We start from the raw sequence: 144179 nt of genomic DNA on the forward strand, positions 1-144179 counted from the left end.
AAACTTCTTTATCCCTTTACATTGGTCTCACTTGTCATGTCTAACATAATATTGTAAATTTCAAAATGCAGTTTACGTTCTGACTAGGTCAGAGAGCAACCTATGCAGAACAAAAAGCAAAAGCTGTTTGACTATTTTTTTATAATATTTTGAAAAATCATCTACATGTGAAATCATCACTGTTTTAATAAACTAAAAAAAAAACTGTCAATGTATCAAAGTGTGAGGTGTGGGGTGTTATCACATTTGAAATTCAAATAACAACTAACTGTGTTCATGTTGTACATCAAATTATCATTGCTTAAATGTAGAGACATAGAGACAAATAAACACATCTTTCCAGATTATGATATGGTCCACCCATTAGCTGATTTATAGGGATGCATAACGATTAATCAGGATTAATCTATAGCAGAATAAACGTTTTTGTTTAAATCATATGCACTGAAAAAAATTATTCACTGAATTTACTCAATTTTTTTAAGGTAAGTGGTTGCAATCAATTTATTTAAGCTACATTTAAACAAAAGTTTTATATTTTATTTTACTTTACTAATCTTTTTTGTTTAAATGTAGCTTAAATAAATTGATTGCAACCACTTACCTTAAAAAAATGATTAAATTCAATAAATCATTTTTTTCAGTGTGTGTGTGAACTGTGTAAAACTTTGTATAGATAAATGCACACAAATGCATGTATATATTTAAGAAATGTTTACATGTGTATATACAGCCCAGTCAAAGGAAATTACGTACACATAATTTTTTTATTCTTTTTCATGATACTGTCACAAATTTTCGCGATCATGTCACGAATTTCTGTTTATGTGTCATTGTCACGTATTGGTTACTCAACTGTTTTGTCCTATTTACCATTTTCGCTTTGGTTTAGGGTTAGCTTTAAATAAAATGACATCCTTACCCAAACCCAACTCTGACCCTAACGCCAGGCGACAATGGTTTAAAATTTAGAAAATATAAAAAATTAATCAGAAAAAAAAACAGTAGGCCAAAAACCAATACTTAAAGTGACATCCAAATGCAAACACCAAATCTAACCCTAAACCGAACGAAAATGACTTAAAAATGGAAAAAAGCAGTTGAGTAACCAATCCGTGACAATGACACATAAACAGAAATTCTTGATATGATCACAAAAAAAAATGCAGAAATTTATGACAGTATCACAAAAAAGAATAAAAAATTACATGACTATAGGTACATCATTTTGTGAGACTGGGTAGGTATATACATTTGTATATTTGTGTATAATTTATATGATATATAAATATAGGGCTGTCAAAAGATTAATCGCGATTAATCGTCTACAAAATAAAAGTTTGTTTGCGCTTAATATATTTGTGTGTAATTATAATCTATATATAAATACACACATACATGTATAGATTTTATGAAAAATGTTGTTTATGTATATATGTATATATATTATACATAAATATATTAAAATGTGAATAATTATTTATATACATAATATATATATATATATATATATATATATATATATATATATTTATTTATTTATATATAATATAAAATATATTAAAATCTGAATAATTATTTATATACATGTAAATGTTTGTTAAATACATATACGCATGTGTGCATATTTATATATACATAATTATTATACACAGTTTACACACATATACGACACAAACTTTTATTCTGCTATAGATTCATTGCAATGAATCGTTATGCATCCCTATGACTGATCTATCTTATTACATTGTACACTCTAAAAACAAACGGTGCTATATAGCACCAAAAGTGGTTCTTTGCTCGTAATCATAGAAGAACCGTTTTTAGTGCCATATAGCACCGGTGAAGCACCGGTGAAGCACCTGTGTAGAACCATATAGTGCTATGTAGAACCAAATGTGGTGCTATAGTGGTGCTATATGGCACCTATTTGGTTCTACACAGGTGCTTCACCGGTGCTATATGGCACTAAAAACGGTTCTTCTATGGTTACGATTCAAATCAACAGTTTTGGTGCTATATAGCACCGTTTGTTTTTTTAGAGTGTAATAATACTCTAATGTAGAAATGGTGCTAGCAAGTACTCAATACAAAGTTTCAAGGGAACAGAATAGATCTGTCAATCATCACTTGATATGTGCAGAACACAGTGACCTTACAATGAACTGAAGAATAAGAGATGCACAGCTTAAAGGGAACATGCAGTTATTTTCATAGCTTTTGTTGAAGGATAATACATAGACAAAACACATCTGATATGATACTGGGGCATTTTAGTCCTTGTTGCATCTTGAAGTAAACAAAATGGCTTGACAAATAAAATCATTCATTCCTTTATTCAGAAAAGGACAAGACATATGTGATTTTTATGGTTTAAATGCAATGTTTGCTTGGTCGGTGACATGACTAATACAGAGCAACGAAGCTTTCTGCAAACAATGTGTAAATCATGTGTTACAATGCAGGTAAAGCAAAGTAACATATGGTAATACCAAGGCCATTTTGACAATGGGCCACAATTTTTATCTAATTCTTAATCTATAACTGCATGACGTACAGTATGAGAGACTGTCATGAAGGTGAAACAATTAACATAGACGTTCCTGAGGTCAATAAACCTACATATATGCCTTTATTATTAGCATTAACTCTTAAAATGACTTACTGAGAATCTAGCACCGGTTCGCTTCATTTACACATCTATTCCAGTGTAATCACAGAGGATACGGTAATGATTTTATGTACAGCACTGAGCACCAGCACTCTACATACTGTACGCATGTTAAAACAATACAGTACTCCTATAGTACATGTATGTGCTAATTACTATTGTGAAAATAAAAAATAAAGGAATTTTACAGAACATCTAAGATCAATGTCAGTATGAAAATGCTCTTGGAAGGCAACTTTCATGCATGTTCAATTTTTTGATGCATATAAAAACACTAAATTCAAGTACAAGGCATTGCTTCAGGGTATACAGTATATATGTACAATACAACATTTTATATATTATCATAACATTTCTTAACTACATATAGATAATAATAAATACCACAAACTAACATTCAAAGGTAAGCTTATATCCTAACAATTATTTGCTTTTGCTACCACATACTGTATGCATCATGTATACATCTGTCAAAAGCACTTGATATATTTGTTTTTAAACTCTCTACAAATGATGTCATTGTTCCCGTGTTGCGTGTTATTGAGATGACATGTCCTAAAAGGAACACAAGTCGTTTTATTTTTGTCTCCTCTCGGTTTCCGGAGTGGATGAACTGGTTTGGTAGGAACATTGTGGCACAGGGATAGGTAAAGGGTTATTTCTCGTTGTTTTCATCGGTTGCAGCTGCCAGTTATATAATAGAAATTAAATTCGGTCATCATTTACTCGCCCTCAAGTTGCTTAAGACTTGCTTAAATTTCTTTGAATATGAATGAAGATATTTTGAAAAATGTTAATAACAAAATACATTTGGGGCACTATTCACTTCCATGGAGAGGGGATAATACCATGGAAGTCAATGGTGCCCCAGAACATTCTTTAAAACATTTTCATTTGTGTTCAGCAGAACATAGACATTTATACAGGTCTGGAACAACTCGAATAATGACAGAATTTTCATTTTTGGGTGAACTATATCTTTACAGAGCAATAAAACACAGCTGGACAAAAGCTGAATCAAACCTGATGGTTCCCCGCAGTCCTGTTATTTTCCTTGTTCAATTGTCTCTACATGGAAAAATGCCTATACCATGTCCAAGGGACTCTTTCCCCCAAAGCAAGAGTCAGAGAGATAAGTGTGGATAAAGTTGTAGGTGATGAGAACAGGTCAAAGTCAACTCTTCTTTCTGACGTGGAAAGGGGCTGACATCAGTCCACCTTTACGTACCCATTGGAGCTGGTGGCTCCTCTTCGTCCTCCTCCACTTCTATCCGACTGCTCTTCGTCCTGGCCGTGTTCGACAACTTCGTCAAAGCGCAACCGCAGCGTGTTGCGTATCACTAGGCGCTCGACGATAAGGGAAGCGCAGAACCAGGGCACAGCGTACTCTGCTGTTATTAGGCCCATGAAATTATATTTAAACTCAGAGTAGTCCCAGGGACACGCGTTAAACTGCCGTAGCAGGAACCCTGTGCCGAACTCCCACAGGTAAGTCCATAATGTGTAAATAATGCAGCGGAGCAGCACGTTGCAGCGATCCCGCAGGCAAAGGTACATGCGCTCTACAATCAAGATGCACGTGCCGTAGATGAAGAGCGCCCATACGCTTGTTACGCCTGGGAACTTCCAGTTGCAGTTGACCACGAACTCCCAGGCAGCCGTGAACATGACTTCACAGAAGTAGCCATGGATGGCATACAGGTACCATCGGGAGAGGGCTGTGAGTGGCTCGGGGGTCACCATGGTTGCCATCTTCCTTCTTTTAGTTTGAAGTGTGATGTTGTTAAGCTTTAGGAAGTAAAGACAAAGTGGGTTACAAATCTACATATTCTATCATTTTTTTTTTGTGTGAACGTTTAACATTGTGGCTGATATTACTTCCAGTTCATTTTGATTGATAGGATATATCGGCCATGACCAGTGTTGGGGAAAGTTACTCTTAAAAGTAATGCATTACAATATTAAGTTACTCCCAAAAAAAGTAACTAATTGCGTTACTTATGCTTACGTTCCTCTTTAGTTACTTTTGCGTTACTTTTTCTTGTCTGAGGCTTGATCTCTTTCATGCCTTGCAGGTGTTTTTTATGACTGAAAAGTTCTTCATTCAGAAATTGCAAAAATGTCGAGCTCTGGCCTGCCATCTCAGTTTCTTACTTAAACTGTTCCCAGACAGGCATCTATGCATAAAGTGGATAATGTGACTACGTTCCGTTTGCTTCAGTAGGCTAAATAATTTTTTTAAATCAATTAATTAAACTAAAAAAGTAACTTGTGTTACTTTTTTTAAAAGTAACTCAAATATTAATGTGTACATTTAAAAAGTAACACGTTACTTTAATCGTTACTTCAGAAAAGTAATATTATTGCGTAATACACGTTACTTGTAATGCGTTACCCCCAACACTGGCCATGACTGTAGTCTGTTTTTAAACTATTGGCCGATAGTGAAAAAAATGTAACTGAATTAAACTGTTCCCAGACAGGCATGTACGCATAGAGTGCATAATGTGACTACGTTCAGTTTGATTCAGTACATAATTTTTTTAAATCAATTAATTAAACTAAAAAAGTAACTTGTGTTACTTTTTTAAAAGTAACTCAAATATTAATGTGCACATTTAAAAAGTAACACGTTACTTTAATCGTTACTTCAGAAAAGTAATATTATTGCGTAATACACGTTACTTGTAATGCCTTACCCCCAACACTGGCCATGACTATAGTCTGTTTTTAAACTATTGGCCGATAGTGAACAAAATTGCTTTTATCGACTAGGGCTGGGCAAATTTTTTTTCCGATTATCGTGTTTTTTCGTGGTCGAGTCAAAATCGATTCTCAAAGGCCACAAATCGTTTTTTTCCCTATGTATTTCCGCAAACATTGAACGTAAGATTAACGTTAATCTAATTACTAGTCTTCTCCACTCGACTGTTCTGACTTTTTTAGCATACATTTTTCATCTTGCATCAAAATTGTATTGCATTTAACATAATTGTATGCATTTGAAAATTAGAGATGGGTTCTGTTTTAATGTACCCAAGTGTACCTAAAATACAAGAGTTTAATATACAGGTTTGTGGCTTTTAATTTCTTTTTATTGAATCGATTAATTTTCTATTAAATCGAATCAATTTGATAGCTTGCGAATTACAATCGAATCGATCTGGATCATCTTAATCGATACCCAACCCTATTATCGTTCAATACTGATTAATGGCAATATATCGGTGCATCTCTTTTTAGCTATAAATATTACTTATTATATATACTATACAAATTATACTGTACAAACTGTATATTTATATCCCCTGACCCAACCCCAAAAGCTAACCCTCAAAGAAAACGAATAATAAAAGTTAGCATGTTTTAGGCCATTTGGTGTGCTGTGTTTACACATCATTATACGCATTTGTGTCCAAGTAAACCATATATACTAGAACACACATGCACACAATTGTTGTCAGGATCTTGCCAGATCCTTGTTTTGTATTCTGGTCTAGTTCTGGATGGCAGGGTCCTGACAGTACAATGTTCTGTGTGGGTACACATGGCTTTATATTGTTTGTATCTTGCCATGTGTTTCCAGTGTCCCGTCACTTTTACCCCGCTCCCTTGTGTTCTCTTGCCCTTATTGTTTAATGATTATCACCTGTTCCCATCTTGATTTGCTCCCTTATTTAATCCCCTCCTGTTTGCTGTCTTGTGCTCGATTGTTTGTTCATATGGTGTGTTTGTTCCCTGTGAGTTTGTAAGCCAGTTAAGTCAAGTCATATTCTGTCTAGTGCGTTTATTCAATCTGTTGTCTAGTTTTGTGTTACCCTTCTGTCAGTTTATTGCCCTGTTTACCCCCTCGTGGGTTTTTGTTTCTGTTTTACTTTTAATAAACCTTCTCTTTGTGTTTATCTGCTGTCTGCGCCTGTGTTCTGTCTCATTGCAACCGTGACAATTGTACTCCACTTAAAACAAAGTATTGTGTCAGAGGGCTTAACATTCTTAAAGCAGTTTATTTATGTATAATTATCAGGGTGACTTTAGAGAAGGTCAATTCTACAGCAATTATGATTTTGATACTCATCCGATCCGTTTCTAGAGAGGTTAAATTGAATTAGTGTTGAGTATGTTTCCATTATGGGCTATCAATTACACTTTGTTGACTTTCCATTTAGCAGATGTTGTTCTTAACTAAAGCAGCTTACAGGAGACTAATTGTAGGGACAGTCAGCTGGGAGCTTGTGGAGGTTAAGTGATTTGCTCTGAAGGCATCATGGGAACTGTAGTGGGTTAATCACATAAGGCCTGGCTGTCTGAAAAAGTCTGGCTCATATTTCAAGCCAAAATCATGAGAAATTCATATTTTTGTGCTTAAAAAATTTAAATGCAGTTTACCTAATTCTCATAACCACAATCCTGATGTTTTTTAACTATTCAGATTATTTTCACTATCACTATTACTATTTCACTTAATTCTCAGTACTTCTATGCAGTAACTTTTTATTGCATCACAATAAAACAATACTGTTTTACAATGATAAGGTTGTGTGATTCAAGACTATGAGAATTACGGTGGTAGCTATTAATAAAGTCCCACTGTGGGGAAAATCAGGTTTTTATTTTAGTTTATATGTCTATGTGGTGTTTTAATATATTTTAGAAAAAGCCATGTGCAAATTCATTCAACAACATTGCTAAATTTTTCTCATTCTCACGGTTTAACATTGCCTTGTGTCCAACGTAACAAACATGTAACCAATTATATCAACAAAATTGAAGGCGTGCTTCTGTCCTGCTCACACATGCAGGGTGAGTGCTGTAACTTGTAAACATCAGCACTAAAAGACTGCAAACGCACAGTTCACGTATGCATTGTGTGAAACCGATCTTAGCAGTTATGTGTCTGAACTGTCTTTAGCATCTATTTACACATTTATCTATGGTCTGAGGAGGTGCAAAAGAGTGGAGGTGGGGACTAATTTGCATATTCATATACAGTGAGGAAAAGAAGCATTTGAACACCCTACTATTTTGCAAGTTCCCCCACTTAGAAATCATGGAGGGGTCTGAAATTGTCATCGTAGGTGCATGTACACTGTTAGAGACATAATCTAAAAAAACCCTCAGAAAACACAATGTATGACTTCTAACTATCTATTTGTATGATACAGCTGCAAACAAGTACTTGAACACCTGTCTATCAGCTAGAATTCTGACCCTTAAAAACCTGTTAGTCTTAGGTTGTTAGCTGCATAAAGACACCTGTCCACCCCATAAAATCAGTAAGAATCCAACTACTGACATGGCCAAGACCAAAGAGCTGTCTAAAGACACTAGAGACAAAATTGTACATCTCCACAAGGCTGGAAAGGGCTATGGGGAAATTGCCAAGCAGCTTTGTGAAAAAAGGTCCACTGTTGGAGCAATCATTAGAAAATGGAAGAAGGTAAACATGACTGTCAATCTTCCTCAGACTGGGGCTCCATGCAAGATCTCACCTCGTGGGGTCTAAATGATCCTAAGAAAGGTGAGAAATCAGCCCAGAACTACATGGGAGGAGCTGGTCAATGACCTGAAAAGAGTTGGGACAACCGTTTACAAGGTTACTGTTGGTAATACACTAAGACGTCATGGTTTGAAATCATGCATGGCACGGAAGGTTCCCCTGCTTAAACCAACACATGTCCAGGCCCATCTTAAATTTGCCAATGACCATTTAGATGATCCAGAGGAGTCATGGGAGAAAGTCATGTGGTCAGATGAGACCAAAATAGAACTTTTTGGTCATAATTCCACTAAACGTGTCTGGAGGAAGAAGAATGATGAATGCCATCCCAAAAACACCATCCCTACTGTGAAGCATGGGGGTGATAGCATCATGCTTTTGTGGTGTTTTTCTCCACATGGGACAGGGCGATTGCACTGTATTAAGGAGAGGATGACAGGGGTCATGTATTGCGAGATTTTGGGGAACAACCTCCTTCCCTCAGTTAGAGCATTGAAGATGGGTCGAGGCTGGGTCTTCCAACATGACAATGATCCAAAGCACAAAGCCAGGATAACCAAGGAGTGGCTCTGTAAGAAGCATATCAAGGTTCTGGCATGGCCTAGACAGTCTTCAGACCTAAACCCAATAAAGAATCTTTGGAGGGAGCTCAAACTCCGTGTTTCTCAGCGACAGGCCAGAAACCTGACTGATCTAGAGAAGATCTGTGTGGAGGAGTGGGCCAAAATCCCTCTTGCAGTGTGTGCAATCCTGGTGAAAAACTACAGGAAACATTTGACCTCTGTAATTGCAAACAAAGGCTACTGTAACAAATATTAACATTGACTTTCTCTGGTGTTCAAATACTTATTTGCAGCTGTATCATACAAACAAATAGTAAAAAAAAAATCATACATTGTGATTGCTGGATTTTTATTTTAGATTATGTCTCCCACAGTGGACATGCATCCACGATGGCAATCGTGGGAGAACCTGCAAAACAGCAGGGTGTTCAAACTCCCATTTTCCTCACTGTATATGGTCCAAGCTGTGCTATTGAATAGAGGCGGGGACTAATTCGCATATAAATGAGGCAAGGGAGTAGAGTTAGTTTTAAAGCTGTTTTAAAACATGAAGAAATTACTGTGGCAGGTAAAACTTTTGTATATGCTATTATGATGCTCATAAATGAGTTTTAACTGATAAAATTCTTGACTACAGGGTGACTTTAAGAACATTTGAAGGGTTGCTAGATTGTCATGAAAATGCCACAATAATTTAAAATAAATCCTAAAAGAAATTAGGCTTTATATAATTTCCTTCTGTTGATTATAGAGTGAAATAACACCCAGACATTTTCTTAACAGCTTTTGCAAGAATCACCCAAGTATTCTTCTGGGATCCACAGCACAACAGTATCCCATCACACTTAAAATAGATCTGCTGAACTAACTGCATTTACTGCCATTAAACTGGTGAGGTGATGTTGTAAAGAGGGTGTGTAGGGAGATGGAGGAACGGAGGAAAATTCCTCTTAGAAAACGAATTAAAAAAATATTACATTTTACTGATTTCACCCAACCTGCTGTCTGGCAGGGTCAACACACACTCTGCTCCGTCCGTTATGGTCCAGGGAGTGCCGGACTTCCGAGGTTTCCTGCTGGGTTGAGGTGATATCATGTGCTGAAATGACATTTCATACACAATTTGTTCTATTATTGTCATAATCTAAAAGATGAAAATATATGTAAAACATTAAATAGTTTACGTATTAATGAGTATAAAAATATGCATGCAAGACATTTTGAAACATTATAAAACTAATATACACATGTAATTAGTTCTTTCATAATTGTATAATGCGTACACTGTAAAAAAATTGCTGTAATTATGCAGCTGGTTGCCAGTAAATTACTGTAGAAGATAAAGACTAAAAATGTTTCATGTTCATTTAACTTTGAACAAACTGTTGCTAGTAAATAACATAAATGTAAAATCCACAGTAAGTTACTGGCAAACAGCTGCCAGTGATACTGTAATTTCTACAGATTTTTTTACAGTAAATAAAAAACATCCTGTAAATAATTTTAATATAATACAGCATAATATAAATGATGCATATAGATTTTAAAAGTGAAAAACCATGTTTTTGCATCCTTGTTGGCACATTATGTGGCTTTTTTTTTCAGAACCGCTGTGGACCCCATTTACTTCCGTAGTATTATTTTTTCCTACTATGGAAGTGAATGGGGTCCACGAATGGTTTGATTAAAAACATTTCTCAAATTATCTTTCTATTGTGTTCATGAGAACAAAGAAATGTATACAGGTTTGTAACAACATGAGGGTGAGTAAATAAGTAAATGATTACAGAATTTTCATTTTGGGGAACTATCACTTTAAGACTAGTCCCAGACTACCTCTTAAAATATATCAGTGCAATATATAATTTCACTTTAATGACTAATATATATATATATATATATTTATATATATATATATATATATATATATATATATACATTTTAGATTATATAGTTTCTATTTTATATATATATATATATATATATATATATATATATATATATATATATATATATATATATATATATATATATATATATATATATATATATATATATATATATATATATATATATATATATATTCTTCTAAAATTTAAAGCTCTAATTTAAAACTTTAAAACTCCGTGAGCGTATGACGCACTGTGCTAAAAGGATGATATTCTCCACTCTAATGGAAATGCCATTATGAAATATTAATCTGTGCATTGAGATAAGGCAGCTCTTATCCCACAATAAAAGGCAGAAGTGCCCAGTCATCCATACAATCTAAAGGGATTAAGAAGATGCAGAGCTCCGCGCTATGGTGATTACATGTTATGCTTGTATCCCATCCCCCTCATTCGCTGGCCTTGCAGTCAGCATTGCTATTGATCGGCCCTGTCAAACCTCTATTGACCTTCTCAGGAACCTGGTCAGACCAGTCACTAATGTCAGCCTGGATATCACTGTACTTGACAGACACATAAGCCCAGCTACGCAGCATCAAAGCCGAATACAACGCGGATGTATCACAGCGCCCCTAAATCTGTTGTTCAGTTTCTTCATTTTTACATTTTGAATTCTGACTTTCATCATTTGCAATCGTTCTAGTTGAATCTATTGTGATTTTGCAACAGTTTATGTCTTGTCCAAAGAAGTGGATTTTTTAGAAGTGCCAAAAAAAGGCTTACAAGTAAAGGGGTTTGCAGCGAAAAAACAGTCAAATTTGTTAAAGGCGGAGTCCACGATGTTTGAAAAACGCTTTGGAAAAGGAGACGGGCCGACTACCAAAACACACCTATAGCCAATCAGCAGTAAGGAGCGTGTCTACTAACCAACATCCTTGCCGGGTTACGTATGTGTGGGGCGGGTCTATCAACAGAAGGTCCAGATTCTATTGGGATAGGGGCGTGTTTGTTTAGAGGATTTCAAATATCAACATTGGCTTTCAAACATCGTTGACTCCGCCTTGAAATACCATAGAAAAGACAAAACTGACATTTGTGAAAATAAGGCATTTAAGTTACTGACTAATAACCTTTTCATTGTCATTATTTTTTTTTAAATACATTGGATGCTCTAAGAGGGTTTTGCATATGAGCTCTTCCTATAGACCCCTTTACAGTTCACGTCACAGGCGGTTCCCACTGCGCATGTCGGGGTCAGAAAAGTAATTACAGCAGATTGAGTTGCGTATTATTCGGTATCGTCAAAAATGCCTACTTGCGTCGTGGGCTTTGAAAATCGCACCAGGTCTGCCGTTAAGTTTTTCGGGATTCCTGCAGAATCTCAAAAACAAAAAATACAACATCTGTCTGTGGCTGCAAGCAATTAAACGTGCAGACTGGGACAATGCAAAGATCAAAGAGGCTTGTGTTTGTAGTGCTCACTTCATTTCAGGTAAGTCATCATTTTTCAGCCCTGTTAGATTAAACTAGAAAGCCTGGATAGTATGAACAGTTTGACCCCATGCTGCGTGTGCACCCGATATAGTCATTCAATATTTACAAACCTTGAAGGGGTCTATAGGACCCCTATTTTTTTACAAGGTGATTTTGACAGTTTTACCCAAAAATCGTATTAAAATAGCTTCATACAGTAAGAGGAACTGAGGATGCCTAAATGTCACAATAGGGTAACAAAAAAAAAAACGAATAGCTCTAAAATAGCTATAAAATTTGATATAATATAATCAATAAAATATATAGAATTTTCTTTATGCAAAACCTTAACATTGGGATGAAATATGACCTGGACATTTCTTCACGTGGTTCATCCTTTAATCTTTTAGAAACCATGCCGATAAAAAATTTGCATGAATAGTAAATGCCCTTTTATAAGCACACAATGAAACAGAGCATCACACATAAAAAGCTAAACTATCCAGGTTTTTTTCACTGTCCTTCTTTTGTCAACAGCAACTGTACACCTGGCAGGTATGTCAACAACAGGGATGATATATTATAACTCTCATCTCTGTGGCACTGGAATGACTGGCTCTAATGCATTCTAGTCTACGCTATTTCTAAAGGTGACTGAAAGGAGCTCTGGTCATCTGCCATAAGTTCACTCTGCACAAATCTAAATGGCAATGGATCAATAGCGCACCCTCTCAGTTACTCCTAAACAACATCGTGGCTCCAGCCCTCACTCTTCCCAATCCTCATGAGACTCAGAAGGGCTGTTAGGTGATTATCGTATTTCAGATGGAGGTGAAACTGGGTTTCGCAGGCACAAAAGTAATAAAGTACATACAACTGTAATATAAAGATGTAGGTGGTTAGAAGAAGGCAATGGAAAATAAGTAAACTACTTTTTAACAATTTAAATGGAAATCTGAATGCATTAAATGTAGAATTATGCTTGGGAAAAAAATATGATAGTATTGAATAGAGGTTTTGAATATCTGGAACTCTGGATATCAGAAAATATGTTTAGGAGAAAAAAAGTACCAAAATTCGACCCCGTGTCTGTTTGAGTATGTGAACCTACCTGTGAAAGGTACTTTTTTGTGATTTACTGTTTCTACATAAATTAATCCTACATACAGTAAGAACATTATATTCAACTATATCCTTGATATCATTAATATTGTCTGAAATTTCAAGTGAAATCAATGATATTTTCATATATATTACCTACATATTTTATAGAGGGTATGCATTGAAGTCACTTTTACACGTGACTACGCCGGAACTCGCCTTGTTGAGTGGCAAACTTCAACAAAATGGCTGGTTTTCATAGCGGGTGCTGCGAAAACGCAGGTAAAACTGACTATTATCAGCTTAAATTGAATTTAGTTGGACTTGATAGCAGAGGTGGACAATACTTAGTTACATTAGTTACATTTTCCAAGCATCTGTGCTTTATTAGGTTGTTTGTATTGGGAAAAACATTACTTAACTACATTCTAAAGCATAGAATCATACTGTGTATTCATTAATACTGCATATTCAAATTTATTTAATACCTAATTACATTTAAATTGTGTGCTTTTGCTTGAGTAAAAGTACGTTAATGTTCTTAAATATTAAGTGTAAAGCAAAAACATTATTTATGAAATCTGATATTATGATAATATCCTTTGGAATGTATGTTTTCCAAAGAAAAACACTCTAAAATACAAATACTTGAAAAAATACGTTTAAGTAGAAAGTAAAACCTCTGCTTGATAGTGACCCTAGCAACTTACCAACCCACCTGTGGTCTGTGGACGTTGGCATGAACGATGAATTTACTTCTCCTTTCTGTGTTTTTTGGCAGTCTGTAAAACGAGAGCTCCGAATTCTTGTTAATCTGTTATTACAGTCTATTGCACAACAACTTTTTCCCATTTCAACACATTTTCAGTGATTTTGCTGATATCACGCTGTACTCAAATGCCGCCGCTCTGTCTTTTGCCACTCAGTGGGCGTAACCGCAGTCCCTCGCCGACGGTGACGTCACGTGCATACCCTCTATACCTCGTTGAAAATAACAAATGTTTTGGTTTCCTAGGTAATCTATGTGTTGTTTATTTTGCTTGTTATATAAATAAACAAACTATGCTTAAAGTACTTTGTTGATATTTATTCTTAGCAGAGTTTACCGGAACTTACGTGTTGACCACGAAAGCTGCTTGTTTATGTTGTTACTGCTGAAATTACTGATATATTACTCCCATGATACAGTTCTATGCAACAGAGTGATTGACACTTCTTCCGTCACATACTTTGACATTGTAATATACCAACCATTGTTTGAAAAATGCATTGCATATTTTGGTATTTGTCTTGATGTAAAGTCCCACATACACACTATTTTACCAAGTGATTACAGAGCAGTCCAAGACCAGATCGTCCCAATTTCTTATTAAAAGAACCACAAGTACTGTATGTCCTGAAGCGTTCAGGCTGCCTAGCAAATGGGTTACTGCCAAAAGATTAACAGCTTTGAGTCTTAATTAAGAGGTTTAGTCACATGACTGCACCAAGCCACAATGACATGACAAGACTTATTGATTTTATCATAAACAATTCTCTACTCTCCATAATAAAACCAAGTTAATCATAATTGCATGTTTTAAAATACTATTTTGAGAAGAATTTGAGATGCGTAAAGTATGTGTAATGCAATGGTGCTGATCTGCCACACGAAATCCCCAGTTTTAATCAACTGAGCTTTAAGTGTCTTTGATCTCACTGTGCTGATAGATGTGAGGCTGCAGCTTAGCAGTATGAAATACGAGGACGAAGCCAGCGTAGTAAATATTGACCCGTCCAAACTATCCCGGAACGACCTCTTAAAGGAGACGCAATCGTATTTTTTCTACTTCACCTTGTTTGTTGTGAGGTAAAAAGTCTGATTGTAGCCATTGTCCCATATCTGTATTTGAACTCGTTTGGGCTATTTTATGAAAGAAAGAAAAAATCGGTGTCGCAAGTGTCCGATGCAAAAAAGCCGAGCTGATTAACATATTAAAATGGAATGCAAATATAACTTGTTTGGGGTTTGCAAATTTGATGGTTTTTCGCGTGAGACTGAACATACCGCAGTCGTGACAGCAACACCGGTCGGATGCGCAGAGCGGGCCTCCATGACAACCGACTACTTACTGCAGAGCTGCGCAGACACAGCTCATGGAGCTGCGACAACTTATTAACTAAAGCAACTTGCTGTCACACAATGTGATACAATATAACACGGTACCGGTATGGCTATTTTATTATATGTACATCATTCTAAAAAACACTTAACATTACGTGAAGTTTTAGCTAAATCGGTTTTACGTCAAACAAAGAAACGGTGGTGGGAGATGCAACACCACGATAACTAAAAGTTAAAGTTTAAAATACATTTCCGCAAATGTATTAGTTAAAGGTAAAATACGTGATGAAGATGCCAACGTTCACTTCCTCCTTCATCGGTTACCGTCCAAAACAGCACGCTGATGTATGAGAAAACATTTACAACCGCGCATACATCCAGTTTTAACAGAAAACGAACGAGACCGGTTCATAATGACTCTGGCCCGAGTACGTTTCGGGATAACTCGTAGAGGAAACCCGAGTGGGTTTGGTGAAACATCCTAACAGCCGATGAGACTTACCGTGTTATTCATCCGCCGCTGTAGATCTAAATGTTCCGGACCTCATTTTGTTTTAAAACAAAATAAACGCGTAACCGCTGCACCGGTTGCTCGTGCGCATTTGTGCTCGTCTCCGTCTCCTCTCGATGCTGTCCGGTGATAAGTGACATATTTTACTCCACTGCAGTAGTAATAGCACATGCTCAGACACTGGCTGCGTCTCAAAAACTTGTGCGCTCCCTAACTAAACGGCAATCGAGTCAGCGTAGTTCACACGCGCATGCTCAGCTGACGGCGGCTGCTATGATGCCCAAAGGTGTTGCACGAGCAATTGATGCCCGCAAATGCTGCCTACAAAGGCAGCTCATTGAGCATTTAAGATGTAGTCGCAGACTCAGCTGAAGCACTGTTAACCGTTTCACTGCTGTGTTTTTGTTTTTGCATTTAAATTGCATCCGCTTTTATGGTAAAACAACACACTATAACTGTATTAAATACTAATAAAATGTCTCAATATTAGCAATATTATTTGTAAGTCTAGAAATGAGTCTAAATGTAGTTGACCTTGTGGATTGAGACTTGGATAAATAGTAACAGTAGTTAAGATTTTTAGACCTCTATCCCCCCCTTTTTTTAGATATATGGTGATGCCAACATGTGTTGACAATGCACACACATCACAATACAAACGTTATTTTTGGTTTAAACAGTCAAAAACTACACATCATTCTTTGTGATAATCCTTAAGCCAATAAGCGTGCTTTGCATGCATAAAACAAAAATAATGGTGTATAAGAGAGTGGATATAAGGTTAAGTGGAAGACGTGTGCTTTTACCCTAAAGATATCAATATTTGATAAGCCCACTGCAGCACAAACCGATTTGTTTTAGTGAAAGTGTTGAAACACAGACAGGACAATGCTGGTGCAAAATGTGAGAAATAACTTGAACACCACACTCCTGTACAGGCTCATCCTTAAGAAGGTGCATCATTGTATTAATGGGGTAGTACCTTTTCAGAGTTCCCATCATCTCTAGACTCTCCGAATATGGCAGAGAAATCTAGGGATGTTTCCTTACAAAAAGAGACATTTCAAAGAATACGTTGTGCATGGCAAGTCCATAACAACAAGCATTGATAACCACCGGAGGCTTCGAAATGCACCACTGTACAATAACGCCTCCCCCCATTTTCATTTACATATTCACAAAAGAGAAATTACATATAGAAGCGTAATTGCAATACTTGTGAAAAAGGTAGAAAAAGAACGTTCCGTAGTCTTTCCGAATAATTTAAACCGCTGGGGCAGGGCAAGCTAACAGAACCGGAGAATACAAACATCCATACGAAGAGATACAAGTCATATTATCCTTCGTGTCATGGCTGATCCGACAAGACAAAAAACGATTCAAAGACAAAAAATGACAGTCTGTCCCACCCATTACATTTTGGTTTGAGAGCAAGCTGTTTCAAGAAACCTTCAAGATTCTTAATTTTATCCACAAATCAATTAAAAGAAAATGGTTACAATTGGTAAAAAAGAACAGTAATAATAATTGTAATAATTATAATAATTATAATTACAATGACAGAAGTAACAGCCAATAGTAAATAATAACAATAATAATCAGTCCTGTACAATCAGGTCAGTCCTGCAATTGGCCACAGGCTGTTGTTACCCATGGAGCCGGCAGGGCTTTGCAGTCTTTTCAATGGCTTCAGCTATTAAAAAAAAAATGGGCCACTTGGACAGGGCATGCTGACCGCAGATCCTTTCTTAGGTCCATCCATTAGCGAGAGCTGGGAAAAAAATCTCTCGAGTCACCTAGAAGAGGAGATGCTGTTAGATATTGGCTCAGAGTTTGTAGTACAACACTTTGCTGTCAAGCATTTGTATAAGCAAGAAAGATTAATATCCACCATCATGTGGACAAGTTTCCTGTCTATTAAGCTTCAGTGCAATATGAAAAAATCTTAAGTTTAATATACAGTTAAGTAGTTTTCAAACTTCTTTCAAACCAATAAAACAAGTTCAGAAAATTACAGACACTGGGAGCTTGATGCTGTTTTGTGTCATGCCTGCACAAAGCATTAGTTCACCCAATTATTAAAATGTTGTCATTAATTACCCTCATGTCATTCCACACCCATAAAACATTCGTTCATCATCGAAACAAACGCAAATCACAACTTTCAAGGCTTAGAAAAAGCAGTAAAGGAAAATATCAAACATATATATGTATATATGCATGTATACACGCACGCGCACGCGTATACATGCACGTGTATATATGTGTGCGTGTACATACATACATGCATACATGGCATACATGCATACATGGCATACATACATATAGATAGATATAGATATATAGATATAGATAGATATGTCTATAGTTGGGCATATATGTATATATCTTGGATATCATAAAAAATATCTTAATTTCCAAAGATGAACCAGGGTTCCCACACCTTAGTTAACTTCAAATTCAAAATTTCAAGTGAGAGCAAGGTTACATCGTGTTACCTTTTAAGATACATTGTTACAGTTCCTTTTCGAGGGAACTCGCGCTGGGTCACTGCGGTGACACTTTGGGGACGCCTCCAGGGGTAATTGGGTCTGAATGTGTATATCAAATTCAACCAATGGTGAGGCTTAACGACAAAGACAGGGTGAGACGGGAGCCAGGAAGTATATCGCTATCTCAAATATTGCCAACACAAAATTTGCCTGCGTTACAGGGACGCAGCGTCTCGTTCCCTTCTCAGGGAACAACAGTCATATACTTAACCCAAGACGTTTTCATGTGTCAAACACAACTAGGCAAAAAAAAGCATTTTGGTATGAATCAACATTCGCATACAGAAGATATAAGCATTTAATTCGAATTTTTATGATATTATCCTACACTACACACAGGGAATAATATGGATTTTTTTTCAGAAAACTTCTTGCATAAAATAGATTCAAGCACTTTCAATGACCTGTATCTATGTATGTATATTTTCAAAAACTTCCCAGGGCCTTGAATCCCCCCCCAGATTCACAAACTTGATGAACTAATGTTTTACGCGTGTGGAATGACAAAATATTTAATTCTTGGGTGAAGGAACCCTTAAGACACATTTATGCATCATTTGAAAATATGGACTGTTTTTAAAGCACCGCTATGACCGATAATTCTCTTGAATAATGCTCAGTACTAGGAAACATTTGAAATTCTCAAGAGCTCTGTACCTGCTCATCTTGTCAATGTACAGCAGTCGGTTGCCAAAGCAGAAGTCAGTCCAGTTCATGAACCTCATCCTGGAAGCCAGAAGGAGTTCGGACTGGTTCAGACACTCTCTTGGCCATAATTTCCCACTGAGGACCCAGGACTTTGGGTTTGGACCCTAACACACACAAAGCGAGAAAGAGGATGAGATAAATCCACCCATTTAGATAGGATACATTCATGTATTCAATGGACATATTGAAAACGGAAACATTTCAAATGAACTCTATTCCCAAATGTCACCTTCAGGCTACATTTCAAAATTCATGCAGCATTTTAAAGTATCACACTGTGAAACACTCAGTTATTATTTAAGAGGAATGTTATTTTATTAATTACAGAAAAGTAGCAAAAAGTATATTGAATAAAACATAAAATACCCAGGTAAAATATTATCTGTGCATGCTACACATTTTTCATGCACCGTGCGAATAGCACACTTTTAGCATTGAAAGTACAAACAATGCCATTAAATTGCATTGGAATCAATGGCGATCAGAGCCTGCCTTGCACTTCAAATGAAGAGCACTCTTTTTGTGTGCCACACACGACACTGCCTTGCATATGTAAAGCATTTTAAATCAGTCACATATAAGGTTTCATTTAAGTTTAGAAACTGCCTAAAAAGGCAGTATTTGAAAAAGAGTTTACAGTATTTTTCGGACTATAAGCCGTGTTTTTTCATATCTTGGCTGGTGCTGCGTCTTATAGTCAGGTGCGCCTTGTAAGCAGGGGCGGACTGGCCATCGGGAGTTCCGGGAGCAATCCCGAACGGCCGGTCCATTTCAGGCCGAACCGGCCGGAGGTCAAAAAGGTTTTTTTTTTAATGCCTAACCAGGCGCTCAGCTGCAGCGGAACGCTGTGTCTGTTTCAGACCGGGCCAAACCAATTCTTCAAATCTTGAGGGGGGATAAGAGCGGCCCCTCCCAACTTGGACTGATCCTCGTTTTTCCTCACATCCGATTGGCTCAAAGGCGCCGATCAAAAGAGGCAGCTAAATGCGCCAAATAAGTAACAGACATTTTTCGCAGTTAAAAGGACGCTGTGGCAGGAAGTGCAGATGAGGAAGGACCAGCAGCATGGACAGGACAGGTGCACAATTAGTGATGCATCTTTTATACACTGAAATAATTTATATTTGCATTTAAATATAGGCATATATAAGCGCGAATACAACCCCGACAGGCTTATCAGGACCCCACGCAAAGCGGAGCTTGAATCAGCCTTACGGGGTTGTATTCGCTATAAGAACCGCCTCGCTCTACATTATCCCGCTTATGAAATTGATGAAATAGCCTGCGTGCACATTTTGGCAACAGAAGTGGTGTTGTTCCCCAGTGGTTTTAACGTGTTAGCAACTCAGTAAGTTTATCAAAACAGTTTCCCAGCATCAAAATGTCTGGTAATTGCGTTTGGTTGCACTAATAATATACTTTATATTTGGCCATCTGCTAACGTCTTCTATTCACTCCACTATAGTACACGGATCTGGTAGCTGTGTTGAAAAACTTGATAAAGTCAACTTTTAAATATAACTTTCTCTGTCTGTGTTGCTTCACTGCTGATTCTTGCCATACTTCCATTGCCAACATGCGCGTTCATACGTTTCCACGTCATCATTGTGTTCAAACAGTAAAATGGTCTAAGGAATCCCTGTATGTCTGTATATTAGCTGTTAAGGTCACTGATGGAGAGAGACAGGTTGATGATGACCCTTGCAGTCATATTGATGAGGAAGAGGAATGAAAGCAGAACAAGAGGAGGAGGAGAATGGAACCAGTACAAAAACAGTGATGGGGCAGTGTGCAGGGCTGGGTAGGCAATCATATTACCCTGCTGGAAAAACCAGCATACCAGCAAGACCAGCATATGTTGTGTTTTGGTGCTTTTATGCTGGTGACCACCAGCTAAACCAGCATCAAACCAGCATAGACCAGCATAATTCCCATGCTGGTTTGATGCTGTTTTTTCAGCAGGGTAGGCATATCAATCAATCAATCAATCAATCAATCAAAGGTTTATTAAGGACACACAAATAGAAAAATAGCACAATATTACATATTTACATATAGGATAAAATGCAATAGTTCCACTTACTAGATTATAACCTGACTAAAGCACATATTGAATTTAAAAAAAGGAATTATTCTTAGTCATATTTATTACTGATGTTCTTCTCATGCATATGTAGCTGTTCAATCAGTAAGCAGAGGCAGGGTCCAGCACAGGGGAAGTGGAGCCAGGGAGAGTTGAAAGTGAGTACGTACACACACAATCTCTATTTTATGGGACTGTATTGTAGTTTTTGATTATCTGAGTGGGTATGTGTGAGTAATTGTAACAATTTTATAACTCCAACTGACTGTACACATGACATGCTGGTAGTTAGCATTAGCAGTATACTGTGACTTATGTGTTCGAGATTGGGTTTTGCTGACCTGGTTGTGTTTAGTGCAGTGGTGACTTGCTTATACAACCTGAGGAGGCAGGTGTTATACTAAAGTTTCTTTAAGGTCTTCAGCATAATCTGATTCTCTTCATACCATAAAAACACTACTAGAATTAAAATAACTGCAAAAAATCCTGCTCGTGCACCAAGGGCACTCGCGTAAAAGGCCTCTCCATCTTAAAGTCCCGGGCTGAATTTCAGTCCCAGTACGTCCCTGCTTGTAAGTCAGTATGAATTAATTTTGACATTTATGAAGCAAGAGACAACATTACCGTCTACAGTCGCAAGAGTTTGCTATATCCTGCTTCTGTATTTATGTAATTCAATGGATTCAGTGATGTGCAATGACAAGCCTGCGAACTTCATGCTAGTTGGCTTGTTTGGTTAATTTAACCTATTCAACCTTCCAGGTAAGTTCTGTATGCTATGGTTTATCGTTTAAATAACTGATAATATTACTCTAACGTACAGACATCTATTCAGCCTGCTGTTCTGTCTGCTATTGTCTAGTTGACTAACTTGCCTTTCCAGATTAAATGTCTGTTCTTCGGCTTGGATCTTGTGAAATAATTTTCTAAATAAACACGACGTATAGTGCACTGCGACTTATATATGTTATTTCGTCTTAATGACGCATTATTGAATGATGCGATTTATACTCCGGAAAATACGGTATTTGATACTCTACACTGTGTAGTCTCATAAGCCATCCATCCCTAAAAGGTCCCCTATTGGCTTTAAGAGAAACTACAAGCTCTGCTAAAGCCAGAGTATAGTAATTTTTTTCCGTGTACTATAGTCTGCTTTTTACTTGTGCGTGAATGTACGCACACAGTCGATTGCGCAGCCTTGCAAAGTATAGTTTATTTGTCATGACGTTCACACATGCACGTTGCGACAAAATGCAATGCATCTCCTGGGCTACATACTACATTCGCCTGTAGGCGTATGTGCGATCAAAACGTACAATGTACGCGTGGTTTCAAAAATATGTACTCTTAAAATATGTACACTGTACGAGGACCCCCGTGTGCACGTAAAAATGGACTATACTTCGGCCTTAATGCAACCCTTTACATAGTCTCAGATGTCACGCCCACAGACCATCGGCTGAATGTCTGGTGCATATGAAACACTTTTCTGGAAAAAAAATTCTTTGAGATGTGTGTGTCGGAAACGACCACACGGAAACGACACAAAGCCGTCTGATCGAAGAAAAAAGCTGCCATGTTTACATCAGTGACAATGTGATTCATCAAGATCAAATAAACGAATAAAGTTATTTTAACGTGTTTGTTGTTATAAACTTTAGAGATGTTCGTGAATGATGGTTGTACACGTCTGTTATTGTGGCGACATCTCAAAATGAAACGTAGTGGGTTGCTTTACGTGTCAGTCGTGTGGCCTCTTGGGCGGTCTTTGGCCATTTAAAGCTGCCATGGTTCCCAGACCTTAGGTAGGTAGATCTGGCTATGCGAGACTACCCTTTACATAATACATGTGTCTCACAGTACAAATGCTCAGGTACGATGCTTTGAACATCATGGGCCATTTACCAATATTGTGCAAAACAATCAAACGCTACCTGCAACAATGCAAATTAAAACAGCTAAATATAAAAGCAACCTTAAAAATAAGCATCCGAATGAAACCAGAAATTGATTTGCTGTTTTGGACAGAATCGTGTCAAGCTCATCAGAAATTTATATAACAGAAGCATTGGATTCTCTCCAAACCTCTCAAAGAGAAGTGAGGAAATGTACATAAGTGTTCCTGGTATCAGCTCAGCAGATTTAACACATGGTCGGGAAGCCCCCCATTGAATGTGTTTTTTGGGGTCTGATCTCCCGTAGGACTAATGATCCATGTGAGTCACTGCTGATCCGTTACCCTGGCAACCCTGAAAGCCATTCAGAGCTTGAAGTAAATGTCCGTGTGTATTTGACTGTACGAGGGCTGGTGCAGATACGAGTGGGAGAGTTTAAGACGAGTGAATGAGACGCTGCAAAAAGTGAAGGAAGACAGAATTGTGTGGGCTGCATCTTACAAACACACAACCCACATTACAATCTACTGCTACTGAAACTCTGCTAATGATTCCCTACCATCCAAGCCATTGTGCTGCTCATAGGTGCGTTTGCCCAGGATGGTCGGAGAGCCGTTGTTGAGGATGGGCGTGGATTTGATGGGCGTCAGGCTGCCGGTGGAAATGATGGCCCCTCGAGGTGGGTCTGGCCTGGGTGGGCAAGGGTGGGCCTCTGGAATATGATAGTTTCAACAATGTATGGTTATAAAAGATAAGCAAGACGAACATGGTTTGAAAGGTAAGGACGAGGTGCTTTCGCTCACCCAGGTATCTAACCACTGACTCTAAAGGCTTCCTTTCCACCTGCTTTAGAGAGGCAAGCTTTTTGGATGTATCTGGCAACCGCACAGCACCTGAAAACATGGGACCAATGAAACTATTAAAACAGTATATAATAAAACATGAGAAAGTCATTTCATTTTAAATGACAAACAGACAAACAGTAATTACTTAATATAAACTAACATCTGCCCAGGTTTACCTTGAAGCAAGCAATGTTTATAAGAAGTAGGGGCTGTGAATCAACAAGATTCTCACGGTACGCTATGTATCACACCATACATGGGTTGCAATTTTTTTTTCACTTTTTCTTTTAAGAATATAATTTTAGGAAAGCTGTCATTGAGAACACCACCATATGCAAGCCTTAGCAAAAAATTGTGGCTTGCTGCTATGTTAGTACTTCCTGTCACTGTTTAACTCTTTCCCCGCCAGCATTTTTTAAAAAAGTTGCCAGCCAGCGCCAGCATTTTTCATGATTTTCACAAAAGTTTAATGCCTTCCAGAAAATATTCTTCTTTAAATATATAAACATACAATATATCAAATAAAAAAGAAAAGACCCTCTGCTTTCAAACAAAAAAAAAAAAACGTTTCATCCAACCTTCATTAGCTCTCTTTTTATCACCTCTGAAATATGGGTAGGTTTCTTCAAAAACACAAAATTTTGAGCAAAAAGCTGAGATAATTCAATTTTTGTAAAGTACGTTTGATAGAGATCAGATGCAGAGCGATCTTTAAAACATACACAGAGTTTTTTCTCTTTCACGTGAGGCGTTACTTCCAGGTTGTATAAGTTGCGGAAGTGCGTCACCTGGTGGATAATAGTGGTATTGTGGAAAGCTGGAAATTCTCGTCATTGGCAGGGAAGCTTTTTCTCTTAATTGACGAGATAACTCGTCAATGGCGGGGAAAGAATCAAGTTCAGAGATAAGAAAAATTCTATCTAGTGGTCAAGGCGTAAACTCCAAAAGAAATAACTGGCATGAATCTTATATGACTTAAAAAAGAGAGTTTTTTTGGGGGGTGCATTGCCGAACAAAATACTGTGATACTCACATGCACTTTCTTACACCCCTAATAAGAAGCAATGACTTGTAAATGAATTACTATTGAGCAGAAGCTTTTCAATGATTTGTTGATTTGATTCACAAATCTACCCATTTTCTGATTCAGTTAAGACTTCAGAAGACATAAGCACCCAAGCCTAGACCAATTTAATTGTGCTTTACGTCCATTTTGAAGCTTGAAAGCTACTGTCCCAATTTACTGTAATTGCATGGAAAACAGTGACCAATACACCATGCAAATTTTCTCTCGTCTTTCATGGAAGCAAAAAAATGAATGAAATGAGGATGATTTTAAAAGATCATTTTTGGGTGAACCATTTTCTTTTAATAAAGCAGTCTGGTTCATAATAACACAATTTCAAACATGACTCAAATCAGACGTCAAAAATAAAATAATTATTGTCTCTTTGACTCAATAATCCTTAAATGAATAATCGAAATGAACAATAAAGGTATTCAAACTATGCATTTTTAGGAACGGCCATCTCTTATAATATCCCTAGAAACTGTTCAGTCAAAATGTAACAGTGCACCGCAGTGAAACATCATTAAATTATTTAAAAAAGCACTTTGTAATTGATAATCACTTAGCTGCAAGGCAATAACAAATCATTTAACAATAACACACCCAAATGTTTTAGTTTTCACACTAGCTGCCTTTGTCAATGATAAAGGAATTGGCATTTAACGTACAAGTGATTCTGGACCACAAAACCAGTCATAAGTCGCCAGGGTATATTTGAAGAGTTTGGTCTATTTTTGGTCCATAAATCCATTTTGACTAATTTCGGTAAAAACGTGTTTGCTATACAAAGAAATTGACGAGATGAAAACCACTAATTCCTGTTACAAACTTTCACATAGCATCTTTAGGTTATTAAAACATAAAAAATAACTTCCACAATTTGATTTTCAAAGATTTATTATAAAAAAATGCTATGATTCTATTGAATCAATATATAAATGTGCATTCATCTTTGTTACATTAATTTAGTTGACTAGTAGTATACACTAATTAAAAAAGAAACATTATTTGGCAAAAATCAAAACACTTACTTTGTCATATTAAGAACACTGTCATTGCTGCGGTTATACGCACAACCGGCGCAACGTCATAGAATGTCTCTGAACAGGTTTACGCCCACTTTTGGGGGAAATCAGACTAGACCTTCCATTGGCTTTACTTTGTATTTATTTATTATGTCTTTATATTTAGAGTAATGAGTGCACTTTTCCGTCGAGTCATATAACTAACTGGCTTAGCGATATTTCCAGCAATCACTGGATGGCGTTGTTACACAAATTTGACGCTGTGAGAATGAAAGGGACATGTTTTTATATTGACCAAATTAAATGTGTTAATGTATCTTTCGGGCTCTATGGCAGGCAGGGACAGATAAATACTCGACATGTTTAATCTGAGTGATTTCATAAGTTATTTACGCCTGCCGGCTGTGTAAAAACGTTGCTTTGTTCCGCTGTTTTGAGTGGAAGCCAATGGAAGGGCTGCTTTTTTATCCCCCAAAAAGGGGCGGTGACGAAATTAAAAGTCAAGTTCCCGGATGTACCGGTAGTCCGTATACTTTAGACGTTGTCACTGAACTTTTTTGACAGCGATCAGCTATAAAATGTTTTGGTCCCGTTCGATTTTCGTTGGCTTCGTGTAAAATAATTGGAAAGTTTTTCATAAAACCCTTTGGGGTCAATGTGGTAGCATGACAGAAGCTTGATGCAGTCGGGAGAACAATTATTTGAATTTGATGGCTTACATTTCTTGCCCGTCACAGAAAATCACCACAGGTGATCATACCAAAGTATTATTTTGTTTGTTTGTTGATCATGAAGTACAAAGTAGATGTGGAAAACTAGGATTCTGTGTGTATTTAACGCGCCACTATTGTTGTTTACAGTGCGTGGAATGGTGCGCTGTGATTTGTTGAGCGGATTTATTGCATTCTGCAGAGAAGAAGGACTGGCGTTTATCGTGTTTTGGAAAAAATTGAGAAAAGATGACAGAATAACATCGGATATCGGATTTTACATAAAATTAAGAATTTACTTTTTAATACTGACCTGATACAATACTGATTTAAATAGCATTTATTGCGCTTTGGAACAAAACTCTTTATTTGTAGCAATAGCCAACAATACATTGAAAGGTCAAAGTTATCAATTTAAATATTAAAAAGGATATTATGTAAAGATTATGTTTCATGAAGATATTTTGTATTTGTATTAGTAGTGCGTGTTGCTAAAGACTTCATTTGGATAACTTTAAAACCAATAAATATTTTTATAATGGAACGCTTGATTTGTTTTGTTTCAGATGATGTATAAATCTCACTTTTCTAACATTTGACCCTTATGACAGTGTTTGTGGTCATATGACCCGTCATGTCACATGTTCTTTTTGTGCTTAATTGTAGTTTGCAGTTGTTTTAGTGGTACTTGCTAAGGCAATAAATTTCCAAGTATGAAACATTAATGCATCAGCGCTCCCACGCGGTTTGTGTTATGACCATAATTACAGCAAATCTATTAAATCGCCACATTTTTGTATCAAAGGGACATTCAAAAAAATATCTCTCCAACAGGCCTTCGGAACTTGACAGCTATGTCTTATGATCTTACGAAGCGCTCATTTTTTGTAGTTTTAAGATCAATGACAGGACAAATCCAACACCAGTTAGCAGACACTCACACTCTGCTTTGATGGCAGCAGTGTTGACGGGTATGTACGGATGTCTGGCAAGGTATTTGGATTTCAACAGGTCCTGGCAAACGCGTCGAGCCGCTTTCGTCATCTGAGATGTGTGAAGGTAGAACGCCTGCCTGGTCTTAACAGCAAACTTCGGGCACTCGCTGTGTCTCATGGGGAGACCGTGAGGACTCTGAAAACCAAACACAGACAGAGATTAAAGCAGGTGACAGGCAAGTCTAAATATTGCATTTTTGAATGTTTTCAAGTTTAATGAAACGCATTATACACTTCACTTAAAAGAAGCATCATAAAACAGAATTGTACAGTAAATGAACAAATTAAACAGACTAAATAAAGCAGGCTCAAGGGAAGAGACAGATACGTTCATGAGAAGAAATCACTCCAGGCCCTGCTGGAAAATGTTTGGAGATGATCCACTTTACACCCACCATGTTGCTGCGGTTAGGTCCAGGCCTTTCTCCATCCAGTCTGGTTGGCAACTTTAGACCTCCGTACTTCTTCCAGTAGGTCCAGCAGGAGGCACACAGTCTGCATTGCATGTTGGGTGGCCCCCATGAGTACCACTGATACGAGTTAGTGGCTACACACAAAAATACAGAAAAAAGCTCCTTCAAAATAAAGCGCAACATGTTTAGGCCAACAGTTTAGTGCAGTTACGCTTTACACATGCAAAGATGTAAGTCAATCACAAAAAAAAAACGTTTTTAGTCTTAAGGGCTGCGTCACGTCTATGAAAACTCAGGGCGGTTTCACATGTGGTGCGATTGCCTGGTCCGAACCCGAGTTCGATTGCTCCCCCCTCCACATGCCCCCCATGGACTGTGTTCACATATTATTTTTGCATCCGAACCGCGGTACGCTTGCATCATCAAGCTGCAGCCGGCACGTTCATGTTGCTTGGCAACTGCTGTAAACGAGAAGATGACAAGCGTGATTGACGAACTGCAAGCAGAGAGATGATTTCTGAATGCCTCCGCAAAAATTTACGTCACCGGACAGCCCGTTGTTATCGAAACGACTTTAGTATGTTTGCGGCAGACAGACGAAAGTGCGTTTCAGTATTATTTTTTTTCTTTGAAAACAAAACCAAAGGTTTAAAAAAAAGAACAAAAGTCGGTGTGCATGTCATTCTATGCATTTTGTTTTCAAGGTAAGTGCACGCACACAAACCCACACGTCTGTTTGGTGGGACATTCCATATAATACGTAATTAACAGCGGTTCACTTCCGCGATTTGGTACGATTGCGCTCACATTAGCAGCGAACCGATCTGGAGTTCACATGAACCGGACGGACCCCAGACCACCCTTTTTAAGCGGACTCGAGTACGTTTCGCGGGTGCGCACCCGAGTTCGGAAGACAGCGTTCACATCATCCAAATGTACCGAACTCTGATGTCAATCGAACCCGGGTGCGCACCAAAATTGCTAATGTAAAAACGCCCTCAGAGGTATCGTAAACCGGAAGTGCACATTAAATAGCGTTTTCAGCCGAGTTTAAAAGCTTTGTTGTGCCTGCCCCCTAAAGGGGGTCGCACACCGGACAAAAAGCGCCACGTCACGCCACGAATCTAAAAACAGAACACATTATTTTCTATTAATGTACGCACACCGGCGGCAGCTGTCCGCTGTGACTCTGGATGCTGCTCAAATCCGTCCCGCCACAGAGCACCACTCACATAGTTTAATATTAAATAACATCATATTTGTCCCAAATCATTAACGATTAACATAGGCAGCTACTTTTTTGCATTTTGAAGTATCTAACCAAGCTTGTGCTATTTCATGTGCAGTTCCGGTGTGTGATACCTGCGAGTTGTCCTATACGCGACGTGGGTGTGCAGGTGTGCAGATTAGTCAATTTTCATAAAAAAATCCAGATAACTTACTCACCACCATGTCATCCAAAATGTTGATGTCTTTCTTTGTTCAGTCGAGAAGAAATTATGTTTTTTGAGGAAAACATTCCAGAATATTTCTTATTTTAATGAACTTTAATGGAACCCAACATGTAACAGTTTTAATGCAGTTTAAAATTGCAGTTTCAAAGGATTCTAAATGATCCCAAACGAGGCATAAGGGTCTTATCTAGCGAAACAATTGTCATTTTTGACAAGATAAACAAAAAATATGCACTTTTAAACCACAACTATTCGTCTATCTCCGGTCATGGGACGCGCCAGCGCAACCTCACGTAATATGTCATCACATCAAGAGGTCACGGTTGACGTATGCGAAACTACGCCTCAGTGTTTAGAAAGAGGACAGTTCCGACGTTGTTGTATGTCCAATGATAATAATTAATGTCTTTGTGTCAGTTTATTGTTTAAAATGGTCCGCAAATGTGCGTTTCATATATGTAGCACGTGACCTTTCCACGGCATTAACCAATTAATTGAGGACGCGCTGGCGCGTCACAGGACTGAAGATAGACGAGAAGTTGGGGTTTACAAGTGCTTGTTTTTTCTTGTCAAAAATGACAATTGTTTAGCTAGATAAGACCCTTATGCCTCATTTGGGATTGTTTAGAGTCCTTTGAAACTACATTAAAATTGCAATTTTAAACTGCATTAAAACTGTTACGTGTTGGGGTCCATTAAACTCCATTAAAATGAGAAAAATCCTAGAATGTTTTCTTCAAAAAACATAATTTCTTCTCGACTAAAAGAAAGACATCAACATTTTGGATGACATGGTGGTGAGTAAATTATCCGGATTATTTTTAATGAAAATGGACTTATCCTTTAAGGCTCAGAGAGGGAGTGAAAAAACTGCGGAAATGTCCCCTTAATTTTTTGCTATCTGCAGTGCCTCACTGTGACTGTCATTAAATCAAAGAAGCTATGGATGAAGAAAGCAGGCCACAAACTCACTGTAACAGCTCTCACACGCCCGACCCAGTACGATGGGCTGACCCGGTATCCCTGGAACAACCCCTGCTCCGTTTACCAGCCCAGGCTTAATGCTGTTCATACTCAGCTGGTTAGGGTTGGGTTTGTTACTGTGGAAACAAAGAAAGTTGGTTATGAGGTCTACTGGAATTTAAGTGCAATCACTTAAAGTTTATGGTGAAATGCAAAAACTGGGGTTGAGGTTTGACCCTTGAGCTACTCACTAGTTGGGGATGTAAACCTGTTTGAGCTTGCTCTCAGCCTCTGCTGCTTTTAACCTTTTCTGTATCGAACAAATGAGAACAGTCTCTGTGTCAAAACTATTGTGCTTGTTTAGAAGTGGAGAAAGAGAGTGAGAAGGGTATAAGATGGATTACCTGCTGAACGTATCTGTCTGTGGTCTTCCACATGTAATAATACTCAATAATGCTGGTTAAAGATTTCCAAGGGAGCTGGAATACAAAGATAATACCAATGATTCCCACCACAAACAAAGAATTAGTTACACATTTATTCAGGGTCCGCACACCTTAGTTAACCTTAAATTTAAGGACCTTTCAAGGACTTTCCGGATCCAATACCCTCAAATTTAAGGACTAAATGTGGGGACACATTTCAAGTGAGAGCAAGGTTACATTGTGTTACCTTTAGTTTTAAGTTACATTGTTACAGTTCCCTTTCGAGGGAACTCGTGCTGCGTCACTGCGGTGACACTTTAGGGACGCCTCCAGGGGTAAGTGTGTCTAAATGTGTATATCATATTTAACTAATGATGAGGCTTAACGACAAAGACATGGTGACGCGGAGCCAAGTAGTATATATTGCTATCTGAAACAGGAAGTACGGCAAGTAATACGCAGTGTCTCGTTTCCTTTTTAGGAAACAACAGTGACATATGTAACCAAAGACGTTTTCATTTGTCAAACACAACTATGCAAAAAAGCATTTTGGTATGAATCAACATTCCCAGGGCCTTGAATTTTTTTCCCCAGATTCACAAAGTTTCAAGGATTTCAAGGACACGTGGGAACCCTGTTTATTGGTTTTCTTGTATCAAGTCAGTTATGTTTTAGGATGGAAATCAGAAGGAAATTATTGATGCTTGTTTTGATTCATATTCCACCTAATGTTTTATTCTCAACGATCACTTTGTCTATTCGAGGAAACACCAAATAACTGTTCCTACTTATTACACCATGGTTTATTCTCTCACACAACATTGAATAGATGACAAAAATAGTATTTGCTATGGTGCTATATACTGAGAATGATGCCGAATGATTGTTTTAGTACTGTGGTTTCACTTTGTATCTGTGATGCACATCATCTCTAACTACTATTAACTTAAAAATGTAAAAATCTTCAAAGTAAGAACCAGTTCTTGATTCCCATCCTTTGTGTCCCTGAATCAGCTGGTTTACTTTAACTGTGCCCATTTTCCATGACTGGCTCCTCCCTACTTCTCCAAGCAGACTGAAGCTCAGGGCCAAAACACTCATTATTGCACTTGCACACAGCAACCACCAGGTGGCAGAGTTAAACATGAACTTGGCACACTTACTCTCCACCAAACAAAGGCAGTTTATCAGTCATGACTGCATAGTATATACAGCGCAGGAAATCATTTTTAAGCAATATATAGCACACAGTGAAGAAATTCGGTTAATTGTTGCCATTAATTGTGTTTAAACCCTGCCCTGGATGAACTCACAAAGTCTTGCTGGATATCAGTGAAGTCTTTGCCGTATTTTTCAAGTGCCTCCTCAAACAGGTTGGCTTCGGATGCGCTCCATTCTTCCATTTCATCCCGACAAAGAACAGGGCCGCCCTGGGGTACTAGCGCAGAGATGGCCCGTGTCATGTCGTAACCGTTCTTATGCATCGTGTCCATGGCATGAAACTAAAAGAAAGCATCAAAGAAAAATCTTTGTTTCCTAGGATTACATTTCAGGTAAGCTTGTTGTTTTTTTAAGAAAAGCGTGCCAACCAACTCATAAATGTGAAAATGCAAACTGCTATGCATAAGACAATACATTAAGACTGTATAAAATTGTATGTATTTTTTTGGTGAGCAGTGTATGAGTATCTGTCTTGCATTGATGCTATCTGGCATCTTTCCTTCATGTTTTGTATACAAAAGACAGGGTTCCCTTACAGAAGTCATTAATCTAAACACGGTTATGGCAAACTTTAACTTCCAATTGCATAATAATGTTCAAAACAGAGTGTTTCAAAAGCGGTGTTGAACTTGAAACACTGCAAAGATAAATATAAATAATTTGTGGGTTGATTTCTCACTAGCAAAACATCTGAATTAGCCCAATAAACCAGTGATAGGTACCCAATGCTTATCCAATTGTATGTCTAACCAATGGCAGAGTGTTTGGAAAACCTGTTTTATGATATGATTTCATGAATATACGTCATTTACAGTCATTTACATAAGTTTTTTTTTTGTTTAAAAATAAACAAGTTGAGCAAGTACATAAAAACTGAATTCAGAACTGTCTCATTACCTTACTCTGATTCACAACGTTAAGCTTATAATAATGATTTATAATTGGAAATGTATGATTTTGCGGGAAATGTCAGTTTATTTGCGGTATTCGTGCATAGTTGGACGCTTGAACATTTTTTGTTTACTCGCTTTATTCACGTGTGAAAGTCGCGCTTGAAATTTTAGTCATTCGAGACATTTACACGTAAATTCGCGTCATGGGAGGGGTTTCTGCGGGCCGGCAGATCCAAGCTTTCACCCACTCCTTTCTAAGCAAATGTTCAAATAGACACTGTGTTTACTAATCGACTGCAGATTTGGTGATTTGCGCGTGGTTGGACACTTGAACATTTTGAGTTTACTTGCTTCATTTGCGCGTGAAAGTCACGTAAATTCGTGACAAGATCCTTTAAATTCCTGTAAAAGTGCGAAGATGTCTCGTATAGCGATGATGATTGTCCTCCATTGTTGTTTTGTATTTCTGACTCCACTCACTTCTGTAATCACTTCACTACTAGAGCAAGCTCCTGATTGGTTAGCGAAGCCCAAAAATCCACCAAAGTTCAGATTTTTCAACTCGCACAATTCCCGCGCCAACGCTCGAAACGCTCAATTCGAGATGCGCCATTAGCGCGTTTTGTGTCGCAGGATGCCTATTCCCGCCTTTGCATTGACTTCACATGTAAATCACTCGCGCTTGCCGCCTCTTCCGCGTCTGGTGTGAACGCACAGTTAAAGTGTGTAAAGAAACCTGCAATTTTATGTTATGTTTCAAACAGAGATGGAAAAAGGGAGAAGAAAGTTACTGACTGCAGCATTAAAATTGTCATGAAATTTTTGGAATATTGTGGGTTTTTTTTACTTATTTTCCAGCTCTCTTTACCTTTGGTCATGAGAAATGATCGCAGCAATTAGCAACATGACCTAGCTAACAACTAACAACAAAAGCAATAGGTGTACGAGAGTATACATCACTTCAAATAATTTATGATTCATTGGTTCTTAAGAATGCACAGTCTATAGTGAGTGATCCTGATCATGTTTTATTCCCAATGTATCAACTTCTGCCTTCAGGAAAACGTTTTAGAGTCCCACTATGTAAGAGCAACCATTATAAAAATTCACTTTTACCGGTATCTATTAAAGGATTAATCAATTTTCTTAAAAAAATCCAGATAATTTACTTACCACCATGTCATCCAAAATGTTGATGTCTTTCTTTGTTCAGTCGAGAAGAAATTATGTTTTTTGAGGAAAACACTCCAGGACTTTTCTCATTCCAATGGACCCCAATGGAACCCAACACGTAACTGTTTTAATGCAGTTTCAACCGAGTTTCAAAGGACTCTAAATGATCCCAAATGAGGCATAAGGGTCTTATCTAGCGAAACGATTGTCATTTTTGACAAGAAAAATTTAAAAAATGCACTTTTAAACTACATCTTCTCGTCTTCCTCCGGTCATGTGACACGCCAGCATGACCTCAGGTAATACGTCATCACGTCAAGAGGTCACGGATGACATATGCAAAACTCCGCCCCAGTGTTAACAAGTGTGGAGAAAGAGGACCGTTCCGACGTTGTATGTGAATTGATACTAATTAATGACTTTGTGTCGGTTTATTGTTTAAAATGGTCCGCAAATGTGCATTTCATATATGTAACACGCGACCTTTCCACGTCACCACGCAATCACGTGAGGTCGCACTGGCCCTTCACCAGAAGTTGTTGTTTAAAAGTGCATATTTTTTTTCTATCGTTTCATTAGATAAGACCATTATGCCTCGTTTGGGATCGTTTAGAGTCCTTTGAAACTCCTTTGAGAAAACTGTTAAAAGTGTTGGGGTCCATTAAAGTCCATTAAAATGAGAAAATCCTGGAATGTTTTCCTCAAAAAACATAATTTCTTCTCGACTGAACAAAAAAAGACATCAACATTTTGGATGACATGGTGGTGAGTAAATTATCTGGACTTTTTTTTAGAAAATGGACTAATCCTTTAATATTTTAAATAGTAAGATGTAGTTCTTTTTTCTATTTTTATTTCTTATTTATTTGTATATTGTTATTGTGTGTTGTGTGTATGATTATGTATTATTGCAGCTTTGTTCTTTTCAGGAAAATTGTTTTGGACTCAATGAAGTATACTCTACAACGATGCATTCGTTTTAAAATTTTTAAATTTAAGTTGCGCCCTACCTTTTTTCTCATTTCAGAAACCGTTTCACTCGTCATGACGGGGAAAATGAAACAAATCTCTACGTACGTAGCAAACACAAATAATCACAAATAAACACAAATAGCCAAAATTAAATGACTGTAATAATGACAGTAGCTTGCAGGTGCTAGAATGATGATTTTAAATAACATAGTGACTGAATTTACAGATTTTAATCAAACTTTTAAGATTATGCATTGTATCGATTAGTTTGTATGCGATAAACTGAAAGATTAAATTTTTTAAATACTTTTTTAAATGGCAGGATACATATAACAAGATATTTTCATTTTATCATAGAACATATGATGGCCTGTACACTAAATCAAAATAAAGCATTAAGATTAACAACCAATTAAAAAAATTGGACAAATAATTAAAAAGGTTTTAGATTTACTATTTAAACAGCTGCCAGTAATGAGTGTAAATCTGCTGAGTCTAACTAAAGTGTAAATCTTCCAGGAACGTGCGTGCGTGTGTGTGTGTGTGTGTAATAACATGAGATGTGCTGTACCAGTGTGATGTCTCTGGAGGCTGCCGCAGCGCTCATGTGCAGACTGGGCTGCCGAACTGAACTGCTGCAGTCTAGAGCCCGCGCAAACGTACCCACAGACCTGCACGGGAGGGGCGAGTGGCAAATTTGAGAAAGAGCGAAAATATGCAAAAAAAAATGAGGAGACAGAATGAGTATAGAACATGCTGTTTAGGAAAAGAAAGTAAAGTAAGTGGAAAAATAAAGACTATAGATATTCTGAGGTGACATCTTTAATGTTCAAAGTCCAGAAAGCCACATGACTGTGGGAAAAAATCTGGGTATGAAACACGCTTACCGGGCCACGACTAGAAACTGGTCGATCTGTTTCTCACTGAGGGGGTTGGTTGGATCCCACACCTTCTCCTCCAGTTTTTCAAGCTCCCGATCGTCACTCTCTCCTGACAAACCAACACACACATTTCTCATCATTTAATTACAATATGCATACAGCTAAGATATTTTATCTGCCTTCTTCCTAAAGCACTTTTATTTAAAGTTTAGCTATTAAAGTCTGTGCTAATAGTTATATGAAACATATCAGGGTCCCATTCAACATTCAATTTTTACAGTCTCTCACTAACGCCAATATGGATCAAAAAAGTTTATTGGCATTATATTGCAGATACCAAGTTGTGAGGTAAACTAAGGGGCTGTGTACACTTAGTATTAAGATGTGTTTTCGTCGATCGGAACACAAGTGGACGAGAGAGACACATCACGTTTACACCTGCTATTTAAATCCGTCTCTTTTGTCCACTTTCTGTCCTGAATACTGTGAGGGGGTGGTCTGTCGAGACTGTGGGCAAGTCTCTCCGCTGTCATTTAAACACAAGCGGGAGTAATGACGAGTTTACATGGACGCGAACTAATATTATGGCAGAGTCCACTGCTTTTGTTGCAAGTAAACATGCTGCACAGTGTTTTGTACATGCATATGTTAGAGCTTTCTTTGATATTTCAGCGTAATTGATGAAATAGGATTGCGCAACTTTCACACGCTTGCAAAATGAAACTGCGGAGATCAGCCGCTTTAGTTTTATCAACAAAAGGCTAAAAATAGCGCTGTTCAAGGTGTGTTCGCGCCAGAAGTCAGAAAAGACGTAAAACATTGTGTTTAGTACCTTAGATTAGATAAATGGGCGGAGAGAAGGTGGTCCGTGTGGCTGTTTGAACACATTCAACCAAATGTGCATTTACACTACAAAAGCAATCCGATCGAAAGGGGTTTCGACTACCTCTGAATGTGGTTGAAAGTGGTCGAAAGTGGACGAGCTTAAAACGTTTTATACACCGTTTACACCTGGCATTAACGTCGTCCACTTGTGATCCGATCAACGAAAACGCATGTTAATGCCAAGTGTAAACAGCCTCTAAAAGCTAGTGGCCATTTAAGAAGAAGGAGTCACTTAATATCACCTCTAGTGAAAATAACATCAAAGCATAAAAAATGCATTTCAGGGCACTTCAGAGTTTTTTATTATTTTTTAAAATAAAGACAATCAAGATGACGGAAGAGCATGAGATTATGTTTTAAAAATATGAAGTGTTAGCAGTGTCAGCTGAAGAGCCCTGGGTGTAAAACAACAGCAGAGCTTTGGTTGATGTCTTACCTTCTTTAAGGAGGTCAGTGATGTCAGCTTGGTACTTATTTCCAACTCTGATCTCTCCTTTATCAGCCAGCAGAGTCTTCTGCTGTGGGTCATACACCAGCGAGTAAAAAAAAGCATCCTGCAAACAAAGGACACCATGATTAAAGCTTAAATGTAAACAAATAAACTGATGGAGGGCAATGTTTGTGCAGTGTTTTCAATTCACTTTCTGTGGGAGCTAAGCAACAAGCTGACACAGGGAATTGTGGGATTGACGGTGGAAAATCACGGAAACAACATTCATAGGTTCCCACGGAGTTGAAACGGAGTTTCAAAGGTCTATAAACGATCCCAGGCGAGGCGTGGGGGTCTTGTCTAGTGAAACGATTGTCATTTTTGACAAGAAAAAAAAATGCTCTTTTAGACCACAACTTTTTGTCTAGGTCCAGTCCAGCACAACCTAACGTAAATGCGTAGTGACGTAGGGAGGTCACGTGTTACATATATAAAACGCAAATTTGCGGACCATTATAAACAATAAACTGACACAAAGACATTAATTAGTATCAGTTGACATACAACAACGTAGGAACGGTCCTCTTTCTCCACACTTGTAAACACTGGTGCGGAGTTTCGCGTTCGTCCTCTGTGACCTCTTGATGTATTGCGTGGGGTCACGCTGGCGCATCACGACTGGATCTTGACGAGAAGTTGTGGTTTAAAAGTGGATATTTTTATACAATAATTTCGCTAGATAAGACCCTTATGCCTCGTTTGGGATCGTTTATGGTCCTTTGGAGCTCCATTGAAAAAGACTGTTGAGTGTTGAGTTGAGTGTTGAATGTTGGGCTCTATTGGGGTCCATTGAAATGAGAAAAATCCTGCAATGTTTTCCTCAAAAAAACATAATTTCTTCTTGACTGAACAAAGAAAGACATCAACATTTTGGATGACATGGTGGTGAGTAAATTATCTGGAATATTCCTTTAAGTGGACATATAATGCAAACTTTTTCCATGTTTAAGTGCTATAGTTAGGTCACCAGGGCTTCGATCAGCCTAGAAAACGTGAAAAAAAAACAGTAAATTAGTTCTGGTAAACCATCCTCTGCAAGCATGTGAAAAAATAGGTCATTCAGATTTCGCTGTAAAAAGGGGATCTTATTATAATAACACCGCCCCTTAACCATGCCACCGCCATTTAGTGCAGAAAGAGAGAACGAGAAAATTGTGCTGTCTGTCAACTCAATTGGCAGCACAATTGAGTTTCAATTTCAACAAACCACCATTATGGTGATCAGTGTTTGCATTGCATCAGCTCATTTGCATTTACAGGAACACACTGCAAACAATGACTTTCTTACTTAGTATTTTTGTCTTGTTTTCAGTACAAGCATTTAAAAATTCTTAAATGAAGATGTATTTCTTGATGAGCAAAATGACCTAGGAAAATAAGTCTAGTTTTTAGACAAAACATATATATTTTAGGTAAATTAGTGCTTAAAGGAACAGTATGTAGGATTGTGGCCAAAACCAGAGTCATATAATAAGACACTCACATAGACGTCCGTTGTAAGAATGGTATGCGGAAGTAACAGCGTGTCATGTAGTGATGCATAGTTCCAAACGCAGCACTGAAGCCCATTCATTTCAATGGCACCTGCTGGTAAATCGATGAAATTACAGTTTCTCTTTACATTTTCGGACATTTTATGAATATAGTCAACAGTGATATTTTATGAACTCTGCTGTAGGTAATGATTATCGTTAATAATAACTAGTAAAACTTTTATATTTTAATGAGTTTTGTATAATGTGTGAATAATATAGATTTAATGGTTTAATACTTTATTACTGGTGGCCATCTTATCTTTTTTATATATTACGAGTAACACTAGGGGGCAACAGCGAGAAGCTAAATGCCTCATAAGAAAGTCACACTGCTTCACAATGCTGCTATGTGTTTCATTGTGTTTGGTAAGTAATACGAGTGATAAACACTTAATTCAAGAAAATTTCTTTTTGCTTGTTTTAATCACAAATTCGCTTAAATTTTTTATTTTTTGTCTAAAAACTAGACTTATTATCCTAGATCATTTTGCTCAATAAAAATACATCTTAATTTAAGAATTTTCTGATATTTTTACTGAAAACAAGACAAAAATACTAAGTAAGAAAGTCATTTCTTTGCAGTGCATGGCCAAAAATTGCTAAGTTTTGCTTACACCTATAACGTGGTAATTTTGACATGTTGTGATAAATTATCTATGGGGTATTTTGAGCTAAGACTTTACATACACACATACACATGGAGATGCCAAAGACTTATTTTACATCTTTAAAAAGTCTCTTAAAATGTCCCCTTTAATAGATAGAGATGAGGAGCAGAGAACACGAGTACATTTATCAAATTAATACTGTATTTATTGTTATTAATAACGCATACTTTCCTATGAAGGTTATCTTACAAAGATACATAATTTTTGGCATACTACATAACATTTTAATTTAACTGCATACATTTTATAGTGGGAACATTATGCTCTTCATTTTATGTTTTTTTATAATTTACCTATTAATGCTTTTTAGTTGAATGGTTCATTGGATTTTCTCCCAAAAACTATTTTGCATTCAAACAATATTTGAAGGACCCCTAGTAAATACCACCACAGAACCCCCAAAGGTCCACGTTGCAACCTATGCATTAAAGAATAAGAACGATACAGACTCTTGACCAGTGTTGGGGAAAGTTACTTTTAAAAGTAATGCATTACAATATTAAGTTACTCCCCCAAAAAGTAACTAGTTGTGTTACTTAGTTACTGTTCATGGAAAGTAAAACTTGCATTACTTTTAAAGGGACACAAGGCAGCATTTTTATGTTAATAAATCATCTTCGTAAGTCGGTATATGGTTAAATGACTCATTACCGGACAAATGAAGTCTCTCTCGCCCGCCCCTACCGTCTGTAGGAAGAATACCCCACTTGCAACTTCGCTGTATCCGACCCGGTGTCCTTCAGTCTCGTTAAGTCTCAGAAATCGCGAGAAGCAGTATCACTTTACAGCAAACACAGAGGCAGGCAAGCTAAACACGGCTAGCGATTGTTGCAAATGGCAGAGCCGGGGAAGAAGCATCGAAAACCTTTGACGGAAGGGAGACCTAACTGGATTGGAAATAAGCTGATAAACTTGGTTCCGAGGGGGGAGGGACAACAGTTTGTTTTTACGACAGTGTGTTTAAAAGCATTTACTTTCAGACACTAGGGGGAGCTCGTAGAGAAATATTACGCAGACTTGCCTGGTTTCCCTTTAAGTTACTTTTGCGTTACTTTTTTATCTAATTAATTAAACTGAAAAGTAACTTGCATTACTTTTTTTAAAAAGTAAGTAAAATAATAATGTGTACATTTATAAAGTAATGCGTTACTTTACTCGTTACTTCAGAAAAGTAATATAATTACATAATGCACATTACTTGTAATGCGTTACCCACAACACTGCTCGTGACCATTCCTAAATTGTTAGCACTGACTCAAAAACTCAAGGAAAAAGTCAGCCCTTGTGGGTTCCTCAGGTATAGGCAAAAAATAAATGGGTTTATTATAATGGCACATTTGGGACCATCCTGCCAAGTCTTGGGTCTCTGCAATTTATGATCTTTAAGACTCAGGCATTTTCTGGGTAGGAAAATTAAAAAACTGAACAAATACAACAGGGTGCCAAAAGCAACTGACCATCCATCCATCCATTAAACCAATAAAACCTTTTAACCAACCATCCATCAATCCATGCAGAGAGAGAAACAAGTTTGTCTAAAATAGGGATATAACTTAAGCGCAAGTTGTATCAATCAGGCATCCTGATAAAACGCTTCCCCTAGAGCTGTGACGATTAATTGTGCAAATGCGCATTTTCTTAAAGGTAGGGTAACAGATTTGATCCTGAAACATTTTTTGTTATGCTGGTTAAAAGTCTCCTTACATCCTGATAGCAATCACTGTGTTAAGTTGGTTAAATGTATTTGTAGAAATTTATGTCATCTGTGAAAGGCGTAGGACCAAAAAATGTTCAACAAATCATAGATTTCGGTCCGAACGGACGTTTCCATTTTTGTCCCTAATACGTAAGCATAATTTGAATGCCCACCGCGCAGCGAGTCCACGCAGACACCATACGTCATCGCGCGTTCACGTGCGCTTACCTACTGCCTGTAAACAGTGAGAACAGCAAACTTTTTTGCTAAATTGACAACCTACACAGGAGGCACAAAACTAAAGGCATCTTTTATAACAACAACAGCAAAAACTGCCTGGATCAGCAAGAGCAAAAACCCAAATGAACATCGGTAACTTTACTGCTTTACCACGAGATGCAAACAGCTGCAGGACGCAAAGGGTCTGAAAGAGTCGTTGCACAGTTTATTTTGGTAAGGTAGGTACGCGATATGTTTGTATTGAGATGGATTCAGATATTCTACTTTGATGGAACATTGTGTTGCTTATGAAATTTGTGTTCGTTTACGGATTAGCGTAACGATATAGTTACTACGTCTACACAACCGAACGTGTGCTTAAACTAATTCTGATGTAAACCAGTTGTTTGGTTATTTTGGCAGTGTTATTCGACTTTGTACTGCAAAGTTGTCTCACTGCTGAATGAGACATGAGATGTGACCGTCTGATCTGTGCGTGTTCATGTGTTTTGGAAGAGGCGTGACTTTGGATGGCGGTTTGACTTGAGGGTGGGATCGGGATTTCATTGCTAGGCGGCTACCGTTAGCATTTTTCAAAATGTGTTACCCTACCTTTAATGAATTAATTTTAATGAATTCCCGACACATCCAAAAGCCAGATTTGTGCCACAGAAGAAGAACCATAACAAACACTATTCCAAGAAATGTCTATAAGAATATTTATATTATACGACTCCGACTCATAATGATTTTAGATTGATAAGGACTTCTCACTGACCAAAATGCCGTAGTACACGCACAAGCTGCACATGAAATATCGCAGCCTTGCAATCCAGAATTGATTTCAGACAGGTGTTTTAATGGAAGATGTAATTTATCGTCACAATCCTAGTTTCCCCCCCAACTGTTATCATGCATATGATGACTTTATTGACCATCTATTGATGGCAACATAGACCATACCGCTGACAACCACACTGCTGTACATTATTCACACACACCCGGCAAATCTCTGCCATTTTTAAACGGATTTCTTCTGCGCCAGTGGACACATACCGTAAGCAGAGTCTCTAGTCTGCTCATTACTAAATATGAGAAGGAACATACTGGGTCAACATGCTGAATTATTCATTTAGATTGGGACTCAAAACCATCTCGCTCACTCACATGCTTCAGATAAACATTTCCCTTTCACACGCGTGCTGTGAACGAAGATGCAGTGAGTGAAAGGCAAATTCATGCAAAGTAGAGTTGCAGCACGTGTGCTCAAAAGCTATGATGATACTCACCTCTCTCTCTAAATAGGACTTGAGGGCTTCCGTTTCATTTAGGAGTGTAACACAGCATTTCCCCCTGAAAAAAAAACAATGACATACAAATGTTTATTATAGACTGACTCACACAGCCGCATATGCTGCTAAATGGATCATAATCAGATCACACTGTTTGTTCCAAATTCTGTTGGACAGAAATGGCATTTTGCGTTAGCTCTGCTGTCTGGCCATGGTTATGAAATTGCCATGAGGTAACCGTACAATCATTTAGTGCAGTACGTGTGTTCACTTCTCACAGGGATGGGTTAAATGCAGGATCACATTTCGAGTATGCATTGCATACTTGAAAAGCTTGTCACTTTCATGTGTATGTTTAAAGCTTAAAGCTCACATAACACACACCGTTTTTGCCTAATCTAATTTTAATCTTGGTTACTTATAGAGTAGTATTTCATCCTTCATATGTCCAAAGAGTCTTTCATGTTGTCAGCTTATTAAAAAGACAGAACAGCCTTTCCGTTTTTTTCCGGAGAAAGACGAACACTTACATATATGATCCAGAATCGGATACTGAGTCAGTAATTGATCAACAGCAGCAACGATTACAGCAGGACATCTCTCTATCTGGTAATTAATCCTTGTTTGTTTATCCGCTATTTTAATAAAAAAAAGTGACGTAAATCTTGATGTGTATTTTTTCTGCATTTTCCCGTTTAAAAGGTGTAAATCTCGTATGTGCAGTACAATGCCGATTGAGGCGGAAAATGTTTGCTGTTGCTTACATTACATGCACGTATGCTCTGATTGCAAACAAAACATGTAAGATTTTTATTAACTTACGCATGTGGTTGTGACTCCTAAACGTGGTATTTTAAAGTTGGGACCGCTCAATCAGTTGTAAACAAGTGGCAAGTCCGACATCAAACTGAGCATTGTTTGTAAAGCAGTCCTCTCCGAAATGCAGCCAGCGAACAAACATAAACCCATTTCGCAATTACGTTGCGCCATCCGTTGCGCCGAAAAACTAACTGCATCCACTGTTGTCTTAAGACAGGGAAAGCTAAATAAGGTTTTCTCCTACTTTCATCCAAAAGACCTTCTTTGTCCAACAATCTTAATAAAACAAAGTTGTCACATGCTGTGCAGTGATAACGGTGACTTCTACTCGACGAAGCAATGCTAATGCGCATTCTCGATTCTCGCTTGCCGTGCAGGGCAGTCGTGCTTTTCCGGGGGTAAAGGCCCATAAAAGTAATATAGGGTGTCAATCAGTCGTAATGGATACCCCTGTTAAAAAAACTTTTCGAAACTTTTTGGAAAAGGAGGAGTAAATTTGGCCCAGAAATACTCTGTCACAAGCTCAACTGCTTTGACACTTTGTTCGCGCACCAGCGCGACCTCATGTAATACATCATCACGTCAAGAGATCACGGATGACGAATGTGAAACTACGCCCCAGTGTTTACAAGTGTGAAGAGAGAGGACCGTTCCGACGTTGTTGTATGATACTAATTAATGTCTTTGTATCAGTTTATTGTTTAAAATGGTCTGCAAATGTGCGTTTTTATATATGTAATACGTGACCTTTCGAAGTCATTACGCAATTACGTGAGGTTGTGCTGGCGCGTCACAGGACCAGAGGAAGACGAGAAGTTGTGGTTTAAAAGTGCTTTTTTTTTTCTTGCCAAAAATGACAATTGTTTCACTAGATAAGACCCTTATGCCTCGTTTGAGATCGTTTAGAGTCCTTTGAAACTGCAATTTGAAACTGCATTAAAACTAAAAAATATTGGGGTCCATTAAAGTCCATTTAAATAAGAAAATTCCAGGAATGTTTTCCTCAAAAAACATAATTACTTCTCGACTGAACAAAGAAAGGCATCAACATTTTGGATGACAGGTTGTGAGTAAATTATCTGGATTTTTTTAAAGAAAATTGACTAATCCTTTAAGCATGAAGGTTACAACTTTTAAACTGTGTTAATAAGTCAGAATGCATGAAATAGAATTACCCCCCCCCCCAAAACACAATAAATAAATAAACAAAACTCTTCTTTAAGATGTTAAGACATAAGAACTTTTATGCTCAGAACTTTTATTTGAAGTAAATCATTTCATATTGTATTAGAATTTATAAAAATGCATGAATCGGCACTCATGAGAGACCTCAAAGCAAAAACAAACCTGCAAAAATCCAATCTGATTGTACCGAGTACTTCATTGAGTAAAATCTTAGTTAACCAGACAAAACACAAGCCAAAATGCATTAAAGTCCGTGTAATTTCAGAGAATTGTTTCTAAACACATTATAAATGTTGGAAATGTATTGCTGAAAGACGTTACAAAGACTGTGAACTGTGAAGTAATAAATTGTGGAGTTACACTGTTAGGTTATTTTGAATGTAGAAGTGCGGAAAGCACGCTCAAATAGAGAGCGTTGCGGTTGCAACGCGCACGCATTGGCGACCGGATGGGGCAACGTGACAAAGTTGTAAAACCTTCAAATGCAAATGAGCATTTGCAAATGAGTGACTTTCGGGAGCGACTACCAATAGGACTGAAGCGTGACGTTAACGTCATCCGTCTTTCATCAGCAACTGCAGTGGATGGATACTTATTTGTATATGTTTGTTACTAGAACAACAGGAATCAGGAACGCCTCCTAACGCCTCAAAGTCGCTGGTAGTGTACATGCAGCATATCCTAAAACTGAGTCACTTGAGGGAAGGTTCAAGCCCTGAGAAAGCCGTTATTGGCCATCCACCTTCCGTCACCAACTAACAGTGAACAACCTGTTTGACGAGAAAGGGTTAAATGCAGAAAAGCTCCACCCATTTTCCTAACAACATAGGATTTCATAGCAACACCCAAATAAAGACGGGGATGACCCTTAAAAACCAATTTTATTTATACGTGCAAATGACTTTTAGCAAGAGCATAGAGCAAGACTGACTCAGTTCCTCCCTGCTAAATTCTTACCATTGAAAGAAAAGTTGTGAATGAGCGTAAGGTTAATGCACTTGGCAAAAGGGATTTCATTAGGAAAGAGACGGATGAAGACTGAGGCAGGCGGGTGTGCATGCTAGACATGTGACTCATGTGCTGACGCTAATGACAGAGAGTTCGGTTGGCTGCCGGAGAACAGAATGAAGCACATCCTTTACGTCGACAGTCTTTTCTGGGTTACCTGATGTGTGTCGCGGGTAAGGACTCAAGCTGTCTGGAGAGGAAGAGCTCTCGGTGTCGCAGCTGGTGCTTCTGTTTCTCGGGGAGATCCACCATTTCGGGATTCTCCATCTCCTCTTCCATTTCTCCTGAAAGTCAAAGTAAAACAGCAAGATCAGTGCCACAGTTAATCTTTAAAACATTTATCCCAAGTCATTTTGAAGAAATAGTTCACCCAAAAATGAAAATTCTGTCATCATTTACTCAAGCTCTTCCAAACCTATAAAATTGTCTTTGTTCTGCCGAACACAAAGGAAGACATTTGTAAGCAAGCAGGAAGCAGAAGCACCACTGACTTCCATAGTAGAAAAAAATAAAAAAATAAATTTTTTCCTTTGAACGAAGATATTTCTACAGGTTTGGAACAACTTGAGAGGGAGTAAATCGTAACAAAATTTTCATTTCTATACCTTTTCCAGTTTTTTACAGTCTGAAATGAATGAAAATGGATCAAGTTCGCACAGTCTACAATTAATTATAAAGGACTATTTAGAATTGTACAGCGTGTACCTGGCTTAATGGAAACAAGAAACTCTGATCTTCTGTACAAAGAAGTTATATTACTTTATTTCCTTAAACACATTTTATTAATAGGGCTGTCACGATTGTGAAATCTGGCTGACGGATAATTGTCTATTAAATTGTGGCGATTAATTGCCTGTTTGGGGCTTTGACGATTTTGATTATTAAAAACTGTCTGTTTTATTGCTTTGACATTTATTACTCTTTTTTTTGTTCATGAAATAATTTTCACACATTGTTGTGATTATTTAAATAATATATTTTGCAATGTTTACCTGGCAGTAAATATCAATACATAACACATGTTTAAAAGTAATTATTTAATAAATGCATCTTTAAAAAACTGAAAATTCTTCATAAGAAATAAACACCATAAAGTGACTGAAAAATAACAAAGTAAAAATGCAATCAAAATAAACTGACTATACCAGAACAGACCTTAAATAGTAGCCAATCATACTAAGGTCATATTAGTACCAGACCCACATCTGTAGTGGCTGCGAAAAAAATAATTCCTTAAAGATCCTTAAAAATAGCATACTCATTTTCCCTAAATTTGGAATTGCTGTTTTGAAAATGTATGTTTTCCAAAAAGTTTTACAGCATTCGCTTTGCAATTTATCACTTTACACTGTCAGTTAAGAAGCGCCATCTGATAATCTCATTTATACAGGCCCTGCAGCTCCGCCTTGTGTTTTTGAAGAGAAGTGCAATCATTGCGGTGATCTGAAATCATCACGATGAGGTCAAACTATCGCAAATTATTTAATCATTGTGACAGCCCTATTTATGAATATTGTTTGCTTTAAAGAGAATACTCACCCTCTAGTTTTTACAAATCTGTATACATTTCTTTGCTCAATTACAATTATCAGACCAGGAAATTGGGGCACCATTGACTTCTATAGTAGGAAAAAAAATACTATGGAAGTCAATGGTGCCCTAAAGCTGTTTGATTACAATGCTCAAAAAAATCTTACTCTGTATTCAACAGAACAAAAAAATGATACAGGTTTGTAACAACTTGAGGGTGAGTAAATGAAGACAATCTTCATTTTGGGTGAACTGTCCCTTTAATTTTTCTTAAATCCTAACCCCACTGACAGGTCCTGACTATAGCACACACTAAACAAAACTGTTTATTTTTCATTTTTTATTCAATTTAAATTTATTACAATTACAATCCATGAGTAACATTCATCAATCTGAAAGCCAGATCCAGTATTTGGTATAATTTGTTGCACTGATTCAAACCAATGATTTACGGTCTCTAGGCTTTTCTGACTAATTCAGAAAAAAACAGCTCATCAGGACTAATCATTTTTTAATCATAGTTATATTGTGGCATACAGCCAGTGAAGACAGATGCCTTTTTTCTGCTCTGCCTTTTTCAATTCATTGTTTGGCTTAGTGTAACTACGATACTTGTTTTATCCAAATGTAAACTTTGATAAAATATAATTTCACTAGCTGTGGCACTATGGATTCAGCAGGGCTGTGCTGAAAACATTATCATATAATTATGTTTATTACACGGCTCATTGGAATGCTTGATTCTGATTGGCCAGTCGTGACATTTGCAGGTTTGTTTTTCCCAGATAACAACTGCTTAAAACTAATAACACACGGTAACCCGGATGCTGCAAATCATTTTGACAAGTACAGTTTAATATTATACAAATTAAATATGTCTCTTAAATATGTCTTATTTTAACACCAAAAATAAATGGGGTTTCCTCTCGGAAGGTCTGCATTCGTTAAAAATGAGCTAATAAAATATTTCAAATAAAAAATGTAATGTTCCTTCCCTTACTTATGAAGTAAATAGCAGTGTTAGAAGCAGGATAATGTCCAGGCAGCCAGTTGTTATCGTTAAATAAGCCCCTTCAGTGTAATATAGGACCCGATACGAAGCAGAAGATCTTGATCACACTGTCGTGGCTTATTTCTGCTATAACAACCTGCTGCCTATATCATCACTTACATTATATCTTCAATCAGTGACCCCAATCGCAAAATATTGACATTAAAAACAACAATGATTGAAAAACAGATCACAAAAACATAACTTATCCTTTAGCTGACATTTCCATTTAAAGCAACTTAAACTTAGTCCATTAAACAAGTACAGTGCCCTGGAGGAAACGTTGAAAGTTGAATCTTAACCTTAAAGTTACCGGCCTAGCTCTTTAACCACTAGTCTACACCACCCCAAATCTAATAAAGACCCCGAATCAAGAAATAACTCGATTTTCACAGTCCTGAACATTTCAAACGGAAGTCCAGATGAGACTATGGCAGCCTTTCATCGAAGCCATGTCTTTGCTTTTAACCGGGCTCATCAAACACAACACACAAATGTGAAAATAACTGTGAAAACGCAGACGATGCAAAGGCGGTTTCCTAATTCAGTTTAAACCAACACATTATCACCTCTCTCTTCAAGAGAACATCATAGAGGTACGGAGGCAAGAAATAGCTCTTTTACCAAACCTACACATGTGGTGTATGGATATAGAGTGGAGGGCAGAATGATAAGTGAGAGAGTCATAAGGGAGGGAGGAAAACCACCGAGCGTACTCCAATTCATTTAGAGTTTCATTAAGGAAGGAGAACGAGAGACATACGCAGAAACCTGAGGAGAGAGGGAGAGAGAGAGAAAGAGAGTGTGTGTGCGTGTGTGTGTGTGCGCGCGCATGTGACAGAGAGAAAGAGCGAGAGAGAGAGAATCCAGAAAGCAGAACAAAAGGAATCAAGGGATTTTAAGAGGCAAAAAGATGTTTGTGTGAAATCAATATGTATTCCCATCTCTTCCTTACCCACTCTGGCATTCAGCACACACATATCCCACTGCTCTCTGCCTGTCGTACACTCAATCTGGTTTTGTCTTTCTTTGATATGTTTATACAAATCTGAAAGTAGACCACACACGGAGGTCTACGATACCTGGAGAGAGCTATCTCTTAAAACAACCAGTTTATCTCAACAGCAGATGCTCGACCAACATGCATTTGAAATCTATACAAACATACTAGTGGTCGAACGATATGTTTTTTTTATTGCCGATACCAATACCAGCTGTATAGCTGCTATGAGGCCGATATAACACGAATGTTATTACCGTAAATAAGAGACAAACAGAAAATTGGTGAAACTAAAAAAAAACATTTGTTATTCATAACATTTATAAATTAAGAGTTTGATTACAAAACGCTATAAATACATTTTGACTAATTTCAGTAAAAGTGTGTTTTCTATACCAAGAAAGTGACAAGATTAAACTATTTTCTGTTACAAACTTTCACAAAGCACATTTAGGTTATAATAACATTAACATTGAATTCCAAAGATTTATTATTAAAACTGGATTTTTTTTTCGCAAAATGCAATAAATCTAAATGTGCATTCATCTTTGCCATGTTATATTTATTTAGTTGACTAGTGGTATACACTGATTAAAAAAAGAAACATTAATGGCATTAATCAAAACACTTTGTCGTATCAAGAACACTGTCATTGCTGCGGTCATTCTTGGGACGCTGTAGCTGTAGAATGTTTTGGTCCTGCTTGATTTTCGCTGACTTCGAGTAAAATAATGAAAAGATTTTCATAAGATCCCCTGGGGTCAATGTGTTAGCATGACAGAAGCTTGATGTGAGAACAAGCAACAGTCTGCATTTTTCCTTCGCCCGAGTGCCTCTCACGTAAATTATTAGATTTTGAGGGCTTACGTTTCTTCCCCTCCACAGGTGTATCAATGCCATCAAAAGTATTACTTGGTTTTTGTTTGTTTGTTGATCACGAAGTACAAAGTAGATGAGGAAAACTAGGATTTTGTGTGTATTCAATGCGGCGCCATTATTGTTTACAATGCGTGGAATGGTGCGCTGTGATTTGTTGAGCGGATTTATTGCATTCTGCAAAGAAGCAGGACTGGCGTTTGTCCCGGTTTGGATAAAAGGGAAAAGATGACAGAATAACACGGCGAATATTCGATTTTTACGTCAACTCCCATGATCACTCCCTGCACCCAGCGCAACATACTGAACCCGTTTGTTGAGACACGCGCGTGTTTAGCGGAGGCTTACGTTGCGGACCAAAGCGTCACCTTTTACCAGAGAGAGCGCGAGAGCTGATGGTTTTGCGAGTGCACGGGACGCAGTCTGAGCGCATACACGTACACTTCGGGAAAGATAAAACAATTGCATGGAAGTGACTGAAGAGATTTAAAGTGCGTGCACAATCTCTGGGCAACAGCGGAGAAAAATTCATAGCGCATACGTGAATGCACACATCCCAGTTTTGTCCGAAATCAAAAGGAAACCCACAAGTGGAGAGGTTCATGCATCATTTTAATGAAGGCTACTTTGTGCAACAATAATGCCCTCTCGACATTAGGGCTGTCACTTTTCGTTCGAAAATCGATTGCACAATCGATCGGACCAACCAAAAAGAGTTTCGAAAACGAAAATAGGCAATCGATTTTAACCAAATATGTACACTATTAATTTAAAATAATTAAACAGTTAAAAATATAGATGTAACAAATCTCACAAATAAACAGAAAAAGAAAATAAAGAATTACGAAAGTGCAGTAGGTGTGCGAAAGCTAGACAGAAAATACCCAGCAATTTTACGCACCTATTCACCTTATTTTTCACGACAACAAGGGCGGCGCCATTTCGCTCATTTTGTCAACGTTCTTCCGGCCGCATAGACGATGAGCAGCTGAGGCAGTGACTGAAGGCGACGCTTAAAAAGCTCGCCCGAGCGCCTTTATGTTTCTTTCTTACCAATTTTAAGCCAACTGAGGAATACCCTTATCCCAAGGTTCGACTACGATGTTCCGGTAACTTTAAACCACGCCGGGTGTTGAAAAGGTGGCCAGTTTCAGGTAAGCTATCTTAGCTAACTTTGTGCTCGTTCGCCTAAAGTTTGTGATGTCCGTTCTACAAATACACTTAAGATCAGTAACGTTAGTTTATAAAATGCAACTATTTGAATGGTTTTAATTGTCCACCTATATTTTTATATTTACGATAGTACAACGAGATATTATAGTACATTGCATTCTTACAGTAGCCCACGTGATTCCTACAAGTTACTGAGATTTCAGATGCTAGAATGTCAGTTCATTTCTCATTCAGATATTGATAATGACCTATTAAACAACGTATTATTTGACACTTAAGTTAAAGGTTGTGTGTATAATGTTACTGTCTCTTTTTAATGCATCTTTCTCTTACACACTGTTCTGTTTAAGTATGGGTGCCATTTATATATTAATTCTCATGATGCAAGTTTATTTTAAATACTAACATAAAAATGTTTATGGTTATATTGTTTTCACAGATGCATTGATGTGTAGTGATGCAGTGGACAACTGTGAGGATGATACAATCAACATGTTCCTAAACTGTGATGCAGAAACACAATGGGAGGATCCATCCGTCTCTGACCACAACTACACTTTAACATCACAACTCAACCTGAAGCAACCTATAACTGATATGGGAAAAAAAACAATGGTGCGGTTTCCCGGACAGGGCTTATCCTGGTCCCAGGCTAAAATGCATATTTGAGCTACAATAATTTAAAAACACCTTTTACTGACATACCTCAACATATATGAGTGCCATTGTTTTGTCACAAGATGTGCACCAGTCTTGTTTTTTTGTAGGGTTTGTTTGTAAAAACTAAAATGTCCTAATATAATTAAATCCTAATCCTGTAAACCCTGTCCGAGAAACTGCTTCAATGTGTTAAGCTGGCACAAATGTACAAATCTCTACTGAGAAACAATCATCTTTGTGTCAGCTTTACAGAGGGTTGATATTGCATCCATTACACAGTCGCCAAGCACCAACATACACCAACAGCTTCCACTTGGGATCAGCTCCTGATGACTTCGATAAAGCTGTGTCTTAATTTATTGCAGGGTGGTCTTGCTTTACCTGTTGTAAAGTTACATTAAACCTTCATATGTGATTAGATGTCATGCAGTGATATTAAACATTTACTATGTGATCAGATGTTGTGCATTTATATTAAACCTTTACAATGTGATCAGATGTTGTGCAATTATATTAAACATTTACAGTGTGATCAGATGTTGTGCATTTATATTAAACCTTTACAATGTGATCAGATGTTGTGCATTTATATTAAACCTTTACAATGTGATCAGCTGTTACCTGTCATGCAGTTATATTAAACATTTACTATGTGATCAGATGTAACCTCCCATGCAGTTATATAAACCTTTACAGTGTGATCAGATATTATCTGTAAGGAATTTCTTAAACCATATGTGAGCTTTGTAGATTCCACTTAAAAGGATTTAAGTCTCCTGATTTGAAGGAATAAGTGTTGGCTTTGCAAATGAATTCTATCATGGTACCACATAAAAACGAAATAGTTATTGGACTGGCAAAGGTGCACATTTGCTATAAAAAAAAGACGAAATCACTGTGTAAATATTGGTAGACATACTTTTAATAATTTTCAATGTTGCTCCATCAACTCCTGACAGGACGAGGTAATTAAATATGCCCCATAGGTTACTTGCCGCGGCCTTTTCATATCGTCTAACCACGAGACGATTGATGGGACAATATAAGACTATCCGAGCGTCGTATGAAGTTTTAACCGTGCTCCTAATTTAAAACATTTACAGCAGTAGCGATATTTGTCATTTCGCTAAAGTTATAGTGAACTACAAACAATCTTCTAACCACCAAACTACCTACCAAATGCACTGTGCCATATTAGCAGCGGAAGTCGGTTGACAAAATGCGGAAGAGCGAAGAATTAAAAAGGGGCGTGGCGGAATAAGGTGAATAGTTTCATGAATTCAATCGCTGCATCTAGTGTTTTGCAAAGAAAATGGAGGACAACGTCAATAAACCTGTGCAACACAAGAGAGCGTCGAAATTGTGACCTTACAGAAGATGATGAGTTATGACAAGGAGCCACCCTTGCGAGCTGACAGCGACCCGCTTTTGAGATGGAAGATTGGCAGTACGAAATACGCAGCTGGCAACGAAGTACCCGAGTTTCCCTGGGACATCAGTGCGGTCGGAGTGCGTCTTCTGAACAGATGGACATATAGTAAATGAAAAGCGCTCTGCTCTTGACCCCTAAAATGTTGATCGACTTGTTTTCCTGACCAATAATTTGTAATGGCCCTAGTCTTTTTGCGCATTTTATTATGCCTGCCTAGTGCCGCCTAAGTGTCGGTTACGTTTAATAAAAAAATACACAGCATGTTCTCAACTTCAAGTAAGTCTATTTAAAGTTTCATTTTTGAACAGTTGTTTGAAATGAATCGAATCATTATTTAAAATAATTTTTGAATTGCCTAAATCATAAAAGCAGCCGGTTGAACATGCAGTAATGTTTTTCATTTATGGCAGCAGACAGTCCACTCTGCATATTTTTTTAGAGAATGTTTCACTACTGTTGCTGTTTTTATTCTGCACGAAACTTAATGACAATGAATAAGAAATATTGCTGACTTGTGCGTTTCAGGCGCTCTCTTTAAATTTGTCTGTTATTTGGCGTTGAAAATGGAAACGTCTTTTACTTGGAAAATCGATTTTACAATCGATTCAATGAACACTTATATATTAAAAATCGAAAATGACTTTTTCACAAAAGTGACAGCCCTACTCGACATTTGCCATTAAAAGTCTTAAATAACTTTTAACAGAAACCGCGATCAAGCATATAAAATTTACTGCTGTTGATAAATATTTAAAGTGTTTGTCTAGGGTTTTTGTGTTTATCTTTTCAGTTAACCTTCTACACCGCTGCTCCACTTTTAATATAGTCATTAGAAGTTCATCTATTGATGCCTTACTAGCATGTTTTTCATGCACCTAAATATACGATATGATCTATACTGATATACCTGGTATACCAGCTAATAAATGTTGTCTTATTTTGGGGGGTCAGTCTGCATTTGAAAGTCAATCTGCATCTAATCTAGCTAAATCAAGTAAAATATCTCAAATTAAAGTCATTTTGGGATGCTAAAGTCAAGTTTAATCAAATAAAAAGTATTTTACCAGCAACATTATTGTGGCCAGTGAAAATGCTGAGTGGCTAGTAACTTTGGAAAACAACTAGCCAATTTTGCTGGTGAGCAAAAACGTTAATATCAAGCCCTGGTTCTGCCTAAAACTGGTATTTCTGAATAGCCTAAGGGCGGGATTAAGCGGATTTGACATGAAAGTATTTAATGAATGTTTAATACTTAGTACGTGTCGAGGGCATTCGGCCAATATCATTGTCAGTTTTGACACAGGTGGCATCTGAACTCAAAAATATCAAAAATATCTCCTAATTTCTTAATAACAAACCTTAAAATGTCACCATTGACCAATCAGAATCAAGCATTCCAGAGTGCAGTGTAATAATAAAACAGATCTATCTATCTTTCAGAGAAAAATGACAAAAGCTTCTTTTTTCCCCTCAACACCAAACCTGAGATGTGAAAGCTGGCGGTCACTTTATAAGCGATACACATCAGTATCTGTTCAATTACAGCTTTGTACGGAGTACAGAAAATCCCCGCTGAGATACACAGAGAATGAAGACCGGGGGTGTTTATGCACAAAGAGGAACAGCCAGACATGTACACGAGAACCAATAAGAATAGAGAAGCTAAACTGTGTAAACTTCAGTTTTCAGTGTTATGATAGAGAAAGACAGAGAGACTCTGTGAACTGCCTATACCTCTACAAATTACCTCTTCTTCTCACCTGTCTTAACCAATTTTCAATTATTGATGAATGAATCACCTTACCAGGTGGAGGTGCAGAGGGGTAAGAGAGGATTGAAGAGAGGTTAAGAATCCAGAATCTTCTCCTATTCAGAAATGCTACTGTAGCTCATTTTTTTCAGCATAATCCAGTGATGCATCCCTTCATGCCACCCCAAAGAAAATTTATGAAAGAAAACTTAAAATTGGAATTAAACAAAATGTATTAAGTGAAACAATGTAGCGCTGTTGGTTAGTAGCCTTATTTTTCTGAGGTTTAGTTTGAGAACCACTACCAATGATTATGACATTTCCTACAGCACAAGATAAAAAAGCTTTGCCAAGATGTGATTATGAATTGATTGGATATAAAACAATTGGGCCATCTTTTTAGTTCCTTGTTCTTGTTGGTTGCACACAACAAGCAAACAAACAGAGCTGGTTCTTATTAATGCAAAAAGACTTACAAATTAGTCTCAAACTTATTCAAACTCACTTACTGAATCACATATCATTACTTTTGGCATGTCCGTCCAGAAATGATCCAAGAAGCATTACCATGTTTTGCTGTACTTGAGGCTTGTGAGAGCCAAATCAAAGTGAAATTACTGCCTGGTTGTTCTTATAATGTATTTCAGAGAGAAACAGGATATTCAACAAAGGGAAAAATAAAATCCAGCTCTGTTCTCTGTTTATCCATTTAGAAACTGTTTAGAACCTCAAAAAATGGTTCGAGCAGAAAAGCTGAAACAGTAAACAAATTTGTGATGTCATCTAAAAACGAAAGTCATTTTAGAATTGGAGCAAGATATTATATTTACATTAAAACATGAAAAATTGTAATAGTGTGGACTAATAAATTGTGCATGGTGCGTTAAGTAAGCTGAATGGTTATGTGGTATCTAAATCAAAACCAGTATCACAACATTTATAATGATTCCCTTTCCTTAAAGATGTAAAGGAGAGTGATCTTTAAGGCTTTCTCTGACAAATAATTGGAGGCGCAAGATTCACAGATCACACAAATAAAATACATACAAAACCTCAGTAACCACGCTACAAAACTGCTGTGGCTAAAACTGGCTATATTTACATGCACAAATGTATATCAATCAAATGAATTGAACCTGATTGCAATTATGAAAGTACTATTTTCAGAAAAACAGTCAATAAATGGCCCCTAGCTGACACTGTAGTGGTACCTTTCAAAAAGTACACCTTTGCACCGAAAATGTTCATATTAGTAGTACCTCAGTGGTACATATTGGTACCAAAGACTGCATGTTATCATGAAATCCTTCAGTTTCAGCTCTAGTCTACCTCAATATCGCTTTACAAAAATGCTACTTAAATGGGCATGGACACTGGGGGAAGTACGGCAAGAAGTGGGCGGGGCACATGATATAAGAGGCTATCTAGTGTAACAAATATTAAGACTATTATATGAAGTCTTATATCAATATTAAGAATATTACTTAGAATAGCGGTATTACAGAAATAATTAAACTGAATGTAATTTTTCATTTAAACAAAGATCAAATAAAACCGTTATAGTTAAAATAATACCTTGTTTGAAAAAAAGGAAAACTTGTATCCAAACTGTATCCTTGCCTAAGACGCAAACTGCCTTTATGAGCAAGGTCAAAGTCCCATGCCTCTCGAAGCTTTACAGAGAAAAATCATAGTTGATGGCAAACCAAACGCATGCAGACAACCCGAGCCAATTTGCCTACTTATACTATGCCCTTAAAGTACAGTTTTTGTTATGCAAAAGTATAGCCATTTGAGTGCATTGAAAGAGATACTAAATCTAATTTCGACTACTCTTTAGTAGACTACTGGTAGGGCGAGTCTAGCCCTGACAGCATCGCAGGGACAATGCATTTACACTTTCACCACAGAAAGAAACACCTGCAACCCACGAACGCCTTTCTCAACTACTTCTTACAGTGTGTTGTGTCCGAGCGCACTCACATTTCACTTTACCATACAGAACCATACAGAACCGGTCTTCCCCTCTGGTCTGATCTGGGCACGCAGGCACCCACACCATGTGCTATTATGAATAATTAAGCGAAACATCTTATCATTGGATAAGAACATGCAGGCTTATGAAGATTTATAAAATAATATGTACTACAGTACATTGCCACGTCACAACTTGTAACGTTGACACAACGTATATTCTTAAACCTGGACAACAAAACTAGAGCAAAAAGGTCAAAATGTACCTCCTTTTCACCTATTGTTAAAATAACAGATACTAATGCTGCGTTTACACCAACCGTCTACCGCGCCTAGTTTGCCGCTTGAACAGATTGAATGCATTCGCGCGTCTAGAGGCAAAATCCGCTTCTTGTGGGAGGGGCAAGTGCTATGCGGTTGTCTGTTTGCAAGATGACTGATGTTGATTGTGCATTTATTGAGAGAGTTACCGGTTTGTATTTGGTAACCTTACTATAGGGGGAAAATAAACAGCGCTGGTCTATAAACGTCACGTGACTCAAAAATGTGTATTTACAACTTACCAGGTTGCCCAGTGTCCTCACTCACACTCTTCCAAGCGAGGTCCTTTTATTCCTGTCTCTATAGAAATAAGTGTCGTATAGCTCCGGGTGACTGTTCACGGACAATATCAAGCGTTCCTTCAGGTTAAATGAGTGACTCCGGGCGGGGCTGCCGCCATAGCAGCAAGTAGGCTCCTGATTTGTTAATGCGGTGCGAAATTCCACCAAAGTTCAAATTTTTCAACTCGGGCTTCAGCCGCAAATTCGCGTCAAAAGCAAAATGCACAAAAAGCACCATTTGCGTGTACCGTGCCAGGCCGAGTTAACTCGTCAATTAAAAGAAAACGCTTCCCTGCCAATGACAAGTTTTTCCGGAAATCCATATTTCCGCTATTATCCGCCAAATTATCTGTCTGAATCTGATCTCCATCAAAAGTCCTTCACAAAAATGCAATTATCTCTGCTTTTGCTCAAAATTGGGTATTTTTGAAAAAACCTACCCATATTTAAGAGGTGATAAAAAGAGTACAAATGTCTTTTGTTTGAAAGCAGAGGGTCTGTTCTTTCATTTGATATATTGTATGTTTATATATTTAATAAAGAACATTTTCTGGAAGGCATTAAACTTTTGTGAAAATCATAAAAAAAATTGGCGCTGACTTGCAACTTGATTTAAAAAACGCTGGCAAGAATTGAGTTAAAAGGGTACTGCCCCAGTGACAGTTTGGGACCGTTTTCTGATCATATTTTCTGACAGTGTTCCCTAAACGTTGCAATCCAATTAAAATGTTGGAAAGTGCACAGCCAGGGTTTCCAGATCCATGTAACAAACCAGGCCAATGGCCATTTAAAACTAGCTCAAAACTTTCCCAATGACCATTCATGGTCCAAATAACCCAACAACTAATAAAAAATCCTTCCATCTTTAACCCACAGTAAAAAAAACATCCCGCCTGTAAAAGTTTAAAAGTAGCCCAATTCAAAACTCAGCCAAAAAGCCGCGGACTTGCCAACACTGCGCACATGGTGTATATGGTCCAGTTCTCGCTTCATCACTGGATAATTGTACAAAGTTATAAAGTTGGTTTGGAGGAAGTTGTTCTTAAAAACTTTTTAGATCACAACTTTTTTTAAACACAATTTCCGAATTGGCGCAACACTATTTTATTGCTTTATGTGATGTTATTAAAGAATACATGAAACCTGCTGAATGTACAGTGCTTGCCCTCATTCACTTAAAGGATTAGTCCATTTTCTTAAAAGAAAAATCTAGATAATTTACTCCCCACCATGTCATCCAAAATGTTGATGTCTTTCTTTGTTCAGTCGAGAAGAAATTATGTTTTTTGAGGAAAACATTGCAGGATTTTTCTCATTTTAATGGACTTTAATAGAGCCCAACATTTAATACTTAACTCAACACTTAACAGTTTTTTTCAACGGAGTTTCAAAGGACTATAAACAATCCCAAACGAGGCGTAAGGGTCTTATCTAGCAAAACGATTGTCATTTTTGACAATAAAAATAACAAATATACACTTTTAAAAGCACAACTTCTCGTCATGTAGATCCGGTCGTGATGCGCCAGCTGACCCCACGCAATACGCCATGACGTCAAGAGGTCACAGAGGACGAACGCGAAACTCCGTTCCAGTGTCTTGGAAGAGGACCGTTCCTACATTGTTGTATGTCAACTGATACTAATTAATGTCTTTGTGTCAGTTTATTGTTTAAAATGGTCCGCAAATATCCGTTTTATATATGTAACACGTGACCTCCCTACGTCACCACGCATTTACGTTAGGCCGCGCTGGACCGGATCCAGACGAAAAGCTGTGGTTCAAAAGTACACATTTTCCACTTTTCTTGTCAAAAATGACAATCGTTTCGCTAGATAAGACCCTTATGCCTCGTTTGGGATTGTTTATAGCCCTTTGAAACTCCATTGGAAAAAACTGTTAAGTGTTGAGTATGAAATGTTGGGCTCTATTAAAGTCCATTAAAATAAGAAAAATCCTGCAATGTTTTCCTCAAAAAACATAATTTCTTCTCGACTGAACAAAGAAAGACATCAACATTTTGGATGACATGGTGGTGAGTAAATTATCTGGATTTTTCTGTTAAGAAAATGGACTAATCCTTTAATAATGCGTGTTGCCGATGCTTTGCGATTACATGTTTTTTGATGAGTATTTTGACGTAAAAAAAGATTGGGGACATTGGTGACTTTGTTTCACGTTTTAAATCTTAATTGATTGGATCACAATTCACAAATCGGTCCAAAACATGAAGGCTTTTCAGTCCAATTAAGCAATCAAACCAATTGCAAACTTTTCCGATTATTTATTTCCATGCAAACACGACTATTGACTTGAGCCACAAACACCTACGTTTGTACTTCCCAAACGTTCAAAGACACTGTGTAACCTTCTCATCGATAAGGACACTGGAGTCGACACTGCGGTGAATTCAGCTCCCTTTTCCATTCGCTCTTGTATATTTAATCTTTCCAATTCAAGAACATTATAAAACACACAAACACATGCCGCTCTGACAGCCCTGACTCATAGCGTCTTAACTCAGCACAGAGGTTTGAGCAAAAAGCCCAAACAAGCGAAGTGGCCGGCATGTGAGGTGCTTCCAGGGAGTAGTTCACGGTAGAGCCAGGCCTCTCTCTCTCTCTCTCTCTCACTCACTCACTCACTCACCCTCGGCACACATGGCGCCTTGCTGCCTCATGCTCTCCAGGCCCGGCGAGGTGGAGCCAGCATCACAGAGAGCAAAATATTTCATCTGTGAGTCACAGCGCCCGCGCAGCGCTGATTCCTCAGACGCTGCAGAAGTGAAGTTTCCACGGATCGCTTTCCCTGCTCTGTTGGGTCTCATCAAGGGTCAGAGAGAACTAGAAACTATCTTTTCTAAAGAAAATGTGAGTCGTGCTTGTTTGTGGTGGTTCCTACTGCTAGGGTGGTTGATTACGCAGTTAAAAATGGTTTATTATGAAGGCACATCTGACCATCTCCAGCCTGCTGTGGTACATCGTCTTCTCATTCGGTGAGGATCTGTCTCTGCTTTGACTTCACACTGTGACTTCTTTTCCGTACGCTGCTCCACTTATTCTTTAAAGCCTCTCCCCTCATCCACAGGCAGAGACAGGATGTAGCCCACACCCATGCGGTGAACGACCATTCCTGCCATGCATTTTTTACATATTGCAAATGTCTGAAGGTCCACAGAGAGGCTGTTGGCATTGAGGAGAACTCTATAATACACACACACACACACACACACGGTTCCTCATAGCTTTTGTGTTGTCCACAAGCTTCACAACTTTGAATCAGACTTGTGTGTGATGTGTTAAAAACACATAAGCACGTCTAAGCACCATTCCTAAAAACCCCAGAGATATCCCTGAGATACATCTCTACAGCAGCCATTTTGAAGTAACATTCTGCTCACAGCGGGAACACAGATTCTCATTTAAAACTGATTCACATCTATACTTTGTTCAAGAGAGCGTTTTAAGATCTGACAATCATCTGAACTATAATGGACTACACAAGCATGAACCTTTAATAAGATTTTAGGATTAGTTCATATATAAAATACATTCTTCTAACTGCTCTTTCCTTTGTGCCAGGTCTGACATTATTAATTATCATCTATGAGACACCAGAACCTAGCATGTTTGATATCACTGATGGCAAAAATGGGGCACCATGTCATATTCGAAATGTGAGTGGTCCTGCACGTGAACGTTTGAGGGGAAGTCTTTCAGTGAATAGCACTTTTTGTCTGTTCCTCCCACTAAGCCATTCCCATAGAATCAAAAGACTTAAAATAACATATAAACTGATATGATGATACATATTGTTTAATAAACAAAAAACTGCATCCTCAATCTGTAGCGCATGTGTATTATAGAAATAATTTACTAATAACTAGCCACCCAACTCCCACACATACAACACATTTACGGTACTATGTCCTTACTCTGTTTAAAATGCCTATGAGAGCTTTATAAACTCATCATTTTGTTTTTTCTTGACGTGACTGTGAAAATGAATACACACAACTAAATTAACGAATTACATTTAAAGACAACAAAAAATAATCAAAATCTCACAAATGCCTCCGGTATATAAGTTTACATCATTCAAAACTAATAAAATTGCTTTCACCGAAATGTAATGACTTTTTTGCCACTGAAAAGTTTTTGAAATTTAGCCAAGGCCATGTGTCTTGGGAAAAATGATACTACCAATAATATAATTATTATATTAAATAATTCTATCATTTTCAAACATGTAGGATTCAATTCCAAGAAAGCAAAATCAAGTCCCGGGCCAACATCTTTTTCAACATTAAATAAACTTCTCAATCTTTAAAGAGGAAAACATATCTGGGTCAATGACGTGACGCTAATTATTCTGTGTCCATATGGTTTAATTAAATGTAAAAGGGTTAAAAATAAATTTGCAGATTACTTGCATACACCCTTTTTTGAGGACCAAGTCTAAAATTTCTGGTTTTATTTCATTTTTAAAGAATATTTGGGGGATAATTGCAAAAATGTCAATATGGTGTAACCGGTCTGTCAATTGGTGTAACTAGTATTTTTATATAAATATATTAATAAAAAATGTTGAATGAAATATAATCATCTAGTTTAATGTAATATGATTTTTTTTACATCAATTGTCAAAGATTACTTAGAAAACAGAGCTGTTTTCAGCATATGTCCGGACAAATATTACAAAAACGCATTAAAATTTACCTTTAGTAATAACTAATAAAATGTATTTTCGTGTAATATTTAAAATGATTTTATGATTACGCTAACATGCCATCAAGGTGGATAAAACATTTAATATTTCTCATTCTTTGGGCAATTGGCGGTTACACCACTTGACATTTTTCAGGTCCATTCAGTCTTAACCTTCATAAAAATGGTGCAAATGTAATTTTTTATTGCATGTAATCAACATAAATACACTATGTGCATTAAAATATACCTGATGCATGCTTTTCTCATCTTTCCAAACCGTTTTTGTCATGGACCCATCTTCAAAATAAAGCTGACAAAATAAAACTGAGAAATTCTCAAATTTATTTAAACATATGACAACAGAAACCAGGCAGATTCAACTTTCAGGTTTGGCAAGCTGAGTGTGGGTGGCCGCTGTAGATACCAAACAAACTTGGGCCTCCGCTGCCCTGTTTTAAAGCTTGTTGTCCTGCCCACCTAGGCAACATATTAAGTGGGCTCACAGTAGTAAGGGCTCCAAACAGAAAGCATCTGAAATCGAACGCAGCATCACATGTATCCTTTAACAACACAGTAATCCCATCATGCATTGTGATGACCTTGTCATAAAATAACACTTCTAGATCCTAGTGTTGGGCAATATTCTCCATAGTGAGATTGTCCTATCACCAACCTTTAAGATTGTAGGCACACAAAAGTATCAGGAGCGGGCCAAAAGATTCCTTATTTATTTTCTTTATTTTTTAATTATTTATCTATGACAAGTTACTAGATTGGTGGACAGAAGCTGCTTTACTTTAAGAGATGCCATTATTCTATGCGCGCCGCTGATGCCTGGGCTTGGTGTAAATTAGTTACATGGCAGGGAACAGGAACAATTCATTGGTTTTAAACCCCTGCTCAAATAACAACCTATCTAGCACAGTACACCTTCAGGTGTAAGGAAATGTCCGAGCTTGAGCACAATACAAGTTCACTCGCGTGAGAAGTCCGTGCCGGACACGGGCATACTACAAGCTCACTTGCGCAAGGAAAAGCCAATAAGATCTCTCACGTGAATATAAGCATGTAATGCGTGTTGGTGTCCCAAATTCAGGTTATGCAGGAATGTTAATGTGAAACTATAAATGACAATAATAATAATAATAATAATAGCATAATAATAATTTAAAACATAATGGGCAAACAAGCCAAATATTGTCATGAAGGCTATCACTGTCGGCACAACTCTACTAGACCCTGTTCACGTAAGTTTCTTAGAGATTTCCAACAACGATGTTCTGACAGACACCAATAAAAGAGAGCTACACCATAAAGCATCTACCAAAGACTGTCTCTATTCTCTCGATAACACCACACTCCAACAGTGATTGTCTAATGTACACAAGCGGTGCTGTGAAGGTTATAGTATCAGTGCTCGATAAATTAATAGATCAAAATTTGAGAGAGACACTAGCCGACCAGCATTCTCTCAGAAACATTGCGAGCTAAATCTTCGTTTAAAGGTGCAGTGTGTAATTTTTAGAAGGATCTCTTGACAGAAATGCAAAATAATATACAAAACTATATTATCAGGGGTGTATAAAGATCTTTCATAATGAACCGTTATGTGTTTATTACCTTAGAATGAGACGTATCAAGGGTCCCCTTACATGGAAGTCGCCATTTTGTGCCACCATGTTTCTACAGAAGCCCTTAACGGACAAACTTTTTTACTAAGTTTTCGCCGACGATGACATGTTTGTCTGGTGACGGCTACTGTAGCTTCTCTATGTGTTTCAAAAGCGAGGGGTGAGCAGTGAACTGAGCCGTTGGTTGCAATTCACAACATCACCACTAGTGGCCGCTAAAATTTACACACTGCACCTTTAAAATCACAGCTGCCAAAAAAATCAAACTAACCAGTCAACCTCACTGACTAGGTTGCTGAATGACTAGTAAACCAACACAAAAATTCCCAATGTATTCTTTAACAACCGTAGCCTATTCAAGAAGCTTTAACGGCCTGTTAGCATATAGGGCCACAGGCAGGGTACACCCTAGATCCAGCGTGTCCAATCCTGCTCCTGAAGGGCTGGTGTCTCTGCAGTTTTGCTCCAACCCTAATCAAACACACCTGATGCAGCTTATCAACGTCTTACTAGGCATACTAAAAACTTTCAGGCAGGTGTGTTGAGGGAAGTTTCAGCTAAACTCAGACAGAGTTTGGACACTCCTACCCTAGATAGATAACCAGTCCAACACAGGTAAAAAATGCTTAAAGAAATAGTTATTCCAAAATTCAAAACACATAATTTACCCATGTGGCATCTCACATGTATTTGACTTTCTTCAGTCGAACACAAACAAATAATTTTATATTAAAATGCAGTCATGTTATCTTCTTGTATGATGGTCAACATGGCGAGAAAAAGCACATACTATACACCCATCATTACAGTAATCCCTGGGACTTTAGTGGGTTAGTATATGAGGAGCTCAGATGCAAAAGCCACTAAACGCTACCCTTCGTCAAAAATGTGATGATGATATTAACCAAATACACGTATTATACGTTCATCAAATACTTTCTCTTCAAATCTACTTAATCCTGGCCTTGGAACATTCAGAATTCCCAGTTTGTTGGCAGAATCCATTAAGAATCTGATAAATGCATGCTCATTAATAAGACAAAATGTCAGATGCACGGGTTTTGCATATGTATTTTGGATTTGGATCTGAAGTGAAACAATATATTTGTCACGTAAGAATCATTCAGATTCATCATTACTGATGTGCCACCATATTTGAACTTACAACGCTATCCGCCTGTTAACTCTGATGTTACACAGGGCTTCCAGGTCAAACAATCACAAATGTCATGGGGAAATAAAAATAAAAAAAAATCACGCTAATATACACTCGTATCATAATGCAAAGCTACCAAAAACACCCAATCCTAATTTTTATCTCCATAACAAAATCCGAGATTACCTTAAATGGGCTCATGGACATGGAATATTTAACTGTGGGTTCACACCAGTAGCGAGTTCACCGATTTGCGCGAGTAGATTACATACAAAGTCGATGCAAAGATGCGATCAGACCACTGATCTATATAAATGACTGGATTGCGCATGACGTCACAACTGTGAAGCCACCGCACCGCCATGTTGGTATACCCAAACATTCTATTAATCAATGGACGCGATCAGATTTTAATGATAAAACATCACTTTACTAGTCTTCGTTTTTATATCTGAAGTTGCCCTGTACATTATTACAACACAAACGTCCTAAGCATGTACATAGTTATTTACTGAAAGTTGTACATTTTAGTTTTTAATCAGTTATTATACATTCATCTTCATTACAGTATCAGATCAGCAGACAGACCGCAGCATATTTAGTATTAATGACAAACGTGCTCATTCTGAAATCTAATTAAATAATCATATAATCATACTTTGACCGTATGTGCATGCAATAATTTGCTGGTTGAATGTTATCTAAACTTACAAGTTACCTAAACTTATTTAGACAAATAACGCTGACCGTGTAGCTGAATGTCAAAAAAAAAACTTTATTTATACCCGTGTCATTAACAGAACGCAGCCGACACACTCACCTTAACGTTTTTTTATAAATCCATTTTCCTGCCCGATTAAAACATTTGCATTAAAAATTGCAAATACCACCAGAATTAACAGTTAATTTACGTACACATATCCTAAAAATAATCTTGCGTGACTGATACGCTGTAAAGCGGGTGAATTTAAAACATGATTTTGAATGGAAGTCAATGACGCTCTCTGCCGGTTGGGTATACCAAGATGGCGGCTCGAACTCTGCGCTGGGGTCATCTCACGCTGTTACGTTAAGCGTTCTATGTGCAATCCAGTCATTTATATAGATCCATGGATCAGACGCATCCTCGTGTGGGGCGACGGCCATTACGCAATATGGGCGGCGCGTTTGCCACGAAAACATGCGTTATTCGCCTCAAACAATGTTCAACTCGAGCGAAACATTCGCATGACATGAAGTTAAATCCCGCGAGTAGCCTAGAGCGAGTAACGCGATGCCCTGCGTTTGGTGTGTACGTAGCATAAGAATTATTAATATATTGCTATTGTGATTCCATGAGCCTGGAGACTGCAGTGTACACTGAGTTTATACAATTTTCATGTAAATGTGTAATATGAATAAATAGTGCTCGTAAACTGTTTAAATAATATGCTCTATTGAAATGAGTGGAGGCTTGGACCGGAAGCAGTATTCCTTATGTCATGATTTGACTTAAGCGGATGGACATGCAACATATCCCCAAGTTCAAAATATGAATTGTTTTCTCTCACAAGAGTACTGGTTTGTTTCAGAGACATATTAACCAACTGAAGTCATTAATATTACTAAATGTATGTGCTTCTTAGAGCTTTATCACGTTAGCTTCCATATATGATAACATTTTAATATATACATTTATTTTTTCTGTTCAACTGAAAAAGGAAGTCATATACATCTTGGATTGCATGAGGGCGAGTAAATTATGATAGAAATTCAATATTTAGTTGAACTATTATTCCTTTGAAGGAAAACACCACTGTTTTTCAATATTATCCTATGTTCTGACCTCAACTTAGACAAATTAGTACATACCTATATTTATTCAATGGGTGCACTTAATCTTTGTACAACGTGTCGTGAATGTGTTAGGAAAAACATGGAAGTGTTTGGTGGCTTCTAAATTCATTCCTGCCAAGGATCAGACTAAGGTTCAGAGAACATCTCAGCACAGTTCAGTTTCAATAAACGCAAACAGCATTGTGGGTAATGTAGTCTCTGGCAGCTACTCTCGTGCATGTTTGTCCGCCAGGGTGATGAGTGTCGTTGAGATGTCTCTGCGCCGGTAGAAGCACACCACTTTGGCCTCCACGTTCCCATTGGCAGTCTGCAAACAAAAACAGAGTTGTCACAGCAACAGCTTCTGAACCAATCAGCAGCTGCAGATGCCTAATATGCAAATAAGAATCAAATCTCAAGCAGAACCTAAACACTTTTAAGTGAATGATATGAGATGGTATAATGAATGGGATGTAGTGTGACGTCAGAAGAGAAGGTTTAAAAGTGTGGACATGGTAAGAGGGTACACAGAAAGCCACAGCGTTGAGTTACGTCAATCACTGAGACGACAAACATTTGTCTCTTACCTTGTTGAGCTCCTCTATTCGCCTGATCAGCAGTGGGTTACTGGAGGAGTTTTCGAAATAAACGTAATCTGCGAGGAGAGAGAAAAACAATTGTTAGTGCTCCAGCACCTACAGTCTGTCAGCTACAGAGACAGCATCTCCTGTCACGCTCGCGCACCTGCTGAGGCTTACCGGACTGTTTCACAGACTAAACACAACATTCTCCATCATTGCATGATGCCAGTGGCGCTACGTTTTGGCAAGTTCCCCTACGAGAACACCCGACAACAAATGTGTTGACTGCGTGAATAGCTATGGCATTTGTAATTCAACCGCCTAGACAACCTTCAGTGTCCTCGTACGATTGGCACAAATCTGACACGCCAGAACCATCACGGGGGAAATTTTAAATGACTAGTTCACACAAAATTAAAACTCCTTGTCATCATTCTTGTCAAACCCAAATGCTGTTATTTGTCCATAATCTTTTAACCATAAAAGAAGTTCACATTGACACTGTCTTAAAAGCTTTGCATGATATCCACATGTCTTTATTTCATGCTTAAAGCTGGAACAGGACAAAACTGTAGTTGTTATTGGACGATAATCTTCCCCTTCATTGAGTTGCGAACCTCTGCAACCAGACCATTGAGTCAGTCTGTCCAATTTGTGAACAAATTATTGAACGGCATAAAGATTTTGTTGGCATGTTTCGCGAGTTCCCAAAAACCAATGGTGTGTGTTTAAAACAACACAAGGCAGAGTAGCCTACTAGAATTTTCATTTTCGTATAAACCAACTCTTCAAATTCGAACAAGAGCCATATAACCTTCAGAAGTCATGTTTTGAGGCAAAACAAATATTTGACATCTGAATAGCTGGGTTACCTTACAAATATCTCTCATGTTTTCGGTTCTCAATATCTAACTGATTCTCTATCTTGTTCTCAATGCATTTCTGCGTGTGTTGTGTTTGAGTGAGTGCTTTTTTTTGGCTTTGCTCCAGGGTGTGTGGGCTCTGTGCAGGCTTACGGATCTGTGGGACGTCCCCGCAGGCCTCAGACTTGGTGGGGTGCCTGGTCTTAACCCTGTGTGTGCCGAGACCTCTGGGAGATTACACCCCACACAACAGACGACATGCACGCTCACACACATACTGCAATAGTAATCAGAGGGTTTGGGGGGTTGGGAGTCAGAACCCCATGTCTGGCAAAAAAACATGTTTGCGAATTCAGTGTTTGGTAACAAAGCCTTTTGATTCTGAAGTTCTTGTTTGAGAGCGAAAGATGCCAGTTTACTAATACATCAAAATAGGACTTTAAAGGTGCAATTTGTAAGATATTTGCAGTAAAATCTCCAAAAACCACTAGGCCAGTGTTATATATTTTGTCCAGCTGATTACTATCAATATCTGTAATGTTTTCAACTACTTGTAAATCGTGAGAAAATTTCCATTCAAAACATTGACACGGGGCAGTGCAGTCTCCTGTCAATGACGTTAATATCCATGTGACCCTTTGTCACCGCCTTTACTGACGTAACCCACATGAGAACAGTGGTCGAGCTCAAAAAAATAAAATGGCGGCCAAGGAAGCGGCTGGAGCACAAATTTAGTGAAAATAAACGTATATTTTCACTTTTTAAGCATTTTAATTTCATTTCTAGCGAGAAATTAGTATTGTAGTTTTCAAATATGTGATTAGTTATCACAAAGGCGCTCTCTGTTCATATTTCAAACACGCTGCCTTTGAAGTGCGTCAGAGAGCCTTTCTCTGAGCGGCCTTCAGGCCTCCGAGTCCGAAGTCATGTCCTCATGAGGCAGCGAGGCCACAAGTCCTCACAGTCCTCACAGTCTTGAGGTTTCGGACGCAGCCAGTGTTGTGGACAAATGCGGAACTATGCGCTTGCTTATGGACTTATGGATATCTCTGTACCGTCTGCCGCTGGTTGTGTCAGCTCCTGTAAGCGTACGGGCCAACCAAACGACCCAAGAAAAGTTTGGAACAAAACGAGGGAGGATCAATTTGGTGTTGCATTATCTGGATAGAGAGAGCTTCACGACAACATTTAACTAGACCGAGATTCTGATCCTGCTTGTGTTTTACGCGATGGGTGAGTTGTTTTGATTCGTAACCCTTCAAAAAACGTATGCTATTATATTGATCACAACATTAGTGTAATCAGCGCGTCTTCCCGCGGACGATATGCACATCAAAAGGTATTGTACAGCAATATAAATTGTCATTTTAAGACACTTCACAATAAGATTTGTACTGTCAATACATTATGTGAAAAATCATTGTAGATTGTAAGTTGAAAACTTAATTCTGAGCCGTGTTTACCATCGAATTTGGACTAATACTGTAATATCAATATGACTAACAATTTCGTTTTGAACATCACATATAAACTTACATAATGAAATAAACGATGTCATCAAACGCAACATTTAAAAGACTTGATTACCTTATCCATCAACGTGATTTCTCGTTCTCGTCTGATATGGCTAAAGTTAAAGACTACAAATCCCATAATTCCACGCTGCTTCAGAGCGTCAGTAAACAACATCATTGTTTTTGTTTGATCTGGCGCCATCTTTCGGCACATTTTACAAATTGTATCTTTAATGGGCAAAAATCAGACAGGACATACAGCATGAAGGCAAAATAATCCAAACACGTGGCTTGAAAGACTGCACACAGTCCCAATAAGGTACTAGCTTGTTTTGAAACGGAGGCCTTTTTATGCATTTTTGATTAATGCATAACACAAAACGTATGTGCTGAACTGGATTCAAACTCATTTCGTTACATGAGCACCACAGCTCATTTTTTTATCTGTGCAACAGCTCAGATAAGAGCATGTTTTTTGACATTTTCAGATCTGTGCTTTGTTTTCATTCTTCTGACACAAAGAAAAAATTTGTTACAATACGGCATTTACTGTGTTTAAGTTCACTTTCACGTCATTTTAATATGTAAAGAAATTTAAGCTGCAATCTTTAACTTTTTTATTCATTAACAAATATTGACGTTTCATCGGACGCATGTGCGTTGTCGCAGTTACGCGTCCGGTCGGAACTTTACTTCCGCTTTCTGTTTAACGGTCTGACTACTGAAGAAATACCTCATCCAAAAATAACAAATGTTTTTGTTTCCTAAAGACAGGGGGAGACGGCAATCACGAATCACCAATATGTGAAAGGAGGTTTGGCAGCCGGTTTGTAGTAAACATTGTATACATTATAGTACACATTAAAGTACACATTTTACACAGTAACCTTAGTTCAGTGTCGTTTTTTATTCACTTTAGATATGAAATATGAACTAAAATAATCTACTTGTTGTTTCTTTAGCTTGTTATCAGAAATAAACTACTCTAAAAGGTTGTTGTTATTGATTCTTAGCTGACTTTACCGGACGTTACGCATGTTCAACGAAAGACTTTGTTTATGTTGTTACTGCTAAAACCGTCTTTAAGTCGCGAAAAAATACATGAAAAATTTTCAAAACCGTTTCCTCACCTTACCCCAATCCGCAATGGTAAGCTTATACTAATGATTTAAAATTTGAGCTGTCAGGTTCGATTTCACGGGAAATGTCAGTTTTACTTCATTTGACTTCGACCCACATTAGAACAATAATAACGGAGCAAGAAACTTGTAACCTTATGTTTTAAACAGCAATAGAGAGACAAACGGTTACTGATTTAATATATTTTACATTATTAAATATTTTAAAAGTTAAGCGCAAGTAATATACCCCATTATCCCATAATGCACTGTTACGTTTTAGAGCAGGTTATGAGTCTAATTATCGATGTATGTTTGATGCATTAGCTACAATCCTGATTCAAATAAGCTCAGTCTACGCACCAAGATACAAGAAATGATTTTGGTACCAACTACTAGTGTTTTAGTAAAAACCACAACAAGACAAAGACCAAGATAAGATTGACCAGTTCTCATAAGAGTACATTTTGTAATCATCCTGAATTATGTTTGGCATTTGTAATTTTTTTTACATAATTCCATTAATTTCTTAAAACAGGAGAGCAGTTACAGAAGAAATCAAATTAGAAATAAGATACTGATAGTATTTGAAGCAAGAAGTTTTACATTCAAATCACATTAAAGGGGACAGAGAATGAAAAACCATTTTTACCTTGTCTTTGTTGAATAATGGTAGTCTACCCACATTCACAAACATACAAAAAGTGCTAAACATGCTAAACATCTCAGTCTCATAGAAATTCCTCTTTTAGAAATGTCAGCCAGAAAACAGCCCAATCTGAAAAACTGATGCTTATGACATCACAGGCATCTAACTGCCCTTCCATTTTAAAATAATTGGCTAAATTTTTTTGAGTGGCAGCAAAGTCAGCCAATCAGTAATGAGATTGCAAGTTAAGCCAGTAGGGGGAGCCAAATAGGTGCAAAACCACTTGTTTAAAACCCCCCACCCTAATAGAGCTATCTGAGAGAGGTTTTTAGGAAGCTTCTAAGGCATTACAGACCCAAACAAAAAAATTTTTGTCTACATGTCACATCACAGAACAAAGATAAATACTCTGTCCAATCATTCTATGTCACCTTTAATGATGTATAATATGACAATGCACCTGCAACTTATGGCGCTTTTCTATTGCACCCCACGGTTTGATTAAGGGTCGCGTCAGCTTACTTTTGGGGGTTATTCCGCTTTGTGAAGTACATAGTACCCGATACTTTTTTAGTACCATCTCAGTTGGATTTCCAAGCAACCCGAGCTGATACCAAAACGTGACGCGAAAACACTGTAGATCACTGATTGGTCTGAGAGAATCGTCACTACCAGCATCATCGCTATAATGTCTCGAGTAAACATGTTGTCACCTGTGCTTTGCTGTAAGTTCCCAAACTCTCTTTTAGCAATAAAAAACATCCACAGGTTATGAATCAAGAACACCATACCAGTTTTTTTCCAGACTTGCAGTTTGTGGCGGCACATTTGCGAAGCGCACGTTCACATATATGTTTAAATGCAACTTAAATTAGGCTCAGCAGAGCGCGTGGACTGACGCCACAGGTGTGTGTACAGAAACTGTCATGTGAGACAGAGGTAGTGATAAACGCGATGTGCAAGCATCTACTTGTGGTGTTCAATTTTAATTTTGTGGCGGACTAAGAAATAAATGAATGTATGTGAATGTACAATGACGCTCTCACATGATGTCACCGCAGTAGGCAGCGCAAATATAATGACACGCCTATAATCCGAAGTGATACTAAACCCGATGGAAAAGCTAATCAAGCCAAAGTGAGGTGAGCTGACCCGACCTGACACAAACCAAACCGTGGGGTACTATGCAATGGAAAAGCGCCATTAGTGATATTGCACACTTGTGGTCTTGTCAGTAAGTCCTGTCTGTCAGAGGACAAGACAAGACAGAGTCTATATGCAGTCGAGAACGAAACCATCAAAAAAAGTCTGTGAGTACTACACCACTACACACAAATCTCCCATTTCTATCGTAGGGTGCTGGCACCAGAGCTAATACCCAATCTGGATTCATTCTGCACATTTCCACCACAGAAAAAGCAGTTCTGTGCCTAGGAAACTGGCTCTTCACTGACCCCTAAAACCTACTGGGTTTGAACCAGGAACCACTAAGTCAGAGTGCTGGGACTGGCATGCTCCACAGCATCCTCAGCCACATTACTCTCACTGTCTGTCCAAAACAACATTTTAAATACCATATAATCGTCTCTAAAGGCAACAGAAAAGTGGCCTGGATCTGGGAGGTTCACAGATATCCTGGTCAAAAACCAGCTCCAGCACAAGATATGGGTTATGCTTGAAACTCTCTAAAGCTGTACATAGCTGTTTATTGTTTGCTTTTCTTTTACCAAGAACTGTACCGTCTGATATATCAACATTGGATGACATCCATACTATATTTCTCACATATACACTCAGACAGATCATCTCAGAAGTGCATTCTTCTTAGGGACAGGGCACTTTACTTTAGGTATCTACTACAAATGACAATAAGTGAACACACTGAAGATGCCTAAATCATCCATTTTGTCATCCATCAGCTACGTGGCATTTGACTGAATCTGCATATACAAGACTAGGACTTTGTGGTGGCCGCACCTCTTTTTAGTACAAGCTTTACCAGAGCCCTCTTGGGCCACAGCAAAACCTGACATGGAGTATGCCAGCACCTCAAGGAGAACCAGGTGGACAATGGCGAGGTCCTTGCACAGGGCCTAAAGGCATCATGCTGTCAAAGCTTTTTCCATCCCTCCTGCCATCTCTGCCTGTGCCCACAGCAAATACTATGCCCCATCCCCCCACCAATCAGCACACAACACAGCATGTGACATCACAGTGCAGTCAAATTTCATGTGATCCAATCCCTGCATGTTGCCGAGCCTTACTGAATCCGAGGGTGTAAGACAGATAGACGACACAAAAGAGAGAGATAAATGTGGAGAATCTAATCAGGATGGAGAAAGTTGAGCAAAAGACAAAATGAAAAAAAAGAGAAATGGATGAGACAAATCGGCCAAAAGTGAGTCTGTTAAAACTGCCATTTCGGTCATGTGGAACAATGCAAAAAAATCCATGAAAGAAATTTAGGAAACGAACAATGGCACTCACACACAGTCTGGCAGGGCATCTGTAAGTTTAGCTGCCCAGGTGCTCTACTCAGAGGATGAGGTCTCCATGACCCAGCAAGCACAGGTCCAAACAAGTGCAGCGAGGCCATTCAATCCTTGTCTTTGGACAATCAGACCGGGACCCACGAGACATCCGTTACTATGGCAATACTTGTTAATTCAGGCTTATGTGCCAAACACATACTCGCAGCATTGGTGTTGCTCTTAAGTTGCAGTCACTGTCTGCCTCTGGCTCAGATCGTTGAGTTCAACAGTGACCGGTCTGTAAATCTTTATCTTTAACTAGCGTGTAGACTAGGGCTGTGTATCGCCAACAATTTCCCCATATGATACGTATCCCGATACAAGGATGTCACGAACAATTTAGAATTACATTTTTGTTCAAATTTCCATTAATTTTAGCTTATTGTACATTGAATAAGCAGCGTTGTAACAGTTGTGTTATTTATTTATTAGCTTTTGGGGAACTCGTAAAAAGACTTAAAATCTTAAGCTAGAGTATTTAACTTGTGTTGTTTCAAAGCAGTCTTAAAAAGATAGTGCCTTACTCTAGCCATATTCTTTTCTCATATAATTATTATATATCTATGAATACATGTATAAACATGCTAACTAAATACTAGTTCTTCATAGAAATCAGATTATTAATGTGACAGCTAAGTAGCTCTATATCTCTCTATAGACACACACTTTTCACCTGCAGCTCTTTGTCGTCTTTCTTCCCAAATGCGTTACTTTATTATAAGAGATCGGCTAATAAAGCAACACGTGCTTCGTTGTTTTTTAAATGTGCGCAATAGGTTTATTATGGATTGCTTACGAGACAACATGCAGTCTGTTTTGTGCAACACTACTTTACCTAAACTGCTGCAAAGGGCGAGTCATGAAGATATCTGTGCTTTCATACAGAACTCATCAAAAGAGAAAAAAAGAGACAGTGGCACGCTTAGACAAGGTGTGCATACGCGTGTGCACATCACACACACACAGAAAGTCAAGTATACTCCGCTACATTTCACTTTACTTAGGCTACTCTGCGAGTCACATGTGTCCTTTCCATACGGATCACAGATCAACGTCAAAAGTGCATCCAAATCAATAAAGAAGGTGCTGTATCAATGCATCATCAAGAGTTCATGACGATGTATAGTCGTACTGATATTTTGAACACAGCAATAGTGTAGACTACAGAATCTGTAGATTCTGGAAATGTTGAAGTGGCATAGATGCATAATAAAAAAAATTGTTTATTTGGATGGGACAGTGCATGTTAATGAACAAGCATGACAATCATACATAACATGCCGGATTGTAGCGAAACGCTAATTTTCATCCATAGTCCCAAGAGCTAAGATCACACTAATCTCAAAACGTTACATGATATAATTTACATCTACAATTATACATCATTTAATAATATTAGCTAAAACCTATACAATATTCACATATGACTTAAAAACTCATACAACTTCAGAGGTTCATATACACACATACATGAAAAGAAAGACATAAGAGAGAGAAAGGACAAAAACAAAGATTAAAGAAGGTTCAACTTCTCACACTATTTTCTAGAGTTCAACCGATAGTGAATTTTACCAATACCGATAACAAAGTTAGTCCCTGCTTGCCGATAACCGATTAATCGATCAATGCTAAAAAAAAATGCTGGATTGCTTTTAACCCAGGGCTGGGTCACCAGTGTGTTGTGTTCAAGTGCTTTTGTTGTCGTACTTTAGGGAAAATACATTCACGTGAGTAAATTGTTTGACCAGGAGGAGGCTCCTATTGACTGCTAGATAGCTTCTGCTAGCCATAACGGAATTTTTAAAATACGTCACACACTCCGTTGCTGATTGGTTGTATGTCTATCCAATTGAGTGCAGAGGCATTTTTTTTGTCCTGGTACAGTTGAGACATGCCCCATAATCTCAGCCTAATGGAGCGGTATAAGACTCAAATTCTGACTAGAATTGAGTATGATTACGTCAGGCTAGATTAATCGGTCTACCTCTACTACGTTCATCTGTTTTAAGTTTTACATTTTACAGAGCAATGCGCTAACCACTGCAGAAGGTCATGGGTTCGAACCCAGGGAACACACATGCTGAATAAATGTATACCTTGTAATGCAATGTAAGCCACTTTGGATAAAAGGGTCTGCCTATTAAGTAAATGTAAATGCTTTCATCCAATGGGATCAATTTCTTTTTATCAGTACGTGTTGTTCTTGAGATCAAACCCATGATCTTAGCATTGCTAATACAATGATCTACCATTTGAGCTACAAGAACCAAATTGATAGGAGCGGCTCATGCATCCAACATGAGGATCGAACTTAATTCCCTGAAAAAATGGAGAGCCTCATTCTATACGAACTGAGCTAGACGTACCACTTACACTCTCAAAAAAATTTACAAATGCTGTCACTGGAATAGCATTCTTTAAAAAGGTCTGGATATGTACCTTTTAGGTACTTATATAAACTGTTTAGGTCCAAATTTGTACCTTTTGAAAGCGTATAGCCCAAGTGAGAGCTTTTGTTCCTTGTTGAAAGAAAGTGAAGTTTCGATTTCAAAATAAAGGCAAAAATAAAAAGGCAATCAAAGCTTAATTTCTAAAATTCTATGCAGGACTTTCAGTCTTGACTAAATGTTAAATGTGGGAGTTCCATTAATGGCAGACCTTCTTAAAACACTTTAAAGGATGTTTCTGAGATGCCAAGGTTAAAGGTCAAGTTCACCCTCAAGAGCAGGCATTCCTGGTCCTGGAGGGCCACTGTCCTGCAAAGTTTAGCTCCAACCCTAATCAAACACATCTGAATGTCATTTCCAAGTATTCCCTCAGCCTTTGATTAGGATTTTCAGGTGTTTTTGATTAGGGTTGGATCTAAACTTTGCAGGACAGTGGCCCTCCAGGACCAGGAATGCACCCCTGCTCAAAGCATCGCAACTTATCCCATTAAACTAACGACTCCTCATTAAATCTATTGATAACTGCTATTGCTGTTATAATCTTTATTATACTACCATCAACCAACAAAAAAACTATTGCATTAGATATTGCTATGCTTAACATTAACCAATTGTCAATCAAGCCTAGAGCCCTTTTCACACACAGATTACGGACAATACACTGAAAATGCATTCGGGATTTGATTGTTTAATTTTGGTTCATTCACACTGCCCCTTTTTTCCATAATCTGTTCATGCATTCACACAGATGCCGTAAAGATCCTGTAAAGACATAGGGCGTATTTAAAGTCCTGCACATGGTAGTTTTTTCTGCAGCGTCTGAAGTTTGCTTATTGTCCGCGATTTCTCTCGAGAAATCTTGTGCGTGCATTTTTTTTATGATATGATCATAAAGGAACACGTGACATGCTGTTCTGTTATGCTGGTGAATGATCATAACTTCAACATGGTAGTGACGAGCTCCCTGAACTCTGCTTCAGTCCAGTTTGCAGATATTTCTCGTCATGAATGTTAATCTGCTTTTAATTTCCCCATGTTAAAAAGCTGAACGGTAACTTCTTGTTGCGACGACATGCCCCTTACGACTAGCCTTTTGTTCACACATGTAAATGTTATGGCAATGTTACTAGGTCCCCTTTACTGGAGTGATCCCTGGCCTGAACATTTACTGGACGTGTTTGTGTTCACACAGAAGGCTCTCTGCCAATTTTATGGAAATTGTCCATTAAGATCAAAATGCTGTGTGAATGGGGTTTAGGTGGCATCAAACAAAACTGTAACCATTAATTAAATAGCATTTTTCTTTGGATGTTACAATGCTTTTTTTGTGTGCACTGAAAAAAACACTAGGGCAAGACCAGTGGTGTCAGAAAACAGCATAAGCACACACAATAAGCAATTAATAAATAAATAAATAATAAAATTGTAGAATTTTATTTTATTTTATGTAGAAACCGGTTAGTTAATCCTTGGAGCAATTCCTCAGAAACAACGCTATTCCACCCATCTCATTAAAAACTCTCTGCCAACGGATGAACTACTGAATAAATGATATAGCTGCTGTTTTAACTGTCAATCACACAACTGCACCAGCTAGATATCTGCTCCTGGGAGGAGCTTCAGGACTCAGCAAGGGGCAAAGCAGCCTGAACTGATGCTTTGCTTGGCAATGGCAACTGACAGCTGGCAATTATTGCAACCCATCATTACCTATATTCGAACCTTACGAAATACAAATCTCAAATTTGAATGCGTTGCATAATTGGGAATACCCAATGACCGGACCCAGATGAAACCTATGGACAGATTTTAGAGGAAAGTCTGCAGAATTTCATGCAATGATTTTGCAAGGTAAAGTTTTCCACATAAAATCTTTCTACATAATGTAATGTAATGTAATTAACTACCATGTAAACAGGGATTTAGATTACCATAACCCAACTAAAGTCATAATTGAAGTTACCACAAATCGAATTAAGACGTGAAATATTTTTAATTTTAGTTGAAGTTTCAATGTGCATGATCGTACACACGTTAACAACACTATCAATGGTCCCGTTTTTCCTAATCCCATTTTTCAAACTTTAGTTAGTGTGTGTAATGTTGCTGTTAGTGCGCAAGTTATACCTGCAAAGTTATAAAGCTCAAAGTTTAATGCCAAGCGATATATTTTCTTTAACAGAATTCCCCTTCAAAGCCTACAGCGAACAGCCAGTTTGAACTAAAGCCCTCTACTTCCGGGTTGAATTACATCAATATTGGAGTTTTTGACTAAACTCCGCCCTCATGAATATGTCAGTCCCCCGCTAAGCACAAACGGCTCTGGCTAAGCTGCTGTTGAATCAAAACACACTAAACAAGCTACACAATCTAAAATCGTTACGTATTTCTGAAGGAGGGACTTCACAGAACAAGGAAGACATCAGCCCGTTTTAAGGACAATGAAAACAGAGGTATAGAGATAAGTAAATTGTGTGAAAAATATAGCGTTTTTACACACGAAACATGAACACGTGTTATATTGTGCACCATAAACACAATCAAACACAGGAAAAACGAGACCTTTAACATTTTAGCCGCATATTGCAACAGAAGACATACACACACTGCAGAGGTCAACTGTTTGATGGCCACTTTAAGGCAAGCATGCATGGTTAGAGTAAAAACGCATAACGTCTTTGAATGGAAGTCAATGGAGGAAGTGCCACAGTAAGCTGAATGAACCACTTTTGTAAGGAATTACCTTATTATTTATTAAATCGACAGCATCTTTGTTAATCTTCAACATGTTTTTCACTAAACTATACTTTAGTTGGGAATTGTATTTTCTGTGATTAAAATGCTATTTTATAAGAGAAGGCTTGGTTGGATTACATGACTTTACCATGGGTCTGTTAAATCCTTTATTCTGATTGGTTGTAAATTTTTCCATGGGTGTTGATTCTTTTTCTGTAAACCGCACACTTAACCTGTCAAATTTCTTAAAAAACAAACAAACGAACACCAAAGCAATGTTTGTGGTAAACTTGGTATAAGTGGAAAAACTGACTGTTCATTTTCGTTATGTAAGGAACAATCGATGACTGTCCCCCGAACCATTTAAAAAACAATGCACACCAAAGGTGTAACGCTACCATCTTTGTGCATTATTTTCAAATAATTCAACGGCCCGTCATCAACCATTCCTTACATAACGAAGATGAACTGTATTGTTGATGCAATACATTTTAGGGGGAATGTCAGTCAGCGTGGCATGGGGACGTAATGACATCTGCCGTCCGACACTTTTTACTCAATTTATTAATGAGACCAAACTTAACGAAACTTAATTTGCACAAACTCATACGCTCCACCTAAATATACCAAACTTTGGAACATCTAAAGTCCACCTGTTTTGCTTCTGCATAGTTAAAGTATGATGACCTCGTGGAATAGACACACATATTACGCATGCTGAGCAACTGGCAAACCCTTACAGATACCGTAGATCTTGCCATTGTTTGCGTTTCTCATCTACAGCGTCACAATCGAACCTGGCCCATCGTTAACATAGCCTAGTTCGACGTCACCAATCCTAATGTGATTCAACCCATTTCCATCATTTCTGTGGCTGATCATGGTGGTCTGGTTTGAATTTTTTTCCCTGTGATTTTCTTGGCACATTTCTTCCAGGCTGGAGTCTAGGAGAAGCCTCCCTTCTGGGAGAAGAAAAAAGAGCCAGAGAAAAGCCGTTAGCTCAATGAGAGGGAATTCAGGCCGACTACCTTCTCCATCAAGTGTGAGGGAGGACAAAAAGAGAGGGAACGCAAAGGCAGGCTTTGTTTCTCACACACAGGGCATTGTTTTAACCATTATGCCTCTGCATCCGAATAAAATCTGAAAAAAGTCATTTTTTTCTAGGGGGTAAAATGACTTAATCACAATTGTATTGGAACTACCATGAGAATTCCAAATTCTATGCAAAAGAAAAGGGATTTTTGGGTGCTTTTTCAAAATTCAAATCATAGTTTGGCTGCAAAACTACATCACAAACTCATTTCAGCAATCAGCTATTAGTACGATTGTTCTAAGTGTTGGGTGCACAGCAGAGGTCTGAACATGGAGGTGTAAAATTGCGCAAAACTGGCTACGCTCCAGTCTGAGGTAGTTCGATGTGCTTCTATTTGGTCCATGCTGGACCAATGGAAGAACAGAGGGAATATATAGACAGTGAGAGAGATGGAGAGCAGTAGCTGTCGATGTGTATCAGGTGATGCAGTAGCCAGAGGTATGAAGGCCCACTGAGATTCTCTGCTGGACGAAGAGCCTGGGGCTATGTTCAGTCTCGGCAGCAGAGATGTTGCAAACATTGGGAGGAGCACATAACCGAGTAACAGATATTTACACAATAATCTTGAAATCCTCCCTAAACGAATTCACAAAGCGTATTGCGTCTCTTTACAGTGCATCCACAGTGAATAAAAAATGCTTTACTGAACAGTGTACACTTTATGCAGCCTACTATATTGCATAAAACTGTGCACTGCAGAATCATTAAGCGATACACATTTCAAACAACAGCATGCTGCACTGTTTTGCCATTATCGTATGTGAATGTTTAATTTTAAGTTAACTTATTTCCCAAGTTAAATGTTAAACTTAATCCAAATCAGCTTACCTGTACAGTGCATTAATGCTAAATGTTTTATCACTATGGCTGATCCAGAATGGAAACCATGACCTTTTTGTTGCTAATGCAATGTTCTACCAAGTGAGCTTTGGGATCGAAGTCATTATAAAGCATAATAGTTCAGTCACATGAGGAAAACATGGACAGTCGAGCACATTAAGGATCCCAGAACAGTATGTTCTGTCATACACAGCACATTTTGGAAAATGTGTGTATTCTATGCATAGAGAAAACCTGCATATTATTTATAATATACATTGCAGAAATAGTAAGAATAGTATGCATATGTGAAAATAGACATAAACTACAACTACCTAGGTACCAAAAACACTTAAAAAGGTACATTTCAAGTAGGTTGCACATGAACTTCACATAGTCCCCGACATGAGACCACCTAAAACAACCCCTTTGCCTCAAGACTAAACTTCCACAGGCATTCATTACATCAATTAGACACTAAAGCACACGCTTCTCTCCCTAAACCAGCACCCTAATGGATAATTGATACCAACATGGGACCTGTGCGTTTTGACTTGCCTTTTGAACGGAGCCAGATGCAATCCCATAAATAGGTACCTGTGCTCCAGCCATAATGGATAATTAACGTAATTAGACATAATTGTGGACACCTTTTAAATTTGACCCACATTTATTCAAACGGCATTGCTTTATAGGCATCACAGACCAATTTCAGCATCAATGTAGCCTACATCTCAATTAAGCTCAACCTCTGACACAACACATTCATGCAGTGTCTGCCCACATTGTCTATTCTGAATACATATTTTTATAAGACTACAACTACTTCACGGGCACAAAAACTATACTAAAGCCCATCTACAGCTTTACGTCTACGTTCATAAACTTTACCACTTTATCTATAGTATGTGCGTACGTTTAAAAAGTCAAATACAGCACAAAGATGTAGGTCTATGTCAGTAAAACAGCGTTTCTGAGCCAACAACCGGGTTTGAAAGTAAAAGCGTGCTCCTCAAAACTTAACTTTGAAAGCTCAAACGCGTCCCTTCTTTGAAAATATAAGAGTTACACGATTGTTACTAATACTCAATGACACACTCACGCGCTACATCGTGCTAACCGCGATAAATGTTGAGCCAGTTACTATTAAAAACACTCCCGGGGTGCCGAAACGGGAGCGCTCTTCTTCATCTCACTACTCGCGATCACCATCATCTTCCTCATCCTCTCGCTGTAGTCCTACAGTACTTTAAAACATAAAAGAGGAAGGACAAACCTAAAACTGCTAACGTTAAGACGTGCTGCAAAACGGCACATACGAGGGTGAAACGCAAAAAAACACGATATTTTTTACGAGGGTTGATCTCTTACCTCCGACCCGGTACATGTTGGCTGCCATGACTGCCCCCGGTCCTGCCTGCCTGGCGTATCCAGGTAGGGCTTCTCTCTCTGGCCGCTGCCGCCGCTGAGTGCCGTGCGCTGGAAAATGGTGGATTGATCAATACGAAGCGTAGCAGCGAAGAGATCTTAAAGAGACAGTGCACATATTTTCAAAAGGCGCATTTACCGGAGATTCGGTATCAGGCGCGTGTTCTGAAACACCTTCCCAACAAAGCGGGTTCCTAAGAGGAGGAGAGAATGGGACACGGGGTGAGGGAGGGAAGAGGGACTGTATGGACAAGCATCACTTTCCTTATTCGCCCGCCTCTTTCAAATGACCAGACTAGTGCTGTACTACTTTGGACCCACTAGAGGCAAAATGTCACAAATAAACAACTGTTGCTCTTAGAGCGAGTTTCAAAAACAAACATATAAACAGATACAAACAGTATAATTCAATAGTTCAATATTTTGGATGCTGCTCCAAGGCTGCTTAACAAGACTAACAAGCAAGACTTCAACAAGAGGGATATGTTTGGTAACATAGTTGCAGTATGCCAGTGGGCAATCTAGATTCCCAGCAAACACAAAACGTTCCTATAGTTAGATTTTGGTTCCTGGGACCAAAAGAATGTGTTCTGGAAACGAAATACTTTTTGCAACCCCTACTGAAAAACCCAGCTAAGACCAGCATAAGCTGGTAAAAACAATAGAAACCATCACATAAATTCTGTTGGTTTTATTGGGAATTTTATTGGTTCTAATGGAATATGGCCCAAAACATAAAGTGTATTGGTCTTTGTTGGTCTCTAATGGTATGTATTGGTTCTATGTATTGGTTCTAATGGAATATGGCCCAAAACACACTACAGTGTATTGGTCTTTGTTGGTCTCTAATGGTATGTATTGGTTCTATGTATTGTTTCTAATGGAATAGGGCCCAAAACACACTACCGTGTAGTGGCTTTAATGGTAAAAGCTAATCTTATTAGTATTTTAATAGAAACCATTAGAATTTTCTGTAATGGTTTTATTTTTTTTCAGCAAGGTGGTCTCCCAGCTTGGTTTTAGCTGGTATTGCTGGTGTAGCAAGCTGGTATAGATGTGTTTTGGTCACTTTTTAAGCTGGTCTAGCTGTGTTTTGGTCACTTTTTAAGCTGGTCTAGCTATGTTTTGGTCACTTTTTAAGCTGGTCTAAACTGGTCAGACTGGAAGACCAGCTGACCCACCAGCTTTGGCAGGCTGGGAGGACCAGTTTAAACCAGCTACTGCCACCTTAAACCAGCTAAAACCAGCTACCAGCTTATGCTGGTCTTAGCTGCATTTTTCAGTAGGGACCAAGAACTGACATTCCAAGAACGTTCTGGGATGATGGGATCTAAAGGTTTTAAGCTGGGTTAACACCAAACCAACACTAAACACCATAAACTAGCCTTTACCAGTTTGGAAATCCATGAAGGATCTTCTAGTGACAATGGAAAACCTGAATACATTTCTTAGTGATGTTAAATCATTTTACTTTGTACAGGGTTTGCAACACTTTCAAGGTTATGAAGCGATGCCAAAGGAATTTATGTTACTTACTTTTACATTACATGCAGGGTAAAACATGGGTTTACAATAACCCAAAACCCAATGGAATGGCAAGAAAATAGATTTAGATTAATTCCAAAATTAAAAACCAAAAATGAGCGCAAGCTTGGACACATCATATTTAGTGACATCCAACTGAAGTAGCTTGAACTGTCTTCTAGTACATAATAATGAAATGTGGTGGTTTCTAACTCTGTTTACGTAGAGAGAGAGAGAGTAGTCTAAACAGATTTTTGTAAACTGAAGTCTAAATCTTGTTGTATTTATTTGTTCAATGGCCTTAAAATAATCACAAAGTCCCAAAATGTGGTTTATATTTGCACTATATTCCATGTGCACACAACTATATACTGTAGCCTTCAAGTTTGGTCTCATTTCTAAGGAAATGTGAAAAAATGCTTTACAGTAAGGTGTTGTGGGTGGTACTTGTTCCAATAATATTCAGGCATAGAATGAGTCAGAAATTGAAAAACATTAGCAATAGACATTATACTACAATAGGAAACACTTAACCATCTACTACTATGAAACCTCTGTGGCTGGATCAGTTCTGCTAAGTGATCAGGAGAGTGGTATGACACACATTGTAATCAGGCCTAAACAAACAAACAAACAAAAACAAACAAACAAAACAGGTTTTTATAAAACTTTTGATTTAATTTCGTTCTGACTGATTATTTTGTTAAATATTGTATAGACTGTTTCAGCAGTAACAACATAAACAAGCGGCTTTCGTGGCCATCACGTAACTTCCGGTAAACTCCACGAAGAATAAATAACAACAAAGTCCTTTTAAAATAGTTTATTTATTTATATAACAAGCAAAATAAACAACACATAGATTACATAGGAACCCAAAACATTTGTTATTTTCGACGAGGTATTTGTTTAAGAGTTCAGTTTCAGCAACTAGTCAGACCATTTAACAAACAGAAACCTGAAGTAAAGTTCAGACCAGACGCTTATCGCGTCACCACACATGCGCCCGATGAAAGGGTCTATAGATTTAAAAAAGGGCAACATCTGGCATCATTTTTTTAAATAATTCACTTCACATTAGTTAAACACAAAACAAGGGACTTACTTAAGCATGGGCATGAATTTTCTTATACTGTGCAAATGAGATAACATTAGTAAACAAGCCTTGTAAACAACTAAACCTGATCTCACAAAATACGTGAAATGTCACGCATTATTTTGCTCAGTTTTGCGTGACATTGTCACGTATTTCCACCATTTTACGTGCCCCTGCCACAACTTTCTTTTACGTGACAGTTTCACGTATTGGTTACTCAACTGTTTTTCTTATTTTTAAACAATTGTCGCTTCGGTTTGGGGTTAGATTTAATGTTTGCGTTACGATGTCACTTAACGTATTGGTTTATACTATTTTTTCGTATAATGTCGCCTGACGTTAGGATTAGAGTTGGGTTTGGGTAAGGATGTCATTTTATGTAACAGAAAGTTGTTCTAACCCCAAACCGAAGCAACAATTGTAAGAAAATAGGACAAAACAGTTGAGTAACCAATACGTGAAACTGTCACGGAAAAGAAAGTCGTGGCAGGGGCATGTAAAATGGTGGAAATACGTGACAATGTCACGCAAAACTGAGCAAAATAATGCATGACTATTTCATGTATTTTGTGAGATCAGGCTGAAACAACTATAACTTACACTAAAACCTAAATCACTGACAGAAATGTTTCAGAGACCACAGAAAGAAAATGAAAACCACAACAAAACCATCATTTGTTGATTCTAAATGGGTTCACCATAAAATTAAAATTCTTCTGTCAATGCTCACACCTGTTGTTTCAAACCTGTATGACTTTCTTTCATTAACCACAAGAGAAGAAAAGGATATAAAAAATTGTGATGCTGCACATTGCTGTCCATATAATTAAAATGAGTGAAAGTGACATGATTGTCAAGTATTTCCATATTTGAAATGGGGACTGAAGCTGTCAGTCAGTTTCATGTTCAATGAAAGAAAGACAATTTTTGGGTAATCTTTTTCTTTAAAGGGACAGTTCACCCAAAAATGAAAATTCACTTGTATAACGGATGTGTAAAAAAATAACACAATCAGTGTTAGTTTAGGCACAACATACTAAATTGTCCCAGAATACACACATCTCTGTGTTAGTATTGGAACAACACATTTTGTGTTACTTTTAACACAACTTTAATTTTAAAACAAAATGACACATAATGTGTTAAATAGACTAACACTTTCTTAGAGTGTTTGTCATCATTTAATCACCCTCATGTCGTTTGAACCCCTTTGTCTTTCTTTGTTCTTCAGAACCCAAATGCAAATGTTTAAAAAGTGTTGCCTCTCCTTCATTTTCTGTGCCTCAACTCTTGTTTTGACAGTAGGATGCAACGTGTATCAGCTGAAATAAGAGTGATATCCACAACAAGAAAGTAAAAGAATAAATGTCTTCAGGGACTCAAGGACTTTGCTGATGTAGTATGGCTTCAGCAGGCGTAGTGATATTACGCACTGCCCAAAAATAGTCCCCTGCCATTGAAAGTAACCAAGGGGACTATTTTCGAGCAGTGCGTAATATCACTACGCCTGATGCAGCCATGTTACATCAGCAAACTCCTTGATTATTACACCAGAATGAGAGTATAGTTCCTAGACATATCTGCCTAGAAAATCGCAGCTTTTAATTTTCTGTCAATCTTAGTACACGATGTTACTACAGAAGAGTCAAGTTTTAAATAGGAAAAATATTCAAACTCTTTGGTTATTTTTTTGCGCAATGCTAATGGTCTAATCAGATTCAATGGATTGTGCTAAGCTATGCTAAAAGTGTTAGCGCCAGACCCAGAGATAAGCTAAATGGATTTCAAAACGGTAAGAATCAAATGTTTAACTCTAGAAGAGCTGGAAAATGAACATATTTTCAAAAAAATTGAGTGTCCCTTTAAAATATGTGACACAAGTCAAGTGGAATTATTTATTTAACACTTTTTTTGATTCTTGAAGTAACCTTTCTGGTTAGTCAATGGTGACCCACTGTTACAAAAAAAAAACACTACTTAAAAATCTACATTTGGGCTTCGAACAACATGAAAATTGGTAAATAATGATTGATTTTTAATTTTTGGGTGAACTATCCATCTGATGCATTACATTAGTTCAGTTTAATTGATCACTATTTTAAGTTTTATAATATTTTGTCAAGTTTTAACCAACAACCCATTCAGATCTCAAATTATTCAACGAAACTGAACTTCTGCTGTTTAGATAACAAAGAGGAGGTGTATGGATCTGAAATATGAAACTGTTATGCAGACTTATGTACTATATATACACTTTAAAAAATATGAAAAGTTTTTTTCAACCCAGCGATAGGTCAAAAAGGGATGAGCCCAGCCCTTTGTGTTGTAATTTAACCTATGCTGGGTTGTTTTAACCCAAAATGCTGGGCTGTTTTAACCCAATGTTGGGTCAATATAAACATTTTCTGAGTTAATTTAACCAATGGCTGGGATTGTCCCATTTTAACCCATCATACCCTTTTGAACATACTTATAAAGTCTACTGTGTCTGTATAAGAAAGGCATAACCAACATGGCAAAGTCTGATTAATATTATTTTGGTGGAGATTTTATGGAGGCGGGTGGCTTTCTATGAGAGCTGGTTTTGGTAAGAAATGGTGAAGCACCTCACGTTTGGTGGTTGTTGTTGGTGAAGACAGAAAGGAATGCTGTGGTGAGCAGCTGATTCACACCATATGAAAACCTTACAAACTGAGCTCTGCCTCAAGCTTAATCTGCAATCACATGATTGGTCCCAGCCAATGGCAGGCTTTGACTTACCCTCTATGGAGACTCACAACAAAGCCAAGTCCATACTGCAGATCTGTCTGCGTGTGCATTTGTCTCACTACATGTTTATGCATAAATACTTGAGTGTTTTCAGTCAAGTCTTGCTCAAGCCTCAATCGTTTCAATGAATATACAAAGTAATCATGAAGGACTTCTAAATGCAATGATGTGATATTGCATTGTTAATTTCCTGCAGTCTATCCATACCCAGGACTAGATACAGCCTACTAAACCCTCTAACAAGCAGCAGTAGGCTTCACAATTTATTAGTCTGTGTCTCGATCTTCCAGAGTCTCGCTAGCTGCTTCGGCAGCACCCCAGCTGGCCTTATCCCAGGGCCCTTGCACTAGCACAGCAGGCAACTGCTTGAGAAACAGAAGAAATCAATTAAGGCGTGTGGCCTGATCATGTTTTGTTTCTCTTGTGTTTTTTATTACAGGTTCTAATTACAAAGAACACAGTGTTATACAGTACACAATATATACATATAGTACACAATATATATATAACTGTTGTCTCCAATTTTTTCTGAGAGTAAGCTTGACATTTGTGCAATTGCACTTATTGGTGAAAGTGAACTATTAGTGCCTCACGATGACTTCTGTCAAAAGTGCTGGTATGTGCTAAACACTGAAATAATGTTTAGCAAATACCCTGAGAAGAACATCAAATGAACATCAAAAAGACACATGCTTACGTAGACCAAAGTAGTGAGATGCCATCTGATCATCGTAAGACTCGTGAAGCACATTAAACAGGAAATGACACAGGAGATGACTCTCTCACCCATATTACGGTCTGTTTGTCCCCAAGCAGAAGTAACATTGTCTACGATGGTCCATCTGTGACCGGTTTGTTGCAATCGTGGTTACAATTTGAATTTATTCGATTTTTTACTTTAAATGTTACCCTTTAATATTAATGCAAATGAAAATAATTGTTACTAAAGATAAATTCAACATCATACAGAGAACATTTATACCGGGTTATTCACAACCTAGTGTTGGCTCAAAATGGGACAATTTAACCTATGTTTCAACCCAAAATGCTGGGTCCTATTGTTGGGTCACAGATTGGGTTTGTCCCTTTTTTGACCCAACGTTGAGTTGAAAATAGCCCAGCATTTTTAGTGTACTCACGTTATGTATACAGAGACTTTAAAAAAGAATGCATTTTTGTAAAATCAACATATTTATGTTATTTTAACTTAACAAATTAAGTTAAACAATTTCAATTAGTTTTTATAAGCTATGGCAAATAGTAGGTTGAATTGACTTGCATAACCAAGTTGTTTAAACTTCATGCTTCCTTTTTATTTTACAGTGCAATAATTAGTGCTGGGAAAAGATTAATCTAGATTAATCGCATACAAAATAAAAGTGAGTTTTTGCATAATATATGAGTGTGTGCTCATATTATATATAAATACATACACACACATTCATGTATGTATTTAAGAAACATTTACGTGTGTGTGTGTGTGTGTGTGTGTGTGTGTGTGTGTGTGTGTGTGTGTGTGTGTGTGTGTGTGTGTGTGTGTGTGTGTGTACCTGGTAATTATCACTTTGTGGGGACAAATTGTCCACACAAAAATATGAATAACAGTATTTTTGTGACCTTGTGGGGACAAACAATAAATCAAACAAAATGATGTTTCTTGAAAATGTGAAGTATCAGAAAGCTTTCTGTGATGGTTGGGGTTAGGGAATGGGGTAGGTTAGGGGAATAGAATATACAGTTTGTATGGTATAAAATGCATTACGTCTATGGAATGTCCCCACAAAACATGGAAACCAGAATGTGTGCGTGCGTGCGTGCGTGCGTGCGTGCATGTGTGTGTGTATTAAAAAAATTGATATATATAATTTAAAATAATGTGTGTTAAAATAATAATTACACACAGTAAACACACATATTTTATGCAAAAACTTACTTTTATTTGTATGTGATTAATCTAGATTAATCTTTGCCCAGTACTAGCAATAATACAGCAACACATTTTGTTACGTGTGGTTGTGTCGAACACTGACAAACCAGGCTTAGAGTTGGTTGGTTAAATTAACCAATTATGGGTTATTTCAATCCAAAAAGCTGGGCTGTTTCAATCTACAGTATGGCTGAGTCAAATATGGACATTTTTGTGGACATTGGTTAACCAATGGTTTGGATTTGAAACCCAGCATTTGTAAAGTGATAGCAGTGCAATAAGCTACATTTTTACACCATACAGGAAAATAAAATAAAAATATCAATGAAATCAGAATGTTTTATTTTTTTTTTAATAGAAGTTTGCATTTTATTTTTGTAAGAGTACTTCTTGTTATATACTGAACCAGAAGCGAAACCACCATTGAAAATTAGAGGAACAGTAACCTCCCAGTATATCAGTAACCTGATCAAATAATATAGGTTTTTCATTTACTTTTTAAATATTACATTCTGTAAAAATATTTGTTGGTTCAACTTAAATAAGTAAGTTGCCTTAAAATTTTGACTCAAAAGTTGAATCTGTTGATTTTTAAATTTTTGAATCTTGAATTTTAAGCCAACAATGTAAATTAACTTTTTAAGTTGAACAAACAAATCATTTTTACAGTAATAATATCTTAAAGGGGATATATCATTAAAATCTGACTTTTGTTTAGGTGCTTTAATTGGGTCTGCAGTGCTTGTATCAACCTAGAAAAAGTGATAAAAATCAACCCAGTAACTTAGTTTTGGTAAACCATTCTTGTGAAAAAAAAATGGTAATTGAAATTATGCTCCCCTTGTGATGTCAGAAGGGGATAATACCGCCCCTTAATCTGCTTTATCCAACCACGGCACTGTCATTTAGTGCAGAGATCAACTCATTTGCATTTAAAAGGACACACCCAAAAACTACACATTTTTGCTTACACCTACATAGTGGCAAATTTAACATGCTATACCAAAATTATCTATATGGTATTTTTGAGCTAAAACTTCACATACGTGCTCTGGGGACACCAAACATTTATTTTACATCTTGAAAAGTCTTGTGAGATGTGCCCTTTAAGCACTCTAAATCAGGTTTTGGGTATCCAAAGTATCTGACACACTTAGTTCAGTTCATAAATCTCGCTTTTCACGAGCTGTTGATCTGAATTAGATGTGTTAAATAAGAGAGACCTACAAGATTGGGGCTAAACTGTGTTTCCCCAGGACTGGTCTGGAGCTGAGAACCATTGTTTAATCTTCATGCAACATTTAGGTGCGTGTTTTGCTGGTTATCAGCAGGGGGCACTATTAAACCATCTTTTACCACAAGTCTTTGTCCTCACATGTTCCCTAAACAGAACAAAGTGTACAATGAGAAAAATCTGAGCTGCCACCGCTGACATAGGAAATAGGACTGAATTGATGAGCTCGTCTCAGCTCTTTTACCGTCCACACATCAGGAGATTAGATTTGGGACTGATGACATATATTTTGTCACAGCGACGTAACTCCGACCCAGCTTATATATTGTCTGATAAAAGCTTTTCCTTCCAGAGCAGCTATAGTTTCCTCTTTCCGTTTCCTGTGTTGTGGCATATTAGATTAGGAAATAAACTATCATGTTGTAGAGATGTGATAAGTGTGTTTGTGTGAATTTAAATGGTGTAGAAGTACAGCGTTGTGCTTTAGACACTGGGCAACTTGAGTTCGAATCAAGGTCACAGCATTACCAGATCCTGTTCATCCTGTTCCAGATTTCTGACCTCTTAATAGGAAAACACAAGCAGCTTTACATTTTTGTTTTAGTTTTTATTATCTATTTTAATTATAATTTTAACTTATATGTTCTTGTGAATGTTTTAATGGTGCATATTATTACAAGAAAAAAAGGAAACTTGCTCTGCCTCTATAACAGTGGCTCTCAAAATTTCATGCGTGCATTTGACAAGCAAAATATATTAGATAATACAATGTAAAGCTTTGGGTTAGTAGTCTTGTTTTTCTAAGGTTTAATTACACAGAATAAATAAGCTTTCCATTGATGATTTGTTTGGATAGGACAATTTTGGCTGACTTTTTGAAAATCTGGAATCAGATTTGGAAATCATTTGGAAACAATGATTTTAAGGGTGCAAAAATATATTGAGAAAATCACTGTTAAAGTTATCCAAATGAAGTCCTTAGCAACACATATTACTAATGATATATACATTTTTATATGTTTTCTGTAGGAAATAAAAAATATTAATATAACACTATCATTACTTACATATCCTTATCATTTTTGGCATAAAAAATGATAAATGCAGGGTTCCCACACCTTAGTTAACGTTGAATTCAAGGACCTTTCAAGGACTTTCCAGGCCCAATACCCTCAAATTCAAGGACTAAATGTGGGGACACATTTCAAGTGAGAGTAAGGTTACATCGTGTTACCTTTTAAGATACATTGTTACAGTTCCCTTTCAAGGTAACTCGTGTTACGTCACTTCTGTGACACTTTGGGGATGCCTCCAAGGGCAGTGTTGGTATAACGTATTACAAGTACATGCATTATGTAATAATATTACTTTTCTGAAGTAACGAGTAAAGTAACGCAATACTTTTAAAAATGTACACATTAATATTTGAGTTACTTTTTTTTAAAGTAATGCAAAGTAATGCAAGTTACTTTTTTAGTTTAATTAATTTGATTTTAAAAAATTATGTACTGAATTCAACTAAACGTAGTTACATTATGCACTTTATGCATACACACTTACAGTTTGAGTCAAAAACTGACATGGCAGGCCAGAGCTCAACATTTTTGTGATGAAATATGCAATTTCTGAATGCAGAACTTTTCAGTCATAAAAACACCTGCAAGGCATGAAAGAGATCAAGCTTCAGCCAAAAAAAAGTAATGCAAAAGTAACTTAAAAGTAATGTAAGCATTACTTTCCATGAAAAGTAACTAAGTAACACAATTAGTTACTTTTTGGGGGGCTAACTTAATATTGTAATGCATTACTTTTAAAAGTAACTTTGGGTAACTTGGGGTAATTGCGTCTGAATGTGTATATCAAATTCAACCAATAGTGAGGCTTAATGACAAAGACAGGGTGACGCAGGAGCCAGGAAGTATCGCTATCTAAAATATTGCCAAAGACGGCATTACAGGGACGCAGGGAGTATGGCAAGGGAGACACAGCGTCTCGTTCCCTTCTTAGGAAACAACAGTTACATACACAACCCAAGACGTTTTCATGTGTCAAACACAACTATGCATAAAAGCATTTTGGTATGAATCAACATTCGCATACAGAAGCTATAAGCACTTAAAGCAAACAGTTTAGCACATGTGCTTTAAAAAGTCTAGAATTTTTATGATATTATCCTACACTACACAGGGATTAATATGGATTTTTTTTCCAGAAAAGCTCTTGCAGAAAATAGTTTCAAGCACTTTCAATGACCGGTATCTATGTATGTATATTTTCAAAAACTTCCCAAAGCCTTGATTTTTTCCCCCCCAGATTTACAAACTTTTAAAGATTTCAAGGACCCGTGGGAACCCTGTAAATGTGACCCATACATGTATTGTTGGCGTTTGCTACAAATATATGACATATATATTTGTGGTCCAGGGATACAAATGTCATAAAACTGGCACCATCTTGCGGCCCCCAACTGCACAAAAATACCTTTCTTCTACTCTTTCTGATCTTTCTTTACTTACTTTTTTACTCTGCTGATGTCACCAAGACCTCTTGATCTTATTTGTCATCCCCGCCCCCTACAACCTGTCATTTAGGGACCACATTCACATTCCAATCAATTCCCAATAGACAAAACAGACAATAGAATTTTCTATTTAATATCCCGTTTCATTTTGGAAATGTGTTACATTTAGGAATTTCCATACTGTATGTAGCTAATGTTTCATGTTAAATTTACCACTTCACCACAAGGCGTCAGACTAACCAAGGGCTACAGTTAGGATTAAAACTCACACTGAGCCCAGAAATGCAAATGAAAGTTTCTAAAGGTGAGAAAGAGGAATAAACACTGTAAGAGTTTCAGTTTACAATAAGTGAACTTCAGTTTTCTTGCTAGATATTAAATACAGTAAGTGTAAATTTACTGCACCAGCACGACTAAATGGTATTACATAAGGTTATTTATTTTTAATTTTAATAACAAAAATAAAAATTAATTAAATTATTTCATTTTATTTTTATTTATTTCGAACATTATATATATATATATATATATATATATATATATATATATATATATATATATATAAAACTGCGTATCAGTATAAAAGAAAAAAAATCTATACTTTTTACAAATACTTTATAAACATTTACTATTATCATATTTTTTCATAATTTTTTAAATAAAAAAATGTCCGAAAAGGATCAGGATGAAGCCGGAGCTTGTTTCCCACCCCTCCTTCACTTTAGTCTTTTCTTTAAATATCTTATATTTTTAACGAATACACAATAATTCATCTCTAATTTTACACATTCCAAACCCTTTCATTTATGTATTTATATTTTAATAAATTACATAAAAGATATTACATAAAATACCTAAATTTTCCCTCTAACGGCCATTGGTCGGACAAACGATGCCACCCCTAACCTAATAACCATTTGTAAAGATGCTAAACTAATGCAATTAAGCAGCACAAAACCCCAGTGTTTACACCTCTTATAAGAAATAATCTGGCTTATTTCTTATTAAAAGTATGCCATCACAGCAATTAAACATACCAAGCAAAAGCATCCAACTCCTAAATCATGTTATGTCCATGATATGTACACTGACACCAGTGGCAACAGTAAGATTTATGTATGGCTTTGGCCGTAAGCAACAGGATTTTTCAACTTTCAGCTGCTCTAATTTGGCATAAACATCATCTCCATCTGCCCTGCCCTGCTGGAGAATTACACCAGCCACTTTCAGCAAAACCACATAGAACCAGGCCTCGAAAGTGCAAGCCCTACAAGAGGCCAGCTGTCCTTGTATCTGTTCTACAGGGCACACCATGGACAGTTGGCAAACGAACAGTGGAGTCATCCATATGCCAAAAATCTGGAGAAAAAACAAACAGCTGACCTCAGAGACTACATGGCTGGGCTACTGGCTCCAACCTTCACATCCTACACACAAGTGAAATATGTATATCAATAGATCTTACTTTAATAAATGTGCTTGCATGAGTTTTATTGGTCTATGTAATACACAGCAATAGGCAAAGCAGTAAAATGATATGTAGCAAAGGTTTCCCCTAGGCACTGCACATTCAATCTAACAGGACTAGACAGCTTCACACATTACGTGTATATACGGTACATTCATGAACTTGCATGCATGGGCGAATTGTCATTTCTGAACATTGTGGTTGTGGTCAGTTATATAATGATATAAATGTTCTTATTTTCCACTAGCTATGTGTTCACACAGCCTGCACCCTTCTTTTTTAAAACCAAATTTGTAAATAAATGCTGAATTGAAAATTGCTGTCTTTTTATTTTCAATGTTTAAAGGTGCAGTGTGTAAATTTTAGTGGCATCTAGTGGTGATGTTGTATATTGCAACCAACGGCTCGGTTCACTTCTCACCCCTCGCTTTTGAAACACATAGAGAAGCTACGGTAGCCATCACCGGACAAACATGTCATCGTCGGAGACAACTTAAAAACGTCTCATAAGGTAATAAACACATAACGGTTCATTGTGAAAGGTCTTTATACACCCCTGATAATATAGTTTTGTATATTATTTTGCATTTCTGTCAAGAGATCCTTCTAAAAATTACACACTGCACCTTTAAAAGAAAGATTTTATATCAGCAGTACAGCAAGTGAAGCTGTTTTAGATTTTTTTCATTCTCAGATCAGAAAAAAGGGACCTTCTGTTTCCTTTTTACTATATTGGCATGTTTATGCAACAAGGGTATTTTGGAGCTTTGTACTGGTTTATACGTCCTCAAAGCCAAAATCACAGATGTGACCTGTAATGTGTTTTTTTGACCCAAACTTGCATTCTGTATACTTGCTGTTTGTCCTGTGTCAGATAGATGAATGCTTTTGGTGGGTGAGTGTTTAAGAAATGGCACTGTTATTCCTCTCTGCTTTGAGTATATCCCATTTCAGGGATCTTGTGTGGGCGCTTTCAAGCTGTTTTGACAAATCCATCTCTGGACAAGTTCACTTTAAAACGCTGTGGGAGTGATCTCATATACCATTTGAGACAGAAGCAGAATGTCACGTCACTTAGAAAACCAATATACTTAGATATCAAAGAAAACACAGAAAAGCAAAGAACAACAAAAGCATGTCACTTTTTAAATACAGTTTAGAATTGAGTACATTGGGGCGGTTTCCCGGACAGGGATTAGACTACCCTACTGAAAAATCCAGCATAAACTGGTGAACATAAGTTCGTGTTTTCAAAATATGTGTTTGTTGCGTCATGTGAACCATGTGCTTCACATGTTTTGTCAAAATACGTGCCTGCTGCACACACGTTAAAAACCATTTATGATAAAAGAGACGCTCGCGTTCACAAAATACGACAAAATCCTTAACAGTAAACTCTGATTAGACATGAGATGCGAGTATCTGGCAAACGCGTTTCTTTTATCATAAACCCTTTATACGCATCTGCAGCCTGCACTTATTTTGACAAGACACGTGATGCACATATGTCCACTTGACGCAACGAACACATATTTTGAAATTACAAACCACACACATGACGGGCAACATACATGTTGTGACAAACTTCTCATTGTGCGCCCTTGAAAAAAGAAGTCAATAGATATTGATACACTTTGATATTGTGGTACCTACAACCAAAGATATTGAAAAAAAGGAAGATTGTGCACTGCCATTATGAATAGGAAAAATGCACCGCTCAATATGACCACTCCAGTGATGTAAGTCCCACCTTCCTCTTAAAATAACCAATCATCAATCAATAACGACTGACGATTCTTTGGGGGAGGGGCTCTACAGTTACAATGAAACTGAAATTAAAAACGTACATTTTTTTGGAATATTGTGGTATTTTTTTTACAAATTACTTATCTTTGAGCTTCATTGTTTTTTTTTTAAATGCACATGTCTTCATATTCTTTAATCAAAAATGTTAATCTCCTTTCCTCCTCAAAACAATAGGTGTGTTCGACTTAAAAAACTGCCAGGCGGGTGACGTCAAGATACCGCAATTCGAGAAACATATGGAGAAGTCTATTTTCAAATAGCTCTTGCGAAAGTTTGATGTCAGTTCTTGCGGCGCCACATGAAGTCGAACAAGCTTTATCTCTCTTAATCTCTTTTTACTTGCGGTCATGAGGAATGGCGCGAGGCCGGGGCACAGGAAAATATCTTAGCGATTAGCAAATAGCAACATGACCCAACTTCCAACGATCCAATCAATACTCTACGGACGACTTCAAGTCCCACACTAACTTTTTTCTCATTTCAGAAGTTGTTTCACTTGGATATATGTCACGATGTGGGAAAAAAAGACAATCGCTGCTTCCATTTCGTGACATTAACCACACAGTAGCTGAAGCGCGGGTGTTTTTAAGGCAATTTGAACTTAAGAAACAAAAGTTTTGGTATAGTTAATGCCAGGTTTATTGTTGTTCAGAAATATGTTGTTTAATAAAGTAATAAGCCCCAAGAAGCAGTGGGTTACCAGTGCATTTTATAACAGCTAAGGTGCGTTGTTAGGTACGAAGCGGAGCTGTTATAAAATGCACTGAAACACCACTGCTTTGCGGGGCTTATTGCTTTTATAAAACGGTTCCTTCATATGCATAGCAAGATTTCATAAAATAAAACACAAATAAGTTGTAATTATATTAGTACAATTATTATTCTTCTGCCAAACAAAGTAGTTCCTCAGAATCAAGTGTGGCTGCAACAGAGCACAGTTCCCAACCGACGCAGCAAAGACACAATGAAAATATAATTATTTTCATAAATCAACATTCATCTAATTTATACATTAACATTTATATGTTAAGTGATGAACAAATGTGCTTGAAAGCATGCTTGACTCGTTCCCCGTGAGTGTTTTTTTTAAGTAGCCACCCAGTTTTAGTTTAATGTCTTACAGAAAATTATCTTCTTTAAATAAATATATCAAATATAAAAATATCAAATGAAAGAACAGACCCTCCGCTTTCAACCCCATTAACGTTTCATCCTACCTTCATTTGTTCTCTTATCACCTCTCAAATTTTCAACTGAAAGCGGAGATAATTACATTTTTGTGAAGAACTTTCAAGAGAGCAGATTCAGAGCCTGATCAAAACGTACACGGTGTTTTAGTGTTGAGTGAATGCGTCAGTGTTTAAGTTGGGTAAGATCGCCACCCAGTGAATAATAGCGGAAATATGGATTTAAGGTAGAAAGTCCTCGAAACGTTTTCTCTTTATTGACGAGATGACTCAACAATATTTATTGACATTTATCTGGATATCGCCATTAACTGTGCAATTGTAGAACAATTACAAATATGATTAAAGACTGTGGTGTTTATTTTCATAAATCAGTACGTAGCAACAGTGGCACAGTGATACTTATGTAATGCGTTCTGAACCGTGGGGTTACCGGGGTATTTTATCACGCTTAGAACGTGTTTCAACCAATCAGAATGAAGAACCAGAACTGCCCATTTTATTATTGTGATTTTAGCATGCAATGTTAAAGATATCTGTCTTTCCCCATTCAAGTAGACAGGATTTTAGTCTTGCATGACTGAAGTAACTTCCCCGAGTCAATTTGCCTAATAGAGTGACTTCCTTATGGGAATTTTATTATAACTTAAGTCCCTCCTTAGGTGTACACTGTTAAAATTACTATAGTAATTATAGTATTACTGGTAGTTGTTTGCCAGTAACTTATTGTAAATTTACATTTATTTTATAGAATAAAACTAAAATAACAGCCTCATGCAAAGCATTCTGGGAACCAAAATCTGAAGAAGAAAACCGAAAAGGTTGAAGAGAATTTCTGGTTTCAGATTGCTTTGCACAAGGCTGTTATTTTATAGTTTTATTCTGTAAAGACAAAGACTTGTTAATGTTTATTTAACTTTGAACAAACGATTGTCAGTAAATAACATAAATTTAAATCTACAGCAAACATTTTGCTCATTTTATTGTCCACATAGTAATAAATCTGATCATAAAAGAAAAGTAACGGCTACCTCAATTTACTGTATTATTAATGCCCATAAATTATGCTTACATGCTGTAGGTTAATATTTTAGTTGGGGGGTTGTTGAAATAGCATCAGCTTCCCATTGAAAGTTGTTATGGTAATAATATGTCCCTCACACACAAACACATACAAATCAACTACTGTGACCAAAACAGTCCACATCCTGAAGAAATTCCCTCATTACATAATCAACAGATTGTGACTTGTGTTTTCCTGTCAGGTGCTAGACAATACATTTGACCATCTCAGCAAGCCCTTGGATCCACGTGATAATATGTGATATGTGACAAACAGTTTAATGGAACTTTTGAACTCCATTTATTCGAGACTTGTTGTGGCAACCAACTCCATTCAACTGGCCGTTAAAAACACATTACGTTTTTCCACTTGCACCTAGACAAACATTGATTTGGGCAAGACATGAATGATGTGGAAGCAGGCTTTCTAAATATGCTTGCTTTGATTAGATTAAATAGAGATACTTGGGGGAAAAGGAAACTCCCACAGGAGACCACTGGGAATGTGCTGTGGAGTACTGCTCTGTGGCAGATCTTTCCATCAAACATAGCAACTTACAATCTCAGAGTGTGTGGTAAGAATAGAGGACGGGTCAATGCACTGTTATCTTAGGCAAAGAGACAAACCAAATACCAGGGGATGACTTTGACATTCTTTGGCATCCGTATCGGTTTGAATTTGGAGTATCACTTAAGTGCCATTTGTGTTACTGTCCCATGTCAGGAGTTTCTCACATGCTCCGAGGACTTCTGTTGGTGAACTGAGACTGTCTGATAGTGGAGTTTGGTGGAGTTGCTTAGAGACTAAAGGGAGATAATGTGGAGTCTGTGAATTCTCCGCCTTATCGGCCTTTACAGACACCTGCTGCTATTTTCCCAGACCGTGCCTTTAAGCAGACACTGTTAAGCAGCCAGACATAAAGCTATTGCTTTAGTTTTTTTTTTTTACAATATTTAGAACAACTTTTAATACATAATAAAAGACATTAGTATACTGCATAATTAAGTGCTTCATTGACATTTGCTTTAAACTGCTATACTATAATAACAACATGACCAGTTACACTATACAACTTAACAAAATTCATAAGGACGATTTGGAGTATGTTTTATCTCTACTGTTTCAAATATCATGTTTCTTAATCATTCAATTACTCCTAAATGACAAACAGAATAATCTTTTAATTTAGAGCACAAATTCATCACCACACCTAGATAATGCCTTGAAAATCCATAGCTATTTGCAAAATGTAGGGACGCAGATGCTCCCACATGAATCACATGAAACGTGTGTAAGGAGATGAGTTGGGTTTGGGTGTGTTTCATGGGTGGGGTGGTTCTTCGGGTGAAGCATGCACAACATCACACTTGCTTTCGGGACGACATGTGGCTCTGGATCTGAATGTGGAGTGGGTGCTAAATGAAGGAATAGTTATTTATGGGAGACTAAGGGGTTTCGGCACCTGTTTCCCTCTTGAACAAATGGATTAGCAAGGTGAAAGGAAGTTAAATAAAAAACAACAAACTACACATTAACACTGCATTAAAGATAATAAAAAGTAAACAGTTTAAAATTAACACTTACTGTGATTGAGAATCAGTTGTGGTAGATAATGCTGACACCAATCTAGCCAATTGGTGGATAAGACAGGCCATTTACACTGTAAAAACATGCTAGGTTGCACTTACAGTTTAATCAGTTTAATCAACTTGAATTTACAATTAATTTTACCTTTTTGACTAGTGAAAAATTGCTATAAATGATAAAAAATTAAGTTGAATTAACTTAAGTTTTTTTTACTTAATTTTTTTATCATTTATAGCAACTCATTACTACTCAAGAAAGTTTTAGTTTAAACTTAGATTTAAAGATTTAAAGGAAAACACCACCGTTTTTCAATATTTTACTAATTTCTTACCTTAACTTAGACAAATTAATGCATACCTATCTTTTATCAAGGCTTGCACTAAATCTTTGTACAGCGCCTCGTGAATGTGTTAGCATTTAGCCTAGCCCCATCCATTCCTTAGGATCCAAACAGGGATGAATTTAGAAGCCACCAAACACTTCCATGTTTCCCTATTTAAAGACTGTTACATGAGTAGTTACACGAGTAAGTATGGTGGCAAAAAATAAAAAGTGACAATTTTTTTAAGCTAATAAAAAATGAGAACTATATTGTATGGCGGAAAAGCACTTAGCTTGCAGCACCTCGAACTTTGGCGCAGTAATATTGACAGAAGTTTGAGCGAGAGGAGGAGTACAGTAGTCAGGAGTGATGATGTTACTGCGTAGGCATGTACACCAAGGCGTTTCCACCAAGGCGTTTACACCTGTGGCCGACCGCCGGCGTATGTTTTCAACTGTTTCCAATGGAAGCGCTGCTGCTAAGTGCTTTTTCCAACCACAGTGCTGAGCGCCCAAAGTTGAAAGGTATTCAACAGCTTGTCAATGTCACTTTTTACTCAGCCGTCCAATACCAATGGAGGAGGGGCGGGACAAAAGCCACAACAACTAACCTGTGCATCATACAAAACAGAAGCAACTAAAGCGCTTAGCTGATAAAACTCTGGGAAGCGCCCACAGTTGGCGTCCGTCTGGCATTTTCAGCCACATTTAAATGCCTTGGTGTACATGCCGCCTAACAAGAAATTTTACAGTGTATCGCTGCTGTCTGTGAAAATGTCAATTTTTAGCCCTATCATGGGTTGAAACAACCTAGCATTTTGTCTTAAAGCAACCTAGCATATTTAAATTAGTTTTTTAAACCCAATCATTGGATTTGTCCATATTTTACCGTAAGACTAATACTATGCACTAAATGACTAGTTTGTCTCTTCTGCTGAATTGCTTCTGGATGGTTCATAAACTTTACATAATGCATTTTTTGAGAACAGGAGGATCAAATAGGACAGATAAGGAAACAAGGTGCATGCCGTTTTTAAAGGTCAAGTTCGGTATTTTACACTTAAAGCCCTGTTTTCAGATTGTTTATGATGAAATAGAACGGTTTTGAGTGAAATTTGGACATATGATGCTGGCCCGAGAATTTTCGGCTGTTCGATGTATCAGCCACCACCTCTACAATGGCTGTATAGGTGCACTGGAACAATCCTTCCTAAAATGCATTAAACTTTCGTTTACAAAGACGTGAAACTCACCGAGTGGTCAGGGGTGTTCACTGATATGCTCACACAAAAATCGCTACAAAAGATGCTTTCCAACAGGTTTTATCGTAGTTTTTGTCCAACTCCATTGAATTGTATTAGGTGTGCTGTGAGGTATGGTATTACTCCGCGCCGAGAACGTTGTTTGTATTCTTGCAATTGGCAAAGGTGGATTATCGCCATCAACTGGGCTGGAGTGTCTATTATTCAAGCTCTCAACGGAAGAATATACGGATATGAGGCGTTTGGAAAAATACATCCACAAGTTTACAACAAATGCTAAAACACCTGTTAGAAAGCAAAAAGCGATTTTTGTGTGAGCATATCAGTGCACACCTGGCCGCTCGGTGAGTTTTACGTCTTTGTGGGCGAAGGTTTGGTGCGTTTTGGGAAGGATTGTTCCAGTGCACCTATACAGCCATTGTAGAAGTAGTGGGTGATAGAACAGAAATTCTCGGGCCAGCATCATCATATGTCCAAACCTCAGTCAAACCCGTTCTATTTTATCATAAACATCTAAAAACAGGGCTTTAAGTGTAAAATACCAAACTTGTCCTTTATTCATATGAAATATACACCTAAAAAAAAATATTCTTCTATGTTGGGATTTTCTGGTTTATTTCTGAGATTTTTAATCAGTTAGCAAAATGTGTTTTCAGCCACATTGCATTAGCATTGCAAAAGGTCAAGGGTTTGATCCCAGAGAACACAAATACTGATAAAATGAATGGCTTGAATGCACTGTCACTTCGGCAAAAGGTGTCCTCCAAATCCATAAAATGTCAAAAACCTAGACATGTATAAAAAGTAACTAACTGGAGATTGAAGAAATACATTTTTTAACTAACCTGTAAATACCTTCTCCACCAAAACAAAATGTAACATATAATAAAACTCATTGTTTATAACATGGATTAGTTTTGCCCCCCAGAGGCTTCACAGTAACCCCCTGCAATGCAGCTGTAGAAATCTGCTAATACAGCAAACATACTAACTCACACTGTAACACTGACACACAAATGAACTTAAAGGGGACATTTCACAAGACTTTTTAAATCTTTGGTGTCCCCAAAGTAGGTGTGAAGTTTTAGTTCAAAATACCACACAAATAATTTATCACACGTTAAAATTGCCACTTTATAGTGTGAGCAAAAATGGGTCATTGGTATGTCCTTTAAAATGCAAATGAGCTTATATCTTCACTTTATGACAGTGTCCTGGTTGTATAGTGCAAATTAAGGGCCAGCCCCTTCTGACATCACAAGGGGAGCCAACTTTCAATTACCTATTTTTTGACATGCTTGCAGAAAATGGTTTACCAAAACCAAGTTCCTGTTTTTTTTTTTACCGTTTTCTAGGTTGATAGAAGCACTGGGTGGGGACCCAATTATAGCACTGAATCATGGAAATTTCAGATTTATGATATGTCTTATTTAAGGTAAATTAAGTCTGCAACAGCCATAGTAACATTACTTAAAAATTAGAGGAGAATATTAACAAACAATTGTCATTCAGTCAAACATCATCCTGAATAGTAGCCTAAATTTGATATTTAGAAATATTTGGAAGCCTATGGCGAAATTGGTTGTGTGTATTTGCAAATGGGCAAAGGTCTGTAAATCTGCACATTTACTTTGCTGACCAATACATCCCAACTAGACATGGGTGGGGCAAAAGCGTGTAAGAACTGGCAAAGGGTTGGCACTAAACAAAGACATGGTGACGATTTAGGGTGTTGGAAATGTGATGTAAGGGACAAATTTGTCAAAAAACGTAATCATAATGACCTCAACCTAAACAAAAAGAGAAGTATTGTAGGCTACACATACTTGCGACCTGCCAATATCATTCTCGCTCTTATTTCCACTGGTAACGGTCTGGCATGTGCTGAAGAATCCCTATTCATAAGAAGTGAAAGGCGCTATTGTTGGACGCCTTTCGCATTCCCGTTGAAGGATGTGAAAAGGAAGAGCCAGTGGCAGTAGCTAGACAGATGCAGACGGCACCGCCTACTTGTGACTGACTGACCAGTAGCGCGACCAATACGATTAGCGCAGAGAGAAAGCGCTTCAACACAAACCTGCGAAAGAAGGCGGGGCTGTTCAAATACGCTTCGCGTGCTTTGCGTGAGATGCTCCCGTATTTCTCAGCCATTGGTCGACTTGCGCGCGTGGAGGAGAAACCTGCAGCTGACTGAAGAGGATCCCGTTTGAAATTCATTTTATCCTAAAAAACGTTAAATAAAAGACGATGGCCTCAAAGTGTCCTAAATGCGAAAAGACCGTCTATTTTGGTAAGTTTGTTTTATATTTACCTCTAAATTACTCCGTTTAAATGAACGTAAGCGTTACGTTTTGACGTAATAAATTACAGCCACGCTGTATTAGCAAGAAAACGATTGTTTGTTTGTTTGTGGAAAAACACAGATTTAGGAAGTCGAAACTGGAGTTACACAGAACCGTGTTTACGATATATCGCAAAATAAGTTTATGTGCATGCAAATTACGTTCTCACCAACACGAATCAGTTGTCAAAATAGGTAACGTTATCTATTTGCTTTACTGCGTGATTGCATACTAAAGTAAATAAAGGAAATATTTAAATGTTAGCTTTACACTTAAATACTGTTTTGTGAAATTACAGCCCGTTTATAAAACGAAAATTGCCTTGCCCACTTATGTACAGTAATAATACAGCTGTCTGTAGTTAGGCTAGAATTTCTTTACATTCCCCTATTTTCACTAGATGAGTTATTTCTAACTCTATAATGAAGACTTTAAGGTCAAAGTCAATTTGCTTTTATAGACTTGGATGTTTTCTTTCATAATAAAGCACATGGCTCTTTCTGTGACTCTCTCTCTTTCTCTGTCTGGGGAACCAATCACATTGCTTCTCTTTTTATTTATATCCATTTTCTGCCCAGTATTAACTTTTGTTCAATATATACAATTCATAGCATTTAAGCGCTTGAATAGCCTCTTTCCCACTTGACCTTATCATCCCTGCTCTCATATTTATAAGGTTTTTCATCAGTGCATCAGTGCTGTGGTGTAAACTGAGATGGTTATTTAGCTCTTATATTTATGTTGTATTAATCTGTGTCAACATAAAAGCCATGACACAAATACTAAAGCTGTCTGGAGGTTTTAAATCAATAGTACGAGATGGTGTTATTTTAAAGCGTACTATGCAGCTCTTTGCATTGGCGTCGTGTCAGTGGTTGGATTGAGACATCTGTTATTTTAGTGTGGTTCTGCTTCAGGACCCAGATTTAACATTGGACATCAAGAGGTGACCCATCAGAGTACCAAAACTGTTCATCAAGCAAAAGTAAGCAAAGATGTCCATGAATTCAAATATTTCTGTAGATTCTAGTGATGCACAGATACAAAATGTGTGTGCAGATACTAATATTCAATTACTTAGAATCACATCTACCGTTACCAATTGATACAGACAGTTTTGTGTCACGAAATCCTAGAAGCGCAGAGCGTACAAACTGCAATTCTGTCATTGTGACCCAATTCAAAATAATCACACAGCATGAGATCTGATGCATTTTCTCGCTCTTTCTTAGAGCAGATACAATCTACATCACTGTTTTTAAACAATCGGCCAATGTCCAATGGCCAATAGTCAGGAAAAATGCTTTTAACCCCTGATACCGATTATAAGCTGATATATCAGTGCATCCCTAATAGATGGGGACATAGGTGTGGTTTCCCGGACAGGGATTATCTTAGGCCTTAGTTTAATAAGGAAGTATTAGTACAGGGCTCAACATAAAGGACTGCCCAGTGGCCCGGGGCAAGCGTGAGAGACGTTCAGGCCAGTAAAAAGTATTGTCACTTTCCCGATCGGGCTAGTGCTTCACCCTCAGTCACTAAAATATTTTTTTATCAATGTATATTATTTAACATATTGGAAGCAGACATTTATTTGGGTAAAACACGATAAAAGAAACAATGCAATATTTTGCACAGTTGGCTGTCAGTTTACCATTAAAGCAAAACAGTTGGGAGCCTTTTTTCGTTGGAACATGTCTGTTGTATATGTATACAATTATATTTGAATTTTGAATTATTATTTTTAAATATGTGACACTGACTTTTTTTATTGGGGCAAGTGAAAATTTTGGCGGGGCCAATGAAAACCTTAACCACTGGCCTGATCCAGCTGTATACATTTTTTTTTGCGTTGAGCCCTGTACTAGTTTTAACAAACATGCCTTACTAAAAACATTACTTGCATGTGTGCATTTTGAGGAAATACAAATGGCACTGATGTATTTTAAGATATGTCAGTGCTAGTTGTTTTTAGTTTGGACAGCTCTTACATTTATTTTACTACAGGGCTCCAGACTAACTTTCTTTACTAGGAGCACAGTGGCCCCCAAATGACAATTTTAGGGGCGCAACCAGAAAATTTAGGGGCACACACAGTAAATCAACATGCTAACCAAATATTCACATTACTACTAATTTCCACTGTATTACTAATAAATACTTTAATGATAGATGCAGAAAGTACAATGTGCTGTTTCAAATTCAGTATCACATCACAAAAAAAGGTCAAATTACTGGTCTCACATGTGCGACTGGATGTAAAATTCAGTGGCACAATCTCAAATTTTGTTGGCAAAATGCCACCATTTGGTGGCAGTCTGGAGCCCTGGACTAGTCTAATCCCTGTCTGGGAACCGCCCCAGTAGAGTATGCGACAGAGAGAGAATGAAAAATAGACAATTTTATATATATTTCAAAGTCTCTAACATGCACAGCCAAAAAATAATTTGCTTACAGGACAAGGGTGTCTCACAACCTGTCCATGTTGGCATCTGCCTAATTTGGCTAGTTATACTAAGTGACAGATAAATGTGCACTAAAATACTGTAGCTGATGGGATGCACAACCTTAACGTCAAGAACGAAAGATAAGGGAAGCACTTTTGAAAGTTGATAAGCCTATTTATCTCCCTATCCTAAGTATGCACCAATTACACGCTTCGTTGCTTTTGGCTATCTGCATTTAGCATTGTACTTTCCCTCCTATCTATGACCCTGAGAGATCAGTTGTACCAACTGTCTTATTTCACGAGGGCAAAGAAATGGTAAGCAAAACGATGCATGGATAATTGCAGATATCACCTCTACAAGTGTTTATGAACACAGGTTGCAAGGGAGACAAAAGTTTGATGTATTTAAACATATTTTATTGAGTGTAAATTAGGATTTGGATCGGTGCTTTATTGTTAACACGTAAAGTGGTCCGTGATGTCATAGTACTAAAAAAGAACAATATAGGGTCTCACCTCAGACCTCTGTGTACGTCATAAGGGAGTTGGTCAGGAGGATGCAAGTGACTGTTCTTTTATTAGGCATAAGTTGAAGCCAAAGTACATTCCATCCAGCTGTGGACGAGCAGGGGCGCGGTTCAAAACTCCTATTTTGGTCCTCTTCAGCGGTGCCTCTGAATATGTAAATGTCACTAGGTGGAATGTTTGAAAAGTGAAGGTTATATATCCAAGCCTTCAGTCAAGAGAATTAAATGGAAACCAGGATTAATGGTTTTATGCTTGAATTTAATTGAATGGATTAAAATGTAGTTATATTGAAATAAAATGTAAAAAATATTACCAAATCAGTTTTGGTTGCAAAGTCTGTGGCTCCAGAGTGACGTTTTTTCCAAATTGAGTTTGTGGGAGTCAGTGCGTGTGTTCCTGTAAATTCCTTTCTGACTATATCCTGTTTCAGACTTAAGTGGTAAGCCACCGTATTGAGTGGAAAATCTTCAAACTTTCAGCTCAACCGTTGATTCATTTATTGAACAGCTGTAAGCAGATGCTGTGATTTTTTTTTTGGAACTGTAAAAAGCTTTAACTACTTTTCAGAATGAAATCAAGTTTCCCTTTTCTCACACTTTAATTCACAATAGATGAAATTGGAAAAATACACTTGGAGGCATTGCATGTTAAATTGAAAACAAAGGCAGCATTGTTGGTAAACCCTGTAAACAAATTTTAAAAGTTTATATGAATGAAAACATGTCATCTCTTATTAATAGCAAACAGCATTGTATCAAATCTAACAGAAGAGGGAATGACGCCAATCCATGATGACACAGGAATTTTGCCTCTTTCCCTTCTCTCCATCTTACCTTTTATTTGCCGCTGTCCCTTCAGGGCCTGTACTCATTTCTGAACAGAAGTAAAGAATGCTTTCTTTCTTACAATGCCAGTCACATCGAAAGGAGAGATGGCATCTCCATCATGTTTTCCTTTGGTTTTAGCAATGGAAACATTACTTGTCCCCATGCTTGCTTTGCTTTCATGTACTTTACACAAACATTATTGTATGTATGGGTACTAGATACAGAGAGTTCCCTTTTGTTCTTAGCCTCACAGTCGTTTGTGCCCATCTTTCTCTCTCTCTCTCTGTCTCGCGTACACTGTCTGCACCCATTGCGTGTTTTCTGCATGGCTACCCCACAAGCTGTTTAAATTTGCAGAATCTGTTATATAATGCTGCTTCTTGAGTTCCTGCATTCTGCTTTAAGGGGCATTGTGTAATCTTGGGAGTCAGAATGGGGGTCAGGATTCCTAGCAGGCATGAACCTCCACCATAGTTACGAGTCTTTTGCCTTTTGTGTTACCTGAGCCGTTATGTAAGAGCACGTCATGTGACTTGTCCTTAAACTGATATTAATCTAATTATTTTTACCAAAGACTTGTAAACTTGTAATGTACTGTTTGTTTATCTCCCTATATTTGCTCTACCTTGAGATACGTATATGAAATGAGTTTGTTTGGATTGTTTATATGTTTTGTGTGTTTTAAATCAAAATTTGTAAACAGTGTGGCCCTTTAAAACTTTGATTGTTTGAGCATCCTGACCGTTGAGAATTACATGTTCATCATTTCAAAATGGCCAAATATTAAAGGGACATTCCACTTTTTTGAAAATCTGCTCATTTTCAAGCTCCCCTAGTGTTAAACATTTGATTCTTACCGTTTTGTACTTTTAGCATTGAAAATAATCCCCTGCCATTGAAAGTAACCAAGGGGACTATTTTCGGGCAGTGCGTTATATCACTACGCCTGCTGCAGCCATGTTACTTCAGCAAAGTCACTGATTATTACGCCAGTTTGAGAGTATAGTTTCTAGCCATTTCTGCCTAGAAAATTGAAACTTTGAATTTTCTGTCTGTCTTAATACACGATGGAACTACAGAAGAGTTAAGTTTTAAATAGGAAAAATATCAAAACTCTTTGGTTATTTTTTATCTAATCAGATTCAATGGATTGTGCTAAGCTATGCTAAAAGTGTTAGCACCAGACCCGGGGAGAAGCTGAATAGATTTCAAACGGTAAAAATCAAATGTTTAACTCTAGGGGAGCTGAAAAATTAGCATATTTTTTAAAAAAGTGGAATGTCCTTTTAAACATCTGCTTACCAGAAAGATGTCATTGCTTTTGGTATCTGTTTTACAATCTACTGTAAGCTTAGCAATAGATCGTTATGCGCATTGTGCCTATCACGACGGTTTGCAGTAACTCAAAGTATTATTGTTTTCCCATATCGCATTTTCCTTCCATAACATCGCTGTGGATAAAAGCATCTGCCAAATGTTTAAATGGATAATTACTTTTTATTTCAAATTTTAACTAAGCATTTTGTTATAAAGTGGCCAGATATAAAGCTTACCCTGCTTTGTAACGGTGCCAGTATCGGAAAAACATATTGGTCAACCGCTACTTAAAATTTACTAGCACTGATTAGCTGTGTGCATCATGAGTGTATCATTATCTGCAGGGAAGCTTAGCGGTGCATGAGGCAGCATTGATTTGTACTGACAGCCGTGGGCATTGCAGTAGCACATGCACATGCAGCTCTTAATCAGGCTAGAAAATCATGAGGTTGCTTAATTTGTAGCGGGAGAAATCCGTGCTAGACTGAAAATACAGACATCAGAACAGCAGGCCCACATCTGTGCAGCAAAGCCCTACAACCACACCCATCCTTTTCCGCACTACTGTATAGAAGTTCACAGGCCAGTGCAAATTGGAAATCCAAGCTTGCAATCAGACGACAATTTGAGACTTGTTTGGAGAAGGAATTGCAGCACAGGAGTAGACGGTTACGGACATAATCTGGCGGTGCACGGCACTGTTTGCCATCATGAAGCAGAAGGGTCATTAACTGTGTTCTTTAACATCATTCGCTCCCAGAGCATGTGTGCTATTTATAGTTTGAAAAAGCGGAGGATCATGGGAACAAACGGCAGCAATCATTTCCCCACTTCCTGGAGCCGGGAAGTGTATTTGTCTGCATTTGAGGTGCCTTTACCCCCATTTCAGCTCATTGTTTAAGCATACATAGTTGGCTATGGCCTGCGGGACCCTCAGGTGCAAAGCTGGCGGGTTGAACTGTAATCAGTGACTTTAAGCGAAATGCCATGCTGGACCCAGATGGCGTGCATTTTGTTCTTCCATGCAGGAGGATACAGTTGCTACTGTACTAGTGCTTTGAACAGATGGGTCCATAATAATATTTGCAATATTGGAAACAGATCTTTTGTCTTTGCATTTAAATCGTTTTTCAAGTGTTCAGATACATTATGTAATGCATGTCATTGCACATTGCATTTGAGTATGATCTCACTAGGACTTGCATGGATAGTTTAGAGTAGCCAGTTGTCACTCACTAAGTAGATGTTTATTTATACTGACCTTTCAATGTTCCGCTCTTTCATTCCTAATGAAATCCATTATTTAAGAAGGATTTTGGATGTTGTTGAGGATGCAATTCGGAACCCGTAGGGTGTTCAGCTGGTTAAATGTTGTTAAAGCTAATGCTGTTTATCTGTGATTACACATCTCAGACTTTGCTTAAGGCAGGGTCAGCATGCTAAAAACCCTACTTTTTTGAGTAGAGCATACATTTGTTTCTCTGTTTAATTTGTCAGCGATTATAGCCTAATTATGGGCTGCAATTTCCTTAAAGAATGTAGAAATTTTCAGCCTCTATTTTTCCATCATGATTCTTCATCCTTATGTCATTTTAAACATGTTTTTTGGGGGGATTCATGCTAACATCGACCTAGGACTGGGCGGTGTGACAGCATATTCCTTTACCATGAAATAAACGTAACACAGACATAACACGCACTTCTATTCCGTGCATTCCGTGTAATGTAAATAAGTGGGCGTGGCTAACTCTGCACTCCTGCATGTTAGACTAAGTGTGGCGGAGAAACATCTAAAATAATCCACTCATATCAAGTGAACAAGTAATTTTTGTACTTTCATAGTAAGTGGCAGTGCATCCACCCCTTGCTCTCTCAGTGCCCATGCAGAGGTCTTTCGAGGCGCATGCAAGGAGATGTGTCGCCAAATAAAAAAAAAGTACTTCTCGCACACAATGCTACAGGTATTTATCCTGCCTGTAGGTTTGTGCATGTATGCATACTTTTCATTTTACACATTGCCTGTTTTTAAAGTGCACCTATTTCACCTATTTGCTAAAAACGTTATTTTGTGTATTTGGTATACAATGTGTTTGCATGGTTTGTGGTTAAAAAACACATTATTTTCCACATACGTACGTTTTTGTAGCTCCTGCCTTCCTCCTTTGATTTTGTACAAAATTCATCAATCTGAAAAGTGCTGTGTCCCTGATTGACCATCTAATCTTTACATTGATTGACCTGAATACCTCTGATGTCAGCTGGAACTGTGACGCTCCTTACCATGTTTGAAAGATTCGTCCACAATGCAGTGCTGAAAGGAAGTTAATTATGATATTTTTTATTTATTTTATTTAACCTTTATTTAACCATGGAAATCCTTTGAGAACAAGTCTCTTTTGCGAAGGAGCCCTGGCCAAGATAATGATAATGACCGTCGTGTCCACGTCAACTGGCCCAGGAAGTAAACTGTTGCCTACAATCCATGTGTTTGTTGTAGTCCAAGAAAAGACATTGGAAACAATAACTTGGGTCATTGGGATAACTTTTTGCATATAGTTAACATGTACTAACACACCCTTAAGGCCACGGTACACAAAATAGTATACTGCGGCCTTAAGTGAGCCCAGCTTTCAACGTATACTCATCGTGGCTACGTGCGAATGGCCGTGTTCGACATGTACGTAATACAAATGATTTCTTATTCAAATTATTACTCTACCAGGCCGTCAGGGCAGCACTGATTTGGCGACATTTACAGCACATTAAAACATTTAGGATAGGTGAAGAAAAGTAGCCGATCCACCATTGCAAACACACTTTAGAACAAACAACAAGAAAACAAAGATCAGGAATCAAACATTATGGTGACGAAAATGCTCTATGGTTTCTGTTCTTGGAAGAAGTAATAATGAAAGAAAAATAACAATAGTGTGTGTGCAAATGCTGTCTATTGTATAATTGTTTGTAGTGGAGTGTCCTGTCTCAATATTTTCAAGCGCATGCGCTATTGTACGCGGTCCGTACGTGCACTGTCTGTCCGGTCTCAAATTTTGGGCCGCGCGCGGACAACCGCAGACCCTCCTGATGACGAAAATTATGTCATGCGGACGGCGCACATATACGGATGTCTCTATACCTTCGGATTTACACACCAAAGGAAATGTTAAATCCTTAATCAGACCATAGTTGCTCTTTAATGTAGGGGAGAGCGGGGCACAACCTAACACTTTTTGACTTTGGTTCTATCTTTAAAAAAATATTTAAGTTAAATTTGTCTTTTTTTTACACAATCAACACACACATCTCTGCTACAAATGAACACTTAAAGTTTGTTTGTGGAACCTACCGTTATTGTACAATTACACCGAAACGGACAGGAGTGCAAACGTTACAACTTACCCCTTAGGTGGGGTTAATTGTAACAAACAGGGTTTGCTGTTACACCTGCTAGAAAATTTTGTTAAAAGCAAATAATTCAATCAAATTCTATCTATATACTAAAGGTGGATATTGTTTATATATTGTGTGGATATCTATCTATTCATGATCCTTCATCTATCCATCCTTGTATTATGCATCAATGCATATAAATGTGTTTGACTTCATGCAATGTTCGTGTGGCGTCAATGTACCGCTAGAGCTATTTGAAACTTTGTTTTTCCAATAAAGTTTGTGCTTTACAGGATATGAGAACATAATGTAACTAAAAAAGCTATGCAAAATCAATTAGAGCATTTAGACTGAAATGGATGAGCAGAAAGGTATAACATGAATGTAGCTTGAAACTGCGTTGGAAAAATTTGATTTCATGTGATCTTTTTTAATACTTTTCACTTTACACTTTCTGAAAATATCAGATTTCAATCGTATATCCACAAAAACTAGATTTCCACTGACAGTGTAAACATAGTCTTAAGACGGATGACCACTGTACTGCAAAGTTTAACCATCAAACAAACAAACAAACCCAAACCTACCAGTAGAGCTCTTGGGAATTGCTTAAAAAATAATTCCGGCTGGAACTAAACTCTAAGATTAAAGAGCTACAGTGCAGTTGAAGATTGTAAGTCATGACTTAAAGTTTGTTTCTTTTAACTGTACAAGCCAACCAGACATTTATCAAACCACTGGAGTCATTTGTATTACTTCAATGATGGATGTAAGTGCTTTTTGTAGCTTCGCAATGTTGACCCCCATACGCAATATAAATAACATGATGGCATTAAAATCTAAAATTGTTTATGTTCAGCTGAAAAGAGGGTATATTTGAGTGTATTATTCCTTTCTTAAGATAGAGATGGGTTTCTCATGGAGTAAGATGCTATGAGTGCCACTTAATTTGGACATGATATTTTGCGGAGAGTCTTATGAAATCAATTTGATAAATCTCGCTTATTAATGTTGATTTAATTCAATCTTCCATGACCTTGTTTGGTAGAGAGAGTGATTTGTTTTCATCTACAGTACCTTGGAAATGAGAGCTGACAACACTATTAGCCCACATCCAAGCCTGCATCTTCTGCTGAGGTGGCATAAGCGCACTCACGCGAAGGTGCTTTTAATCTCACATCAACGCACAAGGTTTCATTTACAGTCCTTTTGTGCCTGGACACAGCCCATTAAACTGAACCTCTATGGTGTTCTTGGATCAGTTCACTTAGTGTTTGGGTGAAGCTGTGGGGTGAATCACAGGCAAACGTATAAGCAAAGGTCTTAATGCTGATGGAAGATGTTACCTCCACCAGCAGGACATTCTAGACATTTAGCAACAATAAAGGAGAAAACTAAAGAGATTACCCTTCACAGCTCATAACAAAAAGCAGAGCTGATGATCTGCGATCAGGTGTACATATCGCACTATAACCTCTGTCCTTGCTCATCAGAGCCGGACGATGTGAGGCATCGTAACCTTGCATATAATCTTACAAAACATCCATTATGGTTCTCGGTGCATCTAGGCCTCTTATCCAGGGTAACAGGACACCTAATGAAACCCTGACTGGTGAAGCATCTTTCCTCTCTGGTTGGATAACCCCCCACCCACAGGGATGTATAATATCATAGTGCTGTTAGGGATATCTCTCCGGTGATTGTGTATGGTTTATAACGGATTAAGGGACTGTGTAGTCCTGCAGACTCTATTGGAACATAACCCTGACTCCAGCAAGGTTGTTGAAATATTTAGGTTGGAGAAACCTAGCTGTAGATATTTGTTTACATAGCTTTCATTTACAGCCCAAGACCCTTTACTTTTTGACAGCAGTTTAGGAATGACTGATTGGCTGAAAACCCTTGATGTACAGGATTGGGCTCAATTCGATGTATACAAGTACAGGTTGGGAACCGCTGCTTTATGGAACCAAGCAGCACAACAAAGAACCTTCATTTTTAATAATGCATGGTGGTGAGTTTTGGACAGGTAAACATTCCTATTCATGAATATCAGCTGACGTCACTCACATCTCAAACTTGTCTTCTGCTATTTTGAGTGCCTGAAGTGGTCGCAAAAGAACTAGAAGCTATGCCTTCAATATATAATGAGCATCAAAATCGCTATTTTTGCAACACTAAGAAGGCTCGACACAATATGATGATTTGCTCGAAGTGTCACATGGATCTCTACACATGAGAACATTGTTTGTGTACACAGAGTTTACTGGAAGGAGGGTTTTGAACAACTGACTTTGTCTGTTTTGGTGTCCGCTCACCGCCATCTTGCCTGTCAAGAGGTATCGATCTCCGAATGCGACGTAAGGAGAGAGGAGAGTAAAGATATAGGTCCTAAAGCATAGTTCCATATAAATGTATGGATATTGATCTTCTAGTTAAAAAAGGAGCCTCATATGAGATTCCGTCATTCGCATTCGGAGATCGATTCTTTATGTCTGGCAAAGACGGCGAGTGGACACCAAAACAACCAAAGTCAGTTCAAAACCTTTCTTTTTAGTAAACTCTGTGTACACAAACAATGTTCTCAATGCTTGCGGTCATGTGTAGAAAAGTTTCATGTTGTGTCGCGCCGCCTTAGTGTTGTAAAAATCATGGTAGTTCAGTAGCAGCGGACAGCGGCTGGAAGAACACGTCAGGGATCAAGTAGGGATCACGCCCTAACGATATTTTTTCACAGTCAAGGTGCGAAATGTTGTTTTTCGTAGCCATTTACTGTATCTGTATGAATCATAGACGGTAAAAGATAAGAAATTCGTAAATTGTAGCAAGCTAGCTAATGCTTGTCAGTACCCTACTGGTACTCGGTAGGTACTCAAAATGGCGGATAAAAAGCAGATGACGTAAAAGTTCACATGACTGATATTCATGAATACGTTAAATTTAAATTTCAGACAGCTCTAGCTCTAGTAGAAATCAAATCGAATATTCGAAGCTTTGGAAGGAGGGGCTGAACATATTTTTCTCTTTAATAAAGGCAGGAATCTCTGTGTGTGTGTGTGTGTGTGTGTGTGTGTGTGTGTGTGTGTGTGTGTGTGTCTATCTACAGTTTTATTATGTGACGGATGTGTTGCTGGGGACCCAGGGGAGTGTAGTGCCTTTTTATTCGTGCAATATGGACATGTGACACGTTTAGAATTGATAAACTTTAAAAACACTACAGAACAGCGCAAGCCGGAAGCGGCGTGCCTGTCACGCGTTTTGCGAGAACAGCATTAGTGAAACAAAACACAAGACCAATACTTTTAATAAGTTAGCCTAACATTTTTCTAGCAAACAAACACTCCCGTATCAGAAATTAGCAGCACAGTAATTACTGACAACGTAAAGGGTATGCTATTTAAATAAAACAACGAAAATAAATGAACGAAGTTCAACAAACTGTAAGTTTATTTATAACACTTACACCATCCAATATGTTTATTTCATCAGCAGAACAATAAAGAAGATATTTTGCAGAAACCCCAGTGCTCCGTCATGCAAGTCAACCGATCCGCACACTTTAAGAGCTAAAGCATATATATCCAATACAAAAGTAATCCCCCATAACTCCGTGTGACATATTGACGTTTTGTGAAGCAAATCAATCAGTTTTTGCAAGAAACTGAACGTTATTTACAACACGATTAGCGTGAATGCCAAAGCAGGAAGCGCGCTTTCCGTTTGAGGCGATCTCTTCCACTGGTGGCGTTTGGTGGCTGTTGGCTATGGATGTTGGTATCTCTGCGGCACCTATAGAGCGAGAGCGTGAAGCGCACTTCCTGCTTGGCAAAAGCTCTGCATTAACGCTGTAAAATATTTATATATATATATTCAAATCTCAAAACTGAAAATCGAATGTCAGCCCACGGAACGAATATTTAAATATTCTGGTCCAGCCCTACCCACATGTACTTTTCAAATGGTTCATCTCTGTGTGGGAGCTTTTTGTTTGTCTCTGGAAGAATATTATTTTGCACAACTATACACTTGGCTGTATAAATCTCCTCTTCTTGGTATGAAAGTGATCTCTGTTACCCAGACATAGACCTCCCAAGAGATGAACTGAGAGGGCAGTAGGACTGAAAGAATGAAAACAATACTTTTCCAGACGGAAAAGCGAAGGAGGAGGAGGGAGCAGAAGGAAACCGTTTGTTCTCCCTGACCGATTATGCCCAGTTCTGATAAGAAAAGGTGTTTCCTCCTTCAACAGGAGAGTTGTCTCAGCAGGGACAACTCATTGTATGGAGACTCGCATGTATAATTTGAAGGAGTATTATTAGGTCTGGAGAAGCCTAGCGGGGCCCTCCTATAGAAATGGTACAGGAGGGGAAATGGAGAAGTGGGTTTGAGAGGTGTCTTTGTTAGTTGTCATCACTTTCCAGCTAAAATTATCCCCCTGCCACAGCATTTCATTGTCTTGCACATCAACACATCTCAGCTATAGAAGAAACCACCATGAGCTTACAAAAAACTGGGCCATTTTCACAATGTGAAATGATCTCATTGCCTGCCAGAATACAAATTCCCAGACTAAAACACAAATCATGAAGCTATGAAAACTATACAGTATAAAGCCACCATTAATAATAATATGTTAAGACAACTGTTGACGTTGAGGCAGGAGAGGTTCTTTGCTTTAACCTTTAAAGAAATGCACAGCATTCTTTCCTTTTTTAGACACTTGGGTTTTCAGACAGGAAGTGTCATAATGTTATTCCATGGCACATTCATTACTAATCAGGAGCTGCCGCTTCCAAGATACGGGATGAGGGGAAAGTACAGCAATAAAATTGGCATCAGATTTACATCACATCACCACAGTGCGGTATCTTATTCCCATAGTTTAAGGATCAGAAATGTTAGGGGCTGGTCCACTGCAGTGTGTCCACAAACACTGTATTATCACAATACGAGACACGACATGATTTGCTTTATAGACCTAGTACAACATTGATGCAGATTAAACTACCCAACCGTATATAAAATGTACCAACCTTAGAAATAACCAAAAATGAAATGCAACATGCACAATATGCAGCAATTATATTATTTCACATCACTAAACCATCATTTATAATAGTAAAACAGTGACAAGGACCTTTAATTTGCAAAATCTACACTTTTAGTTTACTACAGTTCAGGTGCACATTGAATCTTGGGATAGCCAAGGCTGTGAACGACCCAATTATGGATCTTTGGTTTCAGGGGAAATGAAGGCTGATTTGGGGGCCTTCGAAGGATGCAGCCCGTGAATTGGGACACCCACTGTGTTTTGAAAGGAAGGGGTGAGCTGTGGACTGAGCCGTTGGTTGCAATTCACAATCTCACAACTTGATGCCGCTAAAACTCATTGGACCGTTAAACAAACCTTTGATATAACAGGATTAGTCCATTTTCTTAAAAAATAAAATCCAGATAATTTACTCACCACTATGTCATCCAAACTGTTGATGTCTTTCTTTGTTCAGTCCAGAAGAAATTATGTTTTTTGAGGAAAACAGTCCAGGATTTTTCTCATTTTAATGGACTTTAATGGACCCCAACACTTAACAGTTTTAATGCAAAGGACTCTAAACGATCTCAAACAAGGCATAAGGGTCTTATCTAACGAAACGATTGTCATGTTTGGCAAGAAAAATAAAAAAATGCACTTTTAAACCACAACTTCTTATCTTCCTCTGGTTGTGTGATGTGCCAGTGGAAAGGTCACGTGTTACATATATGAAACACACATTTGCGGACCATTTTAAACAGTAAACTGACACAAAGACATTTGTTAGTATCATTTGACATACAACAACGTCGGAACGGTCCTCTTTCTCCACACTTGTAAACAATGGGGCGTAGTTTTGCATATGTCATCCGTGACCTCTTCATGTGATGACGTATTACGTGAGGTCAAGCTGGCTCGTCACACGACTGGAGGAGGATGAGAAGTTGTGGATTAAAAGTGCTTTTTTATTTTTCTTGCCAAAAATGACAATCGTTTAGATAAGACCCTTATGCCTCGTTTGGGATCGTTTAAAGTTCTTTGCAATTTTGCACTGCATTAAAACTGTTAAATGTTTGGGTCCATTAAAGTCCATTAAAATGAGAAAAATCCTGGAATGTTTTCCTCAAAAAACATAATTTCTTCTCGACTGAACAAAGAAAGACATCTACATTTTGAATGACATGGTGGTGAGTAAATTATGGATTTTTTTAAGAAAATTGACTAATCAGCTCTGGCATTTAATCCAAGTGCATAGTTTTCTGCTATTGACAGAAATTATGTCTCTAATGTTTCTTTTATTTTTAATTTGACAGCTTTTTTTTGTGGTTTTCACAAACGTTTCACAAAATACCTTCCAGGAAATGTTTCTCCTAAAAATATATAAACATACAAATATATCAAATGAAAGAACAGACCCTCTGCTTTCAAACAAACAAGCAGGGAAAAAAAACTATTCTATATATATATTTTATCTCCTTATAAACTCCTGAATATGTATGTTTTTCTTTGAAAATACTATTTTTTTTTAGCAAAAAGCAGAAATAATTACACTTTTGTTTACACTCAGAATGATTATCAAAACATACACAGAGTTTAAAATTAGTAAATAACGTTTTGGCTTCGTTTTTTTATAAATTGGGTAAGTGTCATCTAGTGGATTGCAGATTAACATAAAATTTAATTAGGAACACTTTTTATGCAAATGTTTATGCAAATGTTTCCTCTTAATTGATGAGAATTCGTCAATGGCAGAAAAAGAGTTAAAGTGATCAGACTTAAGCAATATTCACCTAGTGGTTAACACAACAGGCAAAGAAAAAGGAAAGAACTCGAGTCATGCTTAATCTAAATAATTTCATATAGAGATTTGAAGGTGGGCTCTTTTGATGTAACCACACTATAGCAACGCACTAAAATCCATTCCACTTTTGGTGTCAAACACCTTCAGAAAGTGTCAAAATCTAGTTCATAATTGTTTTCCTCTCCTTCTGCTTGCCTTCCAGCTGAGAAAGTGACATCATTGGGAAAGGATTGGCACAAGTTCTGTCTGAAGTGTGAGCGCTGCAGTAAGACCCTGTCAGCAGGCAGCCATGCTGAGGTGAGATAATGAAAGCTACAGATCAAACACTACCTTTCTTTGCTGTGTAAGAGGGGAAACTCAAACTCCCAACAGCTGAGTATTGACTTTATGACATTGAACGTTTCCATCAGAAGGTCAGCAGTTCTGTTTAAAGAGTACTACTCCAGCATTAGGACTAAAGCACATGTCATTGGTGTTATGTGTTGATGTCTTGCTTGCACATTCTTGTAGTATGCCACACACAACCTTTCTCACTGACTACGTTTACATGTACAGCAATAATGCAATTATTTGCAATAATCAGAGTAAGGACTTAATTGCAGTACATGACTGGAGCTAACCACTCCTGTTTACAAGCAGTTTTTATTTTCGGATTATTCAGAAAATAGCCCAATGCAGAGCACAAATGATGAACTCCCATATACTGTCCACGGTTTTAAATGACAAACGTGTTATTATGGATGTATTTTGTTATTCGGTGCCATCATGAAAACAGAAATATTATGTCAGATCAAATAACGTGACAGCAGCGTATAAACCCTTACAAGCACTGTTTCTGGTTTGAAGGAATGTTCCATTTTCTTAAAAGAAAAATCCAGATAATTTACTCACCACCATGTCATCCAAAATGTTGATGTCTTTCTTTGTTCGGTCGAGAAGAAGTTGTGTTTTTTTGGGGAAACACTGCAGGATTTTTCTCATTTTAGTGGACTTTGGTGGAGCCCAGCATTTGGTACTTGGCTCAACACTTGACAGTTTTTTTCAGCGAAGTTTCAAGGGACTCTGGGGGATCCCGAACGAGGCACAAGGGTCCCATCTAGCGAAACGATTGTCATTTTTGACAAGAAAAATAAAAAATATACACTTTTTAAACCACAACTTCTCGTCTAGATCCGGTCGTGATGCGGCAGCGTGACCCCACGCAATACGTCATGACGTCAAGAGGTCACAGAGGACGAACGCGAAACTCCACCCCAGTGTTTACAAATGTGTTGAAAGAGGACCGTTCCTACATTGTTGTATGTCAACTGATACTAATTAATGTCTTTGTGTCAGTTTATTGTTTACAATGGTCCGCAAATGTGCGTTTTATATATGTAACACGTGACCTCCCTATGCATTTACGTTAGGTCGCGCTGGACCGGATCTAGACGAGAAGTTGTGGTTTAAAAGTGGATTTTTTTTCTTGTCAAAAATGACAATCGTTTCGCTAGATAAGACCCTTATGCCTCGTTTGGGATCGTTTATAGACCTTTGAAACTCTGTTGAAAAAAACTGTTAAGTGTTGAGTTAAGTATTAAATGTTGGGCTCTATTAAAGTCCATTAAAATGAGAAAAATCCTGCAATGTTTTCCTCAAAAACATAATTTCTTCTCGACTGAACAAAGAAAGACATCAACATTTGGATGACATGGTGGTGAGTAAATTATCTGGATTTTTCTTTTAAGAAAATGGAATATTCCTTTAAGGCAGACTGCTTGTTTAATTTGCGCTTTTTAAGGTGCGTGACTAAAACGCGCACGTCAGTTAGTGCAATTTAAAGTGTTTACATGGCATACGCCACCTGTTTTAATACGATTATACTTGATGCAATTATGAGTTTAATCCCGTTATTTGATCAAGTATTGTGTTTACATGAGGTAAAGTATAATCACAATATTGTCAAAATCCAATTATAATCGCATTATGAGGGTGCATGTAAACGTGGTCACTGTTTCAGACATCTGTGTGAAATGCAACATAATGAAATGTTTGAAGTCCCAGATTGATTCTCTTTATTGATGTGCTGAATGTTGTGCATGTCCAGTGTACTGTTTGTGTGACTGCACTGATTCTGCATGACCCGCATAACATCCTGTTACATCACACTGTGACCAACTACATTTGAATTGGATGTTTTAGAGCCAAATTATTAGGGATCTCTCTTACTATAACCTTTAAGTAGGGATGCACCGATAGGATTTGTTTGGGCCGATACCGATGCCGATTTAAACAGACAACTTCTGGCCGATACCGATGCCGATACCGATATTAAACACTTGTACAATACTATACAGTTGGTCTATTAGCTAGTTTATTTCTGCATCAAATAATTTTTACTGAACATGGATTGGATCTAATTATCATTCAACTGACCAACATAATAAGAGAGGCACAAATTAAGCTAAAACAAATATAATAAGACAGCATGACAACCTCAAAGGTGGTTTTTGCTATTCAGCATTTATTTGATAAACAAAATTAACTCATTTTTTACATATAATGGATTTCTTTATGCAGTTAATTAATAAACAATCGGTATCGGCCTTTCTCGTGCTATTGCCGATATGCCGATGGTTTCAAATTCATCAAAAATCGGCCGATAAATATCGGCAGCCGATACATCGGTGCATCACTACCTTTAAGATTATAGGTTGACTGTTGCATTGGAAAAAATATGTGTGCGCGCGCTCGCGTGTGTGGGTGTGTGTGTATCAGGGCTGTCAATAGATGAAAATATTTAATTTAGATTAATTGCTTGATTGTGATGAGTTAACCCGTGATTAATCGCAACTTAATCGCACATCTTTATCTATTCTATATTTACCTTAACCCTGGAGAACCCAAAAACCCTTTTATGAGCAGCAATTAACATTGGCCAAATTTGACCTCTGGGTTCTCCAGGGTTAATTTAACACTTTTTAAGTTTTTAATACTCTAATCAACATGGGCATTGACAAATACAGATGCTTTATGCAAATGTATGTTTATTATTATTGAAAGAGTCACCAAAGTTTTTTAAATTCTGTTAGATTTTTTAAGGTTCATAAACAAAATCACTGCATCCACCTTAAAATTTAAAACTAATAGATTTGGCACACACAAAAAAGTCAAAATCAATATTAATATATGTTAATTTTTTATTATTGTTTGATTGACATTAAGACACAGACGGTTTTAAAGGAAAACACCACCGTTTTTCAATATTTTACTATGTTTTAACCTCAACTTAGACAAATTAATACATACCTATCTTTTTTCAATGCATGCACTTAATCTTTGTACAGCACGTTGTGAATGTGTTAGCATTTAGCCCCATTCATTCCTTAGGATCCAAACAGGGATACATTTAGAAGCCACCAAACACTTCCATGTTTTCCCTATTTAAAGATTGTTACATGAGTAGTTACACGAGTAAGAATGGTGGCACAAAATAAAATGTGGCGATTTTTTAAGCGATAAAAAAGTAGAACTATATTCCCTAAAATCCCATAAAAAACACTGATGTGCCGTTTTGGGTGTGTCCTTTTAAATGCAAATGAGTGGTTTGTTGCAATTGAAACTCTGAATTATTTTCTCTCTCTCCTTTTCTTTGCACTAAATGGCAGTGCTGTAATTGGATAGTGCAGATTAAGGGGCAGTATTATTATAGTAAGAGCTCCTTTTGACATCATAAGGAGAGCCAAATTTCAACGACCTATTTTCTCATGTGCTTGTAGAGAATGGTTTACCAAAACTATGTTACTGGGTTGACCTTTTTCACATTTTCAAGGTTGATTGAAGCACTGGGGACCCAATCATAGCACTTAAACATGGAAATAGTCAGATTTTCATGCCATGGCCCCTTTAAAAGATCTCTTAATATTAGTGATAGTATTGCAACAGCCATAATGGTTGAAGTTTTCAAGATCATCGCTGTACATAAGGTGATGATCCTAAGTATCTTTGTTTTTCTGGTATAAAGTTGTAAAGGTTTAACAGGAATGGGGATATTGGGTTGTATTGTCTGGGAAAAGTGTGGGTAGGGAAATGTACTCTTAACTTAAATGGGAGCTGATAGATGTGGGTAGTCACAGCCTCAGACATCACGCCCACTTACCTTTCATGTCTAATGCATATTGCACACATAAAACGGCAATAGCATACTCCAGACGGCAGGCTTCAATTTGATTATCTGGCTTTCAAGGTGCACAGGTTTTTATCTGCTGTCTGGGAAACAAAGTGCTTTAGAGAGTTGCGTATAAAAACTCTCAAATGTGAATTTGCCATTCATGCCATTAATATAAAAGAGAAATTTGTCAGTTTACTACTTATTGTCTATGAGCGGTATTGGAACATATAAATGGTTAAAATCTGGCTATGCGAGACGAGATGTTGGCGAAGTACTAATATTCCCTCTGTAGTGTCACCTTGGAGCCCTGAGTAGACTGCCGGACCTCTTAGCACGCATCATGTTTTTCAATCATGGTCTTTTTTTGACCATGTCTGTAAAGCTTTGCTGGAGAATAGGACTCATTACATATCTGTTCCTTTGCATTCCTTTGAACTGGTGGCATGAGGCCGCTGTTCTCTTCCGTTCCTTTATTCTGCCATATGCAGTAACGGTCCCACGGCTGCCCTCTGACGGTTCCCATGGCAACCCTTTACCGCCGCTGGCCCTGAACCGAAGGTCTCCGGGAGGGCCTGCCATTAAAGTATGGCCTGTCTTCCATAGCTCATGTACAAGCGCAGACACACAACATACTTTTAATGTTTTACACATCAACATAGACTGTGTCCTAGTAACTACTGCAAATGTTATCAAGAAAGGGAAGTTTACTGGATGGTGACAAGGGATACAGTTTGTGCAAATACATAACTTTTTACTAATAGAGTCTCCAATATGAAAGATGGTTGTGAACTAAAGACAATCTATTTCTATATTATCTATTCGTTTTTCTTAGGATTAAATGTTAAAATATTGACCATGCCTTTTCTTTTGTTTCCTCACAGCATGGTGGGAAACCATACTGCCACAAGCCATGTTATGCTGCCCTCTTTGGGCCAAAAGGTGAGAGGTGCTGATGTAACCAAATGTGAAATCATGATCAGAGTCATATTGGAAAGTCAGTCATGGAATGAACATTTATTTGGTTAATACAATAAATGGATTATGTTCATTGTATTCATCTCGGGTATTCAATATACACTTTAAAATGTAATTTAGTAAACTACAGAACAAATTTAAAGGGCGCCCTCTGTTGGGTATAAATGTTTCCTTATTTAACAGTTATTGTAAAAAATAAAGATATCTGTCTGTAAAACACATTTGTATGTTTTTCATTGGTGGTGAGACATCTTGATGATATTCTTGTTTATATCTAGGTGTAAACATTGGAGGTGCGGGCTCTTATGTATATGAGGCTCCGGCCAACAATTCACCAACATCCACTGTGGACTCTGCACCCAAACCTCAGGAGAAGTTGGTTCCAGCTTCTTCCAGACCACCATCTAAAGGTAAAACTACTTATATTCCTGGTCGGGGTGAATCTGTAATGCTGCCGAGTGGATGATCTCATCTAAAAACGTCTTATATCACCACAGCGTCTGGGTTTTGATGACACTTTTGGGGGTTTATGTTGGGGGTCTTATCTACATGGCTAATCTACAAGACAAAACTGCAGTAATATTGCAGTAATATTTATAGATATAATTTAGCATTTCATCCTTATCCAGTTCTTTTAACCAGATATTTGTGTTACTTACTACTAGGGCTGGGTATCGATTCAGATGTTCCAGATCGATTCGATTTCGATTCTCTGTTTGATTTTCGATTCCGGTTCTCGGGTCGATTTTTATGCTTGATTCAACTCAATAAATATAGATTTAATAGAAATACTATATTTATAAAAAAGAACAGTGAACGTAAGTTTACAAGTGGGTAATTAATAAAAAGAAATTAAGAGCCACAAACCTGTATATTACACTTCTTTATTTTAGGTACACTTGTGTACATTAAAACAGAAACCATCTCTAATTTTTAAATGCATACAATTATGTTAAATACAATACAATTTTGATGCAAGATGAAAAATGTATGCTGAAAAAAGTCAGAACAGTCGCATTCCTTGATCAAACTGGATCAGGTTATTTCATTTAAAAAAAATTTGATTTGTGGCCTTTGAGAATCGATTTTGAATCGACCACGTTAAAAAAAGATTAATAAAAAAATATTTAAAAAATTGCCCAGCCCTACTTACTACTGCATTGTCCTTTATGAATAAAATGCTTTGCAGTGTGACATTTAAACTTAACAGTGCGTAATGCGTTTTGTGCAGCTGGAAGCATCACTACTTTCTCTGGAGAAGCCAATATGTGTCCCAGATGCAACAAGAAGGTCTATTTCGGTATGTACATCTCAAACCGTAGACCTCTGTTTATAATGGCAAGATATGTGCTGTATAACAGACATGCAGTAGAGCTTGAAGAATGACACGTCTTATTACTTGCCTATGGCAGCTGAGAAGGTGACATCACTGGGGAAAGACTGGCATCGGCCGTGCCTGCGCTGTGAGAGGTGCAGTAAGACGCTGGCAGCTGGCAGCCATGCAGAGGTGAGTGCGAAACAAAAGCTGCTTACAGTAGATCACAAAATTAACTGCTGTAATGCTTCTAAACAAAATGTTTTTCTTATAATAAAAGCTTATAAATGCATATTTTTTTATCTTTTTTTAGCATGAGGGTCAGCCCTACTGCCATAAACCATGTTACGCTGTTCTCTACGGCCCAAAAGGTACTGTGTATGAGATTTATTATTTTTAACTCTAGGGGGAGCCATGAGACCATTTTGATTTGATATGAAATTGTTAAAGGGATAGTTCACCTTAAAATGAAAATTCTTTCATCATTTACTCGTCCTCATGTTGTTTTAAACCTGTATGAATTTCTTTTTTCTGATGAACACAAAAGAAGATATTTTGAGAAATGATGGTAAACACACAGCATATAGTGATCATTGACTTCCATAGTAGGAATTAAAAATATGATGGAATTTAATGGGTACCGTCATCTGTGTGCTTAACATTATTTATCAAAATATTTTCTTTATCTATCACAATACTTCAAACTTATTTTTTCCTACTATGGAAGTCAATGGACACTATGCTGTTTGTTTACCATCATTTTTCAAAATATCTTCTTTTGTGTTCATCAGAAAAAAGAAATTCATACAGGTTTAGAACAACATGAGATCCCTTTAAGTTTGGGACATTTGTATTTTATCTTTTATCTCAATAGAAAATTGGTGTTGAGTGTTCACATATGTGCCTTATTAGTTAGCATTCATGCAATATTAGATCATGTCTACCTTCATTTATTTATTTACTTAAATGTGATTTTATGTGATTTTTGTCATTAGTAGTCTAATTCAAGTCATTTGGGATTTACAGGTGTGAACACTGGTGGTGTCGGGAGCTACATCTATGACAAGGAGGTCAACGCTGAGGCACAGCCTTGATTTCTACTAATTAAGTCCTTTCGGATTCCTCAACATCATCACTATAATCACATCCACTTCCTGAACCTCACGCACTCTCACGAATTTCCCCGCCTTATCAAGGATAACGTGCCAGTTCGGATCTTCCTGCAGAAAAGTGATGCCACGTACCACAACTTTATCGCTCCACTTAATTTCCTCTTTGCCCTCCAGACATTTTGACTGGCATGATATACACAATGTGATCATGTCTGACTTAATCCATGTGATTTATTTGTAATTTATATAAATGTATGTTTTTTTATTTAATATGTATAATCAGTGTTTCCCAACGTTTAAGCAAGTTGAAACCTGGATCCGCTCCTGACAATACTGCATGTACAGTAGAACGCACTGTATGTCCCTTGTAGCACATAAAACTACAGTTTTATGTGTTTAAGAGAGCTTTGTTTTTTTGGCATTTCAATCGTTTGCCGACAGGCAGATTAATGTCACCTCTGTGCAGGTGCAGCTCAGGAGCACATCACCATAAATAACATTCTCCAACCCAGATTTACTTTTGGCAGTATGGCAACATTCCTACACTAAAGCATTTTAAGAGATGGTCTGCAAGATGTACTATATGCAGACAGTCAAGTAAATGGTCAGGCTCTTATTTTCTTTCAGGGGAGGACAGACTTTTTATGAGGTCACTCACTATTTGAAGTCCACAGGGATTAATGCCTGATGACTTAAAAGGCTGCAGCTAATATTTATGACACCAATCTAATACCATTACTTAAAGCGTGGAATCAGATTAGGAAAAAGATATGAATACACATTTGTATTGTTTTAGAAGAACCCCAGTTTCTCAGTGATGAAACTGTAGTATTATATTTCTTCAGCTTGTATTAAGTTCAACTAGAATGTGCGTTTGGACGGTTTTTGCTATTATATTTTGTATTCGCTTTAGTTCTTTTGATAACTTTCTTGCAAATAGATCCTGAAATTTGTCCCTGCTGCTTCTGTATGTTTAATCTTGCATTAAAGCTTACATAACTCTTTTCATTCGTCTTGGATTTCATATCACATCAGTAACATTCTGTTTACGGTGTGTGTGTGTTATAACAGGAAAAGAGCATCATGGGATATGGATGGACTTCTGCTACAGTCACTGTTTCCAGTAATAAGTTTTAAATGGTTTAGAAAGCGTCATTATGTTATAATCTATCACAATTTATTACTGAGTGAAAGTGTTGTAGTCAAGACCACCTAAATCGAGACCAAGACTTGAAGGCACTTCGACAAAAGAGACGAGGCCAAGTTCTTAAAATAATCTCCGGACTGGAGAGTCTCCAGAAGGGAGAGACATAAAATGTTTTTAAGGTGCTTCAAAAGCATCTGGTTCTCAATTGTCTAGCGCTAGTCTACTCTTTACAGTAGTTAAACTACACCTGTGTTTACATGAGTGGAGTTTGCATCATACATCTAATAAAATGACTATGGTGGCAGTTTATTAAAAATGTAAAAATTTGTTTTAAAAAAAGATATTTTGCTATCTAATGAATTAATAGGAGCAGTTTCCCAGACAGGGCTTAAGCCTAGTCCCAGACTAACTTAAAGGACAAGTTCAGTATTTTACACTTAAAGCCCTGTTTTCAGATTGTTTATGATGAAATAGAACGGTTTTGACTGAAATTTGGACATATGATGCTGCCCCAAGAATTTTCGGGTGTTTGTTTTATCACCTCCCACCTCTATAATGGCTGTGTAGGTGCACAGGAACAATCCTTCCTAAATCCATTAAAGTTTCGTTTACTAGACGTGAAACTCACTGAGTGGTCAGGGGTGTTCACTGATGTGCTCACACAAAAATCGCTGCAAAAGTTGCTTTCCAACAGGTTTTATCGTAGTTTTTGTCCAACTCCATTGACTTGTATTAGATGTGCTGTGAGGTACGGTATTACTCCGCCGCCGGGAACTTTGTTTGTATTCTGGCAATTGGCAAAGGTGGATTATCGCCACCAACTGGGCTGGAGTGTTTATTATTCAAGCTCTCAACGGAAGAATATACGGGTGTGCGGCGTTTGGAAAAATAGGTCCACAAGTTTACAACGAAAACAGCTGTTCGAAAGCATCTTTTGCAGCGATTTTTGTGTGAGCATATCAGTGAACACCCCTGACCACTCGGTGAGTTTCACGTCTGTGTAAACAAAAGTTTAATGCATTTTAGGAAGGATTGTTCCAGTGCACCTATACACACATTGTAGAGGTGGGAGGTGAAACAACAAACACCCGAAAATTCTTGGGGCAGCCGCATATGTCGAAATTTCAGTCAAAAACGTTCTATTTCATCATAAACAATCTGAAAACAGGGCTTTAAGTGTAAAATACTGAACTTGTCCTTTAAATGTTGGTGTTGTCTTGATCGAAAACCACTTGCTCTGACATATCAGTGCGAGTGTTGTGTTTCAAGATGCACACCAGTGATGTTTATTTATAAATTATGCTTTTAAAAATGACTTAAATATCTTAATTTAACTAAAGCCTAGTCCTGGCTTAAAGGCAGGGTCCGTGATCTCTGAAAGCCAATGCTGATATTTGAAATCACCTAAACAAACACGCCCCTACCCCAATAGCCGCCCCACACATACGCAACCCAGGCAAAGTTGTTGGTTAGTAGACACGCCCTTTACTTCTGATTGGCTACAAGTGTGTTTTGGTAGTTGGCCCGACTCTCTTTTCCAAAGCGTTTTTCAGATATCGTGCACTCCGCCTTTAAGATAATCCCTGTCCGGGAAACCGCCCCATATAGTTAGGCATCATGTTATTGTCCAAATACCTTTGGAGGCCACCCTATAGGCTATATCTACAGAAACAGTACCATATCTATAGTATACATATCATGTATACTGGTAGAAAAGTTGATTGCTTTGGAATTTCACCCTGACATCATTTTTAAACAATGGGGGCAAAGCACCATCACTCATAGTTTCCTCCACCATGCTGACATCAAATAAAGCTGCATTGCTTATTTTAAATGAAGGCCCTTTCAGTAAAATATCATATTTGTGGAATAAATATAATCAAGAACTGGAGAGTTACTAGTAAAAATATGGGAGTTTTCTCTGAAAACTTTTTTTGGACATTATAAGACCATATTATGTAACACTGTTTTTGCAGTCAAAAAAATGATATATGTAACGCATTTTCCATATTTGGTAAGATCCCGCTGAGATTCGATCTCCAAATTGACTCGATGGTAGCTTCGTGCCTTACCCAAGGGGGGAATTTGGTTACCAGGATACACTTCCGGTCCATTACTGAATGCTTTTAAATCACTAAACACATTGGAAACAGCCTGTATTTAAATAAACTGAATATTTACGGTATTCCGGCTTAGATGCATGCAGTATTTCTGACCACATACAAACACAAAGATGGAAAACTGGCAATACAATCTAGCAGGATTAGGTTCAAATGAGTCCAGCTGTGTCTGCTCTGAAAGGTCTAAAATTAGTGTCAAAGAGAGATGTAAGAAAGAGAGACAGAAATTGACCTAAACATTCTGACAAAGACAAAGATCAGGTTATAGCTTTCACCCCTCCCAGGTATTGTATGAACTGTAATATTTAAAGGTGAGTGCTGGTGTTCTTTGATGTGAGTGTACAGAATAGAATGGAGTATAATAAAATTTGTATTCACGGATGGGTCATTCTACAAAAAAGGTGGAAATGCTTGTCCCTTGCTTTTGCAGACCCCTTAATCATTTAATTTGACCCAATAATCCTGATATATTTTTAATAAATATAGACTGTCTTTAAAATGATGAGAGAGTTTATTTATTTAATTTTTTTCCTTTTTAAAACTTTTTTTTAAATGTCTGGCGCTGAAAATTGCCCTGTCCCTTTGATCATACATGTAAGTTGAACTGTGTACTTATTATTTAAAACCATGTTTTTTATAAAACAAATCTAATTTACATTTACCTTTAACCCTGTATGAATTTACTACAACACTGAAATGGTAAAAAATACACTATTAATATGAATAATATCAAATAAATATTTGTCCCCCAAATTTATGTCATTGGTGTTACCCTACCCAAAGCACTTTTATTTTGAAAAAATGCATCAGCTCTTTGAAGTTTTTCTTGGGTCAAGAGGTCAATGGAAGAAGTGCTGTGGAGGAAGCCAAAAGGTTTGTGAGATCTCTTACCTTATTTGTCTAAAATATCATGATATAGCTAAGAATTTTAATATAAGATTTTTTGGATGTCATTAGTGTTAATCTTTTTTTATAGCTGGGAGTGTTAAGATCTTTACATAAAAATACATTATACTGAATAAGTATGTGATTGTTACATTTCTGATGAAATAGCACATGGCTAATGGCAGCATTTTTTTTAAATGTTCATTTTTTCTGTAAATTGTTATTGGTGTTACCATCATTGGTGTTACTTCTCTAATGAGTACTTCCTAAGCACTATTTCTTTAACTGACCAACATAAAAGCATAAAAACAAAACAAGATGGAAAAATGTTCAAGTTTATAAGTTTTATCATATTCATTATCTATTATTACATTCTCATTTTGTCAGGTTTTGAAGATACAACGTCATGGATTTTTTTATTAAAATGTATTAAAAAAGTTAAACCCAGATTAAGCTCCCCGTTTTGTGGATTCATAGATTTGACACATTAATGAATGCTATTATAGAAGTTTTGGGTATTTTAAAAGAAGTTCAGTTAAGGAGATTTCCATCACCCGAATTCCACCTTTTCTGTAGAATGACCCGGGTTTATTTGTTACACTGACAATAAAAATGTTTGTGTTGTTGTGGGTGATTATCATGCAATATTTATGCATTGACATTTGCTTTATAGATGGCATCATCAGATGCATACGTGTTGTCACAGTTACGCGGCTGAACCGAAGTGAACTTCCGGTCTGTATTTATTCATCGCTCTGACTAGTAGCTAAACTGATCTCTGAAACAAATAACTACCTTGTGGAAAATAAAATGTTTTGGTTTGCTAAAGACGAGGGGTGACAAAAGCATGTATCACAATTGTGCCGAAAGGTTTGGTGTCCAGGCAAGAATTCAAGGACCTGTAGCTAACATTATTCATTTTACACAATAACGTTAGCTAATAGTTGATACGCATTGGATATGATGTATGAACGAAGGTAATTTACTTGTCATCTGTTTTCCTTGTTATCAAAAATACTGTAAACCACCGTAAATGGACTCCGTTGTTATTGATTCTAAGTGGAAGTTTACCGTAAGTTTAGTCCACAAAGGCTGTTTGTTTATGTTGTTGCTGCTGCTGAAACGTCTGTACAGGTCAATGAAAAGAACTGATCCATGTTTATCCACTTTACAGTTTCTGCTCATCTTTCTAACATGATCTCACGGAAAGCTTTTTTCATACCTTGAGCACGAATGTCTTTTTCGTGTCACTTGCACGAATTTCTATACTGTAAATAGTTTTTGTGTCCATGGCACGTCTTTGTTTTTCGTGTCATTTTATGTATTGTCGTTTTTTCTTCCTATTTTTAAATCATTGTCGCTTCGGGTTGGGGTTAGATTTGGGGTTTGGATGTACTTTTATGTATTGGTTTCTACATGTTTTTCTTTCACTTTTAAAACTATTCTCGCCTGGAGTTGGGGTTAGAGATGGGGTTTGGGTTAGGATGTCTAAAAATGTAACCGAAAATGATTCCAACCCCAAGCAACAATGACAATACATAAAATGACACGAAAAGAAAGTCGTGCCACAGACACGAAAAACTATTCATAAAAAAATTGTGCGAGTGACACAAACAAGACATTCGTGCTCAAGGCACGAAAAAAAGCTGAATTTCGTGCCATGTATAAAAATGTTGTGACTATAACAGGACTCTGTTTTTTGTACATTGAACATATAGTTTAAAATATTGATACTGTAAGCTTCAATAGTTCATCATCACATTGCCCAGCAATAAAGACCCATCCCATTGGGCGTTGCCGGGCATAAAAGCCCTGGAAACACTGACATCACTAAAGTGGGGTTTGGGATTTTTGTACCTATTCTTCACATTATTTTTCATCATGCTCTAAATGAGCGTTTGCTTATAGTCTCTATTCCAGAAATAGAGATTTTTCCTATACAGTGAAAAACTGTTTACCGACCAGATGGCTTTTAACCTAAATACAGAGATGATGGTGTATATCGGCTACACCACTTAATTTAGGCATAAAAAGAAATCAAAAACAACGTATCCATTACACCACATTTGCTCGATTTAGTAACAGCTGGAACATCATTCCACTCAAAAAGTAGTAAATATGTGGATACTAATCAAATTTCCATTATACTGTACTTTGGAATGACACAAAAAGTGCTTAGGAAGCCTGCAAGAATAAGATACGGGATAAATAAAATATTTCAATCTACTCTTATTTCAATCTACTTTTCCATTTTGTGTTGATTTTGTGTTCAAATAAATTAAATTGACAACACAAGTTGTGTTAAAGGTGCAGTGTGTAACATTTAGAAGGATCTAATGACAAAAATTCTATATTATATACATAACTATATTATCAGTGGTGTATAAAGACCTTACATAATGTACTGTAATGTGTTTATTTCCCAAGAATGAGCCGTGTTTATCTACATACACCGCGGGTCCCCTTCCATGGAAGTCGCCATTTTGTGCCGCCATGTTTCTAAAGTAGCTCTAAACTGACAAACTGCTCTACAGAGTGGGTTTTGTCACTACTGTATTTTGTCTTAAACAACAACATGTTTGTCCTGTGGCAGCTACTATAGCTTCTCTATAGTGAATGGTGGACTGAGCCGTTGGTTGCAATTCACAATCTCACTGCTAGATGCCGCTAAATCTACACACTGCACCTTTAAAAGTAAGCACAAATAGCACAGAAATGTGTCTAGTTTGGGACAACGCATTTAGTGTGTTATTCCAAAAATAACAATAATTGTGTTAATTTTAACACATACGTTTATGGAGTGAAGATTGGATCCAAATTATGAAAGAAATTATAACCATTATTATACAATGTTAAATACAGGACAACTTTATTCTAAATTGGGAGACAGTCATGGCCTAATGGTTAGATAGTTGGGCTTGTAACCCAAATTTTGCCGGTTTGAGCCCATTTACTGAGTGTATGAGGAGCTCATATGCAAAAGCCACTAAAAGCCACTTTTGTCCAAAATGGGATAATTATATTAACCAAATGCTGTCGGCTTCGAATACTTTCACTTCAAATCCAAAAATAACACTTTTTTGCAGAATCCATTAAAACCCACTTTGAAGTGTACGAAAAATGGATTGAATAAGCAATGGCGCGCGAAACGGCCGTGGATCACATTCACTTGGGTCCCTTGTGAGTACTTGGACCAGAATACAACCCGTATATGTGGCAGTCACATGGATCGCATCACGAAATTTCGTTATATAGTCACGTTTATTCGTGATCGTATAACGAATTCCTGTTTTCATGTGATTATCACGTATTGGTTTACATAAAATGACATCCCTAACCAAACCCAACTCTAACCCTAACGCCAGGCGACATATAAAGAAATAAATCAGAAAAAATAGTATAAACCAATATATAAAGTGACATTCTAATGCAAGCACCAAATCTAACCCTAAACCGAAGCGACAGTGGTTTAAAAATAGGAAAAAGCAGTTGAGTAACCAATACGTGATAATCACACGAAAACAGGAATTCGTTATACGATCACGAAAAAACGCGAAAATTTGTGATAATAGCACGAAAAAAAAAAATATGTGACTATATCACGAAACTTTGTGAAACTGGGTAGGATCATCACCCCCCTTAATGTGTGGTTCAGTTTATTTTCATTTTTACATTCTAACTTTCATTATTTGCAATGTTTCCAATTGTGTCTGTGATCTGTTTATTGTCTTACAAAGAAGTCGATTTTTCAGGAATGTAGGGTTTTGCCAAAATCTTGAATGCAACTACGTTAAAAAAAAGGTAATCAGCTGAAGTGACATTATTTCATAATTTTCTGTGATGAAAAAGACCAGAACAAAAGTTAGCTTAAATACATCAAGAGCTTGCATTACATTAACCCCATCTCATGTTTCTGCTGTCTCACACGAGACTGTAATCGGTCTGCACACGTGAGGTGCGTGATGCAACCAAATTTCGAACTGATGAATGCGACAGAAAAGTTTAGTGTAGATCTGCATGAATTTACATTTTGTAAGGTCTAGGTTGAATTATAGTATACTGCTGGTTTAGCTGTTGTACAAGCATAGTCAAACCAGCACTGCAGCTTCACATGATGGACATAACAAAACTATTTTAACTGGAAATATAGATAAGATCTGAATATTTTAAAATCTATAGACTGAGGCTAAATGTCCCTTTCACAGTTTTGCATGTTATTTGATATAGGATGTATCGGATGATACAGAACATGGTGGAACAACCAAAGTATAGCCTACTGTGGGCTTCCTCACCTCTATACAGGACAACAGAGGCAAATATGTGGCGCATGCAATGACTGCTGCTTTGCATTACTACTCCCATCTAAACTGAAAGTATGTGACCTATATGCCACTATGTTTGCTTAACAGGCGAAAGATGATTGGCTCAAAACACCTGACTGATCTAAATGGTCTTGTGGAAAGATGATGGATTTTAAATATTTTCTGGTGCAACTGAGATGAACAGGAATATGGGAATGCTACCAGAAAGTAATGCTGACCTCAAATGTCCTAAATCAAGGCACAAGATGAGTTAATGTCTTTTTTTCTCAAGTTTTAATCATTTGAGATTTAAGAAGTCTTTCAACATAATAATAAGTACTGCTTTTTTATTTTGTAGTGGGTGCTGAAACTTGATAACAAAGAGTAAGAAACCTTTATTTAAAAAATATACCATGTGTCTAATGGGTCTCTGCATGTGATTTAATGGGCCAGGATGGCAATTTTCAGCTGTAAAACTGCATTCCATTGTTTAATAGTCAGTTATCTGTCCTGCATTAGAAAGCACAAAATTTTTTGAAGGCATGCTTTTCAAAGCATGCCAAAGGTTTGTTTTGATAATTTCTTGCTGTCTCTATTGAAGCTTTTTTTTACCAACTTATTTTGAAAGAGTATGCAACAAACATTCACTGTGACGTTGTTTAACAACTTTTAACAACAATTGTTTTATAGACGACAGCTGTTCCAGGATTTACTTTATGGGGTAACGTCACAAACAAACCATTCTTGAATGCTGGCCTCATGGAGCAATTTCCGATCTTGCAGGTAAATAAATAAAATGCAGGTTTTGGATTGAAGCGCTTCATACATAAAGGCCCACACCTGTTCATTAAATCCTGTTTGTTTGTTTAACTTTAAATTCTGTGTTATCTCAGAGAATTGTTTCTAAACACATTGTTAATGTTAGAAATGTATTGCTGGAACACGTTACAAAGACTTTGAACTATGTCCTGAATTACACCGTTAAACCGTTTTTCCACATTTCTGTGTTCGGGCATATTTGGGCGAGGCTTAAGCGGCTCGATGATGCACGGGAGCCATGGTTCTGGCTAAAGGGTATACAGCTACGGCAAAATCTGGCGAGATATTGGGTTCAGGGTCAGGTATGGGGATAAGATTAGGATGAACAATAGAGGTTCTTGTTAGAAAGGATATAGCTACAACCCACATATACTAACAATCGCGAAGCATCCAATCAGGTTGTAGCAGTATTTGAAAGTTGAGAGAGACCCATCCCAGCAGGCATATGACCGACCTTCAACGTTGAAATTTGGTTGAAATAAGGTCAGTTGTTTGTTCAACATTGATAAATCATTGAAACAATGGTGAATGGTAAACGTTTAAAAAAAGGTTAATAAAATGCTTAAAAATCAACGTTGAAATTTGGTTGAAATAACGTCAGTTGTTTGTTCAACGTTGATACAACTTTGAAACTACAGCCATAGATATAAATAATAAAGCCTAGATGTCTTGGCTGGGTGGTTAATATCACATTTTTCTGTAGCGTCACTCACAACCCATTTAATATCGAACTTTAATTTTAAACTGTTAAGCGTCATCGCCCCGAATACGGAACACCTAAGTTTGCATTAATATTGTTGATGTAAATTTTAATCTATCACTACAAACTATATATCGTTGGAAAGGTCTAAGCCTCCAGAATAGACATTACAACAGTGTTTCATAAAATAAATTATGTAGGGAGAGTAATTGATTCATTTATAAAGAGAGTGTGCCTCAAAAAATTTACTTTCTGCTAAATGTCACTGTCCCACCAGCAGGATGACTACATTTACTTCAATGTTTGCATATAAATTCTCATCTAATCATGACAAACTGTATATTGTTTGAAAGCTCCAAGAGTGTAGATTTAACTCAATAGGGTGGGGTGACGCTTAAAAGGTTAAAATAATGACTGATTCCAGGTAAGGCCAATCTGTTTAGTCTGATTTAAAGAGCACCTATTGTCCAATTCACGTATTTACATTTCCTTTGGTGTGTAAGTGTGTATTAGTACATGTTAACGATATGCAAAAGGTACAAACCCCAAAGTAAACGATTACATCTCCAACGCAAATCTCTTTTCTTGGACTACAAAAAACACAGAGATGGTATAGGCAACAGTTTACTTCCTGGGATTGGTGATGTAGACAAGACCGACATTATCATAATTCCTCCCACTTCGGATCTTTCACACATGGTAAGGAGCGTTACATTTCCGGCTGACGTCAGAGGTAGAGGTCTTCTCGGGTCCAAAGAAATGTACCCAACCCGAAATGACCCGAATCACTTTATTCCCGAACCCGATGTGCATTAAAAAAATTTTTTTAAAGAAAGACCCGACCCGAGACAAACCCGAGAAAATTAGACCCGAGAAAATTAGACCCGAGTCCGACCTGAACCAGTCCCGAATTTTTTTACCCAAATGTAAACGGCACTGACGTGTGTGCATTCTGCAGACACACACCCAGCAGTAAGACAGAAAAAAACTCTGGTGGCCTCGCAACCAATTTGGCAAACTGCTCCATTTGTTTTACTTTGTTATCTGACGATGACACCAAGGTAACCGCTAAAATGTACATGTAAAATGTCTGTCTCAACAAAAATTAACCTACCGCCAGCCACACAATGTCGCAAGGGCTCTTGGCAAACAGATGAGAGATTTGTAAAGGACATTGACGCACACACGCAAGAGAGTTCGGGTCTTCTCGGGTCCGTTTGGCAAAAACAAATTTATTTTAAATTACCCGAGACCCGATGCCGCTATTATTATTCCCGACCCGTGTCTGAGGTACACGTGAAACTTTTAGACCCGAACCTGATCAGGTCTCGGGTCGGACCTCGGGTTTTCGGATCTAAGTGTACCCGTGAAGACCTCTGGTCAGAGGTATTCAGGCCAATCACAATGTACAGATTAGCTGGCCAATTAGGGACACAGAGCTTTTCAGGAAGAGAGTGAAATCTAGAAAAATGTAAAAAAAATGTACGGTATGTGAAAAATAATGCATTGTTAACCATAAACCACGCGAACACATTGTATTATACCAAATACACAAAATAACCATGTTTTTTAACAATGAAATAGGTGCTCTTTAAACAGACCATGGCTGTGTCCGAAATCTCTAAAATGCTGCTTTCAGAGGCAGCATTCCAAGACAGGAAGACATTAAGGCATGTCCGAATCCAATGGTTGCTTTACTTCCTGACTCCTGAGATACCTTTATTCTCTTCTTATCCCACAATTCTATGCATGTGTGTTCATGGGGAATGTGATTGGTCGAGCCTGGTCAAGTAAACAAAATAAAATGGTGGCCAAGAAAGCGACTGGAGCACAAATTTAGTGTAAATAAGGTTATATTTTCACTTTTTAGATTTTTTGATTGTATTTCTAGTGAGAAATTAATATTGCAGTTTTCAAATATGTGCTTAGTTATTACAAAGGCACTCTCTGTTTATATTTCAAATAGATTTCCATTACGCTGCATATCAAGACTGTCTGAATCTGTTTACTGGAGCTGCCTTCATGCTGCCTAAGTCATTGCCTCGTGAGGCAGCGAGGCAACAAGTCAACTGCCTTGAAATGTGAAATTTCTGAAATTTGCATCTCCCTCAATCTTTCTCGTCCTTTGTCACCAAACTTCCTGTTATGCCTTAAGAAAATTCACTATGGTTTTACTACAGTTAATACCAAAAAGCATGGTTACTTTAGTAAAACTATGCTTTTTTGCAATACACCAAAAACATGGTTACTAAAACTGGGCTGCCTTCCCATCAATAACACAACCCAGACTCTTTTCCATTCCTGTATAGTCTTTAAGTTGATGTTCTTATTCTGTTACGTTCCTCTGGGACTTCAGATCAGAAACGCACCACAGTTGTGCACAGAAAAACGATAGACTGTTTTAGACACACTAACAGAGTGATAAACCAAAGTTCATGGACTTATTCTTTCTTTAACCACATCTGTTTTTTGTTGCGTAGCCTCAAAATCCTGGGAAGTCATCATCGAGGCCAAAACCAGCAAAACGACAACACCCTACCAGTGAGGTACTATAATGCCTAGCCTTTTTATAACCACTCTATAGAAACGCAATACAAAGACAGAATAAACATTTAAATAGGTTCTAATTTCCAACGTAATATTCCATATTGGATTGTTGTAATATCCATATATTGACTTATGTGACAGTACAATGGTCCAGTGCACATGGATTTTTAGTAGTGCTATACTAAGACTACCACTATATGTGCTTATATGTTGCATATAGTGTGGGTTTTTTTCAGAACTTTTGTTCTATTGACTTTAATGCATGCACATGTCAACAGGCTGTCATTAGAGTATTAGTAGACGGTCTGCTTAAAATCTGTTAACACTTTAATGTGATGATCCTCTAGCAGACATTCTACTGACTAACTCATTCTAGTAACCCTGCCCCTAACAGTCTACTAATACTCAAATAATACTCTAATGACAATTTGTTGACACATAGTGTTACTTATAGTCGACAGAATGTCTAAAGGAAACTTTCTAAATAAAGTGTAACCTAACTAGTTTGTCACCGCTTGTGCAATATAAAGGACATGATCACCTTAAATCATGTGGTTTGTTGAGAAGCTAGGAACTATACTCTCATTCCGGCATAATAATCAAGGACTTTGCTGCTATGCTGCAATGATATTACGCACCACCTGAAAATAGTCCCCTTCTATTGAAAGTAACCAAGGGGACTATTTTCGGGCAGTGCGTAATATCACTACGCCCAGTGATGGGCAGTAACGCGTTAGAAGTAACGCGTTACTGTAATCCGATTACTTTTTTCAAGTAACGAGTAAAGTAAGGGATTACAATTGCAAAACCAGTAATTAGATTACTGTTACTTCCCCGTTAGCAGGCTGCGTTACTGCGTTATTTTTTAATCTTGATTTTGTTTCGTGAGACTCTCTCGTGTCGTGACGCGAGTCGAGTGACAATGACGTATGAGCGCCGCGCCGTCAGTCAGTTTATTGTTGAACGTGAGAAGACAACATGGAGCTGGTGTGTTGAGCCGCAGCTCTGGAAAGTTCGCTGAGTCGAGTGAAGCCGGTTGTTGGAAGCACGGGACGGAGCCGGAAGTTGGACGGCGTTTTGGCGGACTGGTGACGAGCAAACGTATTGTTTGTTTTGGCGGAAAATTTGAAAGAAAGGAAGGAAAATGGAAGAGGATTCAGACGGGTTAGATATGGATGGAAGTGTATTGTCGTGGGATACATTTCAAAGGGATAATATTCCAAAGCGGAAAAATTCAGGATCTGCAAAAGAAATGGAAGATAGCGAGGATATGGTGTTAGCAGTACAAACCGTGAGTAAAAAGAAGAAGAAAAAGAAAAAGGTGTCACAGAATAGTAGTGGAGAAGGTAATTTGTCAAATGAAGAAACAAATAGAGATATGTATAAAGTAATGGTGACCTTTGAGAAATCATCAGGAAAGCATATGCACCCTATTGGGTTATCTAAAGCAATAAACAAAGAAGTTGGTGTTGTAAGTATGGCTCAATGTTTAGGGCAGGGAAGAGTGCTGATTATTGTCAAAGATGTTGCCCAACGAAATAGACTGTTAAAACTTAAGGATTTAAATGGGGAGAAGATATCGGCCCGAGAGATTGGTATTAACAGTAATGTAAAAGGTGTCATAGTAGGAATTCCTTTGGATATTACTATGGAAGAAATTAAAGAAAACGTGAGAGGGGGAAAGGTGATAAATGCAAGAAGATTGTTTCAAAATAAAGAGGGACAGAGACAAGAGAGTATGTCTATTCTACTGACATTTGAAGGAAAAATTCCAGAAAAGGTCCAGTTGGGATATCTAAGTTACACAGTAAGGGAGTTTATTCCAAAACCGCTAAGATGTTTCAAATGCCAACGTATAGGTCATGTGGCTGCAGTATGTCGAGGTAAGGTGAGATGTTCAAGGTGTGGGGATGAGCATGAATATGACAAATGCCCAGAAAATGCAGTGATTAAATGTTGTAATTGTGGAGGCCCTCATAGTGCAGCGTATGGGGGATGTAAAGTGCAGATGGAAGCAAGAGAAGTTCAAAAGTATAAAGTAGGAAACAAAGTAAGCTATGCAGAAGCTTTAAAAGCATGCAGACATAGAGTTATCAAGCAGAAAGAAATGAGGGCCAGAAACAGTCAAGAAGACAGTGAATTGATAAATAAACAAGTTTTAGATCATTTGGATAAGAATGGTGAAAAAGAGGAGAGAAGTAATGGCAGTCATCAATGCCGTCTAAGGGAAGACTCATTAATAATGACAAATGAAAATTTTCTGGCTTTTATAATCAAGGTTATCAATGTTACTGCAATGTTGTCGAGCAGATCAGCTAAGATGAAAGTAGTCTTGGAGGCAGCAGCAGAATTCTTGGGGATATCAGGAATAACAGTTCAGAGGATTCATGGAATGTTTGCTCGGTCATCATCTCATGAGGCTTCTCAGTTGTCTAATTAGCCTGATGGTAATAAGTGTTTTGCAATGGAATGCAAGAAGTATTATAGCAAATGGACAAGAATTTAAGAAATTTATTACTGAGTTAAATCATAGACCAAGTATAATATGTGTGCAAGAAACATGGCTTAAAACAAATTTGCAATTTAAGTTATTTGGGTATAATTCCGTTCGGAAGGACAGGGAAGATTCACAAGGTGGAGGGGTAGCAACATTTATTCAAGAAGAGATACCATATAGAGTTATTAATGATATTAAAGAGCTGGAATGTGTAGGTATAGAGGTATATTATCAAGGGGGATCAATTGAGATCTTTAATTTTTATAATCCATGTAATAAAATCTCATTAGAGGCACTTAATAAGGTTGGTGGGAATATTGGAAAAATGGAAATGTGGTGTGGAGACTTCAACGCTCATAATTGGTTATGGGGTAGTGAAAAAATTGATCATAATGGGGAAACAGTGGAGCAATTTATGGAGGATAGGTCGTTGGTCTGTTTAAATAATGGAGAAGGAACTAGGTATAACATAAATAAGAATAAGTTATCAAGTATAGATTTAACTATGATATCAAGTGTGATGGCAGAAAGGTGTGAATGGGGTGTGGTTAATGATACTAATATTGGAAGTGATCATTTTCCTATTTTGTGTAGTATTAATATCAACAGATTAAGAGTAGAATATAATTTGCAAGGGAAATGGTTGTATGAAAAGGCAGATTGGGATGCATTTAATAATTATTGTGAAATGAATTTAAAGGGAGTGAATGAAGAATCAGTAGAAACATTTTGTAATTCTTTATCAGGTTTGATTATAGAAGCAGCAACTGTAAATATTCCTAGAAGGAGAGGGGGAAAGTCAATAAGGAATATACCATGGTGGACAGAGGAGTGTGGTGAAGTAATAAAAGTGAGGAATATTTTATTTAAGCAATTAAGGAAAAATATGAATATGAATAATCTTTTGGAATATAAGAGAGCTAGAGCAAATACAAGAAGAGTTATAAAGGCAGCTAAGAAAGAAGGATGGAGAAAGTTCTGTTCAACTATAGGGAAGGATACATCATTGGATAAAATATGGAATATGATAAGAAATATGAGCGGAAAAGGGAAAAATGGATTTAATATTCCAGTTTTAGTAGAAAAAAATGAAATTGCAGTATCAGATATGGACAAAGCAAATTTATTGGGGAAGAC

The 144179-nt window shown here is 37.5% G+C and overlaps 3 protein-coding genes and 1 long non-coding RNA gene across 6 annotated transcripts; 2 read left to right on the plus strand and 2 right to left on the minus strand.

Annotated features, from left to right (window-relative positions):
• Window positions 1-2317: 2317 nt before the first annotated feature.
• LOC141348964 (transmembrane protein 229b) lies at window positions 2318-16114 on the minus strand. Of its 3 annotated transcripts, none has more exons than XM_073869590.1 (3): window positions 15801-16114; window positions 9730-9830; window positions 2318-4459 (listed from the first exon to the last, which is right to left on the minus strand). In XM_073869590.1, exon 3 carries the CDS (start codon window positions 4421-4423, stop codon window positions 3881-3883), a length of 543 nt encoding a protein of 180 aa, XP_073725691.1. In that variant the 5' UTR covers window positions 4424-4459; window positions 9730-9830; window positions 15801-16114; the 3' UTR covers window positions 2318-3880. The 3 variants fall into 3 exon arrangements, with proteins under 3 accessions (XP_073725691.1, XP_073725693.1, XP_073725690.1); XM_073869592.1 differs by having other exon boundaries at window positions 9709-9830; XM_073869589.1 differs by lacking the exon at window positions 9730-9830.
• Window positions 16115-16742: 628 nt separating this feature from the next.
• On the minus strand, window positions 16743-83344 carry LOC141365341 (metastasis-associated protein MTA1-like). The gene is made up of 18 exons (XM_073869593.1): window positions 82967-83344; window positions 67832-67899; window positions 67473-67572; window positions 46044-46164; window positions 42872-42935; window positions 37411-37528; window positions 36096-36198; window positions 35780-35879; window positions 32263-32451; window positions 30929-31003; window positions 30776-30834; window positions 30534-30661; window positions 28090-28241; window positions 27641-27830; window positions 23854-23943; window positions 23610-23762; window positions 19019-19173; window positions 16743-17605 (listed from the first exon to the last, which is right to left on the minus strand). Exons 1-17 carry the CDS (start codon window positions 82992-82994, stop codon window positions 19064-19066), a joined length of 1848 nt encoding a protein of 615 aa, XP_073725694.1. The 5' UTR covers window positions 82995-83344; the 3' UTR covers window positions 16743-17605; window positions 19019-19063.
• LOC141365342 (uncharacterized) lies at window positions 51248-52835 on the plus strand. The gene is made up of 2 exons (XR_012370557.1): window positions 51248-51497; window positions 51956-52835. It is a non-coding gene; the product is annotated as an uncharacterized lncRNA (long non-coding RNA).
• A 21542-nt stretch (window positions 83345-104886) lies between the features above and the next one.
• LOC129417896 (cysteine-rich protein 2) lies at window positions 104887-129030 on the plus strand. The gene is made up of 8 exons (XM_055172772.2): window positions 104887-105078; window positions 120677-120771; window positions 125506-125563; window positions 125878-126009; window positions 126831-126899; window positions 127012-127106; window positions 127228-127285; window positions 127941-129030. Exons 1-8 carry the CDS (start codon window positions 105036-105038, stop codon window positions 128006-128008), a joined length of 618 nt encoding a protein of 205 aa, XP_055028747.2. The 5' UTR covers window positions 104887-105035; the 3' UTR covers window positions 128009-129030.
• Window positions 129031-144179: the final 15149 nt, after the last annotated feature.

Source organism: Misgurnus anguillicaudatus, chromosome 7 (assembly GCF_027580225.2).
Source record: "Misgurnus anguillicaudatus chromosome 7, ASM2758022v2, whole genome shotgun sequence".
Taxonomy (NCBI): domain Eukaryota; kingdom Metazoa; phylum Chordata; class Actinopteri; order Cypriniformes; family Cobitidae; genus Misgurnus; species Misgurnus anguillicaudatus.

Excerpts from the sequence above, each read along its gene's own strand:
- LOC141365341 (XM_073869593.1), bottom strand. The coding sequence starts at position 82,994 with ATGGCAGCCAACATGTACCGGGTCGGAG. Across the intron at positions 67,900-82,966 it reads CAACATGTACCGGGTCGGAG|ATTACGTTTATTTCGAAAAC; the intron begins GTAAGAGATCAA and ends CTCTCCTCGCAG. Across the intron at positions 27,831-28,089 it reads GACCTAACCGCAGCAACATG|AGTCCTCACGGTCTCCCCAT; the intron begins GTGGGTGTAAAG and ends TTTGGTTTTCAG.
- LOC129417896 (XM_055172772.2), top strand. The coding sequence starts at position 105,036 with ATGGCCTCAAAGTGTCCTAAATGCGAAAAGACCGTCTATTTTG. Across the intron at positions 105,079-120,676 it reads CGAAAAGACCGTCTATTTTG|CTGAGAAAGTGACATCATTG; the intron begins GTAAGTTTGTTT and ends CTTGCCTTCCAG. Across the intron at positions 127,107-127,227 it reads CAGCTGGCAGCCATGCAGAG|CATGAGGGTCAGCCCTACTG; the intron begins GTGAGTGCGAAA and ends ATCTTTTTTTAG.